Source organism: Gymnoscopelus microlampas (genome assembly GCF_963454915.1).
Source record: "Gymnoscopelus microlampas genome assembly, chromosome: 7".
NCBI classification, from domain to species: Eukaryota; Metazoa; Chordata; class Actinopteri; order Myctophiformes; family Myctophidae; genus Gymnoscopelus; species Gymnoscopelus microlampas.
Genome location: NC_139944.1, coordinates 52663307 through 52807485, shown reverse-complemented (window position 1 = coordinate 52807485; position 144179 = coordinate 52663307). Strand labels below are relative to the sequence as shown.

At 42.0% G+C, this 144179-nt stretch overlaps 10 protein-coding genes across 10 annotated transcripts; 4 read left to right on the top strand and 6 right to left on the bottom strand.

The window, feature by feature from the left end:
* Nucleotides 1-275: 275 nt before the first annotated feature.
* Nucleotides 276-18463, bottom strand: LOC311048645 (cytosolic phospholipase A2 gamma-like; the record flags this gene model as incomplete). The annotated part of the gene is made up of 15 exons (XM_084061908.1): nt 276-451; nt 2398-2569; nt 3382-3442; nt 6565-6739; nt 8607-8778; nt 9580-9734; nt 10710-10796; nt 10887-11027; nt 12095-12206; nt 13182-13392; nt 14819-14961; nt 15496-15606; nt 16598-16659; nt 17458-17569; nt 18452-18463. 15 exons carry the CDS (start codon nt 18461-18463, stop codon nt 276-278), a joined length of 1902 nt encoding a protein of 633 aa, XP_083918034.1.
* Nucleotides 18464-23844: 5381 nt separating this feature from the next.
* Nucleotides 23845-25875, bottom strand: LOC311049184 (glutamine--fructose-6-phosphate aminotransferase [isomerizing] 1-like; the record flags this gene model as incomplete). Its single annotated transcript, XM_084062671.1, has 1 exon — nt 23845-25875. The coding sequence occupies one exon, from the start codon at nt 25873-25875 to the stop codon at nt 23845-23847; it is 2031 nt and encodes a 676-aa protein (XP_083918797.1).
* Nucleotides 25876-28909: 3034 nt separating this feature from the next.
* On the bottom strand, nt 28910-62614 carry per3 (period circadian clock 3). Its single transcript, XM_084062657.1, has 24 exons — nt 62387-62614; nt 56545-57067; nt 52581-52740; nt 50977-51095; nt 49448-49646; nt 48227-48278; nt 46391-46536; nt 44489-44567; nt 44142-44248; nt 43455-43611; nt 42839-42947; nt 42110-42238; nt 41804-41912; nt 41475-41589; nt 40433-40578; nt 39246-39419; nt 38219-38524; nt 36488-36847; nt 35536-35876; nt 34252-34605; nt 32171-32387; nt 31410-31629; nt 30106-30256; nt 28910-29099 (listed from the first exon to the last, which is right to left on the bottom strand). Exons 2-24 carry the CDS (start codon nt 56914-56916, stop codon nt 28932-28934), a joined length of 4290 nt encoding a protein of 1429 aa, XP_083918783.1. The 5' UTR covers nt 56917-57067; nt 62387-62614; the 3' UTR covers nt 28910-28931.
* Nucleotides 62615-68335: 5721 nt separating this feature from the next.
* Nucleotides 68336-70317, top strand: LOC311049200 (E3 ubiquitin-protein ligase TRIM35-like). The gene has a single exon (XM_084062692.1). The coding sequence runs from the start codon at nt 68600-68602 to the stop codon at nt 70085-70087; it is 1488 nt and encodes a 495-aa protein (XP_083918818.1). The 5' UTR covers nt 68336-68599; the 3' UTR covers nt 70088-70317.
* Nucleotides 70318-74466: 4149 nt separating this feature from the next.
* vamp3 (vesicle-associated membrane protein 3 (cellubrevin)) lies at nt 74467-95482 on the bottom strand. The gene is made up of 5 exons (XM_084062727.1): nt 95397-95482; nt 85272-85353; nt 79136-79294; nt 78679-78730; nt 74467-76837 (listed from the first exon to the last, which is right to left on the bottom strand). Coding segments are annotated over exons 1-5 (315 nt in total). The 5' UTR covers nt 95399-95482; the 3' UTR covers nt 74467-76817.
* Nucleotides 95483-107656: 12174 nt separating this feature from the next.
* LOC311049227 (cysteine-rich and transmembrane domain-containing protein 1-like) lies at nt 107657-108046 on the top strand (the record flags this gene model as incomplete). Its single annotated transcript, XM_084062724.1, has 1 exon — nt 107657-108046. The coding sequence occupies one exon, from the start codon at nt 107657-107659 to the stop codon at nt 108044-108046; it is 390 nt and encodes a 129-aa protein (XP_083918850.1).
* A 3144-nt stretch (nt 108047-111190) lies between these two features.
* On the top strand, nt 111191-115386 carry LOC311049211 (uncharacterized protein). Its single transcript, XM_084062705.1, has 2 exons — nt 111191-111605; nt 112773-115386. Exons 1-2 carry the CDS (start codon nt 111362-111364, stop codon nt 113660-113662), a joined length of 1134 nt encoding a protein of 377 aa, XP_083918831.1. The 5' UTR covers nt 111191-111361; the 3' UTR covers nt 113663-115386.
* A 1273-nt stretch (nt 115387-116659) lies between these two features.
* LOC311049185 (ATP-binding cassette sub-family E member 1-like) lies at nt 116660-118495 on the top strand (the record flags this gene model as incomplete). The annotated part of the gene is made up of 1 exon (XM_084062672.1): nt 116660-118495. One exon carries the CDS (start codon nt 116660-116662, stop codon nt 118493-118495), a length of 1836 nt encoding a protein of 611 aa, XP_083918798.1.
* Nucleotides 118496-121216: 2721 nt separating this feature from the next.
* LOC311048644 (putative Bax inhibitor 1) lies at nt 121217-121981 on the bottom strand (the record flags this gene model as incomplete). Its single annotated transcript, XM_084061907.1, has 1 exon — nt 121217-121981. One exon carries the CDS (start codon nt 121979-121981, stop codon nt 121217-121219), a length of 765 nt encoding a protein of 254 aa, XP_083918033.1.
* A 2578-nt stretch (nt 121982-124559) lies between these two features.
* npepl1 (aminopeptidase like 1) lies at nt 124560-140950 on the bottom strand. Its single transcript, XM_084062688.1, has 12 exons — nt 140746-140950; nt 136736-136921; nt 135423-135608; nt 134601-134690; nt 133749-133830; nt 133256-133398; nt 133070-133147; nt 131876-131976; nt 131495-131618; nt 128623-128799; nt 126602-126712; nt 124560-126074 (listed from the first exon to the last, which is right to left on the bottom strand). Exons 1-12 carry the CDS (start codon nt 140893-140895, stop codon nt 125904-125906), a joined length of 1599 nt encoding a protein of 532 aa, XP_083918814.1. The 5' UTR covers nt 140896-140950; the 3' UTR covers nt 124560-125903.
* Nucleotides 140951-144179: the final 3229 nt, after the last annotated feature.

The window sequence follows — 144179 nt, the reverse complement described above, 5'->3', positions numbered from 1 at the left end:
ATCCTATAGAAAACACCAATGAGAAAGAACATTAATATAATTATAAAACATGAATATTCATAAATGAATATGCATATTAACTATTGTTACAGCAACAGGATTATATGATCACCAAGCCATCAGCTGTAATGGTTGAGTCATCGGCGAACTTGAGGATGTGATTACTGCCAAATTTTGTCATGGCTCAGCAAACTGAACAGCAGGGGGCTCAGGACACAGCCCTGGGGCGATCCTGTGCTCACTGTGATGGTCCTTGATGTTTGGACCCTGACTCGCTAATCGTCAATTGGTTCTGGCATTCTTCTCATGACGGCCTTCCTAATCGCCTTCCTCAGCTTGTCCTTGTTGTTGATCACATTTGCAGTGGCTCTTTTCATCAGCTCTTCGACCTGTGTAGAATCTAATGCTCCTTGCCCCGTCTTGAATGTGATTCTCATCTTGTCAAGATCATCTGATGCAGAAATGAGGAGAAAGTAGAAGCACAAATATTTTACATTGTTCTAATTTCACAAGCAACATACACCATGTCACCCACACAACATTTGCAGTCAACACGTCATGGGCATATCATGTGATCAATGGATAGTTTACATTAAAGAGTTATTTGACTGAATTAAGGTTTCTGCCTACGGTATAATTTCACTGCAAAACACTGCAAAACACATTACTTGATATCACGCCTACAGATTTTGTCCAAACATCACCCAAATTGGTACACATGATCTCTATAGTCATGTGATCAAGACGGATCTGTCCGATTTTTCATATTCCATCCTGATTGGCTAAGATTGACATCTAAAGTTTGCAGGAGTGGCCCGTTTCGAACAAAATGACTCAAATCATGAACGCCACGTCCGATTGCTGTGAAACTTTGCAAGCACATTCCCACTACGTTGATGAACAACACACGGGTGTGCGTGCTTGCGTGTGTGTGTGCGTGTGCGTCCGTGCACTAATGTCTATCAGGTATTTCAAATGTATTTTCAGAATGAATGAGCCACAATGGACATAAAATAAAAACAAATTGTCCTACATAAACTTCAAAAAAGTATAACTATGGCCATAAAACAGTCTAGTCTTGATATACTTGTCTAGATTAAGACTATATAGAGGAGGAAACTATTTAGGTGAAATATTCCTCCAAGGCCTACTAAACTCCTATCCTATCCTATCCTATATACTACTTTAATTGAAATGGAGTACGTCCGGGGTTGGTCAGCACAGGATCTCCACTTGCCTCCAAACTTGCCACAGACTATTGATCAGAGCTCTGGCTATTATTTAGGCTTCTTACCCCACCTTGATCAGTGATCAGACTCTCAGCTTGACTGATTCCCTGATAGGCCAATCAGACCCTCAGATTAATTAATGAAAATAATATAAATAATTGTGGGATCGCTTTAGCGAATGTTATCTTCACTATTTATTATTATTATTACTCCCCCCGTTTTTTGGGTCATTTCAATGGAGAAATGCCATTTAGTGACGTCATAATGCATAATGCCATTCTAGTGAATGGTAATGCCATTCTAGTTATTATTCCCCCCGTTTTTTGGGTCATTTCAATGGAGATCATAATACTGATGTCATTGTATTATGACCCTACTATAACACTACTAACACTATCAATACTCAATACCAGCTCAACATTCTTAGCGATCCCACAATGTTTCTTCAGGAACAGTACTTTCTAGTTATTATTATAATAAATTGTATTATGCTACAACTCTAATTGACTGATTGATGGCAGGGCTTCGCATAACGTTTATGCATACTTTTTGTACATACTTTTTATTTTATTTTCTAATGCTTTTTTTGTATATAATTCTTTATTTTCTCATGCCTTTTTTGTACATAATGGTATATATTTTTTCCTCTGTATTCTTATGTTGATTTTGAACTGTTTGGTTGCTATTATATATGTCTATGAAATTAATTCAAGGACCCCAACGGAAACAAGCCCGCAAGGACTTTTTTGGCCGGACCTTTTAGACAAAAGCATTGTAAATGTAACTGTGTTGTTTTACATTCTTTTGCCTAATAAAAATTTCAATCAATCAATCAATCAATCAATCAATCAATCAATGCCGGACTTCGCAAGACGTGTGTGCAGAGCTATTGTATCTCCATATTTCAACTTTTTATGTCCTACTTCGTTATACGTTATAAGTGTTGCACAAAAAAAGTAGTGAACTTAGCAGATCTACAAGCTCACAACACGTTGCAATGTGACTATTCACTATTGCAACTTTAATTTATATAATAAAAAAGGACCGGTTGGACATACAAGGTTTCCACTCGACAGCGGAGATATGAGGGATCCCTCTGTGTTGACTGAAGACATTTGGATGGACAGTACAAATATATGTTCATGTACAATACAAATAGAACAGTTACCGGGACAGTTCACTTTGTTGAACACGGGCATGTGGATCACTGTTGGGGTTGTGCTCCTGTCTCCTGGAAACATGTAGAAGTCCTCTGGTTCTGTTCTGTCTCTTGCTTCAACTGTAACATCCGGGAAAGGTATACCCATCTCCCTGGACATCCTATGAGCATCTTCAATTGTCTGTAGAAATAAGCAACAAAATGATAACCACAATGTATTGATTATTGTAAACTGTATGATGATTATAGGATTAGTGAGAGATGGCTATAGGACAATAATTGCATGATACATGTCTGTCTGTCTGTCTGTCTGTCTGTCTGTCTGTCTGTCTGTCTGTCTGTCTGTCTGTCTGTCTGTCTGTCTGTCTGTCGTAACGGTTTCCACTGAATTGGTTAATTTGTATTCGTAGGGGTGCCAGGTAGACTCTGTCTACCAGAGGAATAATATTCCTTATTCCTCCTTTTTTTGTGTTAGTGAGTTCTTCCTCATCTGAGTTCTTTAAACCACTAGTGCAGAGGTCTTCAACAGGGGGTCCGGGACCCCTAGGGGGTCCTCAGAGTTACTACAGGGGGTCCGCCAAATCTTTGTGTGATTTTTACATTAACCACTTCACCCAAGCATCCCTATTCTGAGGAGAACTTTAGCCAAAAATAGCAGATCTACAAGCACACAACGCCTCGCGCTGCGAGGCGTTGTGTGCTTTTAGATCTGCTATTTTTGGCAAAGTGGTTTGGTGTAGGGGGGAAAAAGAGCAGACTAAGTACAGAGTGAGAGGTCAGGTTTACTAAGTATTGTTTAAGTGTATTGTTTAGTATTGTTTAATACACATTAACATGAATCCAACATGATAGTGCTGTGAAACAAGTCTATGAAGCTGCCGATGAAATCTATGAAAAAATAAATATTTTACAAAAATATAATGGGGGTCCCTGCTTCATCTCGATCTCAGCTAAGGGGTCCTTGGCCTGAAAACGTGCGTGTGCGTGTGTTACCATCATAGGGTCGCCTTGGCTGAAGTCGAGGGAGATGATGAGGTCAACCTTTCTCTCTGGTCTGAGGACGGAGAAGTAGGGAGAAGTAGGGAGAGTGTACAAATGGAACCAAATGGACCCTCCCGGGTCCATTAGGTTCCATTTGTACACTCTCAGAGTTATGGGGGTCCTTGAAATGAAAAGGTTTGAGAACCACTGTGCTACACTAAATGGAACAGAGCCTTCATTAGTTAACCTGGGACCAGACGAATCTGCGAGTGCAAAAAAAATTGCACTCTGCGATTTGGGCGACTGTAATTGGTACACACATTGCTGGCCCAGCCTGGAATCAAACCTGTGACTATCAGGGCTTTTGGCTCCCCAGGCGGGCACACTAACCACTCAGCTATGGCTACCACAGAACTGCATGAAGACAGGGAGGTTAAAGCCAAAGAGATTTGCAAACTTTTAAAAATACACCAAGACAGACAGACAGATGTCTATCTGTCTGATAATTATATTCTAATCTCACTACTTAATTACAAGTTATATTCATAGTGAATTGTTATGAAATTAAATAATATCACATAATATTGCTGTCTCTCTCTCTTTCTTTCTATCCAATTGTGGCATTGGGTATTCAGTTATAAAGCATTGTTTTCAGTCTGTTGTCTCAGTCACTGCTATAACTACAGTATAGCACTTAAAAAAATGTTATTATGAAGAAGAATAGCTACTTTCATTATTGACATTAAAAACAAACCATTGAAGTAGAACAATTCAATTTGAAGTGAAACACACATTACCATGTCAAAGCCAACATGTGTGGTGGTTTCTGTGGCTAGGCTGTTCTCAGATTTCAGATACAGATCACTTGAGAGACCAAATATTTTCACATTGTAATTAGCTACATGCTAAAAACCATCCACAAAGTTAACATTTATTTGTACATTCATTGTTTTGTTTTGTTTTGTTTTGATTGTTCCACTTTTACTTTGGCAGTGTAAACATGTTTTCTCTTCGCCAATTAAGCTCCTTTGAATTGACACACACGCACATAACACATTCACTCCTCACACACACAGAGAGAGACAGAGAGAGGGAGAGAGAGAGAGAGAGAGAGAGAGAGAGAGAGACAGAGAGAGACAGACAGACAGAGAGAGAGAGTGTCTCAACTTAACTTTCTCATGCAAAGTAGATTGTGCTGATTCAAATGTAAATGCAGTGCTCGAGAGTGGTGTGACAAATGGTGCTTCTATTTGCTATGGTATAAATCTACTCTGGATTGAGGGAGGCCCTAGTGTTGAGATCTCTTGGGTGTTTGGGGGGCCATGTTTAATGTTTTTTAAAGGCCTGGAATGGATTGGAAAGCTGTTTATTTATATATATTTTAAATAATAATTTGAGGAGATCTCATGGGCCCCCCTCCTGACTGTTTGGGGGCCCATGTTGTCTGTTTTTTAAAGGCCTGGAATGGATTGGAAAGCTGTTTATTTATATATATTTTAAATAATAATTTGAGGAGATCTCATGGGGCCCCCTCATGAGATCTCCCCAAACAGAACTGCAGCAAGCAGGAATTGAACTCAAGACCCATGGATCACCAGTCCAGTTAACAACCCCCTGCACCAAATAGCCTACCTTCCTCAAAGAAGGAAGTTGCGGGAAAATACAGGGACATTACAATATGTTCTTTCTTGCCAATAAGGCAAGAGAGAACATACAGTCAGGAGGGGGCCCCATGACTGACCCCATTTTAAAAAAATGCCACGACAACACTGCTTCACCAGGGCCCCCTACTTTTGAAAGTTTGACTGTTTGGGGGCCCATGCTGTCTGTTTTTTAAAGGCCTGGAATGGATTGGAAAGCTGTTTATTTATATATATTTTAAATAATAATTTGAGGAGATCTCATGGGGCCCCCTCCTGACTATTTGGGGGCCCATGTTGTCTGTTTTTTAAAGGCCTGGAATGGATTGGAAAGCTGTTTATTTCTATGTATTTAAAAAAAAAAAAAAAAAAAAGTTTTTTTTTTTTTTTTTCATGGGGCCCCCTGCCTGTGATGTGGCCCAGGCGGCTGCCGAGGCTTGCCTACAGCAAAGCACGGCCCTGACTAGGAAGAAAATAAAACATTTGAAAATTGGTCTTTAAGTATAAATGTAAAGGTGCACGATTTGAACATGCACATCAGGTACATCCAGGGCCGCATTAAGACCCCTCAGGGCCGTGGAACACCACAAAACCAAAGGCAAATGTACATGTAATGTTTCGGGTCTAATTCGGGTCTATTTGACCAATACAAATCAACATTTTTTCTTTAAATACACAAAACTTAAATACACAATTCTCACAGGGCCCTGCAGGCTGCGGGCTGTGGAACACAAGTTCCACTAGGTTCCACGGTTAATGCGGCCCTGGGTACATCAGACATAAATGTACCCTTCAGCTTCTTGTTTATGGCCAAAATTATTATATTGGCCTAGCCTACAGGTTTTGTAGCAATTTGTAGCAATCGTAGAAATATTATCTTTTACTCATGTACATGAGTAGAAAATAGCGATCTGCAAGCTCACAACACATTGCGATGCCACGCGTTGTGATGTGCTATATACTTTCATACGATTTTGAGACATTTTGAAAACAAAATTATAACATTGACAAATCAATATTTCGACTTTGACCTCTTTATTGATGATAAACATGTAAAATGTATATATTGCCACACCATTATCAAAAGGATAAAAAGCATTGTGGTCCTTCCATATGTATGTTTATCTATGTAGTGATGCATGATGTGATTGACATAAGCATAAGTCTTAACTGCTGTATATCAATTACATTCACATTGAATTAAATCCAAGAATCCACAGGACAATTCCATGATCTATTCAGACTTTATTCAAAAACATTTTGCACCTGTACAGCAGAAGCTTCAGTATTTATATCCAAACTTTAGGACAAACATCCTATAGAAAACACCAATGAGAAAGAACATTAATATAATTATAAAACATGAATATTCATAAATGAATATGCATATTAACTATTGTTACAGCAACAGGATTATATGATCACCAAGCCATCAGCTGTAATGGTTGAGTCATCGGCGAACTTGAGGATGTGATTACTGCCAAATTTTGTCGTGGCTCAGCAAACTGAACAGCAGGGGGCTCAGGACACAGCCCTGGGGCGATCCTGTGCTCACTGTGATGGTCCTTGATGTTTGGACCCTGACTCGCTAATCGTCCTAATCGCCTTCCTCAGCTTGTCCTTGTTGTTGATCACATTTGCGGTGGCTCTTTTCATCAGCTCTTCGACCTGTGTAGAATCTAATGCTCCTTGCCCCGTCTTGAATGTATTTCTCATCTTGTCAAGATCATCTGATGCAGAAATGAGGAGAAAGTAGAAGCACAAATATTTTACATTGTTCTAATTTCACAAGCAACATACACCATGTCACCCACACAACATTTGCAGTCAACACGTCATGGGGATATCATGTGATCAATGGATAGCTTACATTAAAGAGTTATTTGACTGAATTAATTGGTTTCTGCCTACGGTATAATTTCACTGCAAAACACTGCAAAACACATTACTTGATATCACGCCTACAGATTTTGTCCAAACATCACCCAAATTGGTACACATGATCTCTATAGTCATGTGATCAAGACGGATCTGTCCGATTTTTCATATTCCATCCTGATTGGCTAAGATTGACATCTAAAGTTTGCAGGAGTGGCCCGTTTCGAACAAAATGACTCAAATCATGAACGCCACGTCCGATTGCTGTGAAACTTTGCAAGCACATTCCCACTACGTTGATGAACAACACACGGGTGTGCGTGCTTGCGTGTGTGTGTGCGTGTGCGTCCGTGCACTAATGTCTATCAGGTATTTCAAATGTATTTTCAGAATGAATGAGCCACAATGGACATAAAATAAAAACAAATTGTCCTACATAAACTTCAAAAAAGTATAACTATGGCCATAAAACAGTCTAGTCTTGATATACTTGTCTAGATTAAGACTATATAGAGGAGGAAACTATTTAGGTGAAATATTCCTCCAAGGCCTACTAAACTCCTATCCTATCCTATCCTATATACTACTTTAATTGAAATGGAGTACGTCCGGGGTTGGTCAGCACAGGATCTCCACTTGCCTCCAAACTTGCCACAGACTATTGATCAGAGCTCTGGCTATTATTTAGGCTTCTTACCCCACCTTGAAATAATATAAATAATTGTGGGATCGCTTTAGCGAATGTTATCTTCACTATTTATTATTATTATTACTCCCCCCGTTTTTTGGGTCATTTCAATGGAGAAATGCCATTTAGTGACGTCATAATGCATAATGCCATTCTAGTGAATGGTAATGCCATTCTAGTTATTATTCCCCCCGTTTTTTGGGTCATTTCAATGGAGATCATAATACTGATGTCATTGTATTATGACCCTACTATAACACTACTAACACTATCAATACTCAATACCAGCTCAACATTCTTAGCGATCCCACAATGTTTCTTCAGGAACAGTACTTTCTAGTTATTATTATTATAAATTGTATTATGCTACAACTCTAATTGACTGATTGATGGCAGGGCTTCGCATAACGTTTATGCATACTTTTTGTACATACTTTTTATTTTATTTTCTAATGCTTTTTTTGTATATAATTCTTTATTTTCTCATGCCTTTTTTGTACATAATGGTATATGTTTTTTCCTCTGTATTCTTATGTTGATTTTGAACTGTTTGGTTGCTATTATATATGTCTATGAAATTAATTCAAGGACCCCAACGGAAACAAGCCCGCAAGGACTTTTTTGGCCGGACCTTTTAGACAAAAGCATTGTAAATGTAACTGTGTTGTTTTACATTCTTTTGCCTAATAAAAATTTCAATCAATCAATCAATCAATCAATGCCGGACTTCGCAAGACGTGTGTGCAGAGCTATTGTATCTCCATATTTCAACTTTTTATGTCCTACTTCGTTATACGTTATACGTGTTGCACAAAAAAAGTAGTGAACTTAGCAGATCTACAAGCTCACAACACGTTGCAATGTGACTATTCACTATTGCAACTTTAATTTATATAATAAAAAAGGACCGGTTGGACATACAAGGTTTCCACCCGACAGTGGAGATCTGAGGGATCCCTCTGTGTTGACTGAAGACATTTGGATGGACAGTACAAATATATGTTCATGTACAATACAAATAGAACAGTTACCGGGACAGTTCACTTTGTTGAACACGGGCATGTGGATCACTGTTGGGGTTGTGCTCCTGTCTCCTGGAAACAGGTAGAAGTCCTCTGGTTCTGTTCTGTCTCTTGCTTCAACTATAACATCCGGGAAAGGTATACCCATCTCATTGGACATCCTATGAGCATCTTCAATTGTCTGTAGAAATAAGCAACAAAATGATAACCACAATGTATTGATTATTGTAAACTGTATGATGATTATAGGATTAGTGAGAGATGGCTATAGGACAATAATTGCATGATACAACACTGTGGTGTCTGTCTGTCTGTCTGTCTGTCTGTCTGTCTGTCTGTCTGTCTGTCTGTCTGTCTGTCGTAACGGTTTCCACTGAATTGGTTAATTTGTATTCGTAGGGGTGCCAGGTAGACTCTGTCTACCAGAGGAATAATATTCCTTATTCCTCCTTTTTTTGTGTTAGTGAGTTCTTCCTCATCTGAGTTCTTTAAACCACTAGTGCAGAGGTCTTCAACAGGGGGTCCGGGACCCCTAGGGGGTCCTCAGAGTTACTACAGGGGGTCCGCCAAATCTTTGTGTGATTTTTACATTAACCACTTCACCCAAGCATCCCTATTCTGAGGAGAACTTTAGCCAAAAATAGCAGATCTACAAGCACACAACGCCTCGCGCTGCGAGGCGTTGTGTGCTTGTAGATCTGCTATTTTTGGCAAAGTGGTTTGGTGTAGGGGGAAAAAAGAGCAGACTAAGTACAGAGTGAGAGGTCAGGTTTACTAAGTATTGTTTAAGTGTATTGTTTAGTATTGTTTAATACACATTAACATGAATCCAACATGATAGTGCTGTGAAACAAGTCTATGAAGCTGCCGATGAAATCTATGAAAAAATAAATATTTTACAAAAATATAATGGGGGTCCCTGCTTCATCTCGCTCTCAGCTAAGGGGTCCTTGGCCTGAAAACGTGCGTGTGCGTGTGTTACCATCATAGGGTCGCCTTGGCTGAAGTCGAGGGAGATGATGAGGTCAACCTTTCTCTCTGGTCTGAGGACGGAGAAGTAGGGAGAGTTCAGCAGCAGTCCAGCATCGATGTAGTTCCTCGTTTCTGATGTCAGGATAGCAGGGTCTACTTCTTCAGCTGTACACAATACATTACAATATACAGTACATTATTACAATTTACATTACAATACACAGTATGTTACAAAAGACATTACAACTTATTTATATAGCCAGAGCACTGTCGACGGCTATGCATATGATAACAATCATTTCTGTGATATTTTATAATGCATCATAATCACTTTTCTAATACATTATAGTGTGATTCACTGTACAGTAAGTGTAAAGTGGCAAAATATCTATACAATAGCACAACTAGGAATGTCAGTATTATGCTTAAAGCACCCATTGACCACTTATGGTGACCAATGACTATGATCTGTGAATAGGCTCTAAGCACAGCAGCCATTTTGGATAAAAATTGGGCCTCTTCTGACTTCCTTCACAGGTGTTACCAATGATACTAATGAAGGCTCTGTTCCATTCTGGTCAAACAGAGTCAGGGTGCTGATATTGTGCATGTTGGCTCACTAGAAACACTAGTGGGGTCTCAAAGTGTGGTCCAGGGACCCTCATGGTTCCTTGAGAGGGTGTAACTCTGAGAGTGTACAAATGGAACCAAATGGACCCTCCCGGGTCCATTAGGTTCCATTTGTACACTCTCAGAGTTATGGGGGTCCTTGAAATGAAAAGGTTTGAGAACCACTGTGCTACACTAAATGGAACAGAGCCTTCATTAGTTAGCCTGGGACCAGACGAATCTGCGAGTGCAAAAAAAATTGCACTCTGCGATTTGGGCGACTGTAATTGGTAGTTGGTTGTAGGTCTAACCAATTGCGTCGAGGGACATTGTTTTGATCCCGCCCCTTGGGAAACAAAACGTCCTCATGGAAGCACCAGACTCATATCCACGCAGTGATATAGTCTAGCTACGCCAGGCTATTCATTAGTGTCATTGGTAACACCTGTGAAGGAAGCAAGGAAGGGGCCCAATTTCTGTCCAATATGGCTGCTGTGGATAGAGCCTATTATGCCAGAGCTCTGGACTCACCTCTCATTTTGTGCAGGAAGTTGTATGTGGTTCCCCAAGTCAATCGTCGTGTGACAGGTACACCAGCTGGAGCACTACCACACAAGCCTGCCAATAGATCAACACAGAAATCACATTTAATGCTTTGGAAGACGCAAACCAAACAGAACAACTGGACTGACCATGGTGGAGTCTCACCTTGCACGTAGAGCATGTCCATCTCTGGCTGCTCCTTTATCAACTTCCCGTTGTCAAACTTACTCCCGAAGAACTTCTGGTCCACGAAGGCCCCAGTGAGAGAATACCCCGCCTCATGGAGGGTCATCTCAAACCATGTGTCTGTCAAGAAAACACAGTCATGCTCTGAACCATGCAGTTCAATGTGATTTTGCTCTAATAAAAATAGGCTTAAAAATTGTCTTAAAGGGATAGTTCACCCCCAAATTGCCTTTTTTTCTATCGATTACTCACCCCATGGAGACTTGAATTCATGGATATTTTTTTGTTTTTGTCACATTCCTAAGGCAATAATTAGGCGGTGGCTCCGGTAGGAGACTCAAAGTGTCAACTTTGAGTCTCCTACCGGTGATATTAGCATCTTTCTGCCGGCCATCAAATTATTGGCTTAGGAATGCGACAAAAACAAAAAAAAACTCCATGAATTCAAGGCATCATGGGGTGTGTAATTGATAGAAAATAAGTCATTTTTGGGGTGAACTATCCCTTTAAGGGAGGACCAACATGTCACTATGACTCAGCCATAACCAAAGAGTTCCCAATGCAGCTACACCCCAAATATATCTGCTGGCGGGCAGAAACCAGCTAACTAAAAAATGTAATTTTTTCAGGAAATAAAAAAACGAAACATTTTTTTTTTCAGGAAATGAAGAAAACCTTCTATTTTTTCAAAACAAAGCAATACCGACTCGTCAAAGTTGGTATTGTGACTTTATATATTGTCAGATACCTGCATGTGTCATTATATTATTATTATCACCACTTTACCCAAATCCAGCTCAAGTGGAGTTAGGAGGTTTTGTCCATCATTGATAAGAACAGCTGACAATGGAACTCCAAGCTCACATGCATCACAACGCGTTAATTAATGCCCTGATACTTCATGACACTGCATATATAGGCCTACAATAATAAGCAGGACTTTAAATATTACAATAACTTCTGCAAAGAGGGGTTCACAGAGTTGCATATTCAGTAGAACTAGCGAGAGAAATGCTATATGAACTAGTATGGACATAACTAGTATGGACATATACTGATGACCTCAGGGATCTCTATATGGGCATAAAAGGGACACGGACTGACAGATACAGAGATCTCCATATATGGGCCTGTCACACACACACACCACACACACAGACACACACACAGACACAGGCATATTTTACCTTTCTGTGTTTCGTTGTTTGTGTCTCTGATCTTCTGATCAATCACAGTGTAGATGGGATAGGGATCCATGCCATGCAGTCCTCTCTGCTCTGAAAGAACACGTTCATCTATCTGAAAACACAATAAATAATGCCTTAATACTTCCTGTTATAACATGTTATGACATTTTTACCTCTGCAATAGCCTGAATGGCCGGGACGGGGATTATGTTTTCACCCCTGTCCGTTTGTGTGTCTGTCTGTCTGTGAGCAGCTAATCTGGGGCACCGCTGTACCAATCAGCTTGAAACAGACTTGGAAGCACAGGCAATAGATTAATTGCTCAGAAAACAACAGTTCAGTAGACTATGAAGTTGTATGAACATTATTGGACATGCTTACTGTGCATTCTCTTGTGTATAGGGCATAGCAGTTGCGGCCACTTCCTGGTTCCACTGCAAAACTGCATTTTTCCCATTGACATTTCCAAAAATATTTATATCAATTATTTTAAGCCTAGAATCAAGCCATCCAGGGTCCTGGTGAATCATGACCATAAAACGTTTGATTCTGTGGAAAAACTTTTTTGAAAACGGCAAAACAAAGGGAATTTATTAAATATAGTATATCATATAATTAAATAAAAAATAAAAAAAATCACAGAAAAAAATGTTTAATGGTCATGATTCACCAGGACCCTGGATGGCTTGATTCTAGGCTTAAATTAATTGATATAAATATTTTTGGAAATGTCAACGGGAAAATGCATTGAGTATTTTGAAGTGGAACCAGGAAGTGGCCGCAACTGCTATGCCCTATAGAGTGTTTTTCCCCCAATTATTGATGGTGTTGATGTCTTTCTGTACTGTATGTACAGTCATTTTCTTGCTCAGCTCAGCTTACCTGGCTCACCAGGAAATCAATTTCCTGCCTTGTGAAGAAGGGAAATGTTTTGCCCCCAATGTCACAAGTTTCCCTTAATTTATGGCAAAACCTATAACAACAATGATTATTGTAGAAGTTTTCAGCTAGCATGCTGCAGTTTATCTCTGTCCATTAAGAATGCCTCACAACCGAAGATGGTTTACTGTGTAAATGATTGGCTGACCTCTTTCACGAAGGCGGAGACGAAATGTGCAGCCCACGCGTGTGTTTGAGTGCAGTTGTCGTATTGCAGTCCGTATTTCTCCTTTTTCTCATGAGACTCACGCCCGAACACTTTGCCAGAACTCAGCCTTTGAACTATTTCCATAGTCACATGCTCCAGTTGGGAGGAGTTGGAGGACCAGTTGATCCCTTTGTATAAGGAGGCCATGGCCCTGTAGAGGAGAAGAGAGAAAATACAAAATTAAATGTATTCCCAGCGGCAGAAAAATAGTTCATCATGAAGTTCATTCACTTGACTTAACGCAATGTATGGCCCCCCTCTGACATGTATACTTTGTTTTTTACGGTGTGTTTTGAGAGAGAGCCTTTCACGTGTTATGTTATCATTGACAATGAAGCTCTGGTCAGGCTGAACAAGTAATATGTAACAGACATGTCATACTTGACTGATGTGATAGACAGAGTCTGAAGAAGAGCGTTTAGCTCGAAACGTCACAGCTTGGTGCAATAAAGCATTGGGCCCTCAGTTAACGAGCATTTATTTATTTTCTCGTTGTTCGTCGCTCAGCACCTGCCCAAGTTTGGGTTGAGGATGTGCATGTTGTTTTCCTATTTTCATGATGTCATAGAAGGACCACATTCACATGGAAGCCAGACTGTAATTAGACCCCCATCTTGTTACATTATACAAATGGGTAGCTTGAATTGTGATTGGCCAAGGTTTAGTAACACTATCACAATACAATAATATCATACCAAGCAGTAGAACAGAAGGTTTGCCTGTTAAATGTTTACCATGTAACTATCAAAACAGTTTACATGTACATTATATTAGCTATTATTTGAGGCACTATACACTGTTCTCTCTGCACTCTACTACTCTGTGACTAGACTTATTGCTTGTTGACTAGAGCTCATAGTTACTCTGCTTATTCCCATCTCACACTTATAAGTCGCTCTGGATGAGATAAGCTAAAAGCCTAAATTGTAATTGTTTATATAACCCATATTAGTCCAGGGGCCAACACAGATATTTTATAGATTATTTTTGTCTTCCTACATGTCTCTAGTTGATAACCCTGCCAATCTAGTAGCTTAATGGCAGTTGTATCACTCTCTAAACAAACCTATCCCATATGAAACCGTGATGTGTGTGAATCATTTATAAGACTTCTAGATAATACTTTTTGGAAACCAATGGTCTAATAAACAGTTTGCCCCAAGGTGATTTTACCAGTAGAATCCATTTCTGCCGACGAAATGTTGGTATTGTGCATAGACAATTTTCATATTTGAACACATTTGTGGAAATGATTACATGGTTAATACAATTACCACTCAGGATTTAACTAGCAAGTCAGGTATGTCAAGCCTACTTAATTTTAATAAGTGCAGTGTATATCGTAATGATGTTGTAACGTCAGTAGTGATACTTTATTATGAACCACATTGATGGCACTTCCTGTTGTCACTACTTTCGCTCAATGAAACAATATGTGTTATTAAACTGGTTTTAACGAGGATGCATCGGATTTATATGGTGATATTTTAACATTAAAGCAATACCTCACGTAAGGCCATATTGTGACTCTCTCTCTCTCTCTGTGTGCGTGCGTGCGTGCGTGTGTGTGTTTGTACCAGGTAGATCCAGACACTCCACTCAGGTACATCATGCAGTCCAGTAGACCTTCTTTACCCAGTTGAAGCACAGATCCCAGCATTCCCACCATGGCTCTCTCCCCTCCACCAGAACCAATCAAAGCAATGATGGGAACATTGTCCTTTTAAGAGAAACATAAAACAAATGTAACGTTATTTTGCCTTATCTTAAATCCTAAATAATCCTCTTGATTATTTGTATTCAACATTGAGCTGCACATTAACCTTTTTCTGTCACTAAATAGAGAACATTTTTGTTAGGTAAAACAAAGACACGAAACTCACAAACATTGGCCAAAGGGTGGCGCTATAACAATCAATTGAAAAATGCAAACTTTGCACAGCCATAACTCATGAACCGTTTGACCTACAGCCATGAGACGCCAATACACTATATGCGTCTCCGCACGAGGAACAACTTTCCCACTTTGACCTATCCTCTGACCTCTATATCTCCCACCATTTTTATTATATTAAAAACAGTTCAAATCTATCTCCTCCTGGGGGGTTTGAGCAATTTGGACGAACATGGACACGGGCGGACACACACACGGACGGACACACACACGGACGAGACTATGTAAACATAGTCTCGCACATGCCTTTTGGCCTGGCTGAGACAAGAAGACTAAGTAAAACAGGGGAAATGCTCCTACCGGAGTTTCACAAGGGATGTACTCTTTCTCCAGCAGCCATTGTTGAACTGTGCGTTTTCTTGTGGTGACATGCTCTTTCTCTCCGTCACTTAGTGCATGACCGATACGGACCTGGATGTAAAAAAAATGAAGACAAAAATCATAAAAATGATATGTGATATGGTTGTATACTTTATGTGACAGTTAAAATAAATAATTATTGGGGACCTTTTTTCACTGACTGTACCATGTGCTGTTTACAAGTATTCCATCAATCAAGATATGCTTATTGTAAGTCACTCTGGATAAGAGTGTTTGCTAAATGCCTAAATTGTAAATTATAATTGTTAAAATTGACAAATGCATCAGCAAATATTTATCATTTAACTCTTCATTTAGTTGAAACCTCATTCATTCAGGTTGATGCTAGTATTTGTGGTGAAAAATCAACCTTGTTCTGAATACAAATGATGTTGCTTCATCACTGTGAAATTATTCAAATTATGTGTGTATTTACTCAACATAAATTACTGTTAAAAAAATTATACTTTCAGGTGAAAAAACAAAAGAGATCAAGGCTAGTATGCCAATAACCCCTCGAAGTCTAACCTTAGCCTCCCTATTCTGGTACAACCGGAAATTTGGCGAAAATAGCAGATCTACAAGATAAAACTGTATTGATCCCTGGGGCGAAATTCAGATGTTGTAAAAGCAACAGTTGTAATGTAGGGACAACATGGTGAGACTGCATGCACCCACTTTGTCGCAATGAATTTTAAAATATTCAATTGATCATGTTAGTTAATGAATATCTGACTGTTCATAACGGCTCTATGATGTGATGTCAGCACCAGAGTGCTCTGAAATCGGAGCAGATTCTCAGGGTGCATTTCTGAACATACCCTAAATGTCAACTAACGTAAGTTACAGTCACCCCCCCCCCCCATTCTCCCACGCACACAGCCTTTATATCCCCACCCATCCACACGCAGAGAGAGCATTTATGAACCCCCATAACACAACCCCACCCATCCACATCAGTGTTGCAAATCATCTGGGGTCCCGACCCCCAGTTTAGGAAGCATTGCTGTCTGATATACCCCGCTGTGTTCCCGGAACGTACCTGGTTGCGGCACGGATCGACCACCTCCGTCTGACAGTCCTCATGGACATTAATGCCGCAGCCTGATGACAGGAAGTGAAACACAGGTCAGACAAAGAGGAACAACCGTAATAGGCTCTATTCACAGCAGCCATATTATGAAGACATTCACAGGTGTTACCAATGATACTAATGACGGCTCTGTTCCATTCTGGTCAAACAGAGTCAGGGGTGCTGATATTGTGCATGTTGGCTCACTGGAAATACTCTGTTACACCAGTGGGTCTACAGTTGGGGTCCAGGGACACTCATGGGCTTCCAAATGGCCCCTTACAGGTGTGTAACTCTGAGAGTGTACACTCTCAGAGTTATGGGGGTCGTGGAAACCACTGTGCTAGACGGAGCAGAGCCTTCATTAGTATCATTGGTAACACCTGTGAAGGAAGTGATAATATGGCTGCTGTGCACAGAGCCTATCGAATACATGAAAAAGGTGGAAGGTTGGTGGCGTAGCAGAAAATAATAGGGGAAAGGAGGAAATAGATAGCCACCCACTGGCCCTTCCTTTCCCACTGTCTTCTGTCTTAAAATATATAAGTTTTTTCTTTTTTATTGCCATGTTATTTTATTAGCTTGTTTTTGTTTTTGATTGTTTTTGTCTACCCTCAGTGGTTTCCAGGCAGCCTGAGCTGGGTGAGGGTTGAGGGTGGGGGGAGGTAGATTTGGGACATCTTAAAGAAATTTAAAAAAAAAAACTATTTATAAAAAGAGTTGGGGGGGGGGGGGGGGTAAGAGGGGAAGACCCACAGAATCGGCAGAAAACAGTGAGAGGAAGTTATGATCAATAACAAACCAGAGAACTATGCATGGTGCGGACTCACCTTCACATTTCAGGCCCTGCTCGTACACGCCCCGGAGCAGACCCTCACAGGAAGTACAGATGGTGGAATTGTTAGTGTAGGTGTAGAATTGGAACTGGTGGGGCTTCTGGGGCTGTAAACACACAACTACAGTCAGCCATGTACCAAATCAAAGCATCACTTAGAGCAGTGTTTCCCAAAATGGGGGTTGAACCTACAGGGGGGTCCCCAAATTATTTTGGGGGATCCCCAGATGATTAGCTTAAAGTGCAGTAAGCAGTAAACAAACCAAAATACAGTATAAGTGCATACCAATGAATGTCTTGGCCAAAAAATTGCCAATCTACAAGCTTGGAGATGTTCTTAATTCACAGGCTCATTGAAAAGGAAAGAAAAAAAAACTACATACAAACAGCACAGAAGTAAATGTTCTGTACATTTGAAGTTGAACAATTTGATTATTGGCTGATGTTAACAAGGAATTAATAATCAGACTTAGGTGATTACAGAAAGAGTTTGAATCAAGGTAATAATAGTTTTGGAATTTTCATTTTAGTTAGTTTTAGTTTGTTTTGATCATTTTTTTCTAATTCAGTTTCAGTTAACTATTATAACCTTTGTTTGAACAACAGAATAGGCTCTATTCACAGCAGCCACATTATGAAGACATTCACAGGTGTTACCAATGATACTAATGAAGGCTCTGCTCCATTTAGTCTAGCACAGTGGTTTCCACGACAGTGTACAAAAGTTGTACACTCTCAGAGTTGCCCACCTGTAAGGGGCCATTTGGAAGCCCATGAGGGTCCCTGGACCCCAACTGTAGACCCACTGGTGTAACAGAGTGTTTCCAGTGGGCCAACATGCACAATATCAGCACCCTGACTCTGTTTGACCAGAATGGAACAGAGCCTTCATTAGTATCATTGGTAACACCTCTGTGAATGGCTTCATAATATGGCTGCTGTGAATAGAGCCTATTATACAACATTGTGCAATAAATTAGGTAACTTACATTTTGATCCATGTTGATGTTGCCTGTGAGTTATTAGTCCAAGGAGTGAGGTGAGGCAAACACAGGAGAAGGAGCGCACACCAGTATGAGGGAGGCGCTGACCACGATACAAACAACTAATTCGAAGAAGGAGGTTGCAGACACGGTGCAATACTGTTTAATTTTTAAATCTAGAAACCAACGTTTCGACAGGACAGTCTGCCTCAGGGGTTTGACAACACTGAGTACAAATGCGACTTTTATAGAGAAGGGACACAGATGAGCTGCATTCCAAGAGGAAAGAGGAGTAATCTAACCATCCCATATACTGTAGGAAGGCTGAGTACAGTAGGCCTAGTTAATTTAATCATTTAGGCCGTATTATAATTCCCGCAATCATATCGCTGCAGGTCGGCTCCTTTGTTGTAATGTAACACTATCATGGTGGGACAATCAATGGAAACAATGGAAACAAGCCATAGGCTTTCTATCTTGGGTTTAAAATCCTCTTAAACAGACCTTGAATTGAAATGTACTTCCAAGTGCTTATCTCTGCAAACTGTTCATAAAGTATTCAATCGATCAATCAAGACTGTAGCCTGTATGCAGACATAATGCAATCACATTAGCAAAAATGTGAAATCCAGATTAAAGGTAGGGTAAGTGATATTTTTGGTCAAAACAAAAAGTATTTTGTTAAAAGGTTAAAATACTATATTGTGATAGTAATCATTGCTATAGAGTGTGTGTTCAGTAACAGGGGTCTCCATGTCTCTCCAGCTCTTTAATAAACAGAAAATATTTTTTTCGGTTGGTGTCAAAATCTCAGCCAATCAGGAGAAAGTACCAATTTCTAAGCTTAATTTGTATAGTGTTCCAGTTCAAATTTTGTCTGCTCATTTCTTAGTGTCATCACTTCCAATTTCACTTGTTTAATCTATATCCTGATTGAGTTCTCTGTCCTGGTTGGATAAAATTGGAAATGAAACTGAAATTGAAACGAAAATGCATTTTCTGTTTAATAAAGAGGTGGAGAGACAAGGAGACTCCTGTTACTGAACAAACACTCTATAGCACTGAGTACTATCACAATATAGAGCTATTTAACACTTATTTTAACCAAAGCAAATCACTTACCCTACCTTTAAATTAATTAATCCACTTAAACCCTCTTGTCTTAGTGAAACAAACTTGAGTTTGTGTAATCAGTCTGCTTCTTTTCCATCCACACCAATGAATGTCTTTGCCAAAAAAAAATAGCCAATCTACAAGCTCACAACGCATTATGTTGCGATGGGTTTTGAGCTTGCCAGATGTTCTATTTTTGGTGAATGTTTCCCCCAGATATCTTTTTTGAGAGATGTAGGCTACCTTAATGGAGTGGTTCTCAAACTTTTTCATGTCAAGGACCCCCAAAGTTACACTTATTAGCCCGCGGACCCCCATTTGAAAAGATAAGCCAGGGACCCCCATAAGAGAAGGTTTTTTTCGGCTCTCTAGCAGTGATTCTCGACCATTTTAATTTCAAGGACCCCCAGTTTGACATGCATTAGGGCTACGGACCCCCATTAAATGGCATTTATACCTCTGCGACCCCAATTTTAACTCTGAGAGTGTACAAATGAACGGGTCCATTTGGTTCCATTTGTACACTCTCAGAGTTACAGACTCATAAGGGTCCATTTGGTTCCTGTCCATCATTTAGCAGGGGACCCCCTGGAACCCCCTCAGGTACCCCTGGGGGTCCCCGGACCCCACTTTGAGAACCAACGCCTTAATGCATTAGAATGGGCTCAGTGAAAAGAAGAAGGAAAATAAACATACAAACAGCACAGAAGTAAATGTAGGCTACTGATAGGCCTACATTTGAAGTTGTACGTGTATTTACCAATTGTTTGTTTACTAACATTGAGACTGGACAGAGTGGACGCACAGGTGATTGTTTCACGCAATCAATTCCCAACCTGTTGTTTCGGGGTGCGCTGGTTTCAGCACACCCCAACCCCCTCTTGTGTGTGAGGCGCGTCCTAGCGAGACCTGACAGAATGGGTTTCATTGCGCGCATACTGGTTGCGCGTATACGTGGTTCTTATCAGTGTGACGTCGTCTGTTAAGGGGTCTATAGAGCAGGGGTGGGCAGCACCCATCCAGAGGGCCATGCTGACTTCGATAAATGAGTGAAGGGCCACACATACAATTGAATTGAAAGTTGAAACACATAGCGCTGAATGATGTTAAAACTGCATGAATTTGGTAGACATGCCAGACTACTTCAGAATAAGGTCCTTGCTTTTACAACAAGAAGGTTCATCAACAAAATGTTGATCTTTCTTTATCTTTTTGTATCACTCTGTTGTACTCTGTACGAGGTTACAATGAAAAGATTACATAAAACAATCCACGTCAATGCCGTATCTTAAGCCACAGACCCCCAGTTTGATATGCATTAAGCCACAGACCCCCAGTTTGACATGCATTTTGAGCCACAGACCTCCAGTTTGACATGCATTTTGAGCCACAGACCTCCAGTTTGACATGCATTTTGAGCCACAGACCTCCAGTTTGATATACATTAAGCCACAGACCTCCAGTTTGACATGCATTTTGAGCCACAGACCTCCAGTTTGACATGCATTTTGAGCCACAGACCTCCAGTTTGATATGCATTAAGCCACAGACTTCCAGTTTGATATACATTAAGCCACAGACCTCCAGTTTGATATGCATTAAGCCACAGACCCCCAGTTGATACCAGGTTTTATTTTTATTTTTAGCGGTGCCAACCGCTCTATATCTGACTCTGTCCGTGTGTCCGTGTGTCCGGGTGTCCGGACACCCGGACATTCTTATTGGCTGGGCTATAAACAAATATTGATGACAACATCAATACGGGGCTCATCAAAGGCACCGCTTCCTTCACACAGGGTGTGATTTTTTATCTCTGCATTGGAACCCCAATCGTCACTGTAAAATCCGCAGTCTACGAATGTAGGGTCCATTTGGTTCCATTTGTAGGCTACTCTCCCAGAGTTACGTATTTATTTATTTGGACCCTCTGATAGCCCTTGACAAACAGTGAGATAGATAAATCACAGTAGAAATAAAAACTAGAAAAAGAAAATATAGACACTGTGAAACCAAATAATGACATAAAATAAGAATCATCAACACATAATGCACACTTTAAGCATCACGTGCTCTCTGACAAATAAAATCGACAGTGTAGATCGGCTATTTTTGGTGAAGATATTTGGTTGTTTTGAGTTTTATTTATTAGCACATAAAGAGTAAAAGAAGTTAAAAACGGAAGAAAAAAAAATACATATAACCATATTGTGCAGAAGTTTAGAAGCCTTGAGGCTTATAGAGAACTTCACCTATTTGTAGAATCATACGTATAAAAAAATATTATATGATATTATGATTATGATATACAGTACTGTATGCATACAAACATACACACAGAACATGCAATGCATGCAGTGGTTCTTGAACTTTTTTGTGTCAAGGACCCCCAAAATGATATGTATTTGGCCGTGGACCCCCATCTCAAAATATTTTGTTCCAGGGACCCCCAGAAGCAAAGATTTGAGTTACAAATATTAGCTTAAAAAATATATTATATTCAAAGGTTTGCACAAATTTCACGATTTCTCAAAAATAGCAGATCTACAAGCTCATGGCGCAGCACTCGGTGCCGCGCTATGAGCTTGTGTATTTGCTATTTTTGAATAGCCAAAGTATAAAAGGTTAAAGTGGTTAAAATGGTTGTGTTGCTATTTATTAACACATTTAGCTGGGGACCCCCTGGAACCCCCCCAAGGACCCCTGGGGGTCCCCGCACCCCACTTTGAGAACCAATTCTGTATACAGTATAACCACCCACATACCCACCTGCCTACAAACCTGCCTACACCCCCACATAACCACATGCATACTTACATGTACATAGACCTATTATCTACTGCTTTTATTAAAGACCAACAGAGATGGAGAGACTTTCCGCATAGGATCTGGTGCATTCCAAAGAGTAGACCCTCTATACCTTATTGAGAAGCGCCTAAGAGAAGTACGACAAAAAGGTATTATGCAGGTCCTTAGATTGACGTGTGACATTATAAATGGTAAATGGTTCATTTATATTGCGCTTTCATATAGATTGTGCATTACATTCACACACACACACATGGCGGAGGAAACCATGCAAGGCACCAACCTGCTCATCGGGAGCAATTAGGGGTTCAGCGTCTTGCTCAAGGACACTTCGACACTAACTCTTCTGGGGGAGCCGGGGAACCTCACGGCTTCCATCTGGCCGCTTAGGCATGTTGGGTTTCAAGTGGTTATTATGTACAGTAGCCAACTGCGGCCCACTCTCTGAGTGGACCGGCCCTCTCGGTCTGGTGTTGAAATGTGAACCTAGGATTTATTCGGTACAAAAAGGACAGTCCAATGAGAGTCGGAGGTGGGGGTGGGTCTAAGCTGGCGACGGAGCAAATGCAGCCCCCAACATGGTTTTCAAATGTACTACTTTTGCTGCTACAGCTGAAAGAGAGTTTCCTTTTCCTTACCGAGCGAGGGATATGCAGGCTGATTTTCCAAATAAGATGAGCATGCTAAAGTTGTTTAGCCATTACATTTTTTTGTGTTCTACATTTGTCTTACAAAGTTTCACTCGCTTAATATTATCTGCAACTGTAAAATCAATCATTAAAGTAGCCATTCTATTTAATAGTAAACAAAATTGGCAAAAATATATACTGTAGTTATGATTATGACTTAGACCAGGGGTTTTCAACAAGTGGTCCCGGGACCACCAGTGGTCCTTGAGGGGGTTCCAGGGGGTCCCCAGCCAAATGAATAGTTAGCAACCAAGTTGACCCTTATGTCTGTAACTCTGAGAGTGTACAAATGGAACCAAATGGACCCTAACGGGTCCATTTGGTTCCATTTGTACACTCTCAGAGTTAAATGGACACTAATGATGATGATACAGTGCAGATTGGGACCCCCAAGAAATCTAAATGGTAAATATCTTTTCAAATGGGGGTCCCTGAGCTAATATTTGTCAATTTTGGGGGTCCTTGACGCGAAAAAGGTTGAAAACCACTGACTTAGACAACAGGTTGGAAAACAAAGCGTACATGCGTGCCCGCAACTGGTCGCGGCCCTCATCAAGTCACCTTTCGCCCCCTCTCACTCCGAAATGAGTTTGACGCCCCTGGTCTAAGGACAAGCCAATCAGCGAATATTTGCTAAAGCAAGCTGTGCGATGACGTCAGATGTAGGCGGATCCGTGGATCTCTTGTGATTGGTTTAGGGAAAGTCGAATCCCCTTCAGATTGAAGCTCCACGCTGATAATCAGGCTATTATTGTCCAACAATGGTGACGAGTGGCACGGTGGCACGGTGGCTCACTCCACCGTCACAGACTTGGCCAGGTTCCTTGGACAGTCCACGTCGTAACCCCTGAGCACGGCCAGATGGAAGGAGAGCAGCTGCAGAGGGATGACGCTCAGGACGCCCTGCAGACAGTCCACGCAGCGAGGCACCTGTATGGTGCGGCTCGCGTTCTTGATGGTCTCCTGGTCACCCTTGTTGCAGATCATGATGGGCCGCCCTTGGCGGGCCACGATCTGCTGCAAGGCGTTCTGGCACTTGACGTAGGTGTGGTCCCTCATGGTGATCATGATGACGGGCATGAGCTTGTCCACCAGGGCCAGGGGACCGTGCTTCAGCTCTCCGGCCAGGATGCCCTCCGAGTGCATGTACGTGATCTCCTTGATCTTCAGGGCCCCCTCCAGGCAGGTGGCGTAGTGGTAACCCCTGCCCATGATCAGGATGCTCTTCTGCTGGTAGAGCTCCGTCGCCAGCTTCTGGATCTCGTCGTCCAAGCCCAGCACCTCCTTGATGAGATCCGGGAGTATCTTCAAGCCCTGGATGATCTCGCTGCGCCTCGGCTGCATGGAGATACTGTCGTCGCACATCAACAGTGCGAACATGATCAGGGCCACAAACTGGCTGGTGTAGGCCTTGGTGCTCGCTACGCCGATCTCGGGCCCGGCGTTGAGGTGGACGCCGCAGTCGGTTCCTCTGGAGATGGAGCTGCCCACCGTGTTGGTCAGACCCACGGTCAGAGCCCCTTTCTCCTTACAGTATCGGAGGGCCATGAGGGTGTCTGCCGTCTCTCCCGATTGGCTGATGAAGAAGCAGACGTCGTCTCGGTACACGGGCGTGTTCCTGTCCAGGAAGTCGCTGGCCAGCTCCACCATGACGGGCAGCTCGGTCAGCTCTTCCAGAATCTGGCGGGTCGCCAACCCCCCGTGGTAACTGGTTCCGCAGGCGATGAGGATCAGCCGTCGACACCTCTGGATCTCCTTGATGTGGTCCTTCAGCCCGCCCAGTGTCACCGTGTTGTTTTCGAAGTTGACCCTTCCTCTCATGGTGTTGACCACGGACTCCGGCTGCTCGAAGATCTCCTTCTGCATGAAGGAGCTGTAGTTGCCCTTCATGATCTGCTGCAGCTCCAGCTGCAGGGTCTGGATGGCGCGGGCGGGGTTGTCTCCGGCATTGCGTTTTATCCTGTGGACGGACAGCCGTCCGTCTCTCACGGCGGCGACGTCGTCGTCCTCCAGAAACATCACCTTGTTGGTGTGCTCTATCACCGCACTGGCATCAGAGGCAAAGTAGTACTCTACAGCCATCTCATCCTCTGGGAACAGGAAGGTGTCCTGGTCCGTCCTGGGAATAGTGGTGCAGCCCCTCTTGTCTTTACCAGAGAAGTGGTACACGATGGGAACGTGGTCGATGGTCAGCGTGTGTTCACTTTTCACTGCGATCAGCAGAGGACTTCCCCTCCTGGTGGCGACCACCTCGCCGGGGTAATGGACGCTCTTGAAGACCAGGGCGAAGGCTCCGTCCAGTTGCTGGGTCACCCTCTCCACCAGAGAGGCAAAACTGATGTCGTCGCTCTCCCGATTGTCGTACACGTACTTCACCAGCTTGGCGACGGTCTCCGTGTCGGTCTCGGACTCAAACTCGTAGTCTTTGCTCTCCAGGAACTTCCTCAGGTCTTTGTAGTTGGTGGTGATTCCGTTGTGGATGACGATGAATTCGTTGTTCTTGTCGGACCTCTGAGGGTGGCTGTTGACCGGGCTGGGCGCGCCGTGGGTGGCCCAGCGGGTGTGGGCGACGCCCACGTGGACGTCAAACACCGCGTCCAGGTCCATGTCCTGCTGTTTGCGCACCTCCTCGTCGAGAGCTTTCACTTTGCCGCTCTGCTTGATCACTTGGATAGACTTGCCGTCGTTACTGCCGTCGATTCCGACGCCGGCGGAGTCGTAGCCCCGGTATTCCAGACGCCACAGGCCTTGAAGCAGGATGTCGAGAATCTCACGGCGAGACTTGGGCACGTGGTAGTTCAGATAGGCAAAGATTCCACACATGTTTCGTATCTGGTAATAACTCTGGTAATATGAGAAAACTATAGTCTGGGTTATTGTGGCAAAATCTGGAAGACCTTTTATTATGGAGTCGATGACAACATTTGGTCCGACCTCACGTTGTGATTGGCTTAGAGCCATTGTCAATGTATCCAAATATAGAAATATAAAATTCAGAGTATACACCTTATTTATTCACCTCAGCCGTATCCTAGCAACGACCAACATCAACAGTACTTGAGTAAATGTACTTAGTTACTTTACGCCACTGTTCTGTAGCGTGTCTGCGGTCTCTGCACAAGTCAACGATGGAAAGCATTATTATTATTTATCTGTGAAATGTACAAGCTAATAATAGACCACATAAGACACAAAATCCAAGTCATAAAATATTTATTCAACTCATGTCACAAACAAAGACTCCCTGAATTCAAGACAAAATGGCTTTTTTCTTTATACACTTTCTGAAGATTGTTTAGTGTGCAGCTTTCCTAAAAATATACATTGTATTGTTATACTGCGTTAGCTGCATTAGCTGGCTTCATTAGATCCAAAAAACGGTAGAAAACGCTGGTGTCTCTCGTACTGCCGGGACAAACCGCATCGAAGGAAGCAGTTCTCTCAGAGCAGCGCCAATCGGTCAACGTATTGACATCCACACGCACTTCTGAACGCATCGCAATAGAAAGAGGGCCGTTTACATTCAACAGATTATATCCAATAAGACGAGTCTAAATGCCTCTTAGCTCTTTTCGACTACAAAATGTAACCCAGAACCTTCTCCGTGATCTGAAACGATTCCAGAACCCGTGAAATTCTGTGATTGTTTATTTTCGTGTGTGTGTTTACGTTTACGTTATAACCAGGACCAGTCCTGAAGGGGAGAGGTACATCCTAAAAAAAACATTAAAAAAGTATCGCATTTGCGACGCATTGTGAGCTTGTAGATCTGCTATTTTCGCTCTTTTTAGAAAATGTTTGAAAGTATACGTTTCCCCGCCTGGGTCCCCAGCATCACATTCGTTTTAACAACTTTATCCATATTTTATATGTTGGCTATTAAAAAAAACGGTACATATACAAGCTCACAAAAAAAGAAGAAAGTATTGGATTCAGGTTTTTGTTTTTAACACAAATCTTCTCTTCTGGGGGTCCCTAGAACAAAATATTTTCAGATGGGGCATCCCATCCGTGGCCAAAAACGTTGCATTTTGGGGGTCCTTGACCGTGTAGCGCAGTTTGAGAAACACTGCACTACACGCTCACTTAATAGTTCTTGTAGACGAAAAGAGCCATTGTTGGTGTCTCAGTCTCACATGGACACACTCATAGAGCTCAAACAGACAGACTGCAACACAGACGTTTTTTAATTAAACCGATTCAATATGTAAAAACACAGGAATCGGTTTCGAGGAAGGCTGGGGGCCACGCTACCGCCGTCGGTTTACGATTAGAAATAGGCTACGTGTAACGCTAGGGTAATATCACAGGCAGAATACATGGCAGAGAAAGAAAGAAAGGGCAGGTGACAGTTATTTAAGAACAAGAGAACAAGTTTCCCTATAGGCTAAGCGGACCGTTGATGAATTAAACGCAGTGGTGGACAAAGTACTTGAGTATAATTATACTGGTAAAACGGTCAACGCGTTTCCTGTTTGTAGTAAGCGTTTCCTGTTTGTAGTAAGCCATACCAACATAAAAAGTCAGTTTTTAGGGTAAGAGGGGGAAAAAACTAAACGATACAAACCAACCTTTGGAGTAACGGAATACACTGATAATTTACAAGAACCGAATTTGAACATTATAAACAAGAAAGCCAGCACAAGTCTGTGTACTTTCAGTACTGGCACGCATCCGCACGCCAGCCGTGAATTAATCAAACCGCCTTAGCAGCCATTTTAAAGTACTTAAATCTCACACCTCGTTTGTCCCAAAGAGCTTGCAAGGTACACACACACACACACACACACACACACACACACACACACACACACAACTTATAGCGCACGTCATGGCAGGAGAAAAGTCTTTTGTGCATTGTACTCGTCGTAGTGTGTCTCTGTACTCTTGACCAGCAGTTTGTCAGTGACACGCCCCTGGATTCATACAGGTCTCAGGTCAGTCATAAACTCATATACAATGTGCAGATGCCGTTGTTAACACAATAAGAAGTGTTGTGTGTTTGTGCTGTGATCCAGTAAAGGCAGTAATAACAATAATAATCACTAATAATGTCCCGTCTCGGCCTGGACCGCTGGCGTAGCGGGTCCAGGCACCTAGGCTAAGTGTAGCCTGGCAGAGTGTCGCGGGTTCGAGTCCCGATCCCGACGGCCTTTGCTGCGTGTCACTCCCCATCTCTCTTTCCCCATTTCCTTTCACACTACTGTCCTGTCAATAAAGGCAATAAAAGCCCCCAAAAAATGATCTTTAAAAATGTCCCGTCTCTTTCGCTCTCTCTCTCTCTCTCTTTCTGCCCTTGTGGGCGTCGGTTTGAGGCTCTTGATGCCGTCGGTGTGTCATTTAGCTTCTTTTCCACTATGAAGCGTTGAACCCAGAACCTTCCAGAACCTCCTGGAACTGTTCTGTTCCAGAACCTTTTTGAAGTTCTGTGAGGTTTTTCTTTTTTTTGTTGTTTTGCTTTTACGTTTCCATTATAACCCGAGCCGCCGCCCGCCGCCCCTGAAGAGGGGGAGTTACCGTATGTCATGAAAAAAATGAAAAAAAGCGGGAAAACAGCGGATCTACAAGCTCACAACAAACGCATCGAGCTTGTAGATCAGCTATTTTGCGCAATTTAAATGTTTCAAACCACCAAGTTCTGAGTTCTGGGTTCCCACTAAAGATTAAGTACTACTGTACTGTACCTCCTGAGCATGGGGTTCAAATTTCGGTTCCCGAGAACCTTTTATCGTCTGAAACCCGAGCCGTAAGCCACGGCGTACGCCAGCGAATCCCAGAACCTGTGAAAATAACGTTTCACGGTTCACTTTAAGTTCTTGTAAGTGGGAAAGTAAGTAAGTTGTGTGGTCCTCTGGACCTTCTCAGGTTGGTTGTTGTTATCAGGTGTCCTGCAGAAGACAGGGGTCCTCATGGGGGTCGTCCCGCTGGGAGGGGCTTTCCATGGGGGACGAGCTGTCTGGGGCTGGAGGAGGAGGAGGGGGGAGCGGGGAGGAGGAGTGGCCCGTCATCATCATCCCTGACCCGGTGTTGTTGCAGCCCACGCAACCCTGGCACGAGGAAGAGGGAGGAGAAGGGTTTAAGGTTCAACCTTCATTTTATTTGATTTATGAAGTGGCCTCTTTCAAAACAACAGTTAGGCCTTATGAAAAATATGCTGTATATAACAGTGTTCCATTCAACAGTTGTATAAGGAGACTTTTTTAATTTTCAACCAAAACGCCACAATTCAACATTTACATTGAAGTTTACTTGCATTTTTATGTATTTCCATGAACGGTTTACTTAAACAGTCCCTGACTGAAATAAACAAAAACCCTTTGCTCTACCAGAGTGTGAAATAAACATCTATAAGCACTTCTCTCTACTGGTGTGTTTCCCTCAATCTCTTTGTGTTAAATGCCACCATTCATTGTGAGGAAGGAGGCATCATGCCCACAAGTATACAGTTCACCGCTTGGATTCTCCCTTATCATCCAAGCCACCCGTGTGTGTGTGTCCCTACACACAAGCACACGCACACACGAACACGTACACGTACACGTGCGCGCACACACACACACACACACACACACACACACACACACACACACACACACACACACACACACACACACACACACACACACACACACACACACACACACACACACACACACACACACACACACACACACACAGAACCCTAGCCTGACTGCCATTGCAACAAAAAAATTGCCCTTGACAGATTAGGTCTGGCCCCTCTCAATAGAAATTGATTTCTCTCCCTCCGAAGTTGTGAGGGACCAATCAGGGCCCAGTGTGCAAATATGGGGGGTGGGTTTATCACCAGAGAAATTTTTTGAATTATCCCCTCGGAAATGCAGGTTCCACACAGAGATTCCAGACTGATATCTACACATATGTGTGTGTGTGTGTGTGTGTGTGTGTGTGTGTGTGTGTGTGTGTGTGTGTGTGTGTGTGTGTGTGTGTGTGTGTGTGTGTCTGTGTCTGTGTCTGTGTGTGTGTGTGTGTGTGTGTGTGTGTGTGTGTGCGCACGCACGCGTTCCCACCCACCTGCGTGTCTATCTCTGGTGGGATGCCGTGCTGCCTGATCCAGGGATGCACCTGGGCCAGCTCCCTCCTCTGGTTCTGGTTGAACCAGGGCTGCAGAGGCTCCAGAACACGCAGCTTCTCTCTGTCCTCCGCCAGAACCTCCTCCTGGTCCCTATAAAGGTCAGGACCAAAGCACACAACAAACAGCATTATTAACCCATTAACACATTACCTACCAACAACGGTTATACTCGTTGTTGGAAAAATACCCCGTTATCTGCCCATCCACGAGTAAAACCGTTTTTCTATTTTTTTTTATTTTTTTTCCTAATTTATCCACACAGAACCAGAGATATCGTGATCCAAAGATTTCTAGCTCCATTCACTCCTTATTACTTTAAAATCCTGTATCTCGGCTCCTGTGTACTTTTTTTTTGACCATGTTATTTTGGGTGAAACATGCTATTTTCAATTGGCTGCAATTATGGAACGGATTACCGCAATCGGATTATTTTTTTCCACGATTCTACGAGACTCCTGTGTGTGTGTAATGAGGGGATCACCGTGAGGACGGTGATCACGGAAAATATTTTGTGACTACTTAAAAAATGTTTTTTTAACATTGAATGTAATGCTGGCAGTGGGGGAAGTAAAAAAAAAACCTCTGGCAGGTAATGTGTTAAGACCGTGAAAGCATCTGTGTCATTTAAGATTTTTAAACCTCAGATCTGAAGGAACGTTCACGTACAAAATTCCCACATCTATCTAATACGGTCTTTGGTGAAAGTGATTTTAATGTGTTCGCAGTCATCTTATTGGTGTAAACTACAGACTCATCTTAAACTGGGTTCTTAAAAATAGGCTAAAGGACTACTTGACCACTGTCTGCTCATGTCCTGGCAATTGAACGTCATACCTCTCTGTTCTGTGTTTTTTGGATTTTATGTTTTATGTTTATGTGTAACTTTGGTGCTGCTGTTTTTACCTGAACCCTCTTGCAAAAAAGATTTTAAATTTCAATAGGACTATTCCTGGTAGAATAAAGGTAAAAAAAAAAGAAAGAAGTTTCCCTGCTTCATTGTTTTTGGAAACTTTACTTTGGTTTGTAGATAAATCACTCTTTTTAGTTCAAACTCTATCCCGTTTCCCCTTTGCTGTGGCCTAGAGCCGGGCCATAACATCGAATAAACACGAGAGTCACCAGCTGCTTCTTTTCAACTTATTTATACAGTGAGAACTTCCACTGGAAGGACGTAAGCGCACGTGGAGGAACACTTTATCCTTTCCAGTTCAGGACCCTGCTTAACCACAGTGTTGTACCGTACCTGGCGTGGATCTGGTAGTTCATCATGACTGGGTCTGGTGTGTGTTGGATCATGGTCCACAGCGGGTTCTCCACACACGGTTCAAAGGCATGCTGCTGCTGCTGCTGGTGGTGGTGGTGCTCCGCTGTCGCCTCCTGCTGCTGTTGCTGGCTCTTGCGGGCTTTGCGTGACGTGTCTGACGAATCGTTGCTGGCAAAATACTTGCTACTGTTGCTGCTGCCTGCAGAGCATAGAGGAGCAACAGAGGTTACTGTTACTGCTCCCTGAAGAGCAACAGAGGGACAAGGATGGGTGAGATGGGCACTGCAATGCAACATTCAGCCACTAGATGTCGCACTACACTCAACATCACAACCTCCTGTTACATAAGGATTCTCTGATTTACCTGAGTGGCTGCATTAGGCAGCACTCATGCAGTACTGATTGATTGATTGATTGATTGATTGATTGATTAACGACAATGTATGTATTTCACATATCATCTCTGTCAGGTGGAAACCTCATATGTCCAAAACTGTTACTTTTCAGGATTCAAATTCAAAAATATCAAAAGTAGCAGATCTACAAGCTCAACACGTGTCGCTTCGCGCCGCGTTACGAGCTTACGGATCTGCTACTTTTGAGTGACGCTCAAGTAAGGGCAATAATTTACGGAAAAACCCCCAAAAAATTACAATATGGAGAGAAGAGGTTTTCTGCCCCGACAGCAACAATATGTTTATTATCAATAAAGAGGACAATATTAAGTCAAAGTCAAAGACCTGTGTGTGAGGTAGAGGTTCCGTTGGAGCCAGAGCCGGACCCAGAAGAGCCCAGGGATCGACCCAGCGACTCCCCCGACGACCCGGAGCCAGAGGCGTTGGAGCCGGTCCCTGAGCGGGCGTCCTCCTGCAGCATGAGGTCCAGCAGCTCACTGGAGGTGGACTGGGCATCGTGGTGGTTCCTCCCAGAGTCACTGCATGGGGCATCGTCATCGCCCTGATGGGAAGGGAAAAGGAACAACACAGAACTCATTATTATATATCTCCTGCATTCAGGGGTTGAATACAAAAAGTTTTAAATGATTTACAAGCGCATAAAAATCAAATGACATTGCTGGATTTTTATAATTAATTCCATACAAAGATATATTATAACGACTGTTGGACAGAGAGAGCTTTAGATTATAAATTAGATCAGAGATAATTATGTCCGCTCCCCACCCCTGGGGTGTGATGAAAAAGCAGGATGGCCGCAGGGTGAAATGTGCCCAGTATAGCCTATACCAGTGGTTTTCAACCCTTTTCATGTCAAGGACCCCCAGTTTGACATGCATTAGGGCTACGGACCCCCATTTAATGGCATTTCTATCTCTGGGACCCCAATTTATATTGTAAAATCAATGATAATTTAACTCTGAGAGTGTACAACTCTTACAACACTTGTACACTCTCTGAGTTACAGACCCATAAGGGTCCATTTGGTTCCTAACTATCTATCATTTATCTGGGGACCACCTGGAAGTATATATAAAGTATAATATGCCCTTTAATAGACTGTAAACACACTTTATATTATAAACTGTGAACTTTATTATTTATACTATGTAGTGTGTACAGTACATAGCACTTTATTTGAAGTGGGTTGAATGCATTGACTGCACATCTATAGGTTTAAAATATGCAAAAAATGCAATGATTGCACATTTTAATAGAGTCTAGTTCCTGATGTATATTTGTCTAATGTATTGTTTCTGTGTTGTTGTTGTTTGTTATTATGATCAGGGGTGCACATAACTTTTTAGGTCTGGTACGCAGAAGAGCACCTGGACATGTGACTTGGTGCGCATGGCGCCCGTCCCGTTTTGTCAACGGGGGGGGGGGGGGGTCAGCCCGGACAGTTTTGTCAACGGGGGGGGGGGGGTTCAGCACGGACGGTTTTGTCAACGGGGGGGGGGGGGGGGGTTCAGCACGGTGCCCACCGGACAGTTTTGTCAACGGGGGGGGGGGCGAGAAAAAAAGGACGCTCTGCTTCTAAATTACGCCGATTTTCGCCGGTTTTTTTTCTCACGCTGTTAGATAAAGCCCCCAAGGTTGGTGCCCTGTGCTGCTGCGCTGATTTTATCCGCCAGATTGGGACGTTCACGGCATATTTTGCACCATTACGGTGCGTTCATCATCGGTGACGAGTGCCTCTAACAGCCGCTGCTGGCTGCGTGCACGTCATATCTCTACCCCTGTGCCTAATGGCTGTACATGAGCCGACGGGTGCTTTAGAGTGATTGTGTGAGTGTGGCTTCAGGAAGTGTGGCTTCCTAGCCTCGATCTCCAGGCTTTTATTTTTTAGTTTTGCTAAAAAATAAAGCTGGGAAATTCCTGTCCCAGCTGTTGGTGCGCAAAAGCGCCTCGCGTCGCCTGATGTGGTGCGCATTTTTTATTTTGGGTGCGCATGCGCACCTGCGCACCAGTTATGTGCACCCCTGATTATGATGATGTTTAGGGTTTTCTGTTGAAGAGGAACCACAACGGAAATAAGCCCTCTGGCTTTATTGTGTTTTCATCCTCTGTGATGCATCGATTGCATGTCGGAAAGTGCTTTTTGTGCTCTTTTTAATGTCACCAAATAAAATCAATCAATTAGGGAATGTGCGGGCCGACCCGTAGCCCGCAGGCGGAGCGGGTCAACACACAAAAACCCACTCTACCTCTCTCTCTCTCTCTCTCTCCCCCACCTCTATCTTTGTTGTTTTGCGGGACAGGTTGGGACGGGTTGGGGTGGGTTGGGCCCCATGGCGGGGCGGGTTACGAAAAAACCTGACCCGCGCACGCATCACTAATCAACCAATCAAAGTAAAGTAACTCACCCCCGCCCCGTGGTGCTGCTCATGCAGGCTGTCAGCCATGAGGAGGTGGTTGAAGGCTCCTCCTTCACTGGGTCTGGACGGCAGCTCCTCCTGCAGCAGGTTGAGCTGCAGGGGGGAGCTGGAGCGGGAGGAGGAGAACAGAGCCGGAGGCCCTGCTCCCGCTCCCACCTCCTCTTCCTCTTCCTCCTCCTCCTCTTCCTCCCCGTGGAACAGAGGCCCTACTAACGGGGTCTGAGGAGCCTGGTGGTGCTGCAGCGGTGGTGGTGGGCCCGGCTGGGCCTGGAACTGGGCCTGGAGGAAGGGAGCCGCGGCGCCGGGGGCAAAGCCTGCCATGGTGGTGAACGGCACCTGGGGCTAGAGAGGGGAGGCAAGATCATGAAATTATAGTTGACAATTAATTGTTGTAACAATTTACTATGAACAAAACAGGCCATATATTTTGCCATCTGTTTTTCTTTTACCAGCAGAAAGACTATTGTTCAATCTTTAATAATGTCTGTATTTGACTATGGGGATATACTGTATATGCAGGCTTCACTCTCCACACTGAAGCCTCTTGAAGCAGTCTAACACAGTGCTTTGCGTTTTATTACTGGTGATGATTATCTCACCCATCACTGTATTTTATATGATAAAGTGGGTTGGGCCATCTCTCGCAGTTCGTAGAGAGCAACATTGTATTTTATTTATTTATAAGGCCTTGTGTGGTAAACTTCCTTTATACCTATCCTCGCTTTTGGAACCAAAGGTTACTGGACATTCAACACGTTCACAAACACACATTAGATATACCAGTCCACGTAAGAGCAGTGAGCAAGGAAAAACTGCATTCATGTATTATGCTCCACACAAATGGAACAAACTTCAGGACTCTCTGAAACTGGTGCAATTGGTCTCAATAGAGACATTCAGGGTGCTTCTTGAGGACACACTACATAGTGACTGCACCTGTTTCATGTAACACTATGTTTATTTGCATCTGTGAGTGTGACATTGTAATGTGATTCAAATGTTTGTTATTGTTTTTCATTATGTATGTATTTTATATGTTGTTATCAGGGCATCCTTGAAAAAGAGAGCTTGCTCTCAATGGGCTTCCCTGAATAAATAAAGGAAAAAGAAAGAAAGAAAGAATGTAATGTAATGTAAAGTTAAAAAAAAGCAGAAATATGTGCAATTTCCTCACAACAGATCAATTTATACAGATGAATGTAAACGTTACTGACGACGATGCGACGATAAGTGTGATGATCTGAAATCAGGTGATTGTGTAATAACAGCTACCTGGGGCATCATCATGGAGTTGACAGCGGGTGGAGGGAAGATGGAGGAGGGGTGGTGGTGGTGGTAGCCCGGGGCGAAGGTGGTGGTGGTGGGGTAGTTGGGCAGGATAACAGCCATGACCGGGGCAGCAGCAGCGGCGGCGGCATAGGGGTTGATGCAGGCCTGCAGGGCTGCTACTGGGGGAGGAGGGGCCACGATGGAGGGAAAGTTCTGGATGTTCTGGATCTGAAAGGACTGCAGGTGCATGACCGACTGCATGCTGCTGGGATCGGGCTGCATGAGGTTGAAGTTGAAGCCGGTCTGGGTCTGCGTCTGGTCCCCAAACACCATGGGGGCCATTCCTGTTATTAGGGATGTGTAAAAGTGACCAACATGAAAATCAATCACTATAATTCTACTCATACCGATTATTCTAATATTAGACCACGACCCCCCACCCCCCTTTTTTTATTTCTTTTTTTTCGGCAGGTGATTTACTTGGGTGAAATTGTTCTGTGGATTTGTTTAGTTTTTTCATCAAATGACCATCCTAGGTTACAATAACAGCATTGCATTGGCCTATAAACTGATTTTCGGAAATAAACAAAGACAGTAGCATGTACATCTTTTACATTATTGTAACTAAACCATTAAAAAAACAAGTTTTTCACACTTTTAGAGCATACCCACTGTCAATACATTTTTGTGTATTATATCAAAAGTCCCTAAAATTCTATTTTGAATTACTTCCTGTGAACGCAAAATTGAGAATAAATACATATTACAGCCATACTAGGTATCCTCTAAAATGTAATTACTATGGGCAGGGTTTGGATGACAATAAAGCCTTTGCAACAGAACAAAAAAAAATAAAGTTTAATAATAATAATATATATTTTTTTAATATTCGATTTCTATCCTACAAACGATTATTTGAATATTCGATTATTCTATAACTATAACCCATCCCTACCTGTTATCTGCTGCTCAAACCCAGTGGTCATCATGGGGATGGGGGGGTATGGGGTCTGCTGGAGCAGCGGGGGGGGATTCATCTGGCTGTTGTAGAGTACCGGGGCCCCACCACCCCCCACCTGGGGATGGGAGGACGACTCCGAAGAGGGAGGCCAGGAGGAGGAGTGTGGTGGCGGGGGTCTGCTGCCGCTGCGCATTGGGGAGGGGGGGTCGGGCGGGGATGCTCCGTAGCTGTCGGAGGAATCCTGCAGCTGGGGTTTGGCCCGTTTGTGTTTGGGCTTCCCCCCCGTCCGCGGGCGGTTCCACCCCCCGCCACCGGCGGCGGGTGCGGCGCTGAGCGGACGCATGGCGGTGTCGCCTGGTGGTGGCAGACAGAATGAGGTTGGCATCTTGTTATAATCATAACACATCATCATCATAAAACCTTGGCCAGGTTGTTCACACAAAATTCTTAACACATCGGGTGCCGAACACGGTAAAAAACGTTATCAGTCTTTTTTTTTTTTCTTTTTTTTTTCCACAAGGGGGGGCTAGCGCAGCTCTGGAATCACCCACGGTGACTCTGAAATGGAATGGATCACCGTGCCAAAAAACACTGGCTCCCCGTCCGCTCCCATTCTATCTCCTTGATAAAACCCTCTGTATCTCCTTAACTTTTTACAGTGGGGAAAACGAGTCATTTTCGATGGGCGCTTACTTTGTAATGGCGACTCGCGTGAGAGATGTTATTGTTCCAGGCGTTAGCCAGGACCATCGATCGTCGTGCACGCATCCATTGTTTGCGTGTGGGTGCTCGCCGTGGAGTCCACAGCTATGAACAGCACAGCCTTACAAGCGGTGAGATCTCTGGCACTCAAAGTAATCTGTTTTAATAAAACGCTGGCACCCGTTGTGTTAAAGGAGAATGAAACCCTAGGCTGATTTTGAAGTTTGTTTTCCAGTTCAGGCTAAAGAACTATAGCAGACACTGTAAATCACTCTATACGGCTCCATAAGTTGAAGGCAATCGGTTTTGATAGTGCATCAGTGAACTGAAAAGAAAAAAAAATGTACTGACATATTGTAGATCTGCTATTTCTGCAATCTTTTAAAAAGTTTGTAAAGTTAAAGTAATGCTAGGTAACTTTTTCAATAAAACTAAAGTTAAATTGTATATCTTTTGTGAGTGGCAAATGTTTCACAACACCCACTCCATGAATTTTACCCCCGAAAGCCTTTTATTTATATATTTTCTATTGAATGGTGTCGGGGGGGACTTTCACGCGAAAATGACTTAATCTGCCCGGAAAATGGAAGCGGAAATGCGCCGGTTTCCTGTTTGGCCAGGAACTACCGCACCGGTTTCCTGTTTGGCCAGGAACTACCACGCTAATAACAAAAAGGAAACTCACGCTGATTTTAAGAGATTGTATGATTTGAAGATCGAAAAACAACAGAAAAAGAAAACACAGCTCACGGTAACTAAAGCTCCACTGGCTAAGAGAAACGATCCACAGATCGTATAAAACAATTAAAAGAACGCTTTTTGAAACGCTTCCGTCTTCCGGTGAAAACAAATGGAATTCTGGGTAACGCAGTAAAAAATGAACGGCCTGCAGTGAAGTTAATGACCAGCAGAGGCTGCTAAAAATCGCTATTTGTGAACCTGCACTGTATAACTTTAAGCATGGAAACGATTATGACAATTACGCAAAATAATTGCAAATACTTCAAATGATTGCGATCATACCTGGATGGTGTGAGTGAGCCATGGAGATGCTGTCCTGCTGCAGGTAGGAGCTGTAGGGGCTCTGGAGGATGCGGTGGCGGAAGCGGTCCACGTACTCCTGCTCCTCCTTCTCGGTGTGGGCCGACAGCACCTCCTTGGTCATCAGGAGGAGCTCCTCCTCCGTGGCAGAGCTGTGGGTGGGGCTGTGTTGGGTGGGGCTGTGTTGGGTGGGGCGGACCGCCGGGGGGGTCTGCGGTGGTGGTGCCGCCACCGACGGCGGGTCGGTGGGCTCGCTGCCCATCGGCGCGTCCTCTAGAGCCGTCACTTCTGTGAGAAGAACGCCACACCACAGCAGGGTTCATTTTGACAGCAAGTTTTTATGTAGTTTTAGTTTTAGGGCCATATTTTCGCCGGTGGCTTACCCATTATCCCTAAACTTCTTTGCCATTTTTTACTATTTTTAAAAACATTTTTGGAGTTTGCATGTTCTCCCCGTGTCTCCTAGGGCAGTGGTTCTCAAACTTTTTCATGTCAAGGACCCCCAAATTGACACTTATTAGCCCGCGGACCCCCATTTGAAAAGATATGCCAGGGACCCCCATAAGAGAAGATTTTTACGGCTCTATAGCAGTGATTCTCAACCATTTTAATTTCAAGGATCACCAGTTTGACATGCATTAGGCTACGGACCCCCATTTAATGGCATTTCTATCTCTGGGACCCCAATTCATATTGTAAAATCAATGTTAATCTAACTCTGAGAGTGTATAAATGGAACCAAATGGACCTGTTAGGGTCCAATTGGTTCCATTTGTACACTCTCAGAGTTACAGACCCATCTACAAGCGTTGTGATCTACAAGCTCACAACGCGTCGCATCGCGACACGCTGTGAGCTTGTAGATCGGCTATTTTCAAATAGCTGATGTATATGTTAAAGTGCTCATGTGACCCTTAGTCGCTTCTTTTGGGCTGGTTTTCCTAGACCTGGTTGCTTGTTTCTCTCACAGAATCTGGCAACACTGTCTAGAACCACTGGTATAGCGTACCTGACTCTGGCTGTGGCACGTGGACGATGGTGCTGCTGTAGGAACACTGGCTGGGGAGAGACACCATGCTCATGGCCTTGGTGGACATGGTGATGTCCGTGAGCGGAGCCCGGACCCCCACCACCGCTGCAGCTGTGGAGGTGTCCACTGACACCTGGATGTCCAACACCACCTCTGGACAACACAACACAACACAACACAGGGAATGAGCAGTGACACAGAGATGAGGCCCATTCTACAAAATGCCCTCTAAAATCAGCAGTTCTCAAACTTGTTCGTAATTCAAAATGATTCAACACTTTCAAGATTTTTCAAACATGTTCAAATCTTAAAATAACAACCGAAAATAGCTGATCTACAAGCTCTCAATGTGTTGCAGCGTGACGCATTGAGAGCTTGTAAATAGGCTATTTTCGCTGTCCAGTGTTTCAGAGTATTAAAGGGATTCTAGGTAACTTGAAGCCTAAATTTTAAAATATTTATATATATATATATTTTGCATTTTTTCCCCTCTATCAGCCACTATATAATGATGCTGGGGTGTTTTCCTGCATTGAAACACAGTCCTCTTTCTGAAATCCGTATTTTCCCTACAGTTTATGTTTTGACATCCGGGTATCCGGGACTGTCTGAGACGTAAATGAAATGAAGTGCATGTGCGTGTGTGCGCGTCCGTGTCCGTGTGAACTGTCCTATCAGCGTCCTCGCTCAATGTTCTGTGATTGACAGTTGGCAATCAGGTGGCGAGTTTGAGTGAAACCAAATGGAACCGAGTGCAGCCGACCAAAACTCTCTCAAACTTCTTTTTTGAGGCACGGAATTTACTTTTAAGATATCGTTTGGATATAATTTAGTTGTTTAACTTCATATATGTGGTCAATTAATCATGACAGAGCCTGTTTAAAAATAAAAATTCAGAGAACCGGCAGGGGGGGGACAGTGACACTTAAAGCAAGCTATTTTCGACATGGCCCCTTCAAAAGTCCACTTGTGTCATATTGGCTGGTGAGTTGGGAAAATGATTGGCTGAAGGGGTTGTCAGTCAACGGTACTGATCCAGCCCAGCTCTGTTTGACAATAGTTTTTTTCTTTTTTTGATCTCTGTGAAGTTGCCTAGAACCCCTTTAATGACAGTATATAGCATATGAGTATAACTGTATAAGTTCGTATCATATGTCGAGCGTTACCGTCTGAAGCTGCCTGAGCGGTGTGTGTAGCTCCGGTGGGCTTATCGTCCTCTGAGGTAGTAGATGAAGAAGATGAAGAAGAGGTAGCTTGGGAACGACATTCATTCTTGCGCTTCAGGTCTGGAGCGGTACAGCCGTCCAGGAACCTGAGAGACAAAACACACACAAAGTAATAAAATATTACCATCGGGTCGAATGCTGTGAAATCCAACATAGAGGAGCTTTAATCGGGCCTGGAAAGCTGAGCCTGACTCAGCAGCCCTTTCCCTCCTCATTAAACCGACTCACCCCCAATCCCCAACCCTTGATGCTATGCTGAGTGCAAAGCAGGGAGGCATTGGGTCCCATTGTTATAGTCTTTGAGTATGAGCCAGCTAGGGATTGAACCCCGACCTCCCAATAGTGTTGATTTCGTCGACTAAAACTATGACGAAAAATGTTTGTCGACTACCTTTTTTCACTGATGAAAACTAAACAAAAACAAAATAAAAACTAAGCTATAATGACTAAAACTAAGACTAAATTGATTTAAATTTCGTCAAAATAAAAAATAGACTAAATTGTTAGTGAGGGACTAGTGGAGCAGAGATCCAGTAGAACTAAAAGACAAGTCATTTTATGTTTGGTTGCGCTCGGGTGTTGCGCTCTGAAAATAGCAGATCTACAAGCTGCGACGCGTTGTGAGCTTGTAGACCGGCTATTTTCAGCATTCAACCAAGTGTAAAATCAGCCATTACGACGCCATCAAGGTATCGCCAAGATACATTTTAGTCGACATTTTAGTCGATCTTTGATATTTAGTCGACTAAAACTAGACTAACAGTAATATTTCAGGTGACTAAAATATGACAAAAAAATAAATGGAATTTTATTCAAAGGACTATGACTAAAACTAAATCAAAATTTGCTGTCAAAATCAACACTGCCTCCCAATCTCAGGGCAGACACTCTACCCACAAGGCCACTGAACTGGTTGGATTTACCTCAAGAGACTAATGACAAAAAGTTGCTTTCAAAATGAACACTGATTCCACCAACGTACTTGATGATGTTGTCCACACAGTTGATCTGCTGATAGGAGGGAATGTGAGCCTGTTTCCTGCCTTCCTTGTTGTGACCTCTGACATTAGCGTTGCAGGCTGTGGGGGGCGGGGCCGCTGGAAACACAACCAAATAACAGGTGAAAATCTCAAAACAAATTAAACTTAAGCCAATCTACAAGCTCGCGATGCGATGCGTTGTTAGCTTGTAAAGCCAAATTCAAGTCTTTTCCATGAGCTGTCAAATCTGTCAAGTCTATTGTAATCAATTAAGTTTGGATGTAAAGAATAATGGAGCGTCCGTCCAGATGTTTTGGATGTTGGATTATACCTGTGGCAGGTTTCCCCAGAGGAATGAGCTTGTTTCTGGAATCCAGGTATGCCTGTTGCCCCCAACTCTTGACCCGGTTCACGTCAGCACAGATCTGCTGGAGGGTCATCTACGCACACACACACACACACACACACACACACACACACACACACACACACACACACACACACACACACACACACACACACACACACACACACACACACAGTCATTATACTTCAGACATGATACTCCTGGTCAGCCAAACATTGACTGATGGCGTTAATTTGTGCTGCAGACAGTGCGGCGGCTGTGATGTCTCACCGGTTCGCGGTGTGAATCCTCCCACAGGTTACCGTTGCTGTCGCTAGAAGAGGCCACGCCGGTGTAGTGCTCATGGGAGCCGTTGCTGCCCAGGCTGCCGTAGCCACTGGACCCGTTGTTGGTGACCGGCTGTTGTGGACAAGATACAAAAAAAAACACAAAATTAGGGAACTAGCCGCTTTTCAACACTTAACCGGCGCCGATGTTGGGTTGATGTGTTGGGACCTTTATTACAGAACACTATAGACCACCGAAGTCCTGACGTCACTCGTTCATCCCCAGGTTCGTAAAGTAATGTCTCTATGGAGAATAACATTGGGTCATCATAGAATCGTCTCATATAAGAATTGTGGTCCAAAAATAAACAAACTATCTCCGCATAATTGTCAGGGAGGAGGTTCTGTATCGTTTATGATAGTCAGTCACTTATATTTGATACAGTCTGTTTCTGGTGAAAATGTAACTAATTCGGCGGAAGTAACATTATCGTTTTCTCACCGTCAGTTGATGTTTCATATCCATAAGAGTCAAACCGCCGGGGTCACTTGTTTATTTTTGGAACACAGTTCTTATTTGAAGCGATATTAAAGACGTCTATGGGATTCAGAATGGGGGTGGAAAACCGCGAACCAGGTAGACAAACCAAGGATGTGTAAATTACGTCAGACTTCGGTGGTCTATATGTGCATAATATTATGAGTAATGTACATGGGACATAAAATGGACAACCTGTAGGAAAAGCTTGTAGATCTTGGCCTGCAGAGTTTTGATCTCTTCATGGGTTGTCGGCAGGTCATCTTTACTGCGAGCAGCAAACACATCCTCGTTCAGAGGACTCCTTAGAGAGAGACAGAAACAGGTACAGGGATATGCTCTGTTAAGATCATGGTACACTTCAGCTTAGTGATTGAATCAGCATTTATTGGCCCTTTATTACACAGCTTGGTTGAATGCTTGATTCCGATTGGTCAATCACGACATTCAAACGGTCTGTTATTTGTATTAGACTGGTACTATGGATCATATCAATGCTCGTTAAGGTAATCACGGTAATCAAAGAAACGGACCTGGGGTGACAGGGCTTTCTCATTTGCAGCCCCCCTCCCTTTGGAACTCACTCCCACCTCACATCAAAGCCGCCCCCCACCCTTGCCCTGTTCAAAGCCTCGCTAAAAAACCCACCTTTTGGAGGCCAAATACATATAATATTGGGGGTCCTTGACATGAAAAAGTTTGAGCAGCACTGATATAGAAACAAACGTTTTTCAGAAAACTGTTGGGATTTAGAAGACATTTGTAGAATCGGCTTCAGGTCTTACTGGGTTAAACACTAGCTTTCACTTACGTCCTGACTTTGTGTCGTCCGATGACGAAGGCCACCTTGCGGCTCCAGGGGTTGATGAAGCTGGACCAGCTGGTGTCCAGGGTGACGTAGTCTCCGTTCTGGCAGCGCAGGCGCACCGGCGAGTGCTCAAAGGGAGACTGGCCGGCGTACTTCAACACTGTACATGATGGGCGAGACCAGGAGACTATGGTGAGGAGGGGTTGTGTGTGAATTTGATCATGAAAATTCAACACTCAACACGTTATTATTGCCACCATCGGCATGAGTCACGACAGATTGGAATTCGGCTCAGTGGGGTTCAGTTAAACAAAAACAAAGACAAAAAATGGTAAACACGACTAAACTCATAATGAGCAGTGCTTTAGAACAGGGGTCTTCAACAGGGGGTCCGGGACCCCTAGGGGGTCCTCAGAGTTACTACAGGGGGTCCGCCAAATCTTTGTGTGATATGATTTTTTATTTTACCTTAACCACTTGAACCCTAGCATCCCTTTTCTGGAGAGAACTTTAGCCAAAAATAGCAGATCTACAAGCGCTGCGAGGCATTGTGAGCTATTTTTGGACATACATGTAGGAGGTTTCTTTCCACCCGACAGAGACATTATAGTAGATAACGTTATCATATTTATGGCCATAGTTATCACAGTGCTTGGTGTGAGCTTCCATAACGTGGATATTCATATGTACCCTTCTTGTGCACGGAGAGCATGAGGGGGCGGTCCTCCGGATGAACGCAGGTCAGCAACGATGTTCCAATGAGATCCTGAGGAAGGTATCCTAGCAACGGCACGGCCCTGTGGACGGTATAGCAGTCGACTCGGAGTCAGTTCCATTTCCTTTCAATCAAATTCTCTCTCTCTCTCTCTCTCTCTCTCTCTCTGACTACTACCCACTTAACACAAACACTCCACATACTTGACTGCTCTGCGTGTGTATGTGTATGTGTATGTGTATGTGTGTGTGTGTGTGTGTGTGTGTGTGTGTGTGTGTGTGTGTGTGTGTGTGTGTGTGTGTGTGTGTGTGTGTGCTCTGACCTGTCGTCCACCTCCAGGAACACAGAGCCAGGAGAGTGAGTGGTGGTGAAGATGCGTTTGTCCATGGGGATCCGAGGGGCTGCAGGAAGGAAGCACAAACGTGTCGGCGTTATGATTCAACATATCGTATAAACTTTATTTCAGACACAATAGAGGCCTTTGCAGACAGGGTGCGATTTTTCGCACGGAAAAAAACGGACAATATCGTTTTTTTAACCATTAAGACCTGGAACTGTGTCATTTTTAGATTTGAGCTAAAAAGCATTATTTTACACTTTGGGCTATTCAAAAATAGCAGATATACAAGCTCATAGCGCGGCACCGAGTGCCGCGCTAATGAGCTTGTAGATCTGCTATTTTTGAAAAATCGTGAAAATGTGTGCAAATCTTTGAATATACATATTTTTAAAGCAATCCGTTTTTAACTCAAATCTTTGCTTCTAGGGGTCCCTGGAACAAAATATTTTGATGGGGGTCCGCGGCCAAATACATATCATTTTGGGGGTCCTTGACATGAAAAAGATTGAGCACCACTGATATAGAAACATACGTTTTTCAGAATACTGTTGAGATTTAGGAGACATCGGCTTCAGGTCTCAATGGGTTAAAGAACACATGGCTCTCTATGACCTCATGCACACCGGCTCTGAATTTGCCGTGCGGCGAGTGGCTGTGGCTGGAGGGTTGGGAGCAGTGGTGGTAAATGTTATAGAATTCGAAATTTACTTGAGTAAAAGTTCAAAAGTATTGGTATAAAAATGTATGTAAAGTATCAAAAGTAAAAGTACTCGTTCCGCAGAATGTCCCGTTTCACAAGTTTTCAAATGTAAAAAAAATCATGAACATCCTTTGAAACACAAAGGATGTTTTGAAACACAATGCGATGCGACGCATTGTGAGCTTGTAGATCTGCTATTTCCAAAAAGCCAAAATGTATACAGGGCTGAAGTGGCTAATGTATGTTTTTTAATAATAACCAAAATCTACAAAGTAACTAGTAACTTAAGTTTTCAAATCATTTTAGTGGAGTAAAAGTACAATATTTGCCTCTGAGATGTAGTGGAGTAGAACTAAAAGAATTGAAAATTGGAAATACTCAAGTAAAGTAGTAGCAAATATGTCAAAATTGTACTTAAGTACAGTCTTGAGTTCATGTACTTAGTTACTTTACACCACTGGTAGGGAGACACACTTTTGAATGGCTGTTGGAAGGGCATTCCACACTTTAGTGGCATAACTGTAGAATGAATTTAACCTCCACCAGCTCCCTCTGGTGTTGTGTCTGAGTGTTGTGCTCTCAAGTTATTGAAGTAGTTAGACAGGTACATGGGCACTGTGGGCCCGTGAGTATGTTGAAGACCAGGCCCATTGCAAGTTGCTGTACTCTGTCCTCTACCCTGGGCCATCCCACCCTAGCATAATTCTGTTGATAGGATTGTGGATTTGTGATTAATATGAAGCATGGTGGGTTCATGAATAACTGGAAGAATTCCTGTAGTGGGTAGTGGGCAGATATACAAGCTCATCTAGATCTGCTATTTTTGAAAAATCGTGAAAATGTGTGTAAATCTTTGAATATATATATATTTTTTTAAGCGAACATTTTTAACTCAAATCTTTGCTTCTGGGGGTCCTTGGAACAAAATATTTTGAGATGGGGGTCCGCGGCCTAAAACATATCATTTTGGGGGTCCTTGACATGAAACAGTTTGAGCACCACTGATATAGAAACATATGTTTTTTCAGAAAACTGTTGGGATTTAGGAGACATTTAGAATCGGCTTCAGGTCTTAATGGGTTGAAGAGATACATCCCTGAATATGATGTTAAATATGGAATAGTGGGGTGGAGAGAGGTACGGTAACTTTATTTGCGTGTATAGTGTTTTGTAGTTTGTCGTACCCTCATATCCTGAGATGATGCGTTCAGCGAGTGCCAGACAACACGACTCCTCCGTCCCACTCGTCCCGGTTCCCTGGACTTTCAGCAGGTACGGGGTGATCCGGAAGGGGTTGTAGCGCATCTCGCCCTCACGGTCCTTCCCACCCCTACACACACACACACACACACACACACACACACACACACACACACACACACACACACACAATTTCAAAATGTCAGTCAGATCAGAAACAGTGGCATGCTTTCTCGCAAACACACGCACAAAACTTTTTAACCCATTAAGACCTGGAACTTTGGCTATTTTTGAAAAATGTTTGCAAATCTTTGAATAAATATATTTTAAAGCGAACATTTTTACTGGGGGGTCCCTGGAACAACATATTTTGAGATGGGGATTCGCGGATAAATACATGTAATTCTGGGGGTCCTTCACATGAAAAATATTGAGCACCACTGATATAGAAACATAGGTTTTTCAAAATACTGTTGGGATTATTTAGGAGACGTGTAGAATCGGCTTCAGGGCTTAATTTCCCTCTTTTCTCCCATTTTTCTCAATATACCAATTCCCAATTTGAATCACACTCTGTGACACTGTATGTCACAGTGCCAACGCCTACAGTTGGTCACGTGGGGGAAGGGTTCAGACATGTGGGAGGGTTCAGACATGTGGGAGGGTTCAGATATGTGGGAGGGTTCAGACATGTGGGAGGGTTCAGAAATGTGGGAGGGTTCAGACATGTGGGAGGGTTCAGACATGTGGGAGGGTTCAGACATGTGGGAGGGTTCAGAAACGTGGGAGGGTCCTCCAGACGCCTACTATGTGGGAGAGGGTTCAGACAAGCACGTGTCTCCCCTGATACACATGAAATCACCAGCTGACGGCGTAGGGCGTGTGGAGGAACAAACGTCCCACCCACCCAGTTCCCATCTTTGCATGGCCAACAAGTCCTAATATATGTACAATGTGTGAAACAGTGTGAAAGGAGCCCCCCCCCCACACACACTAGTGCTGTTTCCTAAACCAGGGGTCTTCAACGTTTTCAGGCCAAGGACCCCTTGGCTGAGAGCGAGATAAAGCAGGGACCCCCATTATATATTGTATAGAATATTTTTTTTTTCATAGATTTCATAGGCAGCTTCATAGACTTGTTTCACAGCACTATCATGTTATTGGATTCATGTTAATGTGTATTTCCAGACATTTAACCATGCACTTAAACAATACTTAGTAAACCTGACCTTTCACTCTGTACTTAGCCTGCTCTTTTTCCCCCCTATACTAAACCACTTTGCCGAAAATAGCAGATCTACAAGCGCACAACGCCTCGCAGCGCGAGGCGTTGTGTGTTTGTAGATCTGCTATTTTTGGCTAAAGTTCTCCTCAGAATAGGGATGCTTGGTTGAAGTGGTTAATGTAAAAATCACACAAAGATTTGGCGGACCCCCTGTAGTAACTCTGAGGACCCCCTGTTGAAGACCTCTGTCCTAAACAATGAACAGAATAGTAATTGATGTAAGATCATGATGTTTCAGTAATAGTATTGACAGTGCTGTTCTATATACTGCCAACCAGGTGAAGAAATCCCAGATTGAGGCTTTTAACCTTTGCTTTTATGTGAAATATCCGAGACGAGTAAGATTTTATGGAAGATACTTCTGAACATATTGCTAGTTGTTTGACCACTTCAAATGTTCAACTCTTACTTTTGTAGAAAATCATTTAATTATTATATTATACTATACTTCGATACTATGACCTTGTATTTCTGGGTTCCATCATATCGGAAATTGCGAATAAACACATGTTGTGCGTGCTGTACAAATACTAACCTGATTCTGCAGAAGAAAGACTTGACTTGGGCGCACTCGAACAGAACAGCTGCTGCAGAGCGAGGGAGAGACAAGTTAGTCGTCTACTGCCATGGTTCTCAAACATTTTCATGTCAAGGACCCCCAAATTGACACTTATTAGCCCGTGGACTCCCATTTCAAAAGATATGCCAGGGACCCCATAAGAGGAGATTTTTTTTACGGCTCTAGCAGTGATTCTCAACCATTTGAATTTCAAGGACCCCCCAGTTTGACATGCATTAGGGCTACAGACCCCCATTTAATGGCATTTCTATCACTTGGACCGCAATTTATTTTGTAAAATCTATGTCAATTTAACTCTGAGAGTGTACAAATGGAACCAAATGGACCCGTTGGGGTCCATTTGGTTCCATTTGTACACTCTCAGAGTTACAGACCATTAAGGGTCCATTTGGTGCCTAATCTATCATTTAGCTGGGGACCCCCTGGAACTCCCTCAAGTACCCCTGGGGGTCCCCGGACCCCACTTTGAGAACCAATGGTCTACTGCCATGGTTCTCAAACATTTTCATGTCAAGATCCTGCACACTGTTTTCACATTATAGTTTCAGTTCAGTTTCAGTTTATTTTTTAGTTATAGTGCAACATCACCCCAAGCGGTCTCTGTGCACTACACAACAATTCATAAAACAAAAACAAAGTAGCAAAGAAACACAGTAAAGTTTGCCAGCATGTATGGTCAAACATTTACCATGTGGCAGTGCACAGCTGAAACATGTACAGCAAAAAAAAACAAAAGACATTTTACAACAGTTTAAAACCACAGGGCAAGAAGAGGTGGTCATAGCAATGAATTCAATAAAACTAAATAGCAATGAATTCAAATGGAACCATTTGGTTCCATTTGTACACTCTCAGAGTAACAGACGTGTAAGCAGTGTTCATTTTGACAGCAAATTCTGATTTAGTCTTATCACAACATTTAGTTTGAGTCCTATTTTAGTCATCTGAAATTGTTTAGTCTACTCTAAATCTAGTCTTAGTCGACTAAATATCAAAATCTTTTAGTCTTAGTCTTAGTCAACAAAATGAACACTGCCTGTAAGGGTCCATTTGGTACCCCCTCAATTAACCCTGAGAGTCCCTGGACCTCAGGGAAAAAAAAGGTATGCTCTACTTCAAACTCAGACAAACGCTGGGGCAAAATAACAAGCCCCCCGAAAAAAAACAGAAGCCCACCTGTGGGCGAGCTGCTCCACGGTGGCAGGTGCGGCTGTGCGGTGTGTGAGTAGAAGACGTTGACGTCTTGGTGGAACAGCAGCTCCACGAACTTGGCCGACTCCAGGAACTTCCTCTTGCAGCAGAGGATGCTGGGAGCCTGCTCCGACGCGTACAACACGCGGCCGCTCGCCAGGGAGAACGCCACCACGAACGAATCCTACACACACAGGGAACAGAGATTAAGGTTATTACAGCTAAAGGGTAGGGTAAGTGATTTTCTTTGGTTAAAATAAGTGTTAAATAGCTCTATATTCTGATGGTACTCATTGCTATAGAGTGTTTGTTCAGTAACAGGTGTCTCCACGTTTCTCCAGCTCTTTATTAAACAGAAAATGCATTTTCATGTTGGGATACCAATTTTATCCAATTAGGATAGAGAACTCAGTCAGGATACAGATTAAGTGAAATTGGAAGTGATGACACAAAGAAATTAGCAGACAAAATAGGAACACTATACGATAAATGGGTACTCTCTCCTGATTGGCTGACATTTTGTCAACATACCTAAGTAATGTGTAATGTGTATAAACGAAAATCGCCTATTTTAGCAGCTCCAAACATTTTTTTCCACTAATCCTCATTATGCATTATGTGTTCATGCAGAACGACATGGAGCTGGTTGCTTGTTTCTCTCACAGAATCCGGCAACACCGAGGACTTGCTTCCAAACGGCAGCTCATAAGGGACATTCAGTGCATGTTTGAGTGTCAGGACACTGCATAATGAGGATTAGTGGGAAAAAAACGAACTTCGGAGCTGCTAAAATTGTTGTTTATACACATTACTCCATTATGCCAGTGGAAGGGGTCTCCACAGTGACAACAGGGGCTTCTATGAAAAAAGTCAACTGCCCCTGGTACTGTATGTTGGTGAGTGATTAGCGACACATCAAAGCAAACACCTAAAATGACTAGATCTCTCCTTTAACAGTCTTGGACATATGAGGTTTACACCTGACAGAGACGATGTGGGTTATCATCACTGAGGTTTATCCCCATTAAGGCCTGAGGTTCTGATTCTACAAAATGTCTTCTAAATCCTAAGAGTTTTTTTTAAATAACTTATGTTACTAGTGGTTCTCAAACCTTTTCATGTCAAGGACCCCCAAAATGATATGTATTTGGCTGCGGACCCCCATCTCAAAATATGTTGCTCCAGGGACCCCCCAGAAGCAAAGATTTGAGTAGAAAATGTTCGCTTTAAAAATATATATATTCAAAGATTTGCACACATTTACACGATTTTTCAAAAATAGCTGATCTACAAGCTCATAGCGCGGCACTTGGTGCCGCGCTATGAGCTTGTAGATCAGCTATTTTTGAATAGCCCAAAGTGTAAAATAATGCTTTTTAGTTCAAATAAAAAAAGTGACACAGATGCGTTCAAAGTCTTAATGGGTTAGATATAATGACATCGACTCCAATTTCAATGACCTCCTCTGGTGCCCTATTGTGTTTGTTTGTTTGTGTGCCAGTACAGCGTGTTACCGTGTTTTTAAGGGTGTGTTCCGAGGTCACCCTCTCCAGTTCCACCAGGGTGCAGACGGAGGTGTCTCGCCTCTCTTCCTGGCCCTTGCTCATCAGCAGCTTGTAGTATTCACTGTTGGCTGAAACACAACAACCACAACAACACATATTTAGACTAGTTGCAGAGACAGAAAGCCCATTCATCCAGGCTCCCAGTGAATCATGAATCTGTGTCAAAGAATATTTGAATTTAATATATAACCTTTTTTGCAGGTTTTCAATTATTTATTTTAGACAGAAATGTTTTATGGTAATGAATCTTCACCAGGAGCCTGGATGTCTTGGCTTACAATAATTAACCCATTCTAAAACGCCTTCTAAATCCTGACGTTATGTCTGTCTGTCTTCTCCTCTCATTCTACAGTGCTTCTGAAAAAACGTCAAATATTTATACAACAAACGTATGTTTGTACTGCACATACTGTAAAGCAAAGTAAAGCAAAGTTTGTTGTTTACCCAGGGTGTCGGACTAAGCACGAAGCTTGTTTCCAGCCGGACCCTGCATGGAAGCCTTGCTCAAGGGCTATTCAGCGGTGATTCATGATCGATGTGATGAATTGGGGAATCGAACTACGGACCTTCCGGTATCAAGGCCGCCCCTCTAACCACTAGGCCACCGCTGCCACTGTAGCAACAAGAACCCCAATAGGGGTTCCCGCCGAAAATGGGTTATTATAAATATTCTCACAATGATGACGCAACACCGCCATTCAGAATATGGGAGGCATTGCAGACTCCCAATTGGCTTAAAAGGACAGCCAATGAGGAAAAAGTACAAAAAGTAATAAAAAAGTGACGACTAAGCTAGGCCTGTCACAATTATTACATAATCGTCTAATCGCAATTATTTGAGGTAATCGCAATTATTTTTGCATAATCGTCATAATCGTTTCCATCTAGAAAGATTTTCACACATTTTCAAATATTAAAAAAAGCAGAAATAGCAGATCTACAAGCTTACAACGCGTATCTGCTATTTCTACATGAATATATATTTTTAAATATGTCAATAATTTCTTTGTATATTTCAGTTATTTGTCATATCTGCCCCATGTGTAATTTTTGATTACGAAGCCTAAAAGGCCAAACACACAATTAAATCGTTAATCGCAATTATTTGAGTGACAATTAATGGTCAATTTGAATTTGTAATGGTGACAGCCCTAGACTAAGCACAGCGACTGAATTATAGACTGCCTTCCGCTGCGACTGCAAGATGGTAAAAACAAGTACAAGATACTTGAATTTCTGTGATAAAAGGAACTAGTCTTTTCTGGTCACCTTGCACTTGTTTGACACAGTTGAAGGGCGTTTTGCCACCTACAAGAGCATTTTTATGTTTTCTTTGGCTATTCAAAAATAGCAGATATACAAGCTCGTAGATCTGCTATTTTGGAAAAATCGTGAAGATGTGTGCAAATCTTGGAACATATATATTTTTTAAAGCGAACATTTTTTACTCAATGATTTGCTTCTGGGGGATTCTACAAAAAAACGTATGTTGGTAAAAACAAGTACAAGATACTTGAATTTCTGTGATAAAAGGACTAGTCTTGTCTGGTCACCTTGCACTTGTTTGACACAGTTGAGGGCGTACTGGAGAGCGTCCACCGTCCTGGCCGCTTTGCTGCGGCTGCTGCGTTTGTCTGACGGGACCCTCTTCTTCATCTCGGCCACCGTCGTCATCATCTCTCTACGGGAGTGGCCTCTACTCGCGTCTGCGTGCTCACTGGTAACACACACGCACACACACATACACACACACATACACGCATGCACACGCACACACACAGAAAGAGAGAGAGAGACATTCCATGAAGTGAAACACATCGTGGGCTGTGCAACACAACACACACCAACACTGCTTCAAACAGGGACGCTGGAAGTGGGGTGCTGAGGGTGCTGCAACACCCCCTGGTGGTGGGGAGGAGAGAAAAAAAAATTGGGAGATTTTTTTTTTGTAAAAAAAATAATATATATATGTTTAAGTATATATACACATATATATATATATATATTAAAACAATAATGTATTCAACTTTGGGGAATAAAATAGATGTTGAAAAACATGTTGAACACTGTCTTTGTAGTATGTATGTGTGTATGTGTGTGTGTGTGTGTGTGTGTAAATAACTAGTAACTATGCAGCGTGCTTGTGCACTGTCTGCAGCTCATTGTTATGCTGTTGTGTGGGAAACACAAAAAAAATAAACAAAAACATTTTCGCTCCCCGACCCCCCCACCTTATACAGCTTATACTTATAGCTCTAAAACTACTTCCAGCGTCTCTGGCTTCAAATGTAATTGAGCGTAAAACACACGTCGTAGACAAACACATGTTCGGGCCTGGGCTGCTAGCTGGCCGTCTGTGTGCTGGCCTGCCCGACCAGACAGTGAGCCTGACCAGTCCTGGACAGTACTGCAGGACGATGAGCCCGCCACCACAGACTTAGAGCTGAAGGGGGGAAAAAAAGGGGGTGAAAAGGAACTATTTTTAAGCAACAGTTCTTAGTATTCTTACGCATATTTCAGGGTTCCCACAATTTTTTTGAACTATGGATTTTCCCTCCGTTTCCAGGCCTATAGCGATCATACGGTGCGATAACGGAGGCTCTTACTCCAGTGTGCCATCGATGCACCAAGACTGACTCGAGCGAAGGTGTCGGGTGACAAAAATAACAGATCTACAAGCTAACAACGTATCACAGTGTTACACAACGTGCTGTTAGCTTGTAGATCTATTATTGTTGTCACGTGACTGTCCTGTATACTACATCAGGCCGCTCTCACGCAGCTCGTGCAGCGCAGGACTACGTTCTACCGTGTCACATATTTCGCGCAATGTTAGACAAAACTTTTTTACGAAATATTTGATTAATTCCAAACCATAAAAATATTTCCAGGAATATCATGACCGTGGGAACCCTTATATTTCTGTCTTTTCCACTAAGTCGAGGACAGTGGGACAGCTCTCTCCCCGGCGTCTCTCCAGCTCTTTACTAAATAGATTTAATTTAATAGATATTTTTAGGTGGACAACACATTTCATCCAAATCAGGAGAGAGAACCCCACAAAGACCATTGATCCGTGTGTTCCAGTTCCAATTTATTTTGTATGCTTCCATTTATTTGTTTAACCACTTCCAATTTCACTTGTTTATCATGTATGAGTTCTCTCTTCTGATTGGATGAAATCGGTATCCCGACCTTAAAATGTATAGAGTTGGAGAGACAGAACAAACACTGGACCTATTTTAACACAATAAATAACGGACTCCTTAAGAAGTCGTATTCTTCAAGTGCTTCCATATGCCGAGTTCAGTCTACCGGCAACAAAGCAACAAAGCTACAAGCGTGGCCAGTTACGTTCTCACCAAGTCGCCATGGAAGTGTTGCTCAAACGCTCGTTGACATGTTTTTTTTTTACACAAGGCCTTATTTTTACCAGTAAGACTCCCTAATCGGGAGATAAGCGACCGTAGGTCACATGTATACAGAAGAGGGCTGTAACGGCGATTGGTTCCTAGTTGTGTGGGCAATGTATAGTTTTGTTTGGTGGTCTAAGAAATGTGGCGGCATGAGTGTACACATACTGTGTAGTGTGTAGCAATTTGCGTGTTTTTAGGGGCAAAACTGTAGGAGTAGTGGGCAAAAATGTGTTGTGAAAAGCGGCCTGAAGGTGGCGCTAGAAGAGGGCCATGTGAGAAATTAGGGGTGGGGTGTCCGCGTTGCCTTGGCGGACGAATAGGTACCGGCCGCGGCTCTCCCGGACGCTCCTAGCCCGAGTTACGGCATTTTATGTGAGCTGCAGTGGCAGGGGGTCCTCCACTGGGGGCGCCACCACTTTTGCATCCGTTCTGGAGCACCAGGAGTGGGTGGTCCCCGGGAATGCCCCGTGAGCAGCCCCGTTGGGGTGGTCATTTGGTAATTTGGCCACATGTGCTCATTTTTTACACTTGGGGGTCCCCGAGGCAGCTGGGGGTCCTTGGAGGGTGTAGTTTGGCAGGTAAGGAGTGTGTGTGCAAAATCTGGCATGGATCGGGGCAACGGGTGCGGAGATATGAGCAGGGCAAAAGTGTGACGGGACGTGTGTGACGGAGGGACGGACGGACACCTGGAGCAGGTTTCTATAGTAAATGCGACCTACGGTCGCAATAAGGCCTTGTGTGGTAAACTTCCTTTATACCTATCCTCGCTTTTCGATCCAAAGGTTACTGGTCACTCAACACGTTCACAAACACACATTAGATATACCAGTCCACGTAAGAGCAGTGAACAAGGAAAAACTGCATTCATGTATTTATGCTCCACACAAATGGAACAAACTTCAGGACTCTCTGAAACCGGTGCGATTGGTCTCAATAGAGACATTCAGGGTGCTTCTTGAGGACACACTACATAGTGACTGTACCTGTTTCATGTAACACTGTTTACTTGCATTTTTTGATTTTTAAATCTCTGTGTTGTTATCCATGTCGCCTTTTGCGATTATTTTAATGTTGTTTTATGCTTCTGCTTTTCTTTTTTGATTTATTGTTAAATTAGTTGTGCCATTGTAATGTGATTCAAATGTTTGTTATCAGGGCGTCCTTGAAAAAGAGAGCTTGCTCTCAATGGGTTTCCCTGAATAAATAAAGGAAAAAGAAAGAAAGAAAGAACATGGTTATGGTTATGTTTGTTAGTGTCCCGGTACATTGGAGAGGTTAGGGTTAAATACTACAGCGCAGGGAATAGGCCAAACGTCAAGAATGTTTTTTCTTGCGTGTGAGAAAGTGAGTGGAAATGGCGTAACATAAACCAAATGTGATTGATTGACACTTCACCGTGACAGCTGTCTGTCACCCAGTGACAAGTGTCAGATGTCAGTTTGTAATTCACGTACTACTGCTGATAGAATGCACATTATATTTATCTCTTGGGCCAATACAAGTGCAGTGTGCCAGGTCTTTCAGGTCTTTAGGTCTATTTATATGCCATTTTATTGTTGACATATTGCACACGATACCTATACGACTCTATTGACTCAATTATTACCTGTTGCCGCCGGCGGCTTCCATTGGAAATGACTTGTCAGCCTGTGGCTTTGTCGCTGCTAGTCTGAACAACAGCATCATTACAATCATTTCAAGTTGTATCGCGAGAGGTGACAGCACTTTTTTACACCAGTGTATTAACCACTTACACCCTAAACAGTTGACCGCGGTCCCCCAGGCTAAAGGTCATTACACACCGGCGATTATGCGAATATACGCAAAATTCGGACTCGTTCTGAAAAAATCACCCCCGGTGTCGGTGTGTAAGGACCTTTAGAATCTAGCCTGGGAATCTAGCTAGAATCTAGTGGCTAGAATTCTAACGGCTAGTATCTAGCAGCTCGAATCTAGCCGCTAGATCTTCTAGTATTTCCCTCTACAGCCGTGAGCTGAGCTCACAGATATTTTTTTCCGAATGTTCGCCCACCCAGAATAGGGATGCTATAGGGTTCGAGTGGTGAGGACGTTACAGGACGGGATACAAAAGAACAGTAACTTGCCTCTTGGAGGTGGAGGTAGAGATGGATCCTGTGGTGCTGCGAGGACTAGAAGAGAGGTCGTGGTTGGATCCGCTACTAGTCATCATCATCTCCTCATCGTCATCCTGGCCGACCTCTCTGCCCGAAGCTCTGCTCTCCTCTCCTCCCTCGCGTCGCCCTCCCGACCGCCTCCTCCTCCTCTCCTCCTTCTCCTTCCCTCCTCCTCGTTCCCGTCGTCCTCCGGACGACATGGTCTGCCTCCTTCTCTCTCCGGCTCCTCCTGGTGGCGCTTCCGCCGTCTCCAGGGATAATTCAGACTCCTCCTGCTCTCCATCTGGGCATCTGTCGCCTCCTGCTCCTCCTCCTCCTCCTGGCATAATAATATTCATCCACACTCAGGGGAAAGGGTTTTAATGGTGTTCTGCGTGACTCGGTCTCTTTACGACGTGGTTCTTCATAAGCGCCATGAGGTGGAACCACAGTCCATGTTGTGCTGCAGGTGAACCAGAGGAGAACCGATGGACGCTGCGCCTACGAGCACTGTGGAATGTAGAGAGGAGACAGACAGACAGACAGACATAACATCAGCACCAAGCATGGACAATTGACAATTAAGCATGTAACGATGGCATGATACGATTCGAATCACGACACTAGGTTCACGATATGATTTTTCATGATTTTTTAAAACTAATTTCCAGACAAATAACCGGAAAATCTTTTTTTTTTTTTTTCTCTCACACAAAATAATAAAAACACAATTCTCTTACAAAGATCCTGTATTTTCTTTTTTTTTTGTCTTGTCTCCATGGCGCTCTCTGCCCTCTGCTGTTTGCATCACATATTTTATTAAATCCATTTAAATTGTCACCAGTTTGAATCAATTTTAATCGATTTACGATAAATCGTTACATGCCTACAATTGAACTTAGGCACTTGAACCTATATATCCCTGTTATTATAGGCAAAGAATTTCTAAAAAAAAAAAAAGTTGTATATACAGTATTTATTTTGTATCTACTAGCTCACAACACATTGGGAGGATGCAATGCATTGTTAAACTAGGAATGTAACTTTCCTTTTCTACCCCGGAGTTGAAGTTTTTTAACCTGATTTCCTGCGTATGTGCTGAATTTGTTTACCATTGAGCCAACAGATAGATAGAGCCTGCCTGTTTGCTCATCAGGGTTTAAAATGAATCTTGACCTTCAGGTCAAAATTCGTGTCAGATTCCTGAGTCTAGGTGAGACATGACCTTTAACACAATCTAAATGTAGAAGAGCAGGGAGAAGAAATACAACCACCCGATTGTATAAGTTATATTGTATTAACATAACTCTACCATTGGACAAATTTACATTTTATTCAATACAAAAAAAGTTACACAGTGCCGCTTTAAGTGGTTCAATATACTGAAAGCAGTGCAAATTAGGGGATAAACTAATTTAAACCTAAATGTATTTTTTATTCATATGTTCCAATGTTCAATGCCAAAAACACAATTAAATCGCAATTATTTGTGTGACAATTAATCGTCAACTTAAGCCATTAAGACCTGGAACGCATCTGTGTCACTTTAGATTTCTTTGGCTATTCAAAAATAGCAGATATACAAGCTCATAGCGCGGCACCGAGTGCCGCGCTATGAGCTTGTAGATCTGCTTTTTTTGAAAAATATTGATTTTTTTTTTTTTTTTCCAAAAAACAAACAAAAACTGTTAGGATTTAGATTTTTTTTAAAGAATCGCCTCAGGTCTTAATGGGTTGAACTTGTGACATCCATATATGGAGTGAGAGAAAGAGAAAAACAACAGAGCAATTACAGTAACAGTTACTGACTACAAACAACCAACCCTGATCTGTATCTCCAGTGACTAGACCGCCCTGCCTTCCTTTATGATTACATAACAGGCTCTAGCTCTAGTCATCGACCGCACATACATTAAAACACAGCTAAACCCCCCCCCCCCACCCCCCACACACACACACACACACACACTTCTGTTATCATAACATGCATCGGTACATACTGTAATAGATGAGTATCTCCCTCTCATTCTCTCTCTCTCTATCTCTGAGGGATGCTCTCTCCCCCCCCCCCCCCCCCCACCCCCACTGAGAATATCATCTCTGTCGGGTGGAAACCTCATTATGTCCGAAACTGTTACTTTTCAGTATCCATAGCAAAAGTAGCAGATCTACAAGCTCAAAACACGTCGCGATATTATGCTACTTTTGTAGAAGTATGATCAAGTATGGCATTAATTAAAAAAAAAAAGATTTATGGGGAAAAAAATGGAGATAAGAGGTTCCTGCCCGACAGCAACGATAGATATGCTCTCTCTCTCTCCCTGAGGGGGATGTTCTCTCCATCTTTGAGGATATACTATCTCTCTCTCTCTCTGATGGATGTTCTCTCCATCTTTGAGGATATACTATCTCTCTCTCTCTCTGATTGAGGCCTCATGATGAGCTCATTAGAAGCCAGAGGCTGAACACACATTAAGGTGATACGGTCATGGCGTTATAGGTCAAGGGTGTCAAGGAGTGCACTCTATTCAAATCAAATGTCTTTATCTTCTCAGAAAGGGGCACACGGTCCCTTTTAACCGCATATTAAATTGTATTAAAATGCCACGATTATGAAAACCAAAACATTATAATAATTGCACAATGATATTTAGGGTATACTGTATATATAGTATATATATATAGGAGGTTGCGAAGGTGGTGTTGGAGCCTTTGTCCGTGTAAAGGCGCACTATATATATATATATATATATATATATATATATATATATATATATATAGTGCGGCACTTATTCCGAGTGCCGCACTATGAGCTTGTAGATCTGCAATTTCTTTTAATTGATTTTGCTAATCTTTGAATATAAAGAGAATTTAAAGAGAACATTTGTAACTCAAATCTTTGCTTCTGGGGGGTCCCTGGAACAATAAATATTATATATTCAAATATTTGCACACATTTTCACGATTTTGTCCGGGGCACGGAAAAAATAGCAGATCTACAAGCTCATAGTGCGGCTATGAGCTTGTATATCTGCTATTTTTTCAATAGCCAAAGAAATCTTGTGAAATGACACAGATGCGTTCCCCGTATTGAATGGGCTAAGTGTCACAAGACAAGGTCATTTAACCCATTAAGACCTGAGGCCCATTCCACTGATTTATCAGGCAACCACATTTTTCCAGGTAAAGCAGTAAGAACAGGCAGTACTCTGTGATGTTCTGAGTGTTGAGATACCAGGAAGTAACACATCCGCATCACTGGAGTAATCAGTCACACACACTGCCTATTGTTACCAGAGAGACGTATGTTGAGAGTTATGACACTAGCGTTGACTCCCATTGTTAAGAATGGAATGCGGAAGTGCTCTGTCTACTATCACAACGAGATAGTTCCAATGTTTGGAACTATAGCCCATAGCAGCCCACTTTGAGGCGACGTAACTCTCTCTTCTACACTCTGGTTGTTACAACACTAAAGCTCCTTACACACCGGAGGCGATTTTTTCATGCGAATAATACGTTTTTTTTAAAAGTCAATGCAAGCTTCCATGGAGCGAAAAAGCTAAAAAAGCGAAGCCAAAAAGCGTCTTTTAACTATTCGGGACGAGTCCGAATTGTGCGTATATTCGCATAATCACCGGTGTGTGATGACCTTTAAACTCTTCTGAACCCATCTAGACCTGAGGCCAATTCTACAAATGCCATCTAAAATCAGTGGTTCTGACATTTTTTCTAATGCCAAGGACCCACAAATTTATATATATTTGGCCACGGACGGACACCCCATCTGAAAATGTTTTGTGCCATGGGGACAGGGGGTCCCTGGCACAAAACATTGCCAGGGACTCCCCAGAAGAGAAGATTTGTGTTTCATGAATAAACAGGGTTTGTAGTTTTTATTGAATTCCTCCCACAAGGCATTTCTGAGCTGCACGACAAGACTCCCACCTCAAGCCAGACCAAACAATCTCCATTAAGACCTGGAAGTACGCATCTGTGTCCCTTTAGATTTCTTTGGCTATTCAAAAATAGCAGATCTACAAGCTCATAGCGCGGCACCGAGTGCCGCGCTATGAGCTTGTAGATCTGCTATTTTTGAAAAATCGTGAAAAAAAACATTTTAGATTTTTTTTCAAAAAACGGTTTGGATTTAGATTTTTTTTAAGAATGGCCTCAGGTCTTAATGGGTTTATGAGGTCATAAGTATCACAGGTAGGAGGAGGTAATCTAGACCTTTACGCTGACCTTTCCAATATGTAGGTCGACCCATCATCTACGTACGTACTTATTGACCTTCTCAACCGTCATTATCATTGACATTGATATCATATCATATCGCTCTCAAAGTGTCGGCCCAGGGACCCTCAGGGTTCCTTGGGGAGGGGTTCCAAATGGACCTTTAAAAGGTCTGTTGGCTATAAGAGTGTAAACACATGGAGCCAAATGGACATATACATATATATATATATTAAGAAAGATAGAAAGAAACTAAGAATTAAGAAAGAAAGAAAGAAAGAAAGAAAGAAAGAAAGAGAGGGGAAAAAAGTTGCTGAACTGTTGACACCCTCTGAAAAATATATATACACAAAACACAAACAAAAGCACATGATATCCGTTCTGTTCAAAACTTGTATGGGTCAGTGAGTGTGTGTGGTCACTAGTGGTCACCGCCCCTTCCTTCCTTCCTTCCAACACACACACACACACACACACACACACACACACACACACACACACACACACACACACACACACACACACACACACACACACACACACACACACACACACACACACACAAACCCTATGATCTCAAAACCACAGACATGTGCTATTGTGCCTGTTAACTTATCAATAATCATTAACTAGTTTAAAGCTCTCTACACACTATAACTACTACTGACCACAAAACAACTGACTTGACCGCTTGATGGAGCCTAGAAAATGTACTGAAAGAAAGAAAGCAACCACACTGACACAGCAGACATGTACACTCAATATTAAACACACTATAACCATAAACAAACAACCACACTGACACAGCAGACATAAGGGCTGCCAACTTTCAGGAAAATCTAGGAGTGAGACTCATCAGGGACGCACAAATGAACGCAATTCTAGCTGTCTTAGGGTCTTCTTTCATTTGTATCAGTCATTGCCATCAAACAATATATGTGAAGAGGGTAAGTTGCGTGACTCTCACTCTCAAAGGGTGAGACTTGGCAGCTCAATATTAAACACAGTATAACCATAAACAAACAACCACCCACACTACAGCAGACATACACTCAACATATTATAACCATAAACAAACAACCACACTGACACAGCAAACATACTATAACCATAAAGAAACAACCACACTGTCACAGCAGACATACACTCAATAAACATACTATAACCATAAACAAACAACCACAGTTACACAGCAAACACACTATAACCATAAACAAACAACCACACCGACACAGCAGACATACACTCAACATACTATAACCATAAACAAACAAACAACCACACTGACACAGCAGACATACACTCAATAAACATAATATAACCATAAACAAACAACCACACTACAGCAGACATACACTCAATATGCTATAACCATGAACAAACAACCACACACACACACACACACACACACACACACACACACACACACACACACACACACACACACACACACACACACACACACACACACACACACACACACACACACACACACACACACACACACACACACACTCAATAAACATACTATAACCATAAACAAACCACACAAGGTGAAATAATGACATCAAATGAGAGCTCACGGTTTTTTACATTCACTTGTTGTCTGTCGGTCCTTTGAAGGCTAATATAACACCTTCAGTCCCTTAATGGTCTTCTTGTACCTTCTTCTTAATAATGGTCTTCTTGTACCTTCTTCGTATTTATAAACATTCAGAATAAAGCTAAAAACATAACAGGCTCGTATTAAAAACTAAAAGCCAGTTTAATTTAGTGTGTGTTTAGTTTTAAATCCAGGGTTTTGAGTGACACACAGTTAGAGTTCAGTCCATTCACATTAAAGCAGCCAGCGGTACACAGCACACACAGACACACACGTGACACTGGGATCGCCAAGCCACGCCCCTCCATGGACAATTTGCCGGTCCAGCCGTTCGATTGGACGGGGGTGCGGCCGTGGGCGTGTCGCCGGCCGGCCGGGCTGTCACATGCATTGGCCATGTGACATAGCCATGATGGTTCACATGACGCTCGTCTGTCACAAGCGTCATGGAACCACTTGTTCCTGGTTTAACAATATTTTACATTTACAACCGTTACATCTACATAAAGGTTCAAATTTCAAATATAAAGTGCTTACCCCCAAAGCTACTGATGTAATAAGTTAAAGCGGCTTGGTCTAGATACCTGTATCTTCCGTATCGTTCAATAAAAAGCATTTTAATCCGATTGGCAGATTACAAATTTAAATAATGTATCAGGGTGCGATACACCTTTGAACCGGTAGGGGCGCGTATAAGAAAGCATATGGAGAAAATTCAAAGAAAATAGCCACCAATCGGATTAAAATGCTTTTTATTAAACAATACGGAAGATACGGGTATTTAAACCAGGCCGCTTTAACTTGTTACATCAGTAGCTTGTGGTTAAGCACTTTATATATGAAATTTGAACGTTTATCTAGATGCAACGGTTGTACATATAAAATATTCTCAAACCAGGAACAAGTGGTTCCATGACTGTCATGATTTGACAGTCATGCTTCAGGGATACGCTACCATGTGACACAACAACCAGGAGCATGCAGCATGAGGCATGCTTCATTCAAACTGCATGCTCTCTGGAGCCACTGGTTCTCAACCTGTTGAGTCAAAATGAGTCATACAGTCGTATGTCATAGATAGATTGACATACTATGTGTTAATAATGATGATAATAATAGTAATAACACTAATACTAATAATAATAATAATAATGATAATGATAATGATAATGATTGATGGAGTTAAAAATATATGTTTTGTGGACCAGACTGATATGATCTAGAAATATCAATCTAACCAGTCAAATTAATATAGTGATGTCTTTTTGGGCCTGTACTTCAGTCTTTTAAACATGCATTTTGTAACTCTACTATACTTTCTCTACCAAGGTCATGGAGCTGGCTCCATATTTGCTATCTGGTGCCGGCTCCATATGTTTCCAATCAGTAAAAACATGTCTTGGTCAACGCTTTGTGATTAAATGTCAAATGACCTGTATCTGTGTGTACCTGTATATGACCGGGATATTGTCACTATAATTTACTCTGTCAGCTGTCACCCTGTCAGATAAACCTGCCACATGTCCTATGATATCGAAGGAATAACTTGTTTATGGAACCAAAAGTTGTACACAAGGACACTATAAGATGAACAACAACTTATTATGATGACACCCTGATGCCTGACAGCTCATCAGATATGATCTGACGCGGTCTGAGGGTCTTAACCAATCGTTAGGATCCACCTTATATCTGATGTCCGGAATCCAACTTATGTATAAATACTATTGCCTATATTTGTAATATCAGACAGAGATTTTTGCTGTGCGGTGCCTCGTGGATTGATTCTTTCTCTTAATACAATGTAAACATTTTAATTTGAGAACCGGCCTGTGTCTGTCTTTGATTTCGTCTCATCCTTTTTACACTGGGGTTTTCAGCTGTTTAACTACAAATAGTTTTAATTAACATAAAGCAGGATTTACAACCCTTATCAGCTCTTTTATCAACTTTATCAATGATAATAATAATGATAATCTTTATTTATAGAGCACCTTTCAGACATAAATGCAGTGGTAGAAAAAGTACTCACATTTTTTACTTAAGTAAAACTATCACTGCTACAGTAGAAATAGTCTGTTACAAGTAAAAGCCCGGAATTCAAAATGTACTTGAGTAAGTACAAAAGTATTGGCACCAAAATGTACCAAAAGTAAAAGTACTCATTATGCAGAATGTCCCATTTCAAGTTTTCAAATGTATAAAAAGCTTTTTGAAAATATCAGATGCGATGCATTGTGAGCTTGTAGATCGGCAAATATTGTACTTTTTACTCCACTACAGTTATTTGAAAACTTAAGTTACTAGTTACTTATAGATTTTTATTATTATTACAAAACATACATTAACCACTTCAGCCCTAAACTTTGGCTATTTGAAAATATTTGAAAATAGCCAATCTCTGCTATTTTCAAAAGATTTTTATACATTTTAGACATAACGATGGGAGGGAAATTCTGCATTATGAGTACTTTTACTTTTGGTACTTAATGTATAGTTTTGATGCCAAGTGTTCAAATATTATTTGTATTTCTACACAGTAGTATTGATACTTTTACTTAAGTAGCACTTTTTCCACCACTGAAAATGCAATATAGACGACCCTGTCTCCTTCCCCAGTAAACATTGTATAGGTGGTGCCCCCCCCCCCCCCCCCCCCCCCCCGCCCTTATCCGCCTCAGCCTAGCCTATATATGTTTACATTCTCTACCAGGACACTCCATCCAAACATAATCATAACACTGTGCATTATAATAATGAACGGATTCAGCCTACAGTCATACAGAACAAAGCTAGGAAATAGGAAAGGAAAGAGTTAATCAATCAATAATCAACAGGAATAAAAATGTAATTTCTGTTACTATGAACAAGACTCTTTGGTATGAGATTACCAAGAGGGTCAAAGGTTGTGTCAAAGAGTTCATTTATTCACACAGGTATTCCTCTTTGGAATGAGCTGCCTCCTCTAGGCAGCCTCAATCTAAAAACTGTCTTATAAAAACAGTGTGGAAAAACCTGTTATGGCAAAAGCTACAGGCTAGTGATGCACTTTAATTTGGGCTTTTATGGTTGGATAATTGTTAGGGTTGTGTTTTGTATTTTGTAAATTCACGTGACATGCAACGTGCTAAAATGTACATGTGCTAAGATGTATTGGTGCTATATAATTTATTGGCGCTATGTCATTTATTGGTGCTGTGTCATTTATTGGGCTATTTCTGGCAGGACCACTTTGGAAACAAGTGTTTCATTACGCTTTAATGTGTTTTGTGATTATACTTGTTGTCCGTGCGCGGAGAACATGATGACACCAAGCAGTATCACACTGCAAGCTCTGAAGTTGAATACGCACATAGAGAAATATATGTATATACAGTATTGCACAGTGTATAGTATACAGTACATGACGTGAGCAGAAGATATGGAACATGGTCAAGGACAAGAACAGAATGGATAGGAATAAAACATGCATCTTGTATCATTGTGCACAGCCGTTAGTCTCATCGATAAAGTATGGTCATCGTGTCACGGGTATCTTACGCTTACAAAGATGAGTGATTCACCACATGAGTGAAAAACAAAGGGGAAAGAGACATAGTAGAGAGAGAGAGAGTAGTTCAACCAAACAGATGTTGAATGTGTTTGTCCATGCTTCTTATCTTGAGCGTGACGTGCGGCATGTGAGCGCATACGTGACGTGACACTGACGTCCTCCTTGTCATGAAATGGAGACTTGAATTCATGGATATTTTTTCGTTTTTGTCGCTTTCCTGAGCCAATAATTAATGACCGGCAGCGATTCCGGTAGGAGACAGAAAGAGTCTTCTTTGTGTCTCCTAGCGGAACTGTTGCCGGTCATCAAATTATTGTCTTGGGAATGCGACAAAAACTAAAAAATATCCATGAATTCAAGTCTCCATGGGGTGACTAATAGATAGAAAAATTGTTTCTGGGGGTGAACTATCCCTTTAATGTAACTTTCTTCTTCTAACTCTGATTTTAACCCGGTTTCCTGCACAAGTGCTGATTCTTTCTTTTGTTTTTACCATTGAGCTAATAGAGCCTGGCTGCTTGCTCAGGGGATAAATTGAATCTTGAAAATTCGTGTCAGATCCTGTGTCTAGGTGAGACATGACCTTTGACACAATCTAAATGTCTCAATAGAAGAGCAGGGAGACTAAATACAACCACACAAAGTTATATTGGAAATTATGTGCATAGTTGTGATTGGCCATATACTACTGCCATACCACATCTAAAGCATAAAAAGTTAGAATTATTTTTCCTATATACCACAAAATGTCATGCAAACCCCTTCAAAACATTTACAGAGATCCTGCTAACAGGCTAACAAATAGAATGTACTGTAGCTATTGAGGTAGGTCGGTTCTCAGCTGTGCCAGAAGAGAATAGGATTATAGGTAAGTGACCTGAAAGATGTCGAAAATGAATGTTTTATTGTACTCTGTATATGACGATTTGAGGGTTCCTTTATTTGATGTAATGCAAAAAACAAAAAACCTGAGCTATTCTGGGAAGATGATGGCCAGAAGTTGGAGTGGTTGTTTAATTATGAGGTATTTTGTTTCTGGAGCCTGCATGGGGCAGAAGACAATCTCGTCTTTTCAAATAGGTTCATGTACGGTCAGTCTCCTGTTAACAACCCATTAAGACCTGGAACGCATCTGTGTCACTTTAGATTTCTTTGGCTATTCAAAAATAGCAGCTATCCAAGCTCATAGCGCGGCACCGAGTGCCGCTCTATGAGCTTGTAGATCTGCTATTTTTGAAAAATCTTGATTTTTTTTTTTTTTTTTTTTCAAAAAATTGTTAGGATTTAGAAAACATTTTTAAGAATCACCTCAGGTCTTAATGGGTTAAGATGTGAGGTAACAGGCCCAATGCTGTGTTTAAAGTTGTATTTGTGTAATCTGCCATGTACAGTATGAAGCTTGAGTGTTTTAGTTTGTTATTCGTTTGATCATTGTTTGTGAATTATCATGTCGGTTCATTGTTCAGAAGATGTCAAATGAAAAAATGTAAAAGTGTCCATATGGGCTGAGGCTTCCTTGGAAGCATGACTTTAATAAAGAAAAAAATAAAGAAAACATCTAATCATGTAGCTATATCACCCAACTCCACCGTTGGAGGTAATAAGGAACATAGGGTGAGACCAGATTTCAGAAATAGTGAATAATGCTATGTGAAAATAGTTTTCAATGGCCTTATCAGAATATTGTCATATTGTATTGCTTGTATGTCAAACGCTGCTTTGTATTTAATTTAGTTAATTTAATGTGTAGAAATGATTGATGTTCCAGCTTGGGAAGGGGGAAAAACACTCAAGGTGCAGAGCAGAGCAGGAAGGAGTATATTATTTGTGCAACAACTTGGCAGTGCTTAATGTTTTCCAAAATATCAAATATGTTCAGATAAAGTTCAAAGGTATGAGGGGCATTTCATTCTGTGTTAGTCTGATGGTCATGCTTTTACTGTCTAAGATCAAAGTTGTTTTATTACATAAGATGAATTACACCTGGTCTCAGACAGTTGATACATACTCCACTTCTATAATACAATCACAGAACTGCTTTGGTCATCTGTGCAACTGTTACTATAGATTGTGAGGCTATAATCCTGTCCATATGTAATTTAAAGATAAATGTGGATATTCACATGCTAACCTGCTTTACCATAAATACCCTGAGATGAAGAAATCACACCACGTTTTTGTCTGACATGAGGGAGTTTCCTTGTGTGTGTGTGTGTGTGTGTGTGTGTGTGTGTGTGTGTGTGTGTGTGTGTGTGTGTGTGTGTGTGTGTGTGTGTGTGCGTGCCTGCATGCGTGCGTCCGTGTGTGAACTTTGCAACAAGTCTGTGGAGTGTCAAAGCTCCACCCCTTACCAGACTCAGCTGACAGAAAGCAGGAAACCGAAACTTACACTCCTCACTGAGGAAACACACAGAGAGACAGACGAAAAGATTTACATTCTAATCAAACTCACAAATTCCAGTGAGGGAGGACAGACTGCCTTTCCACAACTAGGAGGGAATACTGACCCAGACCACTGGAACCTGCTGCTGACTCTGTCAGCTGAATGGACTTTAACAAGAACCAGGATTCAAAGTGAACGTAAACTTCAGGGAACATTCAAGTGTTACCACCACTTACAAAAGTGTTTGTTGCTTTATTCAGAGACAAAATGGCTTCCAAGTTGTCTCCCTCAGAAGAGGATTATTCCTGTCCTGTGTGTTGTGACATCTTTAAAAATCCTGTTATCCTGTCATGTAGCCACAGCATCTGTAAAGCCTGTCTGCAGAAATGGTGGAGAGAGAAAGTAATAAAGGAATGTCCAGTTTGTAAGACGATTAATTCAACGGATCCACCCAGAAACTTGGCTCTGAAGAACCTGTGTGAGGCCTTCATACAGGAGAGACACCAGAGAGCTTCAACAGGGTCTGAGGTTCTCTGCAGTCTGCATGCTGAGAAACTCAAACTGTTCTGTCTGAAATGTCAACAGCCAGTGTGTCTTGTGTGTCGGGATTCTAAAAAACACACCAACCACAGATTCAGACCCATTGATGAAGCTGCACTGGATCACAAGAAGGACGTCCAGAAATCACTGAAGCCTTTACAGAAGAAACTGAAGTTCTTTCATGAAGTTAAAACAAACTATGATGTAACAGCAGAACACATTAAGATCCAGACCAAACGCACAGAGAGAAAGATTAAGAAACGGTTTGAGAAGCTTCATCAGTTTCTACGGAAGGAAGAGATGGCCAGGATCCAAGCACTGAGGGAGGAAGAGCAGCAGAAGAGTCAGATGATGAAGGAGAAGATTGAGGGTCTGAACAGAAAGATATCAACCCTTTCACGTACAATCAGAGCCATAGAGGAGGAGCTGAGAGCTGAACACATCTCATTCCTGCAGAACTATAAGACCACAATGGAAAGAGTCCAGTTCACACCGCAGGACCCACAGTCGGTCTCAGGAGCACTGATCGACGAGGCCAAACACCTGCACAACATGACCTTCAGAGTCTGGGACAAGATGAAGGACATTGTCTCCTACACTCCTGTCATTCTGGACCCCAACACTGCCCATGCAGGAATGATCCTGTCTGATGATCTGACCAGTGTGAGAGATGGAGAGGAACAACAGCTTCCTGACAACCCAGAGAGGTTTGACGAGTATTGCTGTGTCCTTGGTTCTGAGGGATTTAACTCAGGGACTCACAGCTGGGATGTTGAGGTTGGAGACAGTAGACACTGGACAGTAGGTTTGTTAGCAGTGTCTTTTCAGAGGAAGGGAAGGAGAGGGCGTCAACACTGGAATATACGTTTAATTAAAGGTAAATACGTAGCCGGCTCATCAGAGTCAGACACTGATCTCTCACTGAAGCAGAAACCTCAGAGGATCAGAGTCCAGCTGGACTGGAATGAAGGAAAGCTGTCATTCTCTGATCCTGATACTAACACACACATACACACCTTCACACACACTTTCACTGACACACTCTTTCCACACATTAACACTGTTGATACTCTCCCTCTGAAGATGTTACCAGGGAAGATCAGTGTAACTGTGGGTGAAGTAGTTTATGATGATGACGACGACGACGACGACGACGTCGTCGACGGCTATGACGATGACGATGATGACGATGATGATGATTATGATGATGATTAACATGATGAAGACAAATTAGGGCCTGGGAGTAGGACAGAAGGAATCAAAAGAATATGTTTGACCAAATATCTCTATATCAATAATTTTGTACTACGGTCCAAATAATGTCAATTATTTTGTTTGAATTTTTATCTACAGGCTCAATGCAATGTGCTGTGAGCTTGTAGTTCTGCTATTTTCACTATTTCTTTTCTTTGACATTTTTGAACATATTTGAATGTAATTCTATTATTAGAACCACAGGGGGGGGGGGGGGGGGGCATTTGCCATATCACAATATTACACTATAGTCTCACATGCTGTGGTGGTGGGCAGGGACTTTTCCCACTGGACCACCTGAGCACCTAGTAACTAGATAATGTGAGTGGGTTCACCTGTGTATCTCACCTGTACCTGATTGTCCCCAGAGACTAAACATACCCACACAGACTGTCCATCATTACTGGTTCATAATTTAGTTTGTGTGTCAGGTTTTCTGTTGCTTCCTGAGTTGTTCTTCTTATTGTTTGTTTCTCTGTGTGTTTAAGTAAAGTCTGTTTTCAGTTTAACTCTTGTTCATGTGTTTGTTTCCCGTGTTTGTCTTTGATTTCATTTTAATTAAAAAAAGAAATGTTGCCCAAAATAGTAACGCTAGTATTAATTATTGATTATTGTTGTTGTTATTGTGTACAGTAGCTTGCCACCTGTAGTGTCCAAGCATCTATAGTTACTTTGCAGATTTTGATCATAATTATAAAACCACTTCAGACCTATATATATACTTTGGCAATTTGAAAATAGCAGATCTACAAGCTCACAACGCGTCGCAACGCGACGCGTTGTGAGCTTGTAGATCTGCTATTTTCAAAGGATTTTAATACCTTTTATACATTCGAAATCTTTTGAAATGGGACCTTCTGCATAATGAGTACTTTTGCTTTTGGTACTTTAAGTACATTTTGATGCCAATACTTTTGTACTTTAACTCAGGTACATTTTGAATACCGAACTTGTACTTGTAACAGAGTATTTCTACAACAGGGTATTGATACTTTTACTTAAGTAGAACATGTGAGTAGGCCTACTTCATCCAACTCATCATCACTTATCTATCCAGGTCACAGGATCATTGGCTTCCATGCTGACCTGTCTCAGCTCAGTGGAACAATAGTTCTCTAATGGAAGAAAAAAAAACACTGGTCTGCAGTTACATACAGATAAACTCCAACTGATGATAATAATGATAATACCTCTCTCACTTGACTTTTCATAGGCATTGTATTACACAAATAACACTTTGACACAGAAAGTACTGCTTATATAATGGAAATGATCAGATATTTTATCTCCTTTTTCTCTGTGTCTGTGTGTATGTCTCGCTGTAACTCTTGATATAGTATAGTATGGAAAATTTGGAACTTGCACTGCAGCTTAATTATTTTGCAGGATTCTAAGAAAACTTTGGATTATTATACACATCTTGTCAGTAAAAGTATCAATACTGCAACATAGTAAAAGTCCGGAATTCAAAATTTACTTGAGTAAAAGTACAAAATGCATTTAAGTACCAAAAGTAGAAAGTACTCATTATGCAGAATGTCCCATTTCACAAGTTTTCAAATGTATAAAAATCTTTTGAGCTTGTAGATCGGCTATTTTCAAATGGTCGAAATGTATATAGGGCTGAAGTGGTTAATGTATGTTTTGTGATAATAATCAAAACCTACAAAGTAACTATAACTAACTTACTAACTTTTTAATTTTAAAGGAGTAAAGGTACAATATTTTGATATGTAGTGGAGTAGAAGTAAAAGTACTGAAAATTGGAAATACTCCAGTAAAGTAAAAAAAAATACCTAAAAATTGTGCTTAAGTACAGTACTTGAGTAAATGTACTTAGTTACTTTACACCACTGGTATTTTAGACATAACACTTCTACTCATCACACATAGTGCATGTTCCACATACAAGGTCATTGGGGCCAGTTTCACTCGAATCTGAGTGCAGAGAATAATACAACAGAGATCTTGAACCAATGTTATGTATACAATCATATGCTGAGTTTAAACAGGCATGCAAGCCTAAGGGCCACAAAAACACTACAAACCATCCAATCCTACGATAAAGTATGGTCCTCGTATCACGGGTATCTTATGCTTACATATATGAGTGATTCACCACATGTGTGTACTGGGTCAAGCATAAAGATCATAAATCATAACAATACTTGTATATCTTTTACCAAAATCAAATCAAATCAAACGTCTGTCCAGTGGTCAAGTAAATAGAGTGCAAAAAAAAACAATTAAAGTGCTACAATATGTTATTACCAACTAAGTCCTAGTCTGTCTCTCTGCTGCTGTCTTGTAAATGGTGCATTTATATAGCGCTTTTATCCAAAGCGCTTTAGATTGTGCATTACATTCACCCATTCACTCACACACACTCACACACACACACACACACACACACACACACACACACACACACACACACACACACACACACACACACACACACACACACACACACACACACACACACACACACACACACACACACACACACACACACACACACACACACACACACACACACACACACACACACACACACACACACACACACCGATGGCGGAGAAAACCATGAAAGGCACCAAGCTGCTCATCGGGAGCAATTAGGGGTTCAGTGCCTTGCTCAAGGACACTTCGACACTAACGCTGGGGGAGCCCTCGGGATCGAACTGCTCTACCGGCCACTCTACCCCTGAGCCACTGCCGCCCCTAAAAGGGAGAATGAATGGAACAGACAGACACAGATTTTATCTCTGTGTCCCCTCCCTCTTAAATGGCTCCTGTCTGAGTGTCAGGATAAGAGGATATAGCATCAAATTATTTGTAACAATAATAATAATAGCTTTAGACAGGTCTACTTTACATGTGTGTGTGTGTGTGTGGGGGCCAGGGGAGAGGAATTACCCTCCATGCCCTACATTAATCACTCATCATACTTATCTGTTTTGACTCTCAAGTTTCATTGGCATACCTCACAGTAGGCATACCTCACAATGTTCAAAGACTTCATCATCATCATAGAACACCTTAATAGAAAACAAAACTAGCCCCCCCCCCCCCCCCCCCCCAATCAGACTCACTCCCCATTTTACGCCCCACGCTTGAAAAGTAACAGTGGATTTTTCATCCACAAAACCAGACCATCAAAAAGTGCCTCTGTCAGACTCTACCTCACTCCCTAGATATCCTATTTCCTTATATCACTTCTTGTTGGCTATTTTGAGGGACGCTATTTATACTATACGGATTTATGTCGTTCACGTTACACACGTGCACACGTGTTCACACATGTATGCTGTTTAGATAGTGTTTCCTTGTCCACAAGGGAAGCCTTTAAGTACCTTTGATACCAATACTTTTACTTGCAACAGAGCATTTCTATGTTGCAGTATTGATACCTTTACTTAAGTAAACCATTTTAGTACTTTTTCCACCACTGCCTCTCTCATTAATCCCCCACAAGGCAGTGACGCAGCCAGAACGCTAGTATAGGCTGGGCCTAGGCAGGAGCGGGTGGGCGCGTGCGCGTGTCCCCGTGTTTTTTTGTTACTTTATTTCGGCTTTAGGATTAGGGTTAGGTTAGGGTTGTTATTTAATTCTTATTTTTGCCTGATTTTACCGATTTTTTATCAATTTCTTTTTTTTTTTTTTTTTTTCAATAGTATTTTTATTGATTTTTCTTTTTTTTACACAGAGACAAAACAAGACAAGACAAGACAAACAGCTCAGCTCAGACACGTTATAAAAGGACAAGGACACTGATACAAATATAGATTACACATACTTACATTGGACCAAAAGATAACACAATATATATATACATGATTGGTGCTTGACATTACACAGATGGGTGAGTAACTACCCCAAGAACAACAAAAAATTAAATAAAAATCAATTTCTTTTTTTTAGCAAAATCTATTATTGGGTGGGCCAGTTTTCTATGTGGGTGGGCCAGAGCGCCCCTGCCACAAGGTAGAATATGAACTTGGAAGTTATGCATTGCTATGCATTAGATGAGATGAACTCTAGATGCATTTGTGATGAGCAGTTGAAATGCGATATGTATTTATGTACTATTTATCTAGTTATGCTCGTTTGTCATGAATTAATTTAGTTTAAGATCATTTCTTTTTTGAGATTTGACACAAATGTTTTGCACCGTTCATTCATTTATGAATTTCTACCGTCTTTTAGGAGAAACAATTTTGTGTTTCTGACACTGCTTGCAGAAGAAGACAAATAAAGCAATCTTGAACATTGAGGACCATTGATCTATACACACCACCCCCCATGCATGCAGTCAGAAAATGACAAGGAAAACAAGATGTTTTCGATAAAAGTTTATTATAGCGAGACAAGGCATTTAGAGTCAAATAGTAGAATTGCACTTAATTTCAATATACAGTCTGAGAAGCAGAGTATAGCTACAATGACATAATAGTCTATAAAAAGGTGTTACTGTTTTAATTATCACAGCTACTGATAGTCACCCATGGCACTTTGAAGGCAAAAACACAAACAAAAAAAGACTGCAAATTGCCTTGGCAGCTGCTGCAAAATCGAAAGTTTTTTTTGGTGGTAATATATTACAGAACCAAAAGGGACAGATATGTGACATCATCATCCACTGAGCTGAGGTATAAAACATAGTCTCGGCCGTGCCTTTCGGCCTGGCGGAGACATTAATCCCCATAACTGTTGGACTAATTTGCTTCACAGCGGTGTTGCAGCGTATCTCTTCCCCTGCAGATAACTCTCCACTTAACTCGAGACCCCCACAGTGCTCAACGTGATGTTGCGCTGTGCCATGTCCAAAGATCTCAAATTAAGACCTCCCACCCTGCCCACCGCATACATAGTCTGTCCTAAAAATTAGTGCTACTAATACTAGCTAACACAGCAGGGTTATTATAATTACATCATTACTAAAGGAGGGACGAAAACATAACCAGCAATGACTGCAACCCCAATAAAAACCATCAATGAAGATCTTGCGTATGTTTTGAGGCAGAGGAATCTAGATGGAATAACAACCATTCAGTATTGAAGGACACTATGGCAGTATTTTTCCCCCCGTAACTCAGAGACTGTACAAATGGAACCAAATTAACATTTGTACATTCTCAAGAGTTTACAGACCTGTAAGGATCCTGTTGTTGGGAACCCCCTCAAAAAGGCCCCTGGGGGTCCCCGGACCCGACTTTGAGAACCACGGCACAATGGAATATGTGCTGTATAGATGAACAAGCTCAGCTGTCCAAACAAGCCATATATAGAGGCACTATTGGTAGATTCATAATAGGTTCAAACGTTAACTCAGTTTTGGCTGTGTTTTAGCTCTTTATAAGAAACGTGGCCATGCCAACTTTTTTTTACGGTTGTGTGTCGTGACAGCATTCACAACCAAAGGCAACGTAGGAGGAACGTGTCTCAAGGAACCCTGAGGGTGCCTGGACCGCCCCCTCGACTTTGAGAACCACTGAACTTGAAGCTCGTATTATATGGAATATTGGCAGAGAACCTTTGAGATCAGGTATGTTTTAATGGCCACTGGTCACAGTCTTTTCTCCCACGACAGGACCATTGAGAAGTTGGTATGATATACCAAAAGAGTACTGTCCCTTTCACATACTTGTATTGTGTGCGCGAAAGGGCCATTACTTGTGTTACAGTGAAAACAGACAAAAAACACACACACACACGTCACAAAGGCACTTGTCCTACCTTGGCACAAATATATATATTAAAAACATAAGAAAAAGGAAGGGAGAAAAAAAAGGTTTGAAGAGAGTTTAAAACAGTGTTCTTCACTTCCTGGTCCTGAACCCAATGTGTGGCTGGATATGTAATTGATCAGTTATTGGTCAGTTATTTATTTACCAGAAACTAATTCTAGAGGGGTTCCCCAAGACGTACATTTTTACCCACAACAACACAACACCAAACCTTTGAAATAAATATGACAATAAATTCTTATGTAGCATTATGTAGTATCATCAAACGAGAATAATAGTATTTATTGGTCGCAGTTGTTATGAAACAAAAAGTTGAATTCCCCCAGTGTTCAGATTTCCAAATCTGTTTCTCTGGGGGTTTTCTTGCCCGTTTGTGATCTATTATCTAGAACATTATTAAATATTAATAAATGTACTCTTCTTTGGCATGGTAATGTGATACCACTTGTTGAGAATCTGGGTCTGGTGTAGTGTTTTTTTGGGGGTAAAATTGTTGGAACACACACTTATTATGTACACAAGCACGTGCGCACGCATGTCTGATACACACACATGCACAGCAGCGCACGCACACACAGACACACACACTGCAGGACCAGGAATGAATACTGCGTGCAGCAGAGAAGGTTTTTTCTGTGGAGCTCAGTTTTAGGCACTAAAGTCCTGATTTATACTTAAATTGTACGACCGGCATCGCAGACCCGAAAACAGCAGATCTATAAGCTCACAGCGCGTTAAACGCGCTGTGAGCTTATAGATCGGCTGTTTTTGGTCCGAGGCGCGCGCCCGACGGAGCATAAATTAGGCACCAACAATGTTGATCTTCATCTTCTTCTTGAGACATTCATTAATTCATTCTGCACGGGGATTCTCTCTTCTTCTTCATCTAATCGCTCCTCCACTCACCTATAACCCTCACCCCCCCGCCCCCCCTCTTTGCTTTATGCTGACTGGCTCCAGACTGGAAATGAAGGGGAAAGAAGAGGTTATTATAGTTAAAGGTGATAAGTAATATTTTTTGGTTAAAACAAAAAGGTTTTTGTTAAAAGGTTAAAGCACTATATTCCGATAGGAATCATTGCTATAGAGTGTTTGTTCAGTCTCAGGGGTCTCTCCGTCTCTCCAGCTCTTTGATAGACAGAAAATACATTTTCAGGTAGGTGACACCATTTCAGCCAATCAGGAGAGAGTACCCATAATCAGCATCATTTTTTATAGTGTTCCAGTTCCAATTTTGCCTGCTCATTTCTTAGTGTCATCACTTCCAATTTCACTTGTTTAATCTGTATGCTGACTGAGTTCTCTGTCCTGATTCGATAAAATTGGTATCCTGATCTGAGAATGTATTTTCTGTTTAATAAAGAGCTGGAGAGACATGGAGACTCCTGTTACTGAACAAACACTCTGAAGCAAAGATTTGAGTTAAAAATGTTTGCTTGAAAAGAATATATATTCAAAGATTTGCACACATTTTCACCATTTTTCAAAAATAGCAGATCTACAAGCTCGTAGCGCGGCACTCGGTGCTGCACTATGAGCTTGTAGATCTGCTATTTTTGAATAGCCAAAGTGTAAAATAATGCTTTTTTAGCTCAAATCTAAAAATGACACAGATGCGTCCCAGGTCTTAAAGGGTTAATTGAAACTAAAAGAAAAAGTAAAGTAAAAGAGAAAACGAAAGACGTACTAAAATAAATAAAAAACTGAATAGAACTCTACAGTACAGTACCTGAAATCAATTAACATACAGTAGGGGGGGTTTGAGTTCATAGAGTTAACTCATTCACTGCCAGAGTTAAAACATCCGTCTCTCTGGGTCATCTTGCCAGCGATAAACGAAAAACGATTTTACTGTACCTTTATGAAAAATCATGGAATATTCTCTGTGACCGCGATCCTCACGGACGTCGGCTCGTTACATGGACAGGGGTCCGGAAGCGTCGGGGAAAAAAAATTGTCTGGCCGCGATCCTCCATTCCAGAGCTATTTGTTGTTTTTTGAAAAACACTTAGAAAACAAGAGAAATCCGAGAACGTTTTACTTTTATAAATCCTTTAACATGGAAGATGCCTATATCTTTTTTTGTTGTGATCACGTGATCTCTGGGTGTACTCTTCTTCGGTGGTGCTTGGCTCATTCACAGCGCCGCGCAGCCCATAAGTCGCCCTTGGCGTTTGGACGACGTCTCGTCAGAAGTCGTCCTTGGCAGTAAAGGAGTTAAAGGACTACACCATGAATTTTAACTTTTTCTTCTTTTTTGTGTGTTTTTGGTCTCCCCTACCTCTCTTTTATCGCAAAAAAGACCCCAGTTTGAGCACTCAGGCTTTCACAGCATATCTGGGGTTTTATTTAAATTGGTCTCAAAACAGGCCAAACTGATTTGCCCCCGAAAGTGACGTCACTTGCGGTACAATCACTCCTGTTTCTCAGTTCCAACATATATATATATATATTTTCTTTTTACTTTTTCCACACAGAACCAGGAGATAACATGCATACAAACTGGCGCCACGTGCCAAATCAGGACAATGTGGTATTGCAGGTGAAGCACAGTGAAACCCTCTGTGATTAGCAACCATCAGGTGATCGATCATACTGGAGATAAATATTCTGTGACTTGAAAAGGTAAGAAAATCGCAAAATCGCTGGCAGTCTGGGCTTTTTGAGCTATTTGGGGAATGGCAGGGAATGAGTTAACACTATTTAACACTCATCGACTGAATTTAACTAAACATAATACCACTTCACACCACCTTTAATGTACAGTCCTACTGTATACCACAAGTCCTAATTGGTACTTACTAATGATGATGACCAGGATGATAACGATGACAGCTATCAGGATGGCCCACATCTGAGGGACAAAAACACAGAAAAATACATACCGTTACTTTACAGGATTCAAATTCACCTTGCAGATCTTCCACCAATACTTTCTCTTCAGTGTGTGTGTGTGTGTGTGTGTGTTAGGGCTGTCAAACGAATATTAGATATTCGAAGAAAAAAGATTTATTTTCCCCCCATGTTTATTTGACAGGAATACAAAAAAACAATGTATTATTGGATCCGAGCACTTCAAACATTGTTTCTGTATTGTCCCTGTCAAATAAACATAAAAAAAAAAAAGAAAGATTTTTTTCTTTTTTAAATAATATTCAAATATATTCAAATATCCGCCAATTTTTAAGACCAATATTCGAATATCATTTCTGAGGAAAGTTACCAGCCCAAGTGTGTGTGTGTGTGTGTGTGTGTGTACCTTGCAGTTCTTCCACCAGTACTTCCTCTTCAGCTTGGCGGCGCTGGTCTCGAACTGAGAGGCGCCGGCCTGCAGGGCGTCCGCTCTGTCGTCCAGCTCCGACAGCTTGGAGTCACGCTCCAGCACCTTGTCCACGTTGACACGCATGATGTCCACCACCTGCACACACACACACATTTTGTTAGGCCATTAAGTCCTAATTTGCTATTTGTGAAACAGCATGAAGGGACCTCCCCCCACACACTAGGCATACAAAAGGCATACAAAAACAGTGAATGTACGTAACCCCTCCCACCCCCCCAAAGTCCCCCCTCCGAAAGAGCCACAACCCTGGTATCTTACAAAATAATTACGTTTTGGTGGCCGTACAACCAGCCAGCCAGTTGAAGAAATTGCAGATTGAGGCTTTAACCTTTGCTGCTTTAATGACATAATTATACTATTAGGGTTATTAGGGTTTTCTGGAAGATTGAACATGCATTCTATTGCTAGTTTGACCATTATACTGATGACATCAGCGATCTCCGATCTCCATACATGGGCATAAAAAGGGCCAAGGACTGATAGATACAGAGGATCTCCATATATGGGCATATTGGTCGGCTGTGCGACGTAGGTGTAAGGGCCCGAACTTTAGATGTGAGAGAGGCTATATACACCGAAATGTGTGTGTGTGTGTGTGTGTGTGTGTGTGTGTGTGTGTGTGTGTGTGTGTGTGTGTGTGTGTGTGTGTGTGTGTGTGTGTGTGTGTGTGTGTGTGTGTGTGTATATATAGCAACACATTTCTTTTTGAATTTGACGTTTTTCAGAAAACGTAGGTTAGGATTTAGAAGGCGTTTTTTTTTTAGAATGTGCCTCAGGTCTAAAAATGGGATAAATTGTGATTATGGTTTGACGCTCATAGCCTGCCTGTCCCTGGGGGGAGGGGGGGGAGGGGGGGGGGGTGTGTGCTGTCTATCTGACAGCCAGCATGAGGAAACATGCAGACACTGACTGACTGACTGACTGACTGACTGACTGCAGGCACTGAGAGAAGAAATAAAACCCTCTAACAGAGTGTTACTTTTTTACGTAACTGTAAAAGCCTCCATGAATGAACCACCACACCTTTGCTTTAAGCTGTACCTTCACACACACAAAGGGAGGGAGACGGCATCTCTTTGAGCGGCTCGACTGTCTGCTGCTTCTTGAGTTAAACCAGTAAGAAAAAAAAAAATCTAGGTCGGGTAGAAACCTCATATATCCAAAACTGTAACTTTTCAGGATTCAAAATCAAAAGTAGCAGATCTACAAGCTTCACGCCGCGTTTCGAGCTTGCGGATCTGCTTACTTTTGAGTGACGCTGTAGTATGACTTATTAGGGCAGGGGTCTTCAACAGGGGGTCCGGGGACCTCAGGGGGTCCTCAGAGCTACTTCGGGGGTCCGCCAAATCTTTGTGCGATAGGATTTCGTTTTTTTACATTAACCACTTGAACCCTAACATCCCTTTTCTGAGGGGAACATTAGCCGAAAATAGCAGATCTACAAGCTCTCAACGCCTCGCAGGCGTTGAGAGCTTGTAGATCGGCTATTTTTGGCAAAGAGTTATATGTGTAGAGGGAAAAAAGAGCAGACTAAGTAAAAAAAAAAAAACTTTAATCTGAAACACAATTTTATACAATATAGAGGGGGTCCCTGCTTCATCTCTCTCTCAGCTAGGGGGTCCTTGGCCTGAAAACGTTGAAGACCCCTGAATTAGGGCATTAACCCATTTAGGGCGAGAGCCTCCATTTGTAACTATACCTTTCAAGACAGGAACCGCTTTTGGGGTTCTATGTACAGTATATATAGAAACGTAATTTTTTTTTTTGTAATTTTTGAATACATAATTGAAGTTTTTCAGAAAACATACGTCAGGATTTAGAAGGCGTTTTTAGAATCGGCCTCAGGTCTAAATAAATGGGTTAATTTACGAAATAACACAAAGAAGTTGGAATATGGAGATAAGTAGACGAATTAAGTTAAGACGAATTTGTTCCTCAAGATAAGAAAGAGGACAGACAGACAACACTGGAGGAAACATGATCCCCCATGATCCACTGATCCACAAACCCTGCTCTCTATCTCTCTCTCTCTGTCGCCCCGCCCTGTCACCCCCCCCCCCCCCCCCCAGTCAGAACAGAGTCACACACACACGTGTGCCGGTACACGCGTCTCTTACATAACCCGTGGTGGATGGAGAAGCTGATGATTACATAATCACCTGGCTGCAGCCAATCAGAAGCGTGTGTGTGCGTGACTCACCACAGGGGGGGATGGGGGGGGGTTTAAAGTTCTGTGTGGGTGGGAGGGGGCTTAGAGCTCTGTCATGTTTGAAGCGGTGGAAGAAGAACTCTTGATTTTTATCTAATTTTTTTTTACTTTTAAGTAAAAGTACTCATTATTGTAGATGGCCCATTTACAAATTGTAAAAAAAAATATTTTGAAAATAGCAGATCTACAGAGCTCACAAAGTGTTGCGATTTGCACACGTGTTCACGTTTTTTTTTCTTCTCAAAAATAGCAGATCTACAAGCTCATAGCGCGGCACTCGGTGACACGCTATGAGCTTGTAGATCTGACAAGAGATGCGTTCCCGGTTTGAATGGGCTAATTTAAATAAAAATGTTACTTTTCAGGATTCCAATTCAAAAATACCAGAAAATAATTCAGGATTCCAATTCAAAAATACCAGAAAATAATTCAGGATTCCAATTCAAAAATACCAGAAAATAATTCAGGATTCCAATTCAAAAATACCAGAAAATAATTCAGGATTCCAATTCCAAAATAGCAAATCTACAAGCTCAAAACACATCGCGATGCGACACACGTTTTGGGCTATTTTTGCTACTTTTGTGTGACATACTAGAATGACGAGGTATATAGTGGGTGGCCCTCTCTATCATCAAAGTTGCCCACCCCTGATCTAGTCCATCTATCTATCTATCTATCTATCTATCTATCTATCTATCTATCTATCTATCTATCTATCTATCTATGCAAAGTAATAATAATAATAATACACACCTATATAGTGCTTTTCATAGTACCCAATGTCGCTTTCATGGATTAAAGCTAGTTTAAATCTCACGACTGAAAATGTCCTAATGTGAGATTTTTGTGAAACCGTGTGAAAGGATCCACACACACACACACACACACACACACACACACACACACACACACACACACACACACACACACACACACACACACACACACACACACACACACACACACACACACACACACACACACACACACACACACACACACACACACACACACACACACACACACACACACACACACACACAAGCGCCGATTCCTAAACAATGAGTACAATATGTACAATCAGGATGCTCTAGTAATATTGTTCCTGCTGTTCTGCATACTGCCGACCATGTGAAGAAATCACAGATTCAGGCTTTAAACCTTTGCTTTTATATGAAATATCCGAGACGATTAAGATATGATGGAAGATACTTCTGAACATGTTGCTAGTTTGACCACTTCAAAAGCTCTAAATCTTAAAATAACCGAAAATAGCCTTTCTACAAGCTCTCAATGCGTCGCAGACGCATTGAGAGCTTGTAGAAAGGCTGCGCAACATGCTTCCATAGACATGCTGGCTTCCCTTTAATCCAAATGACTGAAATCAGTATTGGCGACTGAGAACTTTAATCCGTTGGTTCTCAAAGTGGGGTCCGGGGACCCCCAGGGGTACTTGAGGGGGTTCCAGGGGGTCCCCAGCTAAATGATGGACAGGAACCAAATGGACCCTTATGGGTCTGTAACTCTGAGAGTGTACAAATGGAACCAAATGGACCCGTTAGGGTCCATTTGGTTCCAGTTGTACACTCTCAGAGTTAGATTAACATTGATTTTACAATATTAATTGGGGTCCCAGAGATAGAAATGCCATTAAATGGGGGTCCGTAGCCCTAATGCATGTCAAACTGGGGGTACTTGAAATTAAAATGGTTGAGAACCACTGCTATAGAGCCGTAAAAATCTTCTCTTATGGGGGTCCCTGGCATATCTTTTAAAATGGGGGTCCACGGGCTAATAAGTGTCAATTTGGGGGTCCTTGACATGAAAAAGTTTGAGAACAACTGCTTTAATCCATGCGCTTTACAAAAAAAAAAAAAAGAAAATAAACTCAGACTAAACACAGGCTAATCTCGGACGGAGAAGCCGGGCGAACGAGCAGCGCCACCAGCGTCCTCTCACAACGTCCCACATGTAGGAGATAACAAAGTAACACTTTGTTATCTCCTCTATGTGGGACATGATGAGAGGGTCATCAAGCACAACGTACAGGACGTACAGATTATTCCACCCCAATGTGTGTTTTGTTCCATGTACCAGAAGCAGCCGGCAAACAAAAACAGTGAACATACACCAGAGCACATGGTATTATGTTTGCCGAGGGAGGGGACTGTAGTCATGGAGGCCCTGAGGCGTGTGTGTGTGTGTGTGTGTGTGTGTGTGTGTGTGTGTGTGTGTGTGTGTGTGTGTGTGTGTGTGTGTGTGTGTGTGTGTGTGTGTGTGTGTGTGTGTGTGTGCGCGCGTGTGAACCCGTTGCTCCAAAACAAACTAGTGATTCAAAGAAAGTACAAAGTTGTGCCATTTTCCAGAAACTTCCGGTGATTACGTAACTCTCTCCTAGAGAGAGAGAGTCTCTCCTAGAGAGAGAGAGAGAGAGAGAGGCGTGGAGACAGACACGGTGCAGGAGCGTCACAGAGTGGTGGTGGAGGGCAGTGGTGTAAAGTAACTTAAGTACATTTACTCAAGTACTGCACTTAAGAACAATTTTGGAGGTAACCAATTGTCTATACTTTTACTTCTACTCCACTACATCTCAGAGGAAAATATTGTGCGTTTACTCCACTACAATTATTTGAAAACTTTAGTTACTAGTTACTTTTTAGATTTTGATTATTATTACGAAACATATATTAACCACTTCAAGCCTATATATATATGTCGGCCATTTGAAAATAGCAGATCTACACGACGCATTGTGAGCTTGTAGATCTGCTATTTTCAAAGGATTTTTATACATTTGAAAACTTGTGAAATGGGCCGTTCTGCATAATGAGTACTTTCTACTTTTGGTACATTTTGATACCAATACTTTTGTACTTTAACTCAAGTAAATTTTGAATTCCGGACTTTTACTTATAACAGAGTATTTTTTACATTGCAGTATTGATACTTTTACTTAACCCATTAAGACCTGGAACTGTGTCATTTTTAGATTTGAACTAAAAAGCATTATTTTACACTTTGGGCGATTAAAAAATAGCAGATCTACAAGCTCATAGCGCGGCACCGAGTGCCGCGCTATGAGCTTGTAGATCTGCTATTTTTGAAAAATCGTGAAAATGTGTGCAAATCTTTGAATACATATATTTTTAAAGCGAACATTTTTAACTCAAATCTTTGCTTCTGGGGGTCCCTGGAACAAAATATTTTGATGGGGGTCCGCGGCCAAATACATATAATTTTGGGGGTCCTTGACATGAAAAATATTGAACACCACTGATATAGAAACATACGTTTTGCAGAAAACTGTTGAGATTTAGGAGACATGTAGATTAGAATCGGCTTCAGGTCTCAATGGGTTAAGAAAAAACTGTGAGTACTTTTTCCATCACTGGGGAGAGAGGGGACGGACACTGGATACTGTACTGAGAGGAGGCTGAGATAAAGAGACATCGTCTCTGTTGGGTGGAAACCTCACATGTCCAAAACAAAAAAAAAATTACTTTTTGGGATACAAAAAATTCAAAAGTAGCAGATCTACAAGCTCGTTAGCGTCTCGTTTCAAGCTTGTAGTTCTGCTACTTTTGATGCTTGTGTGTGACGCTGTAGTACGATCAAGTAGTAGGGCATTCATTTACACATAAAAACACAAAAAGTTAGAATATGGAGATAAGAGGTTTCTCCCCCGACAACAACAACGATGTGTTGATACTGGTGTCTCTTGGTAGGAGAGGATAGAATGAGAGACGGTGACGGTTGGTTCCAGGGGACACTGTGAAGCTTGGTTGGTGGTGGTGATTGTTGAAGTCAAAGTTTTTCATTTAAAAGGCCTTCTTTTCTTACCTCGTCCACCTGGGCCTGTGTCTGCTGCAGGCGGCGGTTGCCTCCTCCGGGCATGTTGGAACCTTCTGGCTGTGGGGAGGACCTGTTAGAGAGGCCAGGGTGAGAGAAGATGAGATAGTTGGTGTCTTGCCGTCACATTTCTCTAGAGTTTACTATACTGGGCAGCACTACAGTTCACTTCAGTTCAGACTGAACAACACTGTAGGACTGTCACAGTTATTTTCCATATAATCGTTTCCATGTTGAAAAATGTTCATACAATTTCAAACATTTTCCAAAAATAGCAGAAATAGTTGATGTTTATGAAGTATAATACAGGGGTCTTCAACGTTTTCAGGCCAAGGACCCCCTAGCTGAGAGAGAGATGAAGCAGGGACCCCCTTTATTTTATATAAAATTGTGTTTCAGATTAAACTTCTTTTTTTTACTTGGTCTGCTCTTTTTTACCTCTACAGTCTACACCAAACCTCTTTGCCAAAAATAGCAGATCTACAAGCTCACAACGCCTTGCAGCGCGAGGCGTTGTGAGTTTGTAGATCTGCTATTTTTTGGCTAAAGTTCTCCTCAGAAAAGGGATGCTAGGGTTCAAGTGGTTAATGTAAAAAAAATAAATCATATCACACAAAGATTTGGCGGACCCCCTGTAGTAACTCCGAGGACCCCCTAGGGGTCCCGGACCCCCTGTTGAAGACCCCTGGTATAACATTATTATTAATAATACATTTCTTTGTATATTCAAGTTATCTGTCATATCTTTTCCCTGTCCCGTGGAGTTTTTTATTACGAAGCCTAAAGGGCAAACAGAAATTACGTTTTTTTAAATTCATAATTATGTTCCATGTTCCAAAGCCAACAACACAGTAATCACATTTGTGTGACAGTTAATGGTCAACTTAAATCTGTCTTCACTGTCTGGGTTTTCAGTTCAAGGACCCTCAGTTTGATTATGCATTATTAGGCCACGGAGCTGGAGTTTTTATCTCTGGGGAAGTGGGAACCCAATCTACACTGTAAAATCCTTGATATATGAAACATTAACTTTATTTACAAATAGAACCAAACGATACGCATAATTTTAAAGATAAATGAAAAACGTCATTGAAAAAACACGGCCCCCTCATGTATTCGAAGGACAATATCAGTCACCAGAACCAAGGAAGCGTGTTTTAAATTAATCTAACATGGTTAAAATAAGGGTGATAAAATGAATATCAATGATCTAAATACTGAATCAAGCAACTTAAAAACTGCGTGGTTTGACACACAAAAGCCTGAGTGGACGTTAAAATGACACCAAACATGTTTGAGAGTGAAATATCCCTTTAACTAATTTTAAGACTATAGCAGGGGTCTTCAACGTTTTCAGCCCAAGGACCCCCTAGCTGAGAGAGAGATGAAGCAGGGACCCCCTCTATATTGTACAAAATTGTGTTTTAGATTCAACTTTTTTTAGTTGACGTTTACTGTTCTTTTTCCCTCTACACCAAACCTCTTTGCCAAAAATAGCCGATCTACAAGCTCACAACGCCTCGCAGCGCGAGGCGTTGTGAGCTTGTAGATCGGCTATTTTTGTCTAAAGTTCTCCTCAGAAAGGGGATGCTAGGGTTCAAGTGGTTAAGGTAAAAACATATATATATATATATTACACAAAGATTTGGCGGACCCCTGTAGTAACATGAGGACCCCCTAGGGGTCCCGGACCCCCTGTTGAAGACCCCTGGACTATAGCACAACTCCAAACAGCACTTTCTCTGACATAGCTTGTTACTGCCACCTGCTGGGCAGAAGGTGTCTCTGGAAGAGGACAAGTAGGATCTTAAGGTAAGGGATTACATGACACCAGAGTGTGACTGTTGTGTGCCAGTGAGATCATTCTTTGTAGTTCAGTTAGTGTGTACTCAGAGCTGTTGACTCAGTCAGCACACACACACACACACACACACACATGGAGAGAAGGCCAGAGAACAGCAGTCAAAGATCCCTCCTTGTTGTCTACAAGTGCATGCAGTGCATTTAACCTGAGGCCCATTCTAAAAAGGTTTTCTAAATCCTAACAGTTTTTTTTTGAAAAAGACAGATATATATGTATATATTTTTTTTTAAATCTCAAAATATTTTGTTCCAGGGACCCCCCAGAAGCAAATATTTGAGTTACAAACGTTCGCTTTAAAAAATATATATATATATTCAAAGATTTGCACAAGTTTTTTCCAAAATAGCAGATCTACAAGCTCATAGCCGCGGCACTGCAATTAATAATTGCAATCACGATGCTATAGTGAGTGCTTAAAACAGGTTTGTGGGAGTGCAACTACAATATTCATGTAATATAAAAATACTGTAATAGAAGTCTTGACAGTATTTGTGCAGCAACCCACATTCATTCTACCATCTATAAACCTCTGTAAGCGCTGCCAAATGAATAGAAAGCAACAGCGGCTATAAGGTACGTAGCGTAGTGTTGACATGACACTGAACAGTGCAGGAATGTCTCAACATTCTAAAAAAAGCCAGATTTATACTTCATCATACCACGGTGTCCACTCCCGTCCCCGGAAATAGCCGATCTGCACGCTCACAAGGCGCCGCGGACGCGACACGTGTGAGCTTGCAGATCGGCTATATTTCCAGCACAATAATAAAGACTCCCGTTGTACCATGACGTATAAATCAGGCTTTAAAGCGGCCATGATCTGCTGTGTATCGTCTGTCAGCTCACATGAGGCTGACAGCCATTATCTTCCTTCTCCTCTACGGCCCGACTGGCACAGGACGGAACCACCCTAACCACCTCCATTACAACAGTGGTTCCCACAATGGAGATCGACTCGGGACCCCCCTGGGACCACCACCACCCAAATTATTTTGGGATTAGCTTAATGTGAAACACTGTTTTCTCACTCAACAGTAAACAAACCAACATACAGTATAAGTGTATACAGGCCAGGGTATCTAATTCTGCACATTTATAAAGTTGCAATTTAAGAACTTTTTAACCCATTAAGGGCGCGCTCCCACCGCACTTTTATTTTACCTCTGGGGCAGAATCTGCCAATGCGTTGTCAATGCAAATGCGTGGATTCTTGGAAAAAATCCGCAAGACCAGGAATCCACGCATTTGCATTGACAACGCATTGGCAGATTCTGCCCCAGAGGCAAAATAAAAGTGCGGTGGGAGCGCGCCCTAAGACCTGAAGCCGATTCTACAAATGTCTTCTAAATCCCAACAGTTTTCTGAATAACGTATGTTTCTATATCAGTGGTGCTCAAACTTTTTCATGTCAAGGACCCCCAAAATGATGTGTATTTGGCCGCCGACCCCCATCTCAAAATATTTTGTTCCAGGGACCCCCAGAAATAAAGATTTGAGTTACTAATGTTTGCTTTAAAACAATATATATTCAAAGATTTGCACAAATTTTCAAGATTTTTCAAAAATAGCAGATCTACAAGAGTGCCGCGCTACGAGCTTGTAGATCTGCTATTTTTGAATAGCGTAAAATAATGCTTTTTAGCTAAAAATCAAAAAGTGACACAGACGCGTTCCAGGTCTTAATGGGTTTAGATTATGTTTTGGCATAGTAGTGTATATTTGTCTGTCATTAAATGTTTGATGAATTGAGTACAAAGAACCCCAATGGAAACAAGCCACGCCATAGTGCTTCTTGGGTTTAAAATCCTCTCAAAAGACCTTGTATTGAACTGTACTTCACTGTGCTTTGTCTTTGCAAACTGTTAAGCATTCAATAAATCAATGATCAAATCAATCAATTTGCGACAGCGAGACAGAAACCGTTTGTTTATCAGTGGCTAAAATGTTGACCTGGACCTCTTCTCACTTTGTTTCAGATGTTTGTACCTGATTAAGACCTGATGCCCGTTCTACAAAATGTCTTCTAAATCCCAACAGTATTCTGAAAAAACGTATGTTTCTATATCAGTGGTGCTCAAACTTTTTCATGACAAGGAACCCCAAATCAAAAAGTGACACAGATGCGTTCCAGGTCTTAATGGGTTAAGACCTAATGCCGATTCTACAAATGGCCGCTTAAAAGCCTGATTTATACTTCATGGTACGATGGGAGTCTTGAGCTGGAATTCAGTAGTTCTCACACTTCCAAAATGTTTCAAAAATGTTCAAAAATAGCAGATGCACAAGCTCACAGTATACCTGACCTTGTTTTTCACAATAACTATTTAATATGAATGTGTTTTGACATTCTCTAAAAACTTTTTTTTTGTGCGGGCAGGCACTGGAAATTTACCGGGAAATGTATTCATTTATGCATTTTAAAGTTAATATATTACATACCGTTTCTGAAAACTGTGTGTTGCTTTTCAAATTAATATCCTCAGCGCTAGGACCCTGCAGTATTATCCGTTTTGGAGCAGAACTTCCGTGGGTTTTGTTTCAAACTGAATTCTAGGAATCACAGGTTGTTCTAACAGATCACAGGTCTGACCGGAGGTGTCGCCAAGCAGACTGTTACTGTTTTCTGCCTTTAGAACTGCATGGGCTTTCTATGCAAGTTATTTGGAGGGGGCGGGGGGGGTGTATTAAGCCACTGGTTCTCAACCTTTTCAGGCCGCGACCCCCCAAAATAGTCATGTTTGAACTGGGGACCCCCCACCAGGGTTGCAAGATCTGCTTATTATAATTTTCCCCGCAAGATTTTATTTGAAAATTGCCGATCTACAAGAGCTTGTAGATCTGCTATTTTCAAATAGCTGATGTATATGTTAAAGTGCTCATGTTGCCCATAGTCACTTCTTTTGGGCTGTTTTTCCTAGACCTGGTTGCTTGTTTCGCTCACAGAATCTGGCAACACTGCCCCCCTGACAAGCCCTTGGAAATTGTAGGAGTTGAGGCATTACATTGTTTGACTCGGTTTCCACAGATAAATATTGTGAAAATAGCTGATCTACAAGCGTAGATCAGCTATTTTTTCCCCCCAGTTTTTGTTGATTACTTTTGATTCAGTAATGGTATTTTTTTTTCTTTTTTTTAAGTATTAAAAAGTCCTTAAATTGTCACTTAACCGTTATCTGGGGACTCCCCAAAATCACGGGAGGACGCCCCTATGGCAAGGGTCTTTCAACAGGGGGTCCTCAGAGTTACTACAGGGGGCCGCCATTTTTTTTTACATTAACCACTTGAACCCAAGCATCCCTTTTCTGAGGAGAACTTTAGCCAAAAATAGCCGATCTACAAGCTCACAACGCCTCACAGCGTGAGGCGTTGTGAGCTTGTAGATCGGCTATTTTTGGCTAAGTGGTTTGGTGTAGAGGGAAAAAAAGAGCAGACCAAGTAAAAAAAAAAGAAAAATTAGTCTGAAACTACAATATAGAGGGTGGCCCTGCTTCATCTCTCTCTCTCAGCTAAGGGGTCCTTGGCCTGAAAAACGTTGCAAGACCCCTGCCCTGTGGGTCCCTACCCACATGTTGAGTACCACTGTAATGAGCATTTGAACAGAATGTGGCTTTTGTCATTGAAGTTGGGTTTGGGGGGGGTTTGGGGGGGGGGGCTAGGACCCAGGAGGTATGACTCACTGTGTGAGGAGGATGCTGCTCACAAAGAGCAAACTTCCTCCTATTGTCTCCATGTAAACGTCCTGCATGAACCATGTTTATCAATACATCTACTGCGGGTGAATTTTTTAAGCCATTCGTACTATAAAAAAAGTGGGATCTGAGTAGGAGTCGGACCCCCAGGGGTCCCTCAAGGGGGGTTCCAGTGCATCCCCAGCAGGAAAATGATCACCGGTTTAAGCCCTATTTTCTAGTACTACTTCATCAAAGATAGCCGATATACAAACTCACAACAACACGGCGCATCATCGTGATGCAAACATCTTCGCTGTCATTTTTTGCCAACCCAGTCCAACTGGTTGGAACAGATAACTTCAAAATGTGAGCAAATCTTTGAATATATATATATTTTTCAAAGCAAACATTTGGGAAAAAAATCGAAACCTAAAATCGAAAACCAGGAACTCTCGGTTCCATGACTGACTGTCATGGTATGATAGTCATGTTGTTTCAGGTTCAATACAAGGTCTGTTATGAGGATTTTAAACCCCAAGAAAGCACTATGGCTTTGTTTCCATTGGGGTACTTTAGTTTGTACTCAATTCATATTACAACGAGTTGTCTCAATAAACTTTACATATAGAGCAGAGAACCAACGAACAAGCACTTGGCAACAACAGTGGCAACGGGACAGAAAAATCCCCTTTAACTGTGAACTATGGCACTGTGTCAGGTTAGCCACGGGTAGGAATCCACCTAAAACATATGACTGTTAACCCATTAAGACCGGGAATGCATCTGTGTGTCATTTTTAGATTTCTTTTGGCTAAAAATAGCAGATATACAAGCTCATAGCGCGGCACCGAGTGCCGCGCTAGGAGCTTAGATCTGCTATTTTTGAAAGATCGTGAAAATGTGCAAATCTTTTTTTTTTTTAAAGCGAACATCTGTTACAACTTCTGGGGTCCCTGGAACAACATATTTTGAGATGGGGGGTCCACGGCCAAATACATATCATTTTTGAGAAATTATAGCAACATTAATGTTTTACAAATTACTGTTAGGGTTTAGAAGACATTTGTAGAATCCCCAGAAGCAAAGATGTATTCAAAGACCCACGATATCCCCCCCGAAATAGCAGATCTACAAGCTCATAGCGCGGCACCCGGTCTTAATGGGTTAACCAAGGTAGGAATTCACCTAAAAACGTATTACTCTTAAAGTCCATGTTAATTCCTATTGCAAAAAAAAAGAAAAACCCCCCAGTGGAGAAGTGAGAACAAAGCCTTGTCCTTGATGCTTGGGTAGGCCTAAACCCTGCTTTTACAGCTTAAAAGAGGATGAAGGAAAAACAATATATGATCTATTCTAGATCATTCGCTAGTCAAGCACCGATTATAAACCCCACAGTAAAGCGATTAAGCAAATCTAAATAGGAATGCCTGCAAAAATGCCTTTAAAGCTCCCTGTTCTCCTTATTGTATACAGTCTGTCTTCACCAGGCAATTTATCAAGCAATTTATCTTAAGCCGAGAGGTTTTTGATGTGTTATGTCTGTATCATAGCTACGCTTGTTTCTCAATGTCGGGTCGGGGGACCGCTAGGGGTCCCAAATGGAGTTAACTCTGAGAGTTAACCCATTAAGACCTGAGGCCGATTCTACAAATGCCTTCTAAAGCAGTATATCTCACACATTTTTGCGCCAAGTACCCCAAAAATGATATGTATTTGGCCGCGGAGCCCCTCCCATCTGAAAATGTTTTGTGCCAGGGACCCCCTCTGTATCAGGCCCCCGGCCCGCCATAGATATTATCGGGACCCCAATCTACACTGTAAAATCCTGTGTAAAGAAATAAATGGAACTAAGTCCATTTTGAGCCCATTTTAGGACCCCTGGTGGTCCCTGGGGCCAGATGTTGAATACCAGTGTGATTATATTAGCAGATTAAACCCCTGCTTTAGTTGCCAGTGAACTACAAACTACACTGAGTGGGAGGAGCTTCGGGAAAACACCAACAATTTAAAACACAACTTCATTATAATTATAAGACGTATGATCTTATAGTCTTACTAAACACTATGCTAAGTTGATTCAAGTCACAGGGTAAATGTAATGTAATTATTCATTACAGGATGGATTACTGATTGTTCCTTGTATCTATGCTTGATGATGCTGAAATGATCTATGACCTTATTTTAAGGTCTCTGTGTCATCACTTTTTCATATCCATGCCATTCACTCGTGAGTGACATTTTCCAATTAAATCTACACATTTTACACTTGCCGATTTATTACTGTAAAGAGACAAAAAAAAAGAAAGAAATGCAAGCCTATTAAAGGGATAGTAAAAACAATATTTTTTTCCTATGGATTAGTCATCCCATGGAGACTTGAATGCATGGATATTTTTTGTTTTTGTCACATTCCTAAACCAATAATTAGATGACCAGCGGACCGGTAGGAGACACAAATTATTGGTTTAGGAATGTGACAAAAACTACATAAATATCCATGAATTCAAGTCTCAATGGAAAAAAACATTTTTGGGGGTGAACTATGCCTTTAACTAGAGTAGTGGTCGCTCAGAAACGTTTTATTTTCAAGGACCCTCCTAGGCCACAAAGTCGGACCCCCATAGATAACTCTGAGGCCCCTTTTCCACCAAAAGAAGTTTGATTCTAGAAACTGGTTCCGTTGAGATCCTTGGAACCACGAACCGCCGGCTTGCGTTACTTTCCACCAGTTTAAAGCACCATTCTTGTATAATAAGGGGCAGGAGTCCCCAATGGCTCCAGGTTCGATTCCAGGCCTGGCCAAGCAATGTGTTGAATACCACCTGTCAAAGTGTCCATTTAATGGCAGAAATTCAATCGTCAATGGCAGTTACACCTTTCTTGTTTTTTAAATGATGATTCATCGCTTGCTTTTGCCATTGTTTATATCGCATCTGCATCTTCCAACCTGTAGGATAGGGACACGCCCACTTTGGTTCCCATTTCAGGGCAAGAAGTTTTTGCCTTGGTTCCAGTTTTGAACCAACTTTTAGGGTTCTGAAACTGTTCAATCCCGTGGAAAAGGGATCTGAGAGTGTACAAATGGAACCAAAAGGACCCTTTGTCAAATGTGGACCCTTGTGGACCCTTTGTCAAACCAAATGGACCCTTAAGGGTCCATTTGGTTCACTCTCAGTGTTAAATTAACAATGATTTTAGTGGGGATTTAAGTAGGGTCCCAGAGATAGAAATGCTATTAAATGGGGGTCCGTAGCCTAATGCATGTCAAACTGGGGGTCCTTGAAATTAAAATGGTTGAAAATCACTGCTGTAGGGGGTTCATTTGGTTCCTACCTTCAAGACCCACAGCACTAGAGGCTACATTATCAAATGTATCAGCTTGTCAAATACCTAGTGTGAATGAATTACATTTAAGACATTTCCTGTCATCCTGATTTATCTCCTTTCCTTCAGCTGTTGTTGACTTGTAGGCTATGTTATTGTATGTCTGTAAATGTATATTGATGAATTGAATACAAACAAACAAAAAACAAACAAAAACAAACAATGGAAACAAACAAGCCCTTAGGGGGCTTGTTTGTTTCCATTGTGGTCGAAAGTATTCCAAAATATTCAATCAATCAATGACAGCTACACACAACAATATTTTATTTTGAAAACACAGCCTCTAGTAGAGATGGAACATGTGAATGTGTGACCGGATGTGCAACGTTAGCAAAAGCCTTTTTGTTCTTTAGCTTGTGTTGTTATTATAGTTTAGTTTAGTTATCCATCTATAGAGCAGTGGTTCTCAAACTTTTTTCATGTCAAGGACCCCCAAATTGACACTTATTAGCCCGCGGACCCCCATTTCAAAAGATATGCCAGGGACCACAATAAGAGAAGGTTTTTACGGCTCTAGCAGTGATTCTCACCATTTTAATTTCAAGGACCCCCAGTTTGACATGCATGATTAGGCTACGGACCCCCATTTAATGGCATTTATACATCTGGGACCCCAATTCACATTGTAAAAATCAATGATAATTTAACTCTGAGAGTGTACAAATGGAACCAAATGGAACCGTGAGGGTCCATTTGGTTCCATTTGTACACTCTCTGAGTTACAGACCCATTTGGTTCCTAACTATCAATCATTTAGCTGGGGACCCCCTAGAACCTCAAGGACCCCTGGGGTCCCCCGGACCCCACTTTGAGAACCAATGCAACGTTAGCAAAAGTTGGCCTTTTTTTTTAGCCTGTGTTGTTTTAGTTTACTTTAGTTATCCATCTATAGAGCTTAAATATTAATGTTTAAAACAACATTCATCTCTCATATCCTTTCACAGTTAGTTGTATAACATGTATGTATCTTGGTAAGACCCTAAATTAGTGCTATAAACCCCTAAAAAGACAAACTAAAGCATTATTAGCTTAAACTCCAACTTGTTGAATGTTAGCAAAGTTTTGGGCGTTGTTTACTTTTCCTCTACTATGGTTTTAACGGCTCTTCCTCCCGGCCTGGCGAGGACTGGCGGTGTGACTTTAACTATTGAAATAACATAGTTTTGTTTGTTGATAAGTTATAATTAAGAGACTTACATTGTTAAAACTGGAAGCTTCTAAAAAAAGTCAGGCTCCGATGCTGCTTCTCTCTGGGTCCTCTGCAAGCTAACGCTGCTAATGCTAATGGAGTCAAAGAAGCAGTGTTGCCAGATTTTCGCGAGAGAAATAAGCAAACCCAGGGTCTATGAAAGACAAGCCTAAAAGAAGCAACTATACTACTAAGGCCCAGTGGTGGAAAGTAACTAAGTGCATTTACTTAAGTACTGTACTTAAGTACAATTCTGAGGTATTTGTACTTTACTTTACTATTTCCAATTTCCAATACTTTTACTTCTACTCCACTACATCTCAGAGGCAAATATTGTGCTTTTTACTCCACTGCATTTATTTGAAAACTTTAGTTTCTAGTTACTTTTCAGATATAAATTATGATATAATGAAACATACATTAACCACTTTAAACCTATTTTATGCCTAGGCTATTTGAAAATAGCAGATCTACATATAGCAGATCTGCTATTTTCAAACATTTTAAATCTTTTTTAAACGTTTTAACCACACAAATCTGGTACGGGGGTCCCTGGCACAAAGTATTTTCAGTTGGGGGTCCACCGTCCGTGGACAAATACATATTGATTTGAGGGGTCCTTGATTTGAAAATGTTTGAGAACCTCTGGTTTAAACGACATTAGGAAGCAAGCCCAAAATAAATAACTACACTTTAGAAACAAGCCCCCCAAAAAACCTGCAACTACCCATATTTACAAGTGACTTTACAAAAAAAACAAGCCCAAAGTCGCTTATAATAAGCCGACATGGCAACACTGGAGTCAAGCCGTAACAGCTCGAGTCGGTCCCAGTGTTAAAGAGACAGTAACACTGTCCACTGTGTCCAGTGTGGTGGAAAAAGTAAAACAAATGTTTACTTAAGTAAAAAGTATCAATACTTGCTCTATACAGAAACATTCTGTTACAAGTTAAAAGTCCTGAATTCAAAATGTAAAAGTACAAAAGTACTGGTATCAAAATGCAGCCTATAAGTACCAAAAGTAGAAAGCCTACCTATTATGAAGAATCTCCCATTTCACAAGTTTTCAAAAGTATAAAATGTATACAAATCTTTTGAAAATCTACAAGCTCAAAATGTGTCGCATTGTAAGCTTTATGTAGATTGTCTATTTTCAAATGGCCGAATGCAATAGGGCTGAAGTGGTTAATGTAGGTTTTTGTAATAATAATCAAAATCTACAAAGTAACTAGTAACTAAAGTTTTCAAATAATTGTAGTGGAGTAAAAGTACAATATTTGCATCTGAGATGTAGTGGAGTAGAAGTAAAATTATTGAAAATTGGAAATACTCAACTAAAGTAATAATGCCTGAGAATTACACAGTACAGTACCTTTTTCTTGAGTAAATGTACTTACACTGATTGCGAACCAGGGACCACCACCCTGACTAAGAATCAACCAGCTGGGGACCACTATTGTGTTGGGTGGGGATATGGGCTAAGATCAGTGTTTTTGGCAACACTTGCTATGCATTCCATGTCTATAATGCAACACTATAATCAGCTTATAACACTGTATGATTATAGTTATAAGAACTGAAATACGCATAACCCATTATAAGACTGTTTCTCAACCAATTGTCCATGGACACATGTTCATAAATAATGACAAAATGTGTCTCTGACTTTATCCAGCCTTCTATTAAACTCATGTTAATTGATAAGATAAGATAAGATGTTTATTTGTCATTGCATGATCAACATACAGCGAAATGTCGTTTAGTGCATCCATAACAACAACAGCATCAGCAACAAAGTGAAAAAAGAATAAATATATATAAAATATAAAACACTGCTCGAGCAATAAAAACCCTTAGTCTGTTCGATAGGTCAGTCAGTTCAGTCCATAGTCACCTGTCAAAATTCATAAAATTCATACGAAGGACATCCATAATGCATATATTAGAGATACATTAAGATAAGATATATAATATATATAAAAAGACAACAGCTCACACAAATTGTTCATGTGTGTGTGTGTGTGTGTGTGTGTGTGTGTGTGTGTGTGTGTGTGTGTGTGTGTGTGTGTGTGTGTGTGTGCGTGTGCGTGTGCGTGTACGTGGCTGCGCGCGCGCATGCGAGTCCAGCAGCACTTTCACAGCCTTCGGAAAGAAACTGTTTGACAGCCTGTTGGTTTTGGCCTTAATGACCTTCATCCTGCCCGAAGGGAGGGTCTGAAGCAGGTGGTGTCCAGGATGTGAGGGGTCCCTGAAGATCTTTAAGGCCCTGTTTTGGAAACGGTTTGAGTGAATGTCACTCAGGCGTGGAAGCGGAGAACCGATGATCCATTGCGCCGTTTTAGTCACCCGCTGCAGGTCCTTCCTCTCTGCATCCGTGCAGCTGGAATACCAGACTGTGCAGGCATAAGTCAGTATACTTTCGATGGTGGAACGGTAAAAATTGATAAGCAGGTTTTGTGGAAGTCCACTGCGCTTCAGTTTCCTCAGAAAGAAGAGGCGTTTCTGGGCCTTTTTGACCAGATTTGAGGTGTTGAGGCTCCAGGTCAAGTCCTCCGAAATGTACACTCCGAGGAATTTAAAAGTGGAGACCCTCTCAACCTCCTCCCCCCCGATGCTAAGACAACTGTGACTGTGTTTTTCCCTCCTGCAATCCATGATTATCTCTTTAGTTTTTTTTGTATTCAAGCTCAGGTCATTGTCCCTGCACCAGACAGTCAGTGCACTGACCTCCTCCCTGTATGCCACCTCGTCATTATCTGTTATCAGACCCACTATGGTTGTGTCATCTGCGAACTTGACCAGAGTGTTAGAATGATGGTGGGCAGTACAGTCACTGGTGAAAAGAGAATAAAGGATTGGGCTAAGAACACATCCTTGAGGGACGCCTGTGTTCAATGTAATAGTGGAGGATGAGTGCTGGCCTAGCCTGACCTTTTGGGGCCTGTTAGTCAGGAAATCCTTTATCCACAGACATAGATGCGGTTCTATACCTAGCATCTGTAGTTTAATGACCAATTTACTGGGGCTGATGCAGTTAAAAGCAGAGCTAAAATCAACAAACAACATTCTCACATAGATATTAGGCTTTCTCCCAAAATTCTCCAGATGAGAGAGAGCTGTGTGTAGCACTAGTGCCACAGCGTCATCAGTTGATCTGTTGGCCTTGTAGGCAAACTGATGTTGATCGTGGGTGGGGGGGATGCAGGTCTTGATGTTGGCCAACACCAGTCTCTCAAAACACTTCATGATCACCGGCGTGAGAGCAACCGGCCTGTAGTCATTCATACCGTTGATGGCAGAGGATTTGGGTATGGGGATGATGGTGGTTTCCTTGAGACAGGTCGTTTGATTGATATACTGATTTGTAACGTATGTATGAGTGAGCAGACACATGCTATTACATGGGCACATTTCCTAATAATGGTAACTAAGGCAATCCGGTACACTTCCCCTTCTTGAGATTCAAATTCCCTTTTCTGAGAAAGTTCTTGACCTTCTACTTCCCAGTAACTGCTGTCAACTACATTGACGCGTCATCTAAGGTCACCAGGTCATTCATTGAGTGAACTGTTTGTTGACTAGTAGTCCATGTCTGTCTCTTCTTGGCTATAATGGAATCTCGTGTCATTTTCTGGCTCAAACCTTGCCTTGTACATATTCTTCAGGTATGCCAGCATGAAAATACTATCTGTCACAGAGATACGTCGTTACAAAAGGTAAAAAAAAAAAACATTTTGCTTTGACTGTAAGGTCTGGGATTTCCAGAACTTCACAAGGGACTGTGTTTATTTGTGCCTCTTAGTCTGATGTGGACGTGGCAATGAGCTGATCCTCTTTTGTAGCTGTAAAAGCTTGAAGTGCTTTTAAAATTGAAGCATATATGTCTCCACAAAAAGACCACTGATAATGATGATAATGTCTTTAATTCCTCCCTCCGCAAATACCAAAAGACTAAGTTTCGCCAAAATAAAATAATGAAAATAATGGAAAATAAATTGATCAAATCTTCACTTTCCGACATTTCTAAATGCATGATCAGGGACCACATGCAATACTTCCACGGACCACCAGGTGAATACCCCTGATGTAGGACAGTGGTTCTCAAACATTTTTAAGGACAAGGACCCCAAATTGATGTGTATTTGGCCGTCAAAATTCCATGGTGTGTGTGTGTGTGTGTGTGTGTGTGTGTGTGTGTGTGTGTGTGTGTGTGTGTGTGTGTGTGTGTGTGTGTGTGTGTGTGTGTGTGTGTGTGTGTGTGAAGACTCGCCTCTTCAGACACCTGATAGCCCGTAGCACTTGCCCTGGCGACCTTGCAGTCTTATACAAAGGTTAAGATGTAATTTAGACGGTCATGTAGAGACAGATGACAGGTTCATTTGTTTGTATAGTTTCAATGTACAGATTGTTTATTTATTGATATCATACTGTTTAGTCTGATGATAGGTTATTGGTTTACCTACAGTATGATCCTAGATTACTGAGGCACTACACACTGTCTCTATGCATTTGATGTATTACCTTGTGTTTACCTTACTGTAAATCGCTCTGGATTAAGAGCGTCTAAATGCCTAAATCAGGGGTCTTCAACAGGGGGTCCGGGACCCCTAGGGGGTCCTCAGAGCCACTATAGGGGGTCCGCCAAATCTTTGTGTGATAGGGTTTAGTTATTTTACATTAACAACTTGAAACCTAGAATTCCTTTTCTGAGGGGAACATTAGCCGAAAATAGCAGATCTACAAGCTCTCAATGGCTATTTTTGGCAAAGAGGCTATAGGTGTAGAGGGAAAAAAGAGCAGGCTAAGTAAAAAAAAACTGTAATCTGAAACACATTTTTATACAATATAGAGTAGGGGGTCCTTGCTTCATCTCTCTCTCAGCTAGGGGGTCCTTGGCCTGAAAACGTTGAAGACCCCTGGCCTAAGTTGTAAATTGTAAGTGTGTGCGTGCGTGCGTGCGTGCGTGCGTGCGTGTGTGTGTGTGTCTCAGTATAACATCATTTTAGGTACAGTATGTCTTCTCTAGGATAGGGAGTGATAATGTCATTATAACATAATGCCACAAACAATAAAACAAACAATGATACAATATAATGTTTTATTGAAAGGTTCACAAACAAAATGAACACTTTAATTGCTATATATGGGTCTATATCATATAAAAAAAAGAATCAAGTGTCTTTGGACTAGACAGTTAAATAAACATTTATATTTCTACCTGCATAGCTTATGGTATATTATTTCCATTTCTATCTGCATAGTTTATTGTATATCATTCCTATTTCCATCTGCATAGCTCTGAAAAGCGGCTTGATTATATACTGTATAGCGCCGTTTCTGGAAAACACAAAATTACAGTGGGTTACAACTTACAATATCAAACATATTAACTTGTTGAAAAACAGGAAAGAAAAGATGTATTCATGCTAAAAGCAAATCAGCCATGTCATTTTAAAATTTCTGCAAAGATTGCATTTTTTTTAAATACCCAGTTATGATAATTAAGTGGCGACTCGAGCCTAGTCTCTTTGCATTATGAATTATGAAGACAAATCATATTTTCATCATGATCAGGGCTGCAACCATCGATTATTTTCTAAGCGATTATTCTATCGATTAGTTTTCCGATTTATCGAATAAAAGTGAAGCAGGTTTTCTTCTTTCTTTTTTTAATGTATCAACAAATCGACGCAAAAACGTTTTTTTAAATAGATTTTGCGTGTGAACGCGTGTCACGACGTGAGCTTGTAGATTGTGAGCTTTTAACTATTTAACCCATTAAGATCTGAAGCCGATTCTACAAAATGTCTTCTAAATCCTAACAGTTTTTTGAAAAACATATGCTTCTATATACGTATATCAGTGGTGCTCAAACGTTTTCATGTCAAGGACCCCCAAAATGATATGTATTTGACCCCCACCTCAAAATATTCCCCCAGAAGCAAAGATTTCAGTAAAACATTTTCGCTTTAAAATAATATATATTCAAAGATTTGCACACATTTTCACGTTTTTTCCCAAATAGCAGATCTACAAGCTCTTAGCCGCGCACTCGGTGCCTCGCTATGAGCTTGTATATCTGCTATTTTTGAATAGCCAAAGTGTAAAATTATGCTTTTTAGCTGGAATCAAGAAATGACACAGATGCGTTCCAGGTCTTAATGGGTAAAATAAAAGTTTTTATTTGCACCCCCTAATCATGATGGTCTTTAAATGTTCATCGCAGTATCAAAGGTCCAGCGGTCGGCCCAGCATCCCAAACATGTTGATGATGGTGTGAGAGTTGTTTTCTCCACCGATGAAGAATAAAAACATGATGGTTCTTCTGCAGAGACTCTCAACCAAAGCTTTCCCTGTTTGACAACAACTACCGCTTGTTCTGGTCTGTGAACTGCATGCACCCTGACGGTGCTCTGCTGTATCTCTGAGCTACATCCCAGACCCCCCGTCGTCGTCCTTCATTGCAGGGATCTGATATCAAAAACAAAGAGATTTTGTTATAGGGTTTGTTCAGTGGCGTCAGTTCAGCAAACGCTAAGGTATGGCAGGGTTAGGGTTGCCAACTCCCAGAGATTAAAATAAGGGACATCTACCCTATTTTTGGGGGGGGGTCAAACACCCCAAAAACCCCGAAAAGCATAGAAAACTATGCATTATACCTGTAACACAATACAAACAGAATGGTCTTACACTTGCATTAGGCTAGACACAGAGACATTCATATTTTTTCTTTTTTTTTGGGCACCTGCCATACCTTGCCATACCCAATTGACGCCCCTGGGTTTGTTACACCAAGGGTTCCCAACGTTTCAGTCCGTGACCCCCCAAAATAATCATATTAGAACCGGGGACCCCCCACCCTGACAAGCACTTGGAATTGTAGGCATTAGGGTACATTTATTTCTTACGTAATATTTGACAATTTGGCCTAGTCTCAAAAATCATTAAATTGTCACTTTATAAATGTGCAGATACCCTGAATACACATATACTGTATGTTGGTTTGTTTACTGTTGAGTGAGAAAACAATGTTGCACATTAATCTAATCATCGGGGGACCCCCAACATCATTTGGGGACACCCCTGGGGGTCCCGAGCCCCAGTTTGGGAACCACTGTGTTACACTGACACAATGCACAAAACCATAAAGCGGCACTATGTCACTTTTTTTAAATGAATAAAATGTAATTTTGTCCAATCTGTATGGTAGAATATGTTAATACAATATAACTTATATAATTGGAGTGGTTGTATTTTGTCTCCCTGCTCTTCTATTGAGACATTTAGATCGTGTCGAAGGTCATCATGTCTCACCTAGACACAGGATCTGACACAAATTCTGACCTGATGGTCAAGATGACATTTATCCCCTGAGCAAGCAGGCCACCTCTCTATTAGCTCAACGGTAAAAATGTCAGCACTTGCGCAGGAAATCGGGTTACATAGTGCAGCTTTAACTTAAACTAGATTAAATCATTCATTAGCACCTTGTTCTTAATAATGTCCAATACCCACACAAAAACGGTTGTCACAACTTACTGAATGTATAACTTGATCATCGCCTCTGTCGTACTGCATCTTTGAACTCTCCTCCTGTAAATGAGATGTAGTTTATTAACCACTTTCAACCTGATGTTCCTCTTTTTGGGAATGTAAGATTCTTGTACAATTATTTCAAAGAAACGTAAATAAAATCGCAGTATAATCGCAGTGTAGATCGGGCTATTCTAGATATCTTTTCACATAGGGGATGGTTAGTAAGTCAAACTTGGCACATAACGCATAACAACAGATCCGATTCCATCCAGAGATTGTTTAAGCTGACATTTCGCCAAGCTTCTTAGTGGGTGAGAAAATAAAGGAGGCTATAGACTTTAAATCCAAAACCAAGACACAGCATGCAGTTAAAGAAAAAAGGGAGGGAAAAAAAGAAAAAGGTACAGTATAACTTAAACCCAAAGACACAGCATGCAGTTATATCAGGCCTAAATGTCCCTGGCTGTACCATGAAGTGATCTGGATCACATTCCGGCTGTCTACTGGTTTTCATGGCCGGTCATTTGATACCGGCAGCAGGTGCACCAAAAGTAACAAAGTCCACGTTAACCCAATAAGACCAGGAACGCATCTCTGTGTATCATTTTTAGATTTATTTGGGGCTATTCAAAAATAGCGGATCTACAAGCTCATAGCTGCCGCACCGAGTGTGGCAGCGCTATGAGCTTGTAGATCTGCGATCTTTTTTGAAAAAATCGTGGAAAACTTGTGCAAATCTTTGAATATATATCTATGTTTTAAAGCGAACATTTTTGAGTGGTGCCAACCACTCCTATATCTGACTTTGTCTGTGTGTCCGTGTGTCTGTGTGTATGTCCAATAAACAAACATTGATGACAACATCAATACGGGGCTCATCAAAGGCACCACTCTCTTCACACAGGGTGTGATTTTTTACTCAAATCTTTGCTTCTGGGGGGGGTCCCTGGAACAGCATGTTTTGAGATGGGGGGGTCCGCGGCCAAATACAAATCATTTTGGGGGGGCCTTGACATGAAAAAGGTTTGAGAGCGATTGATATTATAGCAACATACGTATATATATAATGTTCACTTTAAAAAATAAACATATTCAAAGATTTGCACACATTTTCACACATTTTTTTCAAAAAAATAGCAGATCTACAAGCTCATAGCGCGGCACTCGGTGCCGCGCTACGAGCTTGTATATCTGCTATTTTTTAAATAAATCTTAACATGACACACAGATGCGTTCCCGGTCTAGATGGATTAATGGCCCTGGCCTCACTTTGTCTTCAGATTGCAAGGCTGGCATGTCAAAGCAAAGTGATGCTGAACGCCTGAGTGACTCTCGGTTACAGATTAGATTACACTTCATCCCTCATGTTAGAACACAGGAGGGCTTCTCTACTGGGAGTTGGTCGCACTGACACCGAGTTGTAGAGATCCTACTCATCCTCTTCAGTTTCACAATGATAAACATCTCTTTCTGTATAGCAGGTCCATTTACCCAAAAAGGGTCATCGTGGCCAACTTTCAATGTAACCACCACCCCCCCCCTGTTTAGATTACAAGTCTGTGGTTAGTGGCATTTATACCGTACAATGTATACTCAGTGGTGGAAGAAGTACAATTTTTGTAAGTAAAAGTATCAATACTGCAATGTAGAATGCAATACTCTGTTACAAGTAAAAGTCCGGAATTCAAAAGTAGAAAGTACTCATTATGCAGAAAGTCCATTTCACAAGTTTTCAAATGGATGAAATGTATACAAATCTTTTGAAAATAGCAGATCTACAAGCCGCATTGTGAGCTTGTAGATCGGCTATTTTCAAATGGCCGAAATGTATATACAGAGCTGAAGTGGTTAATGTATGTTTTGTAATAATAATCAAAATCTACAAAGTAACTAGTAACTAAAGTTGTCAAATAATTGTAGTGGAGTAAAAAGTACAATATTTGCCTCTGAGATGTTGTGGAGTAGAAGTACAAGCATTGAAAATTCAAAATACTCCAGTAAAGTAAAAATTCCTCAAAAGTGTACTTAAGTACAGTACTTGAGTAAATGTACTCAGTTACTTTCCACCACTGCAATGTATACTTGTATGGTTCCACTTACCATACAGACAGCATATATTCTGCATGAATCATATTCAAACATTTCGTAATAAGGGTTGTTGTTGCGTTACGATTTTTTGACTTAAATTAAGCGTACAGGGAAAACCCAAAGCATGAAATGATATAACAAGAATGAACGTGTTATTGTTATGACCGTGTGCAGCATATGGTCTTGTGGTTGTGAATATCAGTATGTCTACACGTACTCACACAGTATAGATACAGTATACAAGAACAGCAAGACTTTCACTGATGCCACTGACATTGAATGGGTGAATGTCTGTGAATGACTGTGAATGGGTGAATGACATTAAATGACTGTGAATTTGTGAATGACATTAAATGGCTGTGAATGGGTGAATGACATTAAATGGCTGTGAATGGGTGAATGACATTAAATGGCTGTGAATGGGTGAATGACATTAACTGGCTGTGAATGGGTGAATGAATGTGCTGTGCATTTTTGGGGGCAATTGACAGGTGGTGGAAAAAGTACTCAAATGGTTTACTTAAGTAAAAGTATCGATACTGCAACGTAGAAGTACCCTGTTACAAGTAAAAGTCCGGAATTCAAAACTGACTTGAGTAAAAGTTCAAAAGTATTGGTATCAAAATGTACTTAAAGTACAAAAAGTGAAAGTACTATTTGAAAATAGCAGATCTACATTACTTTACACCACTGTGTATATACTTGTATGGTTACACATACCATACAGACGGCATATTTTCTGCATGAATCCTATTCAAACATTACGTAATAGAATCATATTAAGGGGTTGTTGAATTAAGAGTTTTGACTTAAAATTAAGCGTAAAGGGAAAACCCAAAGCATGAAATATGATATAACAAGTATGAACGTGAATGTGCTGCATGTGCAAAGTGAGACCACAGACTTGGGTTTTTTTGGGTGACCATTAATAGTATGATAATTATGTGGAGCTCATAATTGTTTTTTAATAGATCAGGTAACATAAAACAGGATTAAGAATAACATTATAATAATAACATAAAATTACATGACATGTTAGACATAACATGACATGACTCACATGGTGATGCTTTTTTCCACTGCACCTGAGAGAAATAATAAAAGGTACAAAAAAAGTCAAACTTTCAATAGATGGATTTGATGAACTCACATAGTTCATCTCCGGCAGCTCCTCCGACTCGTTCTCCTCTGAACTGCAATCTCCAAGAAGGCACTCCAAGGTGGATCGCTTCTCTCTCGCCGAAGGGCGAAGGAACTCCACCGCTGTTGATCTTTTCAGCAGAGCTGTGAAAAGTGAACACAAGGTGTCAATGCATCATCTTTTTTTCTTCTTTTTTTTACCCATGGGTGGGTTTTTCTTTGTCGTGTAGCTGTAAAAGCCAGTTTACTAAAGTAAAGAATTAAGATTGACATTTTTTCCCCCAGAGTCTATAATATGGTATAGGGAGGGGGGAAAAAAGGTCTGGATGATTCACCTCCATCGCTGATGTAGCAGCAGGTCATCATGAGAAGCAGGGTGATCCAGGGAACAGCCATATCCATTCCACACCACACACACAGCCTGGGTAGTCTAGTCTCTCAGTCACCACAGAGTCAGTCAACAGTGTACTGTATAGTTCCCTCCACCTAGCCTCCTAGGACATACCTGAGAAATCTCACCACGCCCACCTACCACCTCCATCTCCACAACCACAAAGTCTGTGTCAATAGTTAACCCATTGAATGAATGAAATCTTTATCTTGAACGTGTTAAAATTAGACAACAAAGTCAAAAAATAATTGAATAAATACAATATTAAAAAAAGTGTCATTTTAAGATTTCTTTGGGCTATTAAAAAAATTGCAGATATACAAGCTCATAGGACGGCACTGAATGATTTCAGGACTTCTGCGCTCTATAGGCTGGGACTTTTTTATAAGGTAGATAAAAAAATAAAATTTAAAAACAATATTTCACTCTTGAAAAGGCCAGGTCAACGAGGAGGAACAGGGCTATGGCTCCATTCTTAACGTTATATGACATGTAACATGGAATCTAACTTTCACTCACCTTCCATACAGGTAGCCTATTTAATAGTTCGCCATAATTATCCACTGAATATGGGCACTCCATATATGGAGCTATCCGACATATCTAACCAATCTCAGTCTGACATCACAAACTCCATATTTGGGTCGTGGTTGATCTAGATCTAGATCTTTGATTGGTTCTCAAAGTGGGGTCCGGGGTGCAAACCTTTGAATATATATATATATATATCTTTTAAGCGAACATTTGTAACTCAAATCTTTGCTTCTGGGGGGGTCCCTGCAACAACATATTTGATATGGGGGTCCGCGGCCAAATACATATCATTAAGGTCCTTGACATGAAAAGGTTTGAGAACCACTGATCTAGAGCTCCATATATGGAGCCGGCAGAGACGTCTAGTGCTGACATCATGATAATATAAAACTCCATATACGGACATAGCTGATATATATAGTGACATCATCCAACCAAGCACTATATAAAGGGGTGGCCGTCCAACCTTTCAGATGAGAAACACAAGAAAAGCAACTGTAAACCTTGAAGATCTGTGTGACCGCCACAGCTGCTGACCACCAGAGAATCTGACCACACTGCTTCTTAAAGTCTATACCCATGAATTTTGAGCTGCCCCCTCCGTATCCGGGCCCACCAGGGCCCACTACTGCCCCCCCGGGTTACCCACCGCAGGGCGGGTACCCTGCACCTCCGCCTCAAGGCCACCCTCTGATCATGGAGCAGCCAAACCCAGTCTACTCCGTCCCTAACTACCGGGCTGGTCCTATGGGCCCTGGAGGAGGAGGACCCTATCCTGGCCCCGGAGGTCCTCATCAGGGTCAGGGATATCCTGGACAGCCACAGCCCCTCCCTGTGTACGGACAGGCTCCCAAAAACACAGTGCACGTGGTAGAGGACAGAAGGAGAGACGATACAGGAGACAACTGCTTCGCAGTGTTTTGGACGGCCCTGTGTTGTCTGTGTTGTTGCTGGCCTGTGTTGACATAATGTCTCCCCCCTCCTCCCCCTGCACCGACTTGTTCACTGTCCCGTTCACTGGCTATACAAGCTTGTATATCTGCTATTTTTGAATAGCCGAAGTGTGAAATAATAATGCTTCTTTTGCTCAAATAAAAATGACACAGACACAGACCAGGTCTTTGGGTTAAACCAGGGGTCTTCAACAGGGGGTCCGGGACCCCTAGGGGGTCCTCAGAGTTACTACAGGGGGTCGGCCAAATCTTTGTGTGATATGATTATTTTTTGTACCTTAACCACTTGAACCCTAACATCCCTTTTCTGAGGAGAACTTTAGCCAAAAATAGCAGATCTACAAGCTCACAACGCCTCGCGCTGCGAGGCGTTGTGAGCTTGTAGATCTGCTATTTTTGGCGGTATAGGTGTCGAGGGTAAAAAGAGCAGACCACGTAAACAAAAAAGGTTTAATCTGAAACACAATTGTATACGATATAGAGGGGGGTCCCTGCTTCATCTCTCTCTCTCAGCTAGGGGGTCCTTGGCCTGAAAACGTTGAAGACCCCTGGGTTAAACCTTGCACTCTCAACCCGCCTTTGCAAACCTTTGCACTCTCAAAAAGAAAAGAAAAGAAAAACCCTGAGGAGAGATGCAGTCTGCGTTACACCCAATCTACCACTATCCCTAAGACTAGAATAACCTTCAAGATCATCGACCAGCTCCCACCAGGAGAGAGTCCAGCAACCTCTGTAGAACCAGGATATTTGGCCTTACCATCCAAATACCTCTGTATGGTGCAGGGCTCCCTAGATCCATACTTCATTCTTAATCACCAGCAGTGGTGGAAAAAGTACTCAAATGTTTTACTAAGTAAAAGTATCAATACTGCAATGTAGAAGTACTCTGTCACAAGTAAAATAATTCAAAATGTACTTAAAGTACCAAAAGTAAAAGTACTAAAATGTTTGAAAATAGCAGATCTTCCATAATATTTTGCATTAGAAGATGCAATTCAACATTTGACCAGTAGGGGAATCAGTAATGTTATCTCTAAGGGCGCAACTCTTGCGCAATGTCTTAAAAACATGTAACCGGCTGAGGACAGGAGCGAGTTAAATACTTTTTTCAACTCGTTGGATAGATTTTATGGTGCGCTAGAACTTAAAACATCTGAGAGCATGGCGGAAATGCTTTACTTTTTGGATACGATGTGCAGAAAGGGGTAAGAAACATGTAAAGTGGAAAATGTGCGACAATGTCCTGCTCAAACGGCAGAGGGAAACGAGGAACCTCATCTCGGAGCTATAGACTCCGGGCAAAAGGCGTGGCCAAGCTTAGGCTGAAGTAGTTACGGTGGCCATATTAAGGGAGCTCCATAACAACAGCTAGTATCAACAACATTGACAGTTACCCACGAGTCACGACGTGTCCTGAACTACAGCGAATTTATTGGTAAAGGACAGAAGATGGACCTGGCAATGCGTGACAGAGAGTTACCATACAGAGAGAAGCTGAATGCAGACGCAAAGGCACGCTACCTGCGATCAGTGTTGCCATATTTTGCGAGAGAAATAAGCAACCAGGTCTATGAAAACAAGCCCAAAAGAAGTGGCTTAGATACATCGACTACTTGAAAATAGCCGATCTACAAGCTCACGTGAGCTTGTACATAGGTTATTAAAAAAAACTCTTGCAATAAAATAAAGAACATTTGGAATATTTTTTAAAACATTCTAACAACACAAATGCTCCCTGGCACAAAACATTTTCATGAAAAGATTTGAGAACCACTAGTTTAATTTTTTTTGTTTTAAAAAAAAAGCCTAAATAAGCAAGCACCTAAATAAGCCTAAATAAGCAAGTACACTTTATAAATAAGCCATACAAAACTACTAATTTTACAAGCAACTTCACATAAAAAGAAGCCCAAAGTCGCTTATAATAAGCCGACATGGCAACGCTGATGCTGATCCTAACCTCGCCTCCAACAGATGTTTATATGTTTGATTGTGTGCTGTCATGCTCGTTTGAGCTTATATGTGTTTGGGAATGTTGTTGAAGGTTATGTTATTTCGTCAGCTGACACCCAAGCCATAATACATTTATTTGATATCTCCGACGTCTGAACACTTGCTGACAGACAGACAGCTGTTTACTCAGCCACCGTGACCGTGAGCCACCCACGTTAGACCCACGTTAGACTACGTTTCTCAGACTGGACACATAGAGAAACACAATTTAGCTGTTAGCTCAATCTCATTGTATGTAAGATACCCATTTGTATTTAAGATACCCATGCCAAGCCGTTTCTTTGATATCTCCGACATCTGATCTCCAACAGCTTTTCCTCCAGGTTGGAAATGTGTGCAATTTAACTTTTTTAATTTAACGTCTGAAACCTTGGCATTGCATCCGATAATGCAGCACTGTCGTACCATTGCTAAATTAGAGCAACAGACAAGTTAGAGATAGATAATAATGTACACCGTCTACTTGCTGGACAACAAACACAGGACTACAGACTACACTACACTACTCTACACTTGTGGCAGCTGTCAATCTACTCCCTCAAGATGGCGGCGGAAGTGGCACGATTTAAGGGCGTGGCGACCATGTTACGTCGCTATGCCCGGAGTCTATACAGCGGAGGGAGAGGTTCCGTCGGAGCTATTATGTAAAGCAAAACGGGCTTAAAAGTGATTAAAAACGGAGAAAAGAGACGAGCTAGCCAGGAGTCGAACCTAGAATCTTCTGATCCGTAGTCAGACGCGTTATCCATTGCGCCACTAGCCCGACAAAGCTCATTTGTAATCCATAAAGTATTTAAACATTCACATGTTAAATGTATGTCTCTTCAAGCAGTGGTGTAGAGTAACTAACTACATTTACTCAAGTACTGTACAATTTTGAGGTTTTTTTTTTACTGGAGTATTTCCAATTTTCAATATTTTTACTTCTACTCCACTACATCTCATCTCAGAGGCAAATATTGTGCTTTTACTCCACTACAATTATTTGAAAACGTTTTGAGTATTGTGAGCTTGTAGATTGGCTATTTTCTGATGATTCTTACACAATTTTTGAAAACTTGTGAAATGGGACATTCTTCTGCACAATGAGTACTTTCTACTGTTGGTACTTTAATTACATTTTGACACCAATACTTTTGTACTTTTACTCAAGTAAATTTAGAATTCCGGACTTTTACTTGTAATAGAGTATTTTCTTTTACATTGCATTGATACTTTAAAAAAAAAAAGAAGACGGAAAAAGACCACAGACGGTGTGACACAACGGGAAGTCAAAATAACTTTGTGTCCGTTGTTTATTTACCTCCGTAGTCCGTACATGTGTGCGACACATAACGACATTATTATTATGGCTTCTCCGTCATATATAAAACCACCGGAGGGTTTATGTGTAGCGGGGGACGCGCTGTCTAACTGGCTGGGCTTCAAGCAGCGCTTTAAGGACTACCTGACCGCCACGGGGCTGCACTCTGAGCCGGGCGCTAGGCAGGTAGCATTGATGCTAACCATAGCGGGCCCTGCAGCCGTGGAGGCCTACAACACCCTGCTGTTTGAGCGGCCAGGTAACTAGGCTAGGGATGGGACGATATGAAGGTAGCTTTGGTGCTAACTAGCCTTAGATCATCATTTTTTATTGAGTTTGATATATTTTTTTATAACTACCAGAGTTTCAGCTACCACCCCCCCCCAGTTTGCCTTGAAATTTCACCAGTAAAGCCCGTATTTCTCCGAACATGTACAAATGCAAAATATAAGGTGCTTACCCGCTTGTCCCAAATGTTGACTAGGTGTACGGCGTGTTTGTGCAATGTATTAGTCCATATCTTTCAATAAAGAAGTGTTTTAATCCCGTCTGTGGCCGAACGCCATTCCTACCCCCTCGTTTACTTCCTGTTTACATCGAGTGTAATTCCCGCTTTCACCGGAGGCGCCCCGCCACTACCGCCCATTGGGAACTTCCGACAGAATCGGCCACAGGCACAGACGGGATTAAAACACTTCTTTATTGAAAAATATAGACTAATACATTGCACAAACACGCCGGACACCGAGTTAACATTTGGGCCAAGCGGGTCGATATGAAAATGACACGTCACGATGGTAACAGGTTAGGTGGGCATTAGGGACATCTGGGCACCTCGAAAAAAAAAAATGAATATTTGAAAAGTTGTCTAAAAGTATACATGCTTAAACATTCGATAATTAAGGTCTAATATTTCTACAAAACCTGTATATCTAGTCATTTTGGGGCCTAAACAAGAAGTTGAATGATACAATTAAGTCTGATAATGATGCACACATCATGTATACCATATATAATAGCCAATTTTACATCGAGGTGCCCAGATGTCCCTAGTGCCCACCTATTCTGTGTTCGTCACGATTATTGTGACAAACATAATTGTGATTTAACAATAGTATCGCGATATACAAAATATGATTAAAACTTAAAATGCCTTGGCTTTTGTTAACCACTTGAACCTCCGGCATCGCTATTCCGAGGGGAACGTTTGCCAAAAATAGCAGATCTATAAGCTCACACCGCTTTCAACGCATTTTAAGGTTGTAGATCTGCTATTTTTGGCGAATCGATTTGTGTAGTGAAATGGGAGCGCACGAAATGTGCTCTTCACAGTTCAGTTTCATCAAGTGTAGACGGTTTAAGTGCTACTGAATTTTCATCACGATAAACGATAATAACGATTATCGTCCCATCCCATCCTATTCAGGAGACCAAGACAAACCGAAGACGGTCCTCCACCTGATGGAAGTCCACTTCTCCACCAAGAACAAGAACGAGGCGCACGAGAGGTTCTCGTTCCGCTCTCGGCTGCAGCGGCCAGACGAGGCCTTCGAGGGCTTCCTGCGCGTCCTGACGGCGAAGGTGCAGAGGTGCCACTACGGCGCCCTGACGCACTCCGTCCTCCGGGACCAGATCGTGTGCGGCGTGCGGGACGAGGCGCTGCGCGAGAGGCTGCTCAGGGTGCCGGGGCTGACGCTGGACGGGGCCGTGAAGATCTGCCGCGTGGCCGAGATGCTGAAGAGCTCCCCGCCGGCGAGCATGAGTGACGCGGCCGCCGCGGCTGCTGCTTGCGTGACCGCGGCGGAGCCTGCTTGCATGACCGCTGCGGCCCCCGCTTGCGTGACCGCTGCGGCCCCCGCTGGCGTGGCCGCGGCGCCCGCTGGCGCGGCTTCTGCTCCTAGGAAACACCCACGGCAGAGCAACAACTTAAAAAACTGCATGGGCTGCGGCAACCCGTGGCACAGCAAATTAGCTATGTGTCCGGCCTACGGTTTGAAATGCTCTAACTGCGGCAAGAAGAATCACTTCCCTGAATTCTGCATTAAGAAAAGGAAGACGCAGCAGGTCCCCCTTTCCCCTTTCAACAACGTAGTGGAGGACACTAACGGGAGACCCACGTTCACCGTCGGTGCAGAGACCTGTGAGATATGGATAGACATGGATGCGACGGATGATGAGTTAGACTCTGGTGCTGCTGCACTAGACACTGGTGCAGTAGACACTGGTGCAGTAGACACTGCACCGGACACTGGTGCTGCACTAGAGGACTCTGGTGCACTAAACACTGGTCCTGCGACGGACATTATTTATCTCTAGTTTCAACATCCATTTAAAAGTTCTGGCAGAAAAACGTGTGTTTAGTAGTAGTAGAATATCTCCACTCTTCCACGAGCTGCACACAGACGACATTCTCTGTCTGTGAAGGCCGAAAGGGGCCCAAAATGATTGCTGCACTGAACGATTTAAAACTTCCTTTGGGCAGCACATACGTTACGTATGGGGCACACAATTGACACACCTGTCAATTGTGTGCCCCGTACGCATGTGCTCCCCGAAGGAAGTTTTCTTTTGTTCATTGCAGCGATAATTTCAGCGACTTGGATGCTATAATGCTATCTGCGGTCTATGTTGCAATACCTGCCAAACTTGGCAGTCCATTCATGAAAGCGGAAAGTCCTGATTATTTCTGATTGTATTAAAACAACATCAATATTGCACCAGGTTCAGACAGCTTGGGTCATCCCCTTTGTCTCCTGTCAAGACTTTCTTTCATAAAAATCCACCGTAGACATGTTATGAGCAACTTTCTGTCAATACATTCTGTGTGGTATTTGTATTTTTCTTTGCGTGTTTGAGTTTGGAGGCGCTCTTTGTAAATCACTCAACGTCCGTACAACGTTCTAAATTGCACATAATGCTGGAGGCAGCGGGACGTTGAGTTATTGCAAACGAGCGCTTCCAAACGCAAACACTTAGCAAAATTAACGCTGCACGAAGTTAATTGACAGAAAGTAGCTCATAATAACACGACAAAGGTGGACTTTTATGGAACAAAAAACTTGACACAAAAGAGGATAACCCAAGCTACCCAATATTGGAGAGTTTGTCGTGGTTTAATACAAATAGATAAGAGTTTTCCGTTGAGGGTGTTGCAACTTGGATACAGATAGCATTTATAGCAGGGGTCTTCAACGTTTTCAGGCCAAGGACCCCCTAGCTGAGAGAGAGAGATGAAGCAGGGACCCCCTACTCTATATTGTATAAAATTTGTTTCAGATTCAAGTTTTTTTTACTTAGCCTGTTCTTTTTTCCCTCTACACCTCTTTGCCAAAAATAGCCGATCTACAAGCTCTCAACGCCTCGCATTGAGAGCCCCCTGTTGAAGACCCCTGATTTATAGCATCTCAGTTGCGTGCATTTAGCGTCTGCTAAATGCCTAAATTGTAAGTGTGACAGAGAGACAATCTTCTGGTCTTATAGTCAAACAAGAAAATGTACCCCTCCAAAAAGTTGTGATATGTGACATTTATATGTCTAAATTAGTGGATTGATATCAGGTTTTTGTTTTGAGTATATCACAAAGGATATGACAGCACACCTTTTAATTTATTTTAATAAGTTTGTTTGCCAGTGTTTGTCTCAAAGAAATGATGGGTATGTGATGATCAGGTGGCATTACATTTGGCCACAAGGTGTCAGTAGTTAACTGTCTACTGTAAGCCCTCCTAGTTGTTAATGAACAGAACATATTATTTTATTGAAGTGGTTAACGAACAGAACATATTATTTTTATTAAAGTGGTTAACGAACAGAACATATTATTTTTATTAAAGTGGTTAACGAACAGAACATATTATTTTATTAAAATGGTTAACGAACAGAACATGTTTTATTTTTATTAAAGTGGTTAACGAACAGAACATATTATTTTATTAAAATGGTTAACGAACAGAACATATATATATATATTTTTTTTATATGACCTATTATTGCCTTCGTGGTGCTACAGCTGTATAGTACAGTATATGCATGTGACTTATTACGGCTCTGAAGTAATACGTCTGAAATGTATGTGAGAATAAACACCTGGAAACCTGACTCTTGCATATTTTCACTTTGTGGCAGGGAGGGAGGCGGGCCTTTGAAGGGTTCAAATATATCCACAACATTATTATCAATGACCATAACTTATTACTTGTTTAGCTATTCTAAGATATATTTCAAAAATGTTGCTGTTGGTAAATAATGTCTAGGGCCACTTCATGATCATATCTCACGTGTTTCTAGTGAAGTCACAGTGTTGAGCTGTGGGAAGTGTACTGTACCCCCCTGTGGATTGCTGTCCAACGAGGACTCACAAATATTAAGTTGACGATTAATTGTCATACCAATAACACCGATTAACGATTTAATTGTGTTTTTGACAATGAAACATGAATAAAAATGTAATTTCTGTATGCCTTTTGGGCTCCCCAATCAAAAATTGCACAGGGCAGGCTGCATATATCAATTCAATTCAATTCAAACTTTATTCAAGACACACACAGGGGGGTCCATAGTGAAGAACACATAAAACATATAAAAACAAAAACAAAACAATAAATCAAGATATGACAAATAACTTTGGGAACCAAATTATGTTCTATTTGTACACTCTCGGAGTGACAGAACTGCAAGGGTCCATTTTTGGTGGATCACTAATTTAGGTGGGGACCCCCTGGAACCCCCTCAAGGACCCCTGGGGGTCACCGGACGAAACAATATACGCCACAATGTACGCCACAATGTACGCCACAATGTACACCACAATGTACACCACAATTTACAACCAGCAATAGCTATAGTGGAATAGCACACAGTCATGAAAGTTCATGGACTGGAAAATAGTTCTCTTTTTACTTTAATGAGGGTCATCTTATTTCATTCAGAATACAATGAACAAATGAACAAAGCTGTGACAAAGTTGCTAAGCTGAAATTTGTAATTTGCTTTTCGAAGCAAAAATATGTTAAATATATGTATTTTTTTACAAATCTTAACTTTTATGTATGTTTACTCATTCTAACTACGATGAAGTATCCATAGCAACGTCAACAAACTAAATAAACAAAGACAAGACGGAGCCCCTCCCCCTGCATGACCAGAATGCGTTAACCAATCAGAAGGGACAACGTCCCTCTGACGTCAGAAGACTGGCGGTGTTTATATTCTCTCCCACGGTGGTCCCAGATCATTACAGTTTTACATACGTCAGTACATTGTTGTATTAGACAAGTCTCCTCTTGCTCCACAACCAGACAACAGGCAGGCAGAATGTCAGAGAAGAAGAACAGAATCGCCATCGTCAATTATGACAAATGCAAACCGAAGAAATGCAACTTAGAATGCAAGAAGAGCTGTCCAGTGGTGCGTATGGGTAAGCTGTGCATCGAGGTCACACCTCAGAGCAAGTCCACCTGGATCGCAGAGTCGCTCTGCATCGGATGTGGACTCTGTGTAAAGCAATGTCCATTCGGGGCCTTGAAAATCATCAACTTGCCGGGCAACCTGGAGAAAGAGACCACCCACAGGTACGGCGCCAACTCTTTCAAGTTGTACAGGTTACCGGTCCCCAGACGCGGGCAAGTCCTGGGTCTGGTGGGAACCAACGGAATCGGGAAGACCACAGCGCTGAAGATACTGACCGGAAAACTAAAACCCAACCTGGGGAAGTTTTCTACCCCGCCGGACTGGTCGGACATCGTCTCCTACTTCCGCGGCTCAGAGCTGCAGAACTACTTCACCAAGATCCTGAGGAGCGATCTCAAGACCGTCTTCAAGCCTCAGGACGTGGAGCAGATCACCAAGATCAAAGCGATTAAGGAGAAAACCGTGGGAGAGATCCTGAGCGCGAAGGACGACACAAACACAGCGACCGTGGTCTGCGAACAGTTCGATCTGACTCACCTCTTGGACAGAAACGTGACGGAGCTCTCGGGAGGGGAGCTGCAGCGCTTCGCCTGCGCCATCTGCTGTGTCCAGAAGGCGGACGCCTACGTGTTCGACGAGCCGTCCACCTTTCTGGACGTGAAGCAGCGTTTGAGAGTCGCCGACGCCATCCGCTCCCTCATCGCTCCGGACACATACATCATCGTGGTGGAACACGACCTGACCGTCCTGGACTACCTGTCGGACTTCATCTGTTGCCTGTACGGACAACAGACCGCCTACGGAGTGGTCACCATGCCCTTCAGCGTCAGCCAAGGCATCAACATATTCCTGGACGGCTACGTGCCCACGGAGAACATGCGCTTCAGAGACACGCCGCTGGTGTTCAAGGTGGCCGAGACGGCCGACAATGAGGAGGAGGTGAAGAAGCTGTGTCGTTACCAGTATCCCACCATGAAGAAGCAGCTGGGAGACTTCAGCCTGCAGATCCTGCAGGGAGAGTTCACCGACTCTGAAATCGTGGTCATGTTGGGGGAGAACGGAACGGGCAAGACGACGTTCATCAGAATGCTGGCCCGCCATCTGAAACCAGACGATGGAGGAGGAGGAGGAGGAGGAGGAGAGGTGACCGTCCTGAATATGACCGTCAGCTACAAGCCGCAGTTGTGCAGCCTCAAGTTCAATGGCAGCGTGAGGGCTCTGCTGGAGACCAAGATCCGCGACGCCTACACGCTCCCCGAGTTTTCCACGGACGTCATGAAGCCGCTGAAGATCGACAGCATCATGGACAGGGACGTCCAGACCCTGTCCGGAGGCGAGGTGCAGAGAGTGGCCCTGACCTTGTGTTTGGGGGAAACGGCCGACCTCTACCTGATCGACGAGCCCTCCGGCTCTCTGGACGCGGAGCAGCGTATAATCGCCGCCCGAGTCATCAAGCGCTTTATCCTGCACAAACACAAGACGGCCTTCGTGGTGGAACACGACTTCATCATGGCCACCTATCTGGCGGACCGCGTCGTCGTGTTCGACGGGATGCCGTCCAGGAGCACGGTCGCCAACTCCCCGCAGACCTTGGCCGCCGGCATGAACAAGTTCCTGGCTCTGCTGGGGGTCACCTTCAGGAGAGACCCCAACAACTTCAGACCCAGAATCAACAAGAGGAATTCCATAAAGGATGCGGAGCAAAAGAAGAGCGGGAATTACTTTTTCATGGATGACTAAACAGGCCATTCGTTGCCTCCATGGAAGAAGAGGAGATCTTGTCCAGTGTCCCTCAACCATGCACAATTACATGAACTACACAAAATACAGACTTATTTTCCAAATGGTACATTTATTAATTTAGCTCCACGGATGTTTTCTTCTATCTCAGCTAGTAATCATTCTGTAAGTGTCCATAAATCAACTAACCTGTTTTTTATAATGGTTCTGGTTGTATTGCTTGTAATATGTTACATTAGAGTGTAGTAATGTGCTGTGAAACGTTATTTAAAGGAGTAACACCTCTGACTACAATAAAGAACTTGTGAAACGCATTTAGTTGTCTTTATGTGGATTTTTGAGACACTCACCTCTGACTACACAAAGTTGGTGTATTTCCTAAAGTTAACACACTGCCGCTTAGACATAGCGTAGCCTACATGTGTAAATAATATGCAACATACTTGAGTTAGGTAAGTTATGAAAACATGTTTTGCTTTCCAACTGGCTTGTATAATCTGTTCACAAGCCTTGGACAATGTAATATATTCATCTTGCAGCTATCAATCCATCATAGATTGTACCAGTATAGCAATGATTATGTTCACATCTATTTCTATGTCTAAACATTCACACGGACTTGATCATGATAAACGATCATATCTATAAATGGCTTGTACTGTACTGTATGCTTTTAAAGCTATGATGCAGGTCTTTGCACCCACATAGTTTTGGGATCAAAGTGGCATCATATCCACAACTATTTATCAATCACATTAACCCATTGAGGCCTGAGGTTCCGATTCTGCAAAATGTCTTCTAAATCCTAACGGTTTTCTGAAAAACCCATGTTTCTATATCAGTGGTTTTCAAACTTTTTCATGTCAAGGACCCCCAAAATGATATGAATTTGGCCGCGGACCCCCAGAAGCAAAGATTTGAGTTAATGTTTGCTTTAAAAGAATATATATATATTCAAAGATTTGCACACATTTTCAAAAAAATTCAAAATTGTGAAAAATAATGCTTTTTAGCTCAAATGAAAAAGTGACACAGATGCGTTCCAGGTCTTAATGGGCACATGTATCAACCATGAACCAATGCATTAAGGCACATGTACATGTAGTGTGGTACACACCAATGTTCTTAATGCTTTTGTATTAAGGCTGTGTACACGTTGTGAACGTGTAGATTGGCTATCTTTGGTATAGGTATAAAGTACTTAGCCTATAAATCACCCTCTAAGTAAACTCAGAAGAGTGAAGATTCAAAAACGTTTGTTGCCATATAAAGCTAAAATCTAAAATGACACTTGTCATTTTAGCCTTTGATTCAACAACAGTGCAGTGCCAGCTCCATGTGGCGTGTGTCACTGACGTCACCATTCTTTTTTAAACCCATTAAGACTGGGACACATCTGTGTAACCACTTAAACCATTATTTTATACTTTGGCTATTCAAAAATAGCAGATCTACAAGCTCATAGCGCGGCACCGAGTGCCGCGCTATGAGCTTGTAGATCTGCTAATTTTGAAAAATCTTTAACATTAAGTGCAAATCTTTGCTTTTGCTTCTGGGGTCCCTGGAACAAAATATTCTGACATGAGGTCGGCGGCCAAATAATTGTGGGGGTCCCTGACATATAGACACATAAGTAATAAAAAAAAGAGACATTTGTAGAATCCCCAGAAGCAAAGATTTGAGTTACAAATGTTTGCTTTAAAAAATAAATATATATATTCAAACTAAAGATTTGTACAATAATGTTCATATTATGAAAAAAAAAAGATGTATCAATGACACATTGCCAGATTAGCTCCGAGCACAGACAAACAGACCCTCTTCTAGATGGCTAGACTCCTGCAGAGCCGCACTGTAGAAAAGGAAAAAGGGCCATCTCCACGTTGTGTGGAGATGTTTCCCTCAAAGTTGGTGCATGGCACTGATGGGTTCCCTGACATGTTCCTCCCCTTCCTTCTCTACCCACACTGGCCTGGGTATCTTATGTCAGTGGTTCATTGTTTTTTAAATCTTGAAAATGTGTGCAAATCTTGTAATCTTTAAAAAAAAAAATGAACGCTTCTGGGGGTCCCTGGCACAACATATTTTCAGGTGGGGGTCCGCAGCCACATACACATGAATTCGTGGGTCCTTGGCACAAAAAGGTTTGAGAACCATATATTTTGGGCGGCGCCCTTTCCCATTATGCCTCAACGTCTTCGCCATTTTTTACTAGTTTGAAAAACATTTTCAAATAGTTCAAATAGCCTACATCTACATCTACACTTTGTGAGTTTGTAGATTGGCTATTTGAACCAATTGAAAATGCTTTTCAAACAAAAAAAGGGTCCCTAAAGTTTAGAGATAATGGGTAAGGCCCCGTTTTTTAAACAATATATTTATTGGCATTTTCAATTATATAACATAACAATATGGCTCATGTGTTAAATGTCTATAATTAATCAAACAAAAACAGAGCAAATAGACATCACATAGAATACATACGGTACACATACATAATAATAACAATATGAAAAACAAAAACCGAAAAATAAGAAAAAAACATTACAAAAACGGCCCAGAGACTCTTAGCCACTACTGCTACACCTGCATGGGTGAAAGAATTGGCATTGTTACTAAATTGGGGGGGAAGAAATATGGTATGGTTAAAAAAAAACACTTGTGGGAACCTTTTCAGAGCTCCCCTCCTCTACAGGGCAACCCCTCCCTCTACAGGGCAACCTATTCATCATCGCTGTTGTTGTTGTTGCTCCTCTTCTCTTTCTTGGCGTTCATGGCGAGAATAATCATCAGCTTCCTGAAGATGGTGACAAAGTCGAGGAACAGGTCCACGCAGTGCCAGATGTAGTCCTTGTCTCCGCACTCGGCCTTCTCGATGATGAGCTGAGTGTCGAAGAGGACGAACCCGCACATGACCACCAGGCCGAGGACCATGTGCGCCCTGAACAGCACCACGGAGCCCAGGAACGCGTTGGCCAGGGACGCCAGCAGCAGCAGGGAGAGGCCGGACATCAGGGCGCCTCCCAGGTAGAGGTAGCTCCGGCGCTCGGCGTACAGGGCGCTGAGGGTGAAGCACGCGAACATGACCGAGGTGCCCAGGAACGCCGTCACCACGATGCGCGGGTCCACGGCGACGACGTAGTCCATGACGGGGCCCAGGCCGACGCCCGTGAAGAACGCGAAGCCCGAGAGGAGCGCCAGCCTCTTCTTCTCCGTCTTGTGGTCGTGCGGCGTCCGGGCCAGCCAGAGCATCATCCACAGGGAGCCCAGCAGCGAGAGGAGTCCGCCCTGGAAGAGGCGGGTGACCACGTGCACGTAGGCGCCGGCCGCCGCCACCAACGTGCACAGCGCCAGGCTGGAGTAGACGTTCTTCAGGTGCGCCTGCGTGGAAGGCGGGATCTGGCTGAACTTGAAGAGGGAGGCGAAGTCCATCTTGCGGTCGAACACGTTCGTGTCCGAACTGGGGGGGCACTGAGACCTGTACATGATGATGATGTACGTTTGAACTTCAGCTGCTGTAAATCTCAACGCTCTAGGACCAAATTAGACGAGCTTTTTTCTTCCTGTTTGCTATCCGCTTGTAGACAATTAACAAGTTATATTAGCTTATAGTAGAAATACCAAACTGAACAACTTGTGATAGCAAGGTCCCTTATAAACACATCATGTGATGATGTCATGCTATCATGATGATGTCATGACAGCATGGCAAACTAGTGGTGGGAAAAAAAATCAGTGAACGAACAATTCACGCTCACGGCAATGATTCGTTCACGTTCTCGTTCAGCAGCGCTGTTTTCTAGTGTTCAAAATGTACTTGAGTAAAAGTACAAAAGTATTGGCATCAAAATATACTTAAGCAAGTACCAAAAGTAAAAGTACTAAAAGATTTGAAAATAGCCGATCTACAAGCTCACAATGCGTCGCGATGTGAACTTGTAGATCTGCTATTTTCCAATAGCCCAGGCTATAAAATAGGGCTAAAGTGGTTAATGTATGTTTTATAATGTGTTTTTTTTTACGTCGCGCGTGAACGTAGCAGTTTCAGAAAGTGAACGAGCTTGTTCACGTTCATGGCAAATGAACTAGTGCTTATGATTAGTATGTATTGTCCTCCAAAATGCAGCAAAGCCTTATTTCTAACAGAAATATCAGAACTCTTATCTATCTGTTCCACTAACTATGACAGAACTCCGATTACTGGAGATGCTAATCTGCATGTTGACATTGTTTCAGATGTTGTGGCTAAGTTTTTTTTTTAGTTACTGCACAATTTTGACTTTATTCAACATGTTGAATGTGTAGGCATCGACCGGGCTATGGTCGATGCTTACACCCCTGCCCGACCACTTCGGTCTGCCACCTCGGGGCGACTGATTGCCTCGTCACTCAAGGGTCCTTCTGGCCGATCCACACGGTCACGACTCTTTTCTGTTCTGGCCCCACAGTGGTGGAATGAACTCCCCACTGATGTCAGGACAGCAGAGTCACTGCCCATATTTCGCCGCAGGCTGAACACCCACCTCTTCAGGAAACACTACACTTCCTCTCTGCCTGGCCTACTTGTTAACTAGTTGTACGAACGCTTGTTTTCTATTGTTGTATTGTTTATTGTATCTTGTTTAGTCGATACACTCATTTGTTTTAGCTCATGCTCATTTGATTTTGCTATTTTGCCTCATCTGTTTAGGGAAATAGGTAACTGATATATTGCACTTTTACCTTAGCGCTAGGTATACTCTTGGTTGCTTGTTTTTGCAGAAAATGCACTGAAGACTTCTGGTGATTAGTAGTTTTCGTTCCCTACCTATGTTGAATACACTTATTGTAAGTCGCTTTGGATAAAAGCGTCTGCTAAATGACTGTAATGTAATGTAATGTAATGTTGTTGGGCCAACACATAAACATGGCCATACCCTGGACTTGGTGATCACTAGAGGTTTGAATATCACTGTTGACAGTATTATTGATAAGCCCGAGCTAACAGACCACTATTTATTGTGTTTTAATATGACCGTCTCTGATCTAGGAAAAAACAATACAGAATACACTATAATAAAAAAAAGTTTTTTTTTTAGCTCATCTGCAGCAAACGAGTTTCCTCGTCATCTAGCATGTGCGCCCCCCCCTACCTGATGCTCCCTCAGTGAATGATATGGTTCAACATTTTAATCTTAAATTAGAGTCAGCTCTCGACATAGTAGCCCCTATGAAAACTAAAAAAGAAACTTAACTCTAGAGTAACACCCTGGATCAACGAGCACATGCGCTCACTCAAGAAAGAATGTCGTAGAGCTGAGCGAGTTTGGAGAAAAAAAAACCTCACGATCCACCTAGAGATTTTTAAGAAGTCAACAGCTGCCTATTAACAAAGCATTGCGTTTGGCAAGGCAGGAATATTTTTCAGGCATTATTAATGACAACAAGCAAAATGCCAGTCTTATTCTCTACCATTGAACGTCTTTTAAACCCCCCCCCAGGCCTACAAGGAGTCGCTCCCTGCTTCTAAAGCTAAGTGTGATGAGTTTGCATCCTTTTTTGATAACACATTTTTTAACATTCGAGCTGGTATTATGAATGCTGCTGCTAGCACTGCTAGCAGCAAATGGTATAAAAATGTAGACCACTCCAGGGGAAGCCTAATATCGTTCTGTGCAATTATTGAAGAGGAACTCCGCAAAACCATATCATAAATTACATCATCCTCCAGCTCACTAGACGCTACCCCCCCCCCCCCCATTTTCTCAAAGAGTTTTTTTTCCCCTCTACACATATACCTATACTCTTTGCCGAAAATAGCCGATCTAAAAGCTATTTTGGGCCAAAGTTCTCCTCAGAAAAGGGATGCTGGGGTTCAAGTTGTTTATGTAAAAAATAAAATCATCATAAATGATTAAAATCATATCACACAAAGATTTGGTGGCCCCCCCGTGTAGTAACTCTGTGGACCCCCCCCTTGGGGTCCCGGACCCCCTGTTGAAGAACCCTAGCCGTAGAGTCAAGTAAGACGAGGTTTCTTAACCATCATTGTGAGACATGCAGGAGATTCAACCAGCGCAGTTACTTCTCTCAAATTGCTTCACAATCTAGTTTTATTTTGAATTAAACCAACAACTTACAGTACTTACTACAACACAACAGATGTTCAATCGGGATTTCAAACAAGGACTGACACACATTCCTCTAACATTCTATTCCAGTGGTTCTCAAAAAGGTGGGGTCCAGGTAGCTCTGGTCCATAGCCTAGAAGGAGTTCTCCTTAAGGCTATGGGACTTTCCAGCCTTTGCGCGCACGCGCCACAGGCTGCATAGCCTCTCTTCTACAGTAAAAATAAAAAAAACACGCTTTAGCTACGCACCAAAACAAAGACGGTTTTAAGTAGTTGAAAGCCAACTCTACTAAGTGGGAACACTCTGAGCCCCCCACCTCACGTCTAAAATGCACTGTTTGGCCAAAATGTTAAATATTTCACCGGAAGGAAAAAATGTTTAGTTACTCCACTGCGCTCTCTACAGTTCTTGTCAATAGAAAAATTCCATTGACCGGATCTGTAAAGGGCGCAGTGCGGAGTAACTAAATAATGTTGTAACTACAAACATTTTGGCCAAACAGTGTATTTTAGACGCGAGGTAGGGGGCTCAGAGTGTTCCCACTTAGTACAGTTGGCTTTCAACTCCATAAAACCGCCATAAAGTACCGAAAGAGTATTTCTTATTTTTTACTGCACACGAGAGGCTATGCAGCCTGTGCAGCCTCGAAAGTCCCATAGCCTTAACATGGACAGTTAGGATCATACTCAAATAATAACAAACCGTTTAAAGCACAACAGACAGCCAGAGCATTAGCCGGCTAACTACTTGTTGTTCGAGGCGTGTGGTTTGCGTTGAGCCTTGTTCTTCTTCTTCTCGTTATTTACTCTATTTATGTTCATACAGGACGTCTCTAGAGGAAATTAGTGCTCTAGTTATCGTTTCGTGTGTGTTAAGTGTGTAAAACGGAGCAGCTTATGGAATGAAAATGGAGAGCCGTTCTCCTTCCTTCAGTTTTATAATATACGCCTTAAAACGTATGGACCTCTGCAACCATGGCGCCTCCTACTGTCCCGGAATATGTAGTACAACCCAGTGGTGGGAAAAAAGTACTCACATTTCTTACTTTAAGGAGAACTCCTGCTAGGCAATGGACTAGAGCTAGGGGTCCAGGGACCCTCAGGGTTACTTGAGGGGGTTCTAAAATGGACCCTTACAGGTCTGTCATCTCTTGAGTGTTTTGTTGTAAAACTCTCAAGTTGAGAACCACTGCTCTAATCAACCATAATTGTGGAGCACTTTGCATTGAGAGTGAGGGGTGTGTTGTGGCAGTTATTGGTAGACAAAGTAGACCGTGCTGGTGTTTTTTTTGTTTGTTTTACACCAGTCGCCTCCTTTTGCAGTCCCTCTCCATCTGCTCCCCTGAGGAGGAGGAGTTGGCCTTGGTGACTGTGGTCAGAGGGGACACGCGGTTCAGCATGGAGTCATCAGAGGCCTGTCCGAACAGAGCCATGAGCAGAGCCACGCCGAACCCCGTGGCCCGCTCGCCCTATAGTGAGGACAAAGACACAGAAGATCAGTCCACCTATATGCCAAGTCTCAGTAGAAACAGAACTTAACTGTGAACTTAGTTTTAGTCGACTAAATATCATAAGATTCTAGTCGACTAAATCTACAGTTGATTTAGTCGACTAGAATGTATTTTGGCGGTGCCTTGATGGCGTCGTAATGGCTGATTTTACACTTGGTTGCATGCTGAAAATAGCCCATCTACAAACTCACAACGTGAGCTTGTAGATCTGCCATTTTCAGAGCGCAACACCCGAGCGCAACCAAACATAAAATGACTTGTCTTTTAGTTCTACTGGAGCTCGTCTCACTCGTCCCTCACTAACATTTTAGTCTCGTTTTTATTTGTTGATGAAATTGTCAATAATATTTAGTCTTAGTTTTTAGTCATCATAGCTTAGTTTTTATTTAGTTTTCGTCAGTGAAAAAAGGTAGTCGACAAACACTTTTCGTCATAGTTTTCGACGTCGAAATCAACACTGTGTGTATGATGATTGTGTGACTCACAGCATGGACAGGAGAGGCTATGTCCACATGCACCCAGACCCCAGGCCAGTCGAAGCCCAAGTGGGCACCGATGAAGAGGCCTGCACAGGAGCTCTGTGCGTTCTCCCGGTCCTGGGACAACAAAAGGAAATAAATACAGGATAAACCATTCAAATAATAATAATAATAATCAGGCAGAAACATATTATCTCCAAATTCTAACTTTTTGTTTGTGTTTTTTGGGGGTAAATGAATGCCCTACTTCATCATAAAACAGAGCCACACAAAAGCATACAAAACTAGCATCTATCAGGAGACCACAAGGCGAGGTAAATGTCATTTCTCTCTTTTGTACATATAGTGTTTGTATATTTGAGAGTGGTGGAAAAAGTACTCAAATATCTTACTTAAGTAAAAGTATCAATACTGCAATGTAGGAATACTCTGTTACAAGTAAAAGTCCGGAATTCAAAATGCACTTGAGTAAAAGTACAAAAGTATTGGCATGAAAACGTACTTAAAGTACCAAATGTAAAAGTACTCATTGTGCCGTTTCAAGTTTTCAAATGTATAAACATCTTTTGAAAATAGCAGATCTACAAGCTCACAATGCGTCGCATCGCTTGTAGATCGGCTATTTTCAAATTGCCGAAATGTATATAAGACTGAAGTGATTAATGTATGTTTTGTAATAATAATAATCAAAATCTACAAAGTAACTAGAAACTAAAGCTTTCCAATATTTGTAGTGGAGTAAAAGTACAATATTTGGATCCGAGATGTAGTGGAATAGAAGTAAAAGTATTGGAAATTGGAAATACTCAAGTAAAGTACAAATACCTCATAACTGTAATTAAGTACAGTACTTACGTAAATGTACTTAGTTACTTTACACCACTGGTATTTGACCCGCCCTCGCTCAGCCAATAGCATGAATTTCCGTTCGCATTTCGGACCGGCTATAGAAAGATGGCTTCAAAACGGGTCTGTAGAAACCCAATGGCGTCACTTTGTCCATCTTTTTTTTTTTACGGTCTATGGTTCCAACCAGGCCCGTATTAACCCTGTGTGGTGCCCCAGGGCGACCTCAAGTTGAAGTCCACCCCCCCCCCCCCCCCCGACTCCCACTTTCTCTCAAAGTCACGCATCCAACAAGCTTTGAACTGAGCAGATTGGACCTTCCCTTCCAGAGAAAATGGCTAATCATCTTGAAAACGGCCACATTCACCGATTTTCAGTCGCCGATTTTCGATTGAGTTTTGGCCATTGTCGCCCGTTTTTCATTAATAACACGGGCTAGGAAGGTCGGACAGTAGGCCTGTCAAAAAAAATCGATTCATGAATAACTCGCGATTCTTAATGCCACGATTTTAAAAATCGAATCAAAATATTAAAATCGTTTTTTTTATTTAAAAAAAAATAATTTCTTTTTTTTTTATTTCTTTTTTATAAGTTAGTACCTTTTTTCACTGGCACTTTGTCTGAAATCAATGTCAGAAAGACTGACTGACATGATCTGGCTGCATTGAAGTGTATGATTCAACTTTTCATGGTTTATATTATATTAAAATGTTCTAGTATAATTAAAGCAAAGTGATTTGGGGTAGAAAATCGCAATAAATCGCAGAATCGAATATCAATTAATCGCAGAATCGCAATTTTAATCGAATCGGCACCCTAGAAAATCGCAATAAATCGCAGAATCGAATCGAATATCAATTAATCGCGGAATCGCAATTTTAATCGAATCGGCACCCTAGGAATCGATTTTGAATCGAATCGTGAGGTAAGTGAATCGTGACACCCCTATCGGACAGTGACAAACTAGATACCCGAGTAAAGTTTACTTTGAGTTGCATCAAACACATCCACTGCCATTTCAGTCTGCCTTACCGTTCGGTTGCTAGAGGCATTTGAAATACATACATATATCTTTTGGCGGGGTAAGGAATTTTCTTTTTTTTTGTGCCCTCATTGGCTGGTGCCCCAGGGCACTCGCCCCCCTACGGCCTATGGATGATCCGGCCTTGGTTCCAACTCACGGCCACAGAGTTCTTCATGTCGGCGATGGCGGAGGTGAACTCGCTGAAGTGCAGCTCGGGGCAGTAGACCAGAGGGTGGGCCATGTCTCCGCTGCTGCGGCCGGCGCGCACACAGGCCGCCTCCCACTCCTCGCTGTTGGTCATCACGGCCGCGTGGTATTTCCCGGTAGAAATGCCCTACAACAGAAAACACAACAAGAACAAAGGAACTGGTCACCATCTTTTGGACATTTCAGTTGATGATTGACCTACTCAATCCGGGAAACGCACCTGTATCATTTTTTGATTTCTTTGGCTATTCAAAAAAAGCAGATCTACATGAGCTTGTAGATCTGCTATTTTTTTTTAAATCATAAAAATTAGTGAAAATCTTTCAATGTATATATATTTGTAAAGCGAACATTTGTAAGTCAAATCATTGCTTCTGGGGGTCCCTGGAACAAAATATTTTGAGATCCTATATCAGCTATGTCAGTGGCGCTCCCAACTTTTCCCATGTCAAGGACCCCCAAAATTATATGCATTTGGCCGCAGACCCCCCCCCCCCCCCCCCCCCATCGCAAAATATATGCCGGCAGCCATAGTTTGGCGTTTTATAAACGATCGCGCGGTTCTCTGCAACTCCCGTCATCAGGTTCACTTTCCACTCACCCGGATCCGGAAATTCGGAACCGAAGATTTTCGCTTCATGTCAAGGATCCCCAACATTATATGTATTTAGCCACGGACCCCCCATCACAAAATATTTAGTTCCAGGGACCCCCCAGAAGCAAAGATTTGAGTTACAAATGTTCGCTTTAAAAATATATATATTGAATGATTTGCAAAAATGTTCATGATTTTTCAAAAATAGCCAAAGATATCTAAAATGACAGAGACGCGTTCCCGGGTTGAAAGGGGTTAACGCGAGAACAATGACTTCCATTATAGTTTCTTTCCAGGAACAGAAAGCTAATAAAGTATATTAATTAACTTGGACGATGGCCTCAGGTACAATATCTTATTACTTTCACTGCAGACCATCCCTTTATATGTTAAGTTTGTCCTACTGTACATGCTGGCTTACTGTTTTGAACTTTGATTTACACCATAAAACAATCTCTCAAGTATCACATGATGGCACACAAATGTTACTTTGTAACCAGGTTCAGTGAGTTAACAATTCAATCCATAGACCCGGGTTCTTCAACGTTTTCAGGCCAAGGACCCCCTAGCTGAGAGAGAGATGAAGCAGGGACCCCCCTCTATATTGTATAAAATTGTTTCAGATAAACTTTTGCTGCTCTTTTTTCCCTCTACACCTATAACTCTTTGCCAAAAATAGCCGATCTACAAGCTCACAACGCCTCGCAGCGCGAGGCGTTGTGAGCTTGTAGATCGGCTATTTTTGGCTAAAGTTCTCCTCAGAAAAGGGATGCTAGGGTTCAAGTGGTTAATGTAAAAAAAATAATCATGTCACACAAAGATTTGGCGGACCCCCTGTAGTAACTCTGAGGACCGCCTAGGGGTCCCAGACCCCCTGTTGAAGACCCCTGCCATAGACATAAAGGCAGACGCCTCCTCCTCCGGGCTCTGAGGCGTCTGTATACCAGGCACCATTTTGGAGAAGGCAAGCTTCCTGACTCCTGGCCAATCACAGCGCGTCTTTTCCGGGACTTGGCAGAATCTAGTTGTATAAAAAAATCCCACCCTGTGTGAAGGAAGCGGTGCCTTTGATGAGTGGCCTCCTGGTGGCGCTATAATAGGGCGGGGCGGGGCTTCAGCAATTAATGCTCGTCCCTATTGGTGGTGTAAGTCCACAATTTGGAGTTGGTGGCATGCTGCAAACTGGAGTTATGGCTGTTTGTAGCCCAGCCAATGACAATACAGAGGGTGCGGGGCTTCAGCAATTACAGCTTGTCCCTATTGGTGGTCTAAGTTCACGTGGTAAATGTGTATTTGGTAGCATGCTGCAAAGTGGACTTATGGCTGTTTAAAGCCCAGCCAATAGGAAGACAGAGGGGGCGGGGCTTACTACATTTCAGTTCGTCCCTATTGGTGGTCTGAGTCCACGTACCAAATTTGTACTCAGTAGCATGCTGTGAACTGGAGTTCTGGCTGTTTAAAGCCCAGCCAATGGGAAGACAGAGGGGGCGGGGCTTATGTAATTACAGTTGGTCCCTATTGGTGGTATTAGTTGGACTTGGTGGCATATGCTGCAAGCTGGAGTTATAGCTGTTTAAAGGCAGTGGCCTCCTGGTGGCGCTATAATAGGGCGGGGCGGGGCTTCAGCAATCAATGCTCGTCCCTATTGGTGGTCTAAGTCCACATACCAAATTGGGACTTACTGGCATGCTGCGAACTGGAGTTATAGCTGTGTAAAGCGCTGTTTAAAGCCAGTGGCCTCCTGGTGGCGCTATAATAGGGCGGGGCGGGGCTTCAGCAATCAATGCTCGTCCCAATTGGTGGTGTAAGTCCACATACCAAATTTGGACTTGCTGGCATGGTGCGAACTGGAGTTATAGCTGTTTAAAGCCCGTGCTCAAACGGACACAGTGGCCTCCTGGTGGCGCTATAATAGGGCGGGGCGGGGCTTCAGCAATCAATGCTCGTCCCAATTGGTGGTGTAAGTCCACATACCAAATTTGGACTCGCTGGCATGCTGCGAACTGGAGTTATAGCTGTTTAAAGCCCGTGCTCAAACGGACATCCGGGCTCGGACGGACATAACGGACGGACATAGTCAAGAGTAGAGCGGCTGGCACCGCTAAAAATATATTTTTTATACAACTAGATTCTGCCAAGTCCCGGAAAAGACGCGCTGTGATTGGCCAGTAGTGAACTGCAGAGGCCAATGAGGTATCTAGGTTTCTATATCTATGGTCAAACCCACCTGTGCCCCCGTGAGCGTTGCCATGTCCAGGATGATGTCAGCACTCAGGTCTTTGTTGGCGTACACCACTCCGTCCGACAACACCAGCCTGCCCTCTGCGTCCGTGTTGTTGATCTCCACCGTTCTACGGGATCAGACAAGAGTCAAATCACTGATGAAATATATACTTAGTCATGAAATGGCATTATAGTGCATTGTTGTGTGATTATCTCATCTAAAAATCACACAATGCTATCACTTCAGAGAAAGGCCACCTCTAAAAACCACTTAGAATTGAGCATTTAATGGATTAAGAGAACTTGTCTGTATTGACTACATTGTGTTTCTGATTGTCCTACCACACGCTGTAGACTCGTTAAACCACCATAAAAAGACACTTACTTTCCAGAGTACATAGTGTGGATGTCATCAGGGCGTGTGGCAGTCGGTCCGACGGCATTCTCTGCCAAGCAGAACACGGCGTGCAGATTATCCTTGAATCCCTGGAAGCAACGTATAAGTATGAGTCGAATGTCATACATGGTAAATTTAGCAGATCTACAAGCTCGGATATTTTCGGCTAAAAGGTCAAGTTTACTAAAGGGTACTAAACACTGATGGCAGTGCTGTCAAACAAGTCTATGAAGCTGTCTATGAAATCTATGAAAATGTTTAATCTGCAAAACAATTGTATTATTCAAAATGTAGTGGTGGGGAGGGGGTCCCTGCTTCATCATATATTATTTTTGCTATTTTGCATAAAGCTTTGAGCTTCAGCCTATGCCTTTTTTTGAATTGGAATCCAGAATTATTTTTTGCTATTTTTGAATTGGAATCCTGAAAAGTAACATTTTTATTTAATTTCAAATGCATTTAGTTATACTTATGTTCATTTTATGAACTTAAATACAAATACATTGGACATAAAAAAAGACAATAGTATTTTAATACTAGTCATTAAGCTACTAATATAGACTGACGTAATTAAAGCGGGTCACGTTTGCATGTTAGGAATTGTAACAGCAGAAATCAATAATATATCAGTGTTCTGATATTAACCTGCGGGTCGCATTAAGTGAAGGTGGGCGCATGTGGCCCCCGGGCCGCCAGTTGCCCATGTATGGTATACAGTATATATACAGTATGTATATTTTAATGTGTGTGTATATGGGTATATAAAATCTAGGTTTGTGTGTGATTGTGTGTATTAGTATGAATTTGTATTTGAATTTATTAGTATTTGAATGTAATTATTGAATATTATCGAGTGTTCGATCATTAAGAACAATGTATGTAGTCTTGAATGTAAATATGGAATATTTTTGTGTGTTCATTCACTATGACCATTGTAACTGATATAACTTAAACCGACATGTACAAAGGATAGCAGGCATAAATAAGCTTTGCGCTTCAGCCTAGGCCTTTTCCATCAACCAGAAAGAAATGTTGGGATTACAGTGTGTAATGTTTTGTGATACTGTCGATGAGGATTGAAATAAACAAAACTAAATGTCGCACAATGCAGCTTTAAAGTAAACCTGAACCATGTTTAAAAAGGAGGAAATAAGCAGAGAAAAGGGCAGTTTATAGTTGCACCTGCTTTATAGTGGCCTTGAAAGCTCCCAAAATGGCTGCCGCTCCACCGCAGTCTCTCTTCATCCCCGGCATTGAGGTCTGGAAAAAAACACAGTGAATACCTTAACATGATGTGACGAGGACTTTAATGTGATTTAATGTGACTATCAACTCTCGCACTAAACCTCAAACCTGTTTTTTTCCTACCTTTCCTTTGATGCTGAGACCTCCAGTGTCATAGACGATGCCCTTCCCCACCCATGCAATGGTTTGGGTGGCGCCGTCTGGCGTATGACTCAGGACTGCAAGCGCCGGGGGGTTCACGGCTGCCTTGCCAACGCCATAGATACCTGACGGGGCAAAGGAGACGGCACACTGATACAGTAGAATAGTATTAAAGATATGGTTGTTGTCGGGCGGAGATCTGCTTCGTTATGCGTTGAGATAAAACACCAACGTAAATACTTTGAAGCTTTTCTGATATTATTTGAACATCTATCATCACCTTCCCCTACCAGGTGTCTGAATCTAAGTTCAATTAAGCCATTAAGACCTGAGGCCGAATCTAAAAACACTTTCTAAATCCTGACCTAAGTTTTCTTAAAAAAAATGTTTTATTCAAATAAATTACAAAAAAGAAATGTTGAGTGGTGGAGTATAACCGCCTAATAAACTAGCAAACCTAGTGCAAAAACAGTACCTCCAAAACCTCGTTGTTTCAGTTCCTCTCCACGGATAATCACTGGAGTAATGCCAAGTTCAGTCCCCACGGCCTTGATTTCCTGTAAAAAAAACACATTTATTCATATCCGGAGGAGAGGACACAGTCCCAGCGTCCCCGGCAGGAATCGAACCCAGGACCTTCTAGCTGCGAGGCGACAGCGCTAACAACAACCGTGCCACCGTGCCCCCCAATGTATTACTGTACTTGTAAGGACTTCAAAAGTTTAGGACAGCGATTTTCATCATTCGTCATTTAGCCGAAAAATAGCAGATCCATAATCTGGATCTGCTATTTTGAGGTGCATGACACAGCGGCACGCAACTAAGTATGAATCTATTTTCAACATGCTTCTCGTGAAGACCAGGAAAATGGTCCTCAATTTTATTTCTCTTTTTGAGTTTACAATTATTTTGTATCCCTTTTTCTCCCCAATTTAGTCGTTATGCCAATTCATTCCTCCCTCTGTGTTGTCACTGCTGTCCTATCCTACTGACTCACCTGCCAGTGAGGAGGACGTAGAGCCTTCATCCTACTCCTCCCGCCCAACACTCCCCGCTGACAGGTGCCGCCCCCAGCCCGTAGGAATACGTGCAATGACCGATATCACCCTCCTCCCCGTCCGGCTTCCCTCCCCCGAACACGGACGCTCGACAAAGCCGGATGCACCACGGTGGATTGGAACCCACAACCTCCGTGGTAGTGGGCAGGGACTTTACCACGGCGCCACCCGAGCGCAAGTAGTGGGTTTCTCATATTCTACTATAGCCGTGGGGGTATTTGGTCCTCAAAAGTACAGTAATACAAACACACACAAACAGTTTGACTCACAGCTAAGAAGTGGTCTGTGTTCATCTCATTGCAGGGTGTGTCCACAATCCGTGCTGCAAGTCTCACTCCATCTGCTGTATTGGAAAGACACTGACATAGAAACAAAACAAAAGGCAAATTAAATAAAAAGTAGATCTGCAAGCTCACGTGGCGCATCGTGATATTTATACTCTTGATTTCAGCTGTTACAATTCCAAACATGACCCGCTTTAATTACTTCAGTCTATATAAGCTTAATGACTAGTACTAAAGTACTATTGTCTATTTTATGTCCAATGTATTTGCATTTAAGTTCATAAAGTTAACATAAGTATAACTAAATACATTTGAAATTAAATAAAAATATTACTTTTCAGGATTCCAATTCAAAAATAGCTGATCTACCAGCTCAAAATGCGTCGCAGTGCGACGCATTTTGAGCTGGTAGATCAGCTATTTTGGCTTTTTTTGTGTGACAGAAGGTAAAGTACGGCATTAATAAAAAAAATTAAAAAAATTGGACACAAGAGGTTTCTGCCTGACAGTATATGCAATGTGGCCCTCTGGAGTGAGTGAGGAAATATAGTGGCCCTCTCCATCATCAAAGTTGCATCACCCCTGAGTTAAAACCCTCTATACTTGATAAAATGGACCTGTACAGAGTGCATTCGGTACGCTCTCATTTCACTCTACACAAATCACTTCACCAAAAATAGCAGATCTACAAGCTGATGCTGGGGGGGTTCAAGTGGTTAACAAAAGTGTCATTTTAAGTTAATCGCAATATTTTTTGCCACAATAATCGTGAATGGTAATTTTCATATGGTCCCATCGATCCCTAACCTCCAGTTCTTTGAGACCCAGAGGGCCAGCGGCGCCGTCCTGGCCGCCGCCCACGATCACAAACTCCACGGTCACCAGCTTCTTCTCGGCCCGGCTGCGCGAGGACGACGAGCGGCGGGAGAAGATGGGGAAGGCCCGGGCGATGGCGCAGGCGGACGCAAACACGTCGGCGCGCTCACAGACCATCTGTGGAGAGGAGGAGGAGAGAAACACCCATTATAGCTATAGGTCCACGTCTTTTTCTTTGAACAGAGAGATGACACAAGTAAAATGTACTTTTCTTAACACATTACATTCGGGAATGTACTTTTAGATATCTTTGGCTATTCAAAAATAGCAGATATACAAGCTCACAAGCTTGTAGAGCTATTTTTGAATGACTTAGTTTTAGTCATAGTGAATCTTGAACATCTGAAACGTTTTACTGTTAAGTCTAGTTTTAATCGACCAAATATCATAAGATTATAGTCGACTAAATCTACAGTTGATTTAGTTGACTAAAATGTATCTTGGCGGTGCCTTGATGGCGTCGTAATGGCTGATTTTACACTTGGTTGCATGATGAAAAAAGCCGATCTACAAGCTCACAACGCGTCGCAGCGCGACACGTTGTGAGCCATTAGATCGGCTATTTTCGGAGCGCAACACCCGAGCGCAACCAAACATAAAATAACTTGTCTTCTACTGGATCTCTTCTCCACTAGATCACTCACTAATAATGTAGTCTAGTTTTTATTTGTTGACAAAATTGTCAATACTAGACCATACCCGGTCGGCGCAGCGCATCCGTGGGGGGATATGCGCACATGATCTGGCAACCCGGGAGGCAGTTCGTCCCATAGCTGGGCAGCCCCGTAACCATGGCGACAGTGTTTGACACAAAAACGCTAATAAGAAGCTGAGATTTGATGAAATTGAAAAACGGGCTTCACAGTTGTGTTCAGATGGTAATGGTCAATGGCTGTGTGCAAAATCAGAGCAATTGGTCCAGCCAGTGAGGAGAACCGGGTAGCTTCACCTCCACTACTACAAACGCACAGAGGTTACTAGAATTATAGTAGGATATTTAGTCTTAGTTTTAGTCATGGTAGCTAAGGTTTTATTTAGTTTTTATTTAGTTTTCGTCGGTGAAAAAACGTAGTCGACCAACATTTTTCGTCATAGTTTTAGTCGATGAAATCAACACTGCTGTTTATTAGCGTTTGTGTCTTCTCCCGGGTTGCCAAATCATGTGCGCATATCCCCCCACGGGTATGGTCTAGTAGTATATCTCTAATTGTGAAGAAGAAGACGACGACGACACACTGACTGACCAGAATGCAGCGGGTGTTCCCTCCGGGCAGGCAGGTCCGCACCAGCCGGGACACAAAGTGGGCACAGGAGGGGCTGTTGTGCCTGCTGACCCGCGCGGGCAGGGCCGCCACTGTGGCATGGTTCAGGTACAGAGGGCAGCTGTCCGTAGGGTTGGGGTTCAGACCACTGAGAGCTGCCTGCCAAACCTGGAAAGTGACAACGCATTGAGACACTGTAAAATTAAAAACTCATCTACATTTACTGTATCTGTGTGTGTGTGTGTACATTCATTTTTGAGCGCTCCGGGTTCTTTTTCCAAGTCATGGTTCCTGTTGATCTTAGAAGCATCAATCTACATTTTTTTTTATCCCCTTTGAGCCCCTGGTTCATATATCTCTCTCTCTACAGGCTAATAAATGAGGCACCATGTAGGCTATAATTAATTAACAAGATAAAAGACGATAAAAAAGTGAACACTTTATCAGTTCGCCCTCAGTCACCTACAGTCATCGACGACAACCTTTTATTACATATTACACTAAGTTAAAATAATTCACATAATGAATGTTCAGGGACAATTCAATTCATGTTTATTTAGGTTCAACAACTCTCTCTCTCTCCCCAAAAAACAGAGACATTCACACATAATTGGCATTTTGGCCATGATTGTATAGCAATACTTCACGGAGCACGATGGAACCATGAACTTTGGAAGATATTATTACGGATGTGACATCATAGCACATGGTTCTCGATGTTAGGTCCGGGACCCTTTAAGGTTCTGTAGGGCCATTCACACTGAGCACTATAAATAACTATAAAAATATAGTTTTAAAAATCATTTGGATGGCAGAGTTCACACCGACTATAATAAAAATAATACAATGGTGAACAATATAGTAAGTTATAGTTATCTTTATAGTTATAGTGCCAGTGTAAATGGCAGTTAACTCTTGAGAGTGTACAGATGGAACCAAATGGACCCGGGCCGTATTCTCAGAGATAAACGAGCACTGAGGATTTTACAGGGTAGAGTCTCAAAATCAAGGTAGAGTCTCAAACTCGATCAATTTTTATCCCACGACTGAAATGGATACCTTTTTTGTTTGTTTCTTTACCTTGTACTACAGACATGTAAAGGGTCTATTTGGATCACTTGCCCTGGTCCCTCGCAGACTTTGCGTTGACCTTACTGAATGCACACTGACCCCTCTTTATAGAACGGCTCCATAGCCTTCTTACGTAACCGACAACCTCCCAGGACTTTGCACAAGGAAGTCCCAACACAGACCAAAGGTCTTCCATGATGATATCTCCACTTATCAATGTTATCATCACTACGGCTATTTTATCACTACGGCTATTTTAGAACGGCATAGTAACCCTAATCCAATCAAACACTTTACCAACGCTGTAAAGTAACTAAGCACTTAAGACCTGAAGCCGATTCTACAAATGTCTTCTAAATCCCAACAGTTTTCTGAAAAACGTATGTTTCTATATCAGTGGTGCTCAAACTTTTTCATGTCAAGGACCCCCAAAATGATATGTATTTGGCCACGGACCCCCATCTCAAAATGTTTTGTTCCAAGGACTCCCCAGAAGCAAAGATTTGAGTTAAAAATGTTCGCTTTAAAATATATATTTTCAATTGGCACACATTTTCACGATTTTTCGTGAAAATAAATAAAAAATAGCAGATCTACAAGCTCATAGGGCGGCACTCGGTGCCACGCTATGAGCTTGTAGATCTGCTATTTTTGAATAGCCAAAGTGTAAATAATAATGCTTTTTAGCTCAAATCAAAAAATGACAGATGCGTTCCAGGTCTCAAAGGGTTTGACGATCCAATAGAGTTAGGACATTTTTAGTCAGAAGCGCTTTTTAATACTTTTTATTGGTTCAATATTTGTAAAACCTACACACAGACCTAAAGGGTGTTCAATAGCACTGATTTATATAATAAATAAACAAATGGAAATAGTTGGTTTCTGCCCGACGACAGCGACAATATGATACTTTATACTTAATCCAATCCATCTCTGAGACAAATATCGTACTTTTTTTTTTTACTCCACGACAACAATTTGACGGCTTTAGTTACTTTGCAGATTTTTAGATCCGATTTGGATGAGCTAAAAGTGTGTTTTTAATTCCCACTAAAAGGGGGAAATCATGCTGTCTGGCCATAAACGGTCACATGATGTCAGTGAGTGTGTGCCTCTGTCATTATGCAGCAGTAGACATATTTAAGATATATATATAAAAAAAAAGAGACCACACTAATGTTTCTGCACCTTTTTAGCCCTTTGACCACAAATCACGTGCACTTTACTTAACCCATAAAGACCGGGAAAGCAGCGTCTGTCATTTTAGATTTTAACCACTTTAATTATCTTAAACTTTAGCAGATATACAAGCAGAAAAACACAAGGTTGTAGATTTGCTATTTGTTTTGAAAAATCGTGTTGTGCAAATCTTTGAATATATATATATATATATATATATATATATATATATATATATATATATATATATATATATATAATATATATATATATATATATTTTTTAAAGAAAATATTTTTCTTTGCTTCTGGGGATTCTACAAATGTCTTCTAAATCCTAACAGTTTTTCATCAAATCTGTTCATGTCATGGACCCCCAAAATGATATGTATTTGGCCGCGGACCCCCATCTTATAATATGTTGTCGTCCCCCCCCCCCCCGAAGTAAAGATTTGAGTTAAACATGTTCGCCTTAAAAAAATAAAATATATTGAAAGATGTGCCCCAAAAAAAAGAATACTTTTTGTATTATTCTTTTAGCCTAAATGTCTGACTGTACCACGTACTGTTTACATTTCTGTCTAATAAAGTATTCAATCAATCAACTAGTAATTTTTCAACTTGTAACTCAGAGTGCACAAATTGATGGTTCAATCTGTGTACACTCAGAATTATGGGGGTCCAAATGAAGAGCCAGCCAGGTCTGTAACTCAGAGTGTACAAATTGATGGTGCAATTTGTACACTCTCAGAGATATGGGGGAGGGTTCCAAATTACCCAATTAGCGGTCTGTAACTCAGAGAGTACAAATGGAACCAAATGGACCCTTACAGGTCTGTAACTCTGAGAGTGTACTAATTGATGGTTCAATTTGTACACTTTGTACACTTGTACAAATGGAATGAAATGAAATGGACCCCCTTACTGGTCTGTAACTCTGAGAGTGTTTAAATGGAACCAAATGGACCCGTAAGGGTCCATTTGGTTCCATTTGAACACTTTCAGAGTTATGGGGGTCCTTGAAATGTAAAAACTTTGAGAACCACTGCATACATTACAGACACAGTTAACATTAGGCTAGCTGCTCTTAGCTAAGCTAATGCTAGAGCCGACACCTATTATGACAGTCATGGCGCTACTTGGTCCTGGTTTTTGAAAGTGTTACATTTACAACCAGTACATCTACATAAATGTTCACATTTCAAATATAAAGTGCTGAACCCCAAAGCCACGGATGTAACAAGTGAAAGCGCCTGGGTGTAAGTACCCCGTATCTTCAGTATTGTTCATTAAAAAGCATTTTAATCCAATCGGTGGTCATTTTCCCCCCCTTTTTATTTTCTCCATATGCTTTCAACTACGCGCCCCTATCGGTTGGGATGTGTATTGCACGCCAATACGTTATTCAACTACGCGCCCCTATCGGTTGGGGTGTGTATTGCACGCCAATACATTATTCAAAAAATAAAAAACAAATAGAAAATGGCTTTTTATTGAACAATAAGGAAAATACGGGGTACTTAAGACCCGGCCGCTTTAACCTGTTAAATCCGTGGCCGTGGGGTCAGCACTTTATATTTGAAATTTTAACCATTATGTAGATGTACGGGTTGTAAATGTAACCCTTTCAAACACCAGGAACAAGTAGCGCCATGACGCTTGTGACAGCCATGGTTGACACCGTCCATTCATCCTTCTGTAGTATGTATTTATATCATGAATACATAATTAATAAAGTCTCACCTCCTTGCTGACAGCAGGCTGCAGTTTGCCCTGCACCAGGCTCCAGCTGACCTGCTGCAGGCTGCTCTGCTGGCCCAGGATCAGAACCGGCCGGTTCTGGGGCTCAGAGTCCCCGGCGGCAGCCTGGAAGAGAAGCTGCACGTTCGCCATCTTTCTTTCCTCCTTCACTTCCCTTCACTTCCCTTCCTGTCTGTCTGCCTGGAGCCCTATCTATGCTGGAGCCAGCTTTCTTCTTCTTCTTCTCCTTCTTCTTCTTCTTCTTCTTCTTCTTCTTCTTCTTCTTGTTATTTTATACGGTTGGCATCCAGATTTTGGTGCACTACCGCCACCTTCTGGCCCATATTATGGATCAGACAAACTTCTTTAATACTGTATTCCCTCTCCCAAGAACTCACTCACTCGCTCGCTCGCTCGCTCGCTCGCTCGCACGCACGCACGCACACACACACACACACACACACACACACAGACACACACACACACACACACACACACACACACACACACACACAGACAGACAGACACAGACACAGACACACACACACACACACACACACTCACACACACACACACACACACACACACACACACACACACACACACACACACACACACACAGTTAACTACTCTCCATTATACATAATAATAATTGGTCAGTATCATAGTCAGTATCATGGTCAGTATCATGGAAGGATGATTCTGATGTTGTCCTGTGCTTAGTTCGCATCCATAGCACATTAATACACACTAGACTAGAAGTACCACAGCAGAAATTGTTTCTTGTCTATTATAAATGTTGGCAAGCAAATCATTGGTGGGGGGTTTCCTCATAGAGCTCTGTAATTCTATTGGGAACATGTACTGTTGACTAACCCTCCCCCGCTCAATTTGCTGTAGGTTGGATAACATTGGTCTTAGGTGCTACATGAACGTCATTCTAATCTACAATCGCAGTTCCACCTCACCTCCTTCTATAATGATATCTCAGCATATCCGAAAACGAGCGCATGTTGTGGAGTATTTTTTTTACTTGAATCCTTCATTGGACATGAAGGATGTAAAATATAGGTTTCAGAAAGCAGTGTGACTTCAGTTTGGTTTATTTCATCCTTATAGGAATTTTGCCCTCCTCATGTTGGAGAAGAATGTGGTCTCTCCAACGAAAAAGGAAAGAATACCTGACAAATGTGAACAACATCGTCACCGCGAGGGACGAGAACTTCACTGTAGGCAAAGAAAATGTAAGAACAGTAACATCGGTGCATGGTTTTGTAAACTGGAAGACGTCGGTTGTTAAAACTTGAAACTTGAAACAGTCAGCATATTACTGGCTGGCTGGTTGTCTTTTAACAAGATAGACTTAATCATACTAGCACCAACGAGATAAGCCAATGAAATACAAGTTATTATAACTGACACTGATATATCAAGGTGACCGGATGTGCATCACACACAATGGCAGTTACCATACTTACAAAATGTATCTCCAGGATGTTATTTGAATAATTGTAATAGATTTTCTGTAGAGTATTACTCTTATGTTGTAGTATTACCTGTACCTGTATTACCTATTTTGCGAGTCGAGGTGTCGAGGGCAATAATCGATGTGTCGATCGATTCTTCTGTAATTTATTAATTTTGGTGAGAAGTTAAGTGGAGACAAATTGAGCTTTTCTTTAAGCCCACAACTTCTGCAGCTTTACCCATCATGTTTAGAATTTGTATCAAGGCTGATGATAATAAAATATGAGCCTTTTTTTGTAAACATGTGTTTATTAAACACAGAACACTTGTTTAATCCATAGGCTACAGCAGCCTAACTAACGAGGCTGACGTTTGATTAATTACAATAACTAGACCATACCCGTGGGTGGATATGCGCACGTGATCTGGCAACCCGGGAGCCAGCGAACACAAAATCGCTAATAAACAGCTGCGATTTCGTGTAATCGGAAAACGGGCTTCGCTGTTAGGTGCACATGGTAATGGTCAATGGCTGTGTGCAAATTCAGATCAATTGCTCCAGCCACTGAGGAGAAACGGGCAGAACCAATTTTGGCCTCACCACTACACCACACCACGCACCACTACACCACTACACCATGTACCACATACGAAACCAGGAGACCTGGTACTGCCAGACCCCTAGTGGTTGAAATCTGAATGGCCGGACTTCGCATGACGTGTGTGCAGAGGAAAAGAGGGACAGACCGACCGACCGACCGACCGACCAAGCCTCATGTAGGCCGACCCCCTGGGTCTGGCAATTATAGGAGGATGTCAGACTAAAACACAGTTACCCCGGATCAAATCCGGCGGCCACCAGGTACTCCTACATGTAACGTCAGTAAAGGGGGCGAGTGTGTTTTGGGGGCGATAGCATTTACAGTGGCTTCGTGTTTAGAGTCTAAACACAAGCCACAGAGCTGGTATTGGGTCAGACTTGGTTTCATTTTCATCTCAGTGCGTAGGTATCTTTAAAAATGTTTACGCCGTGGCTTGCAATAAAATCTTTGGTGCAGTGACATCAGCCGTGACATTAGCAATGATATCACCATGCTTATAAAATCAAAGGATTCCTATATTCGTATAATTATTGCCATGTTATATGTGTATGTTTTTCTGCTTACTTAAAATTGTTTAAAGTTTAAACTAAGGTTTAGTCAATAAGGTACAAATATATGCAATTCTAAAAGCTACAGCTGTGACTGCACTACTGAAACCAGGGGACTTTATACATGTCACATGAGAGTGTTCAGAGTGTTGATTGAGTAGATCAGATATAAGGACAGTAGCCACTGTTATGGAACAGTGCTGGTACTGTGTTGCCACTCTTAGAACAAAAGGCCAGTGAAATGATTCACGAGTGGAAGATTAGGGTCTTGCAAAAAGCTCAGAAGAGCATGATTAGACCACTCAGTGTTACCTGGAAGGTTCTAGAACCCAAATGCCTTGTGGGAAATTTATGTTACTCCTCCCTAAAGGAGGGGCTTCCACTGAAACAGTATAAAAATCTGTTTTTTATCAAAGCAAGTCAGATTCGACATTTGGCTTGGACGCGGATAAGACTGCAGTAAGTGCAAAAGCTTGTATTACACGTAACTATTATGTAATGATGATTATATTTCTAATGTATTTATACTTGATGCGTAGGTTCATGTCAGTAATGTAATTTGTTGTTGTGTTGCTTGTGTTTCCTTTCCTAGGTTTTATTACCTGACTAAACCTGTTTAGGCTATACCTGACTATACCTGAACCTGATTAGGCTAAACCTAGTAGAACGTGAGACTATTAGTTAGACTGACTTAGGGGTCTTGTACTGACTTGTGGTACTGACTGACTTTCCATAGTGGTGGTACTTTAGAACTAGACTGAAGTGTGTTGTATGTACGTATTGTAATGTTAGTATAATAAAAACCATCAAAGACACAGGT

What these genes read in the sequence shown, in the direction of transcription:
- per3 (XM_084062657.1), bottom strand. Translation starts at nt 56,916, where the DNA reads ATGAATATTATTATGCCAGGAGGAGGAGGAGGAGCAGGAGGCGACAGA. An exon ending in CGCTCAGGCAGCTTCAGACG is followed by an intron (nt 39,420 to 40,432) that starts GTAACGCTCGAC and finishes TGTGTTGTCCAG; the next exon opens with AGGTGGTGTTGGACATCCAG. An exon ending in AGCAGCACCACGGGGCGGGG is followed by an intron (nt 32,388 to 34,251) that starts GTGAGTTACTTT and finishes CCTTCCCATCAG; the next exon opens with GGCGATGACGATGCCCCATG.
- LOC311049200 (XM_084062692.1), top strand. Translation starts at nt 68,600, where the DNA reads ATGGCTTCCAAGTTGTCTCCCTCAGAAGAGGATTATTCCTGTCCTGTG.
- vamp3 (XM_084062727.1), bottom strand. An exon ending in ACTGGTGGAAGAACTGCAAG is followed by an intron (nt 78,731 to 79,135) that starts GTACACACACAC and finishes TTTGTCCCTCAG; the next exon opens with ATGTGGGCCATCCTGATAGC. An exon ending in CATCCTGGTCATCATCATTA is followed by an intron (nt 76,838 to 78,678) that starts GTAAGTACCAAT and finishes CTTCATTTCCAG; the next exon opens with TCTGGAGCCAGTCAGCATAA.
- LOC311049211 (XM_084062705.1), top strand. Translation starts at nt 111,362, where the DNA reads ATGTGTGCGACACATAACGACATTATTATTATGGCTTCTCCGTCATAT. An exon ending in CCTGCTGTTTGAGCGGCCAG is followed by an intron (nt 111,606 to 112,772) that starts GTAACTAGGCTA and finishes CATCCTATTCAG; the next exon opens with GAGACCAAGACAAACCGAAG.
- npepl1 (XM_084062688.1), bottom strand. Translation starts at nt 140,895, where the DNA reads ATGGCGAACGTGCAGCTTCTCTTCCAGGCTGCCGCCGGGGACTCTGAG. An exon ending in GGAACACCCGCTGCATTCTG is followed by an intron (nt 135,609 to 136,735) that starts GTCAGTCAGTGT and finishes TCCTCTCCACAG; the next exon opens with ATGGTCTGTGAGCGCGCCGA. An exon ending in TAGCCTCTCCTGTCCATGCT is followed by an intron (nt 126,075 to 126,601) that starts GTGAGTCACACA and finishes TCCTCACTATAG; the next exon opens with GGCGAGCGGGCCACGGGGTT.